At 43.2% G+C, this 129,354-nt stretch overlaps 1 protein-coding gene across 1 annotated transcript; it reads right to left on the bottom strand.

Annotated features, from left to right (window-relative positions):
* Window positions 1-9,248: 9,248 nt before the first annotated feature.
* Window positions 9,249-89,511, bottom strand: pth2ra (parathyroid hormone 2 receptor a; the record flags this gene model as incomplete). The annotated part of the gene is made up of 12 exons (XM_084023118.1): window positions 9,249-9,638; window positions 10,716-10,757; window positions 17,213-17,351; window positions 36,376-36,470; window positions 60,676-60,742; window positions 65,632-65,692; window positions 65,999-66,152; window positions 67,900-68,083; window positions 75,807-75,904; window positions 79,167-79,288; window positions 79,881-79,991; window positions 89,406-89,511. The coding sequence occupies 12 exons, from the start codon at window positions 89,509-89,511 to the stop codon at window positions 9,249-9,251; spliced, it is 1,569 nt and encodes a 522-aa protein (XP_083879244.1).
* Between the last annotated feature and the right edge of the window lie 39,843 nt (window positions 89,512-129,354).

Here is a 129,354-nt window from a genome sequence, read left to right as displayed (position 1 = left end):
TCTATCCTCATTGAGACCAGGATACAGGGTTCCGTATCCTGTTAAGCCTCCAAACAAAGCTTTAATGTGCTCAATAAGGAATCATTAGCATTGCAAAACGTGTCGATAATCGCAATTGCTCATTCTAACAGCATATTTTTGTTGAGTGACGTAATCCCTCCACACATGGAAAAGACAGGCGGTATATGACAAAGCTTTGTTTATAAGTTCTGTGTGTTAACATCTGCATAAGTAAATATTTTGTTTGCACAGTTTTATCACATTGAAGGCAATGCATTCACAAGCTTGGAAAGTGGCGCAACACGGCCGCAGCAAAGCAGAGACAGTTGGCCATACCTAAAACTGAATGAAATAGTTGATTGATCTCAAGTTGATAACATGTTATTTTCATGTGTGCTGTCAGGTGCTATCCCACAGGAACAAAAAGAATGTGACAACCTTGAAAATGAAGCATAAGAATATTGCGCAAATAATAACAAACACAAAGGCATATGTTTGTAATCATATCAATCAATCAATCAAGAGTTTAACAAACTCTGAGCTGTCAAACTCAGAACAGGTGTTAACAATTAGTTCAATCAACTCTGAGTCAAGGTTACCCTGAGTGAAGCTCGTGCATGAGGATATCTCAACAATGGAACACAGATAACATGATCCACCATGGCAACTGGTGGAAAAAAGGCTTGATCCTCCTACTTCTCCCCAGTGGAGTTGGAAATATTAATGACCGCATATACAGAAAATTAGTATATTTTCCAAAGAAAAAGCAATACAGCAGCAAAAGAGTGCGAGCTTGTGTGGCAGAAAACTGCTGACCGAGTCAATGCGTGAGTATTAATTGGAGAAAAAAAAGAAATGTTTCGTCTTGAGTGTTCCACTCATTCATCACTTATATTCTATGTGTGTTTGAGCCCACGGGTGCAACCCAACAGGCACAAAACAGACCTGGCAGCAACTAAAGATGAAATATAAAAATATAGTCCAAACAAGAAAGGTATAATTTAATTAAAAGCAATTGTGGTGTTGTTTAGTCTGCCCTCATTAAACAGCTTTCATCGGCTACATTCAACACGTGAAAGCGATATTTAAGTAATTAGGGAAATCCCCTAAACAAAGAAAAAGCCAAATCATCAGCCATCTCATCACTGCCAGTATTTAATATTGTCTATATGAAAGCCACACCTAAATGCCTGTTGTACATAGTAGTATACCAAATGTGTGCTTTCTAGACATGTTCAAATTTGACCTCCCGTATTGCCGACAGAAAAAAGGCTGAGACCCGCATAACAGGTGGCGGTCAACCACCACCACACAGAGGCTGAAGAGATGGCCCTCAGTCAGAACAGTGGGCGACCTATTGCTGAGGGGAGCTCATCAGAGCCAGCCACGCCCCAGGACAAAAGGGCCTACATAAGAGGTAAGTTATTCAAATGAATGGCACATGTACAGCAATCCTTTTCCTAGTGTTAGCTCAGTAATCCATTCATCATAGACACAACTTGGCACACTGATTTTTCTTGTAGCAGTAGGCTACAGTTCTCTGTAATTGGCTGCGGTTGCTCTCAGATATCAATCTATTTCAAAGTGACTCAAAATCTGAAAAATTGTGATGCAACCTATTGTTTCTGGGTAATCACCAACTGACAAATCTTCTACCAGATGGTGTAATCTGTCTCGTGGAGCCTTCTGCTATAACAGACTTCCATGCTGGTGTGAGTTCTCTTAATATTCCACAGAGTTTTCATGATGGTTAGAATATATCACCAAAATTATGTGTTATTACAGGAGGATGATGAAGACACCCTATTTGCCGCCACAGAGAGGGAAGATGAAGGAAGGCCTTTTTAAATAACTTTGGTTTCAGTTAATGATAGTGTTGTTCCACAGTGCAACTTGCAGCGTCTTTCTCTCTGACAGAGCAATGCTGGAAATTACAATGAGGAAGATGGTCCATCAACCTCCACAGCACAGAATACCTCAGTAAGATGTTCTTCGGCATTGACCCATAACTTACTATGACACTAAGTAGACATAGCACCTTGCAATTCAATGTCATTTGTGTTCCTATAGCTCCCTGTGAAACAACTGTACAAGGTGTATTTGCAAATACAAATCAATAAGTGGAATCTGGAAATGGATCACATCAGGCTGCAGATTAAAAAGACACAAATGGAAATACAACTGCTGGATCATCATTTAAAGGTGGGTGATGTGCCCACAGGTGGATGATTTTTAATTGTTTCAACAACGAAAGATTAACTGTACAACATTTGTACGTCCAGGAAATAAAGAAGACCTCACAAAATAAGAGGCATATTGGCTTTCTTTGACACTGGGGAGGTGATGGGTCAGTTAGAAATGATAGAATCATATCATGTCTCCAAAAGCTTTTCCATCTCGTGCATCAGCAGGGGGGTTAGGATTATTGTCTGGATCATCATGGGAAAGAGTATGACATTGTTCCCCTCTGACTGTGGCAGGCCCGGTTCCAGAACAGAATGCCTTGGGGTGCATCTGAGATTACAGAGGGTGCACCAGTACTATACTAAAACCAGCTACCCAGCTTCAGTTCAGACTTCGCTTTTATACACACAGGCCTCTCTACCATAGACAAGCACTTCTGCGTAGTTCTACTGACATGTTGGGACAACAAACATTTACTGTGCTTAAAAGATGGTATCATATCTTGTGATGTGGAGAACATTTCAGCTGCAACATTAGCTTATTGATATCTTAGATAGCTATGAGATAGGTTTTTGATGTGTGATATGTGAGGTGTAAAAAAGAACATATATCGCGCCATAGATATACTAAGGGTGCGCGCATTTTGCACACGACACACGACGCGGCCGGCCACCGGCCGCCGAAGGCTATCACAGCAGCGCTGATATAGAGCGACAACATTGCGACCTCGAGCGTGATATTACTTTATACAACAGTTATATTTCGTAAAATGTACTGTTAATAATAATAATAATAATTGACAATAGATTGTGATTTGTTTGTTTATTTAATCATATAAACGGATGAAATTGCTTCCGCCAACAAAAATAGATCCCCACTGAGCGGACTGTTGCCAAGCAACATATAAACAAAACACCATACATAAATGCGGAGTGATTTTGACAGTTTGGTGAACAGTCAGAGTGATGTTGGAAGCTCATATCTCAACGGTATTTAATGGAAATTGTCACAAGTTTAACTACAATTTGTTTTGTGAGCAAGTATTTTATTATTTTTATCATATTTCTAAAAATGAAAATCTTTTTTTTTTTTTTTAATTGAGGGTGCAAACTATTTTTTTGGGGGTGCAATGCATGCTTATGCACCCCCGTAGAACCGGGCCTGGACTGTGGCAATGTTGTGTGATTACACATGCCACTATGTATGGAATATGTTTATGGATAATCTCTAATGACCAAAAGGGTAAAAAAACAAACAAAAAAACAGTTACGTCTTCTCTTCTCTGAATCTCCTGATTGTGGAGACAGAGAATCTGCACTATTTGTCCTGCTTCCCTCATTGTTTTAATGACTTTGTTTTTACTATTCATGCATTTGTCTCATTGCTTATTTGATCATTTTTAATTATTGGCTATTTCATTGTCCTGTATTGTATGATTATTCTGTTGTCTTTTTATGATGTTATTATTTTATTTTATTTTTTCTGTAAAGCACTATGAATTGCTGCTTGTACAAATGGTGCTATATAAATATATTTGCCTTGCCTTGCCTCATTGTCATTCCATTTACAAGAAAATGCTCTATCACAGTTGATCGACTTGCATCTGAAATTACTTGTTCTTTGTCTTCCTCTTCCTTAACTAGGCCAAAAGAGTAATCAGTTCAATAGTTTGGTTCAGAGGCTGAGATTTTGGGCCCTAGTTTTGTGGCGCAGCGCAGGGCGGCGCAGGGTGGCGGAGCCGGCGTAATGCAAGTTTCGACCCGCGCAGCCTTGCGCACCGTCAGTTTGGCAGTTTGGTGGATCGCCTGCGCCAAGATGGGTGTGGCGGCGCAGCAGGGGGAGGCGTCACAGATTCAGCTTGGCGTAGCGGACGTTTCGTGGCAAAAAGCCTTGCCGAGACTGCGCTGAAAGCTCGCCAGCTCCAACCTGGTCTACTTTCGGCGCAAGGCGCAAGGCGTAAATAAAGTCCATTCATTCAAGGCGAATCACAGCTGGCGGAGTGGAAGTTTGGCTGATGGCGCGCAGTGCGCACACGTCACCGAGACCTCACAGGCAGGTTTCCACAGTTCCAGGCACATTTAAATGCAATAAATAATCACAACAAACACTATTTAATGCAACTAATTGAATCAACACGTGAATTTATATCTATATAGATTGTCCCGTCACATCTGACGTCAGCACGCGTAGATCTGAATCGGCTGTATTAATCCCAGTCCACGCCTCGTCTCCTCCTCGTCTCCCACTCACGCCTTCTTCTCCTCCCTCTTTCCCACTTGCGCGGGTGGGCGAGACGGGAGGTGTGCCTGCGCGAGCCTGCGCGAGCCTGCGCAGTGCACGAAAGTTGCAAAGTCCAGGCGGACACACCCCGTCGGCGTGGCGCAGGTGCGCTGAGAGCTGAATGCGCCTGGTCTATGAAAGTAGGGCCCTTTGTGTTTAAGCAATTGTGAAAAACTGTAATGAAGGATGTCTCAACAGAGCTTTGCTACCTGGTGTTAGCTAAAAAAAAGTGTAAATGCTTATTTATGTTTTTGGCAGCTCCCCCTTTGCTTCCTATTTTCAGAACTTGTTAAACAATTTGCCATCCCAATCATTCTGGGGCCCATTTACAATCTTTTTGTCGTTTCCCAAAATACTTTTGACACCTGTCCCAAAAAGCCACAATAAGTGATGTGAAATAAATGAGTGAATTCTATTTTCCTGATTAAATCATTTTTTATTCTTTCATGAATGGGCCATGTTTGAATCCACATGCTCCACTGTGTTCATGTTATGTCTCCTAACGTGTGGATGCATCCAATTTATTCATCCAATCTACATGGCTGTGTCACAGTAATTCTCAGGGTCTTGGACCTTGGGTCTGGAAATCCGAATAGCTTTGTATTTGTTGTTGATTTGTACACTCCCATCCCAACACAACATAATACATATACTGCAGGGTTTGTTTGACTGTTGTCCTTGTAACATCAATGTGTGTTGTGTTTGCTCTATATATTCAAGTCTTGAATACAATGATACAAATAATACAAAGGATGAAAAGTTAAGGCATTCATTGCATACAAATAAGGGAAAACTCGCAGAGTCTCATGCAAATGATTATTGATTTCTAAATGGATATTTGGGAGGGACGCACCGAAAATGTACAAACCTGAATGTCTGTCTGAGTGGGTCACCACTGCGCTGAACTGTGATTAGCCCTGCGCCAGACCACGAAAGAAACATTAAGGACCGCAGAGCGCTGCAGCCGTAGCAGAGGTGTGTCTTATTATGAAAAGGCTGCTGTGTCCCTAACATCTGCTGCCTGGTGGTTGCTAAGAGCTGCTTGTGATCCCTGACATCTACTGGTTGTTTTTTTAAATAATACAAATAAGAACTACACAATAGTTCATCTTTTAAGTTTTATGTTGCTTAGTAACACAAAACAAAAGGCAAAAACAAAGCGGCCCCAGGCTGCCAAAACATGCTCTGTGTGATCGGGGCCTAACAAGGCTCTAATTTATAGTCTTTGCTTGTTTGTTAGTGTGGATGTTCAATCAATGACAAACCACAAGGGAAGAGGATTAGGTCTCTAAAATGCAGTAAACAACAACGTGTGGGAGAAGGGGTAGCCATGTTTACATTCAGCATGACCTATAGCAATTGTTGGGCCTATGAAACAAATTACAGATGCAGATATAATTATTTCCTCCTTCTAAACTGCTGTATTTATTAATATTGTATAAGAATTAATATCAACGTCTTCTCTGCAAAAAAATCCTTCAGTGGTTTGTACTCATGTACTTATTAATTATTCTCCTTTCTATTGAGACTGAGTCAAGGTTCGGTTATATTTTTCCTTTTTAAAGGATGGTGCCCTGTTTTTATTGATTGTATTAATAATCCTATTAATATCAATAATTTGTATTGATAGTAATAATGATCAATTAATAACAGCGTGTAATATGAAGTCTAACTTACCTGTAGCCTAACTGTTACTGTTACTTTTGTTACGATATTACTTTGTTTTGTTTCTGTGTTAACAGCTCTTTCTTCTCCCCTCCTCATTGTGTGTGTGTGTGTGTGTGTGTGTGTGTGTGTGTGTGTGTGTGTGTGTGTGTGTGTGTGTGTGTGTGTGTGTGTGTGGGATAAGCTGCAGGTGGTGATCTCTCCGATTGGCAGGTGACAGGATTGCTGTGGGGTGATTGGATAACACCAGTTGATGTCAAACCCCACCTCTCGCTTCCTCTCCAATTTCCAACAACGGAGGCCGATCAGCTAGACCTTAGAACTGTGTTTGCTACAAGGTCTTTTGTGTGTAGTGCTAGTGTGTTGAACCATGAGCTATTGACATGTGTGTTAAGCAACGGTTCTGTCCTAGCCTAGTCAACTCTAAGGTAGCAGGTGGTAGGAGTGAGTAGCCCTTTTCTTTTTGTACCATTTTTTTTTCTCAAGTTTTGTTACAGTTAAGAGTTAGGTTAGAGCCTTGTTTTGTTTAAACCGCGTTCTTTTCCAGGGAAGTTTAGGGATGGGATCAGCTGAGTTTTGTTTGTTGTTTTGGGCATTTCTCAACTCCGAAGCTTGTCAATAAAACTGCTCCCTTGAATTGTTAATTACTGTTCGGCTGTCCATTCTTGGGAGTGGGAAGAGCCGGGAGGATTTTTTTGCGTCCAGACCCCCCTTTGACCAGACGTAACACTTTCCAGAGTAATTATGAATTGTGATGTAAAAAAAATAAAATAATTTTGGTCCTGCAGTCAAAACATTCAAATGACATGGTGACACCGAAGCCTGTAACCATAGAAACTCATTCCTGCCGAGACATGAGAGGAAGAGTTGCTGTGCTGCTGCCAGAGACTAATCTGAGCAAAAATTCACTAATAGGGTCTGAAATGTTATGGAACTCTGCTGAATTGCTTCAATTGCACAGCATAACCCATGCACTCACACCACTCAATACAAGGGTCAATTATAGCCTCATGACTGGCTTTAAAAGCAAGGCTACTGGGGTTTGGAGCCAGAGAAGAGGGTGGATTTTCAGTACCATTTTATGTCATGGATGCCGAAAAGGTGTTTGCAAAGCATATGCCTCCTTTCTCCTCAAGAGGTGAGATCTATTTCTGAGTCACTGAGTCTTAAGAAGACAAAGAATTAAAAAAAAAAAACTCTCTTTGCAGCCGAGTTCTCTACCATTAAAATTGTTGTTAAACCATATCTCCTTCAGCTTTGGCTAAATTTACTTTCCATTTGCAATGAATGAAAGTGACGTGTAACTCCCTTCATGCCGTGCATTCAGTGCACACAAGGGCAGCCAACCATGGTAGCGCTTCTCTTTTCTCCACAATCAAATATTTATTTTCACATTCTAATATTTGTATTATTACTATTTGAACATACCATTAAATTTAGAATATTTAATGACATCCCTGATGCAAAGGTTACACCACTAGACAGCATGGCTGACAACATGTTCAACTAAAACATCTCATTCTTAATACATGTAAGACAAAGGAGTTACACACACACACACACACATTCCACAGAAACCTGTTGAAGGCCATGAACATTTCAGTTTGAGCTTTAAGACACACAGGCAGCTTCAAATATTACACTTGCTACAATTTTAACTATGAGTGAAAAACCTATTTGCCCATCATATCCTATTAATTGACAGCTGCAGTATCAAAGAGCAGCATAACAGGTAGGTAAACACACATACATCATCAGTTAACAGGGTTGTAATCAGGGAGGAAAATAGAGGAAGAAACACAAACAAATATACACAGAGAGAAAAACAGCCAAATGCAATTAGCACATAAACATACAAGATTAAAAAGAGTATTTTTTTAAGCAAGACACAGACATGCATCGACACACAAAACCTTTAAGTAGCTTTACTGTAGCCCTTTACAGCACAAAAGTTGATTGTCAAAACTACAACAAAAATTGGATTTTAATGCTTAAAGGTTGAGTAGGTGATTTCAAACATTTTCTGTTATATTACTTGAAATCCTCATAACATGCCGATAGCAATGAATACATTAAATGCTCTGACATAAAAAAAAATAAAAAAATGTCATCTGTGGCTGTGGCAGGACTGTAAAACAATCAAAAAAGTTGGGCCAGTGAAAATAATTTGATGGCCTACCCGTCTGTCAATGCTTACTTCCTGAGTGCACACTGTCGATCTCAAGCTCTCGTTTGGCATGAATTTTTTCGGTTCTGCGATGCGTTCAAAGTCAAAGTCTCTGTAGTTTTTCCAAATGACCTACTCAACCATTGATGCTTGTCTTAAAGGGTAAAATTCACCTCAAATTGAAAAGTACATACTTTTGTGGAGAAAAGGACGTGAAAATCTACCTTATGTTTAAATTAATTTAACATTTTGAGAAGAGTATTGTTTATCGCATCAACACATTCAAGGGAAGCCTATATAAGTTTTCTTCCACAGCTATCATGCTGCTGTTAGCTTTTATTGAAAAAAATAAAAACATTAACCTTTATTCTTACTACCCCTTTCCCCATTTTATATTATGTGCATATATTTCTCAAGTGTTCCTGTGTGCTTTTTACCTAATGAAGCTCATCACTCTCCTCAGTCGTGGTACTCAAGGTCACAGTAGAAAAGAACACTACACTGGAAAAGCAGAAATATTTTTTTAAACATATAAACAAACAATATATTTTTTATTGACAACAAAGAGCACTATGGCATAGCCCTCTCAGAGCTTCTACAGGTGATACATGATTGTCTTCAGTGAGATGATTGATGCAGCGATTGCCAACGCTGAAACATCATTTTAGTTGTGTTTTGTTCGTTGAATGATGCATTTCATCTTTAGGCACCTCACAGGGTCAACAGATTGAACATTTGCATCAGCTCAGGTTCATGGTCTGTGTTATACTAGTCGGCATTGATGTTTTCTATTTTCTACCATATATTTTACATTCTTTTCATAAGGGATTTCACATTTTTTTTATTTTTTGTACAGTTGTTAGTTTGAATGACATTGGATTGGGTTAGCACAGCTGCACCTTAATGTTTTTCCATCAGTCTTTATTGCATTTTTGTCAATAGATAACAAATGCTACATTGTTTCCTCCTCTTCCTCAGCTGTTGCACTGGTATTAAGAACGGGCAGATTTTCCTTCAGTGAGATATCGTCCACTTGCTTGGGGCCGCTGTCCTCAGGTTCCTCAGGTATGGATGGATCTGAGTTACTGATCACGTATCCTGGGAGAGTGGCATGCATGCTGATCACAGGGGGGTCTGTGCTACGATAAACATGGCTTGAAACAAGCGTAGTGGAGCGAGTGGAAGGGCCAGCTCCTGCCAAGTGGGGCTGGCTGTTGGTGCTGTTGTTGTTGTTGATGCCAACAACGACGGAGCCGTAGCGGTAGCGGCCGCAGATCACCGGGCCTTCCCACTCAAAGGCCAGGTTCCAGCGTGTCCATGTTTTCTTTATCTCCGTCTGGACCTGTGGGGATGGGAAGAACAAAGGCTATAAATAGAAAGAATTACATGTATATTTTTTTTTTATAAAACTGCCCCTTGTGCCCATGTGACTAATGCAAGTCCAGCATTCACTCACCTTCTTGCTTTTGTTTGGTCTCCACCAATTTCTGAGAAACATTAGCAAGGTTTTGAGCTTCACCAGCATCACAATTTACCAGAAGGAACTTTTAACTGTTATGAAACGGTCTCAATCTAATATTGATGTCTCTACATGACCCTAATAAGAAAATCAGGCAATAAGTGAGTAGATTGTCTAATTATCTTTTGTTATTCTTAATGCCTGTCATTTCCATGAAAAATCAGACAATTTGATCGATGGCATGCAGGTTCACCAGAAACTCATTCAGCTCAGACAGCAGCGGGGCCTCCGGCAGTGACTAGCCCACTGTGGACCGGAGCGCTAACGCACCACTGATTTTGTCCAAAGGGACTGCTTTAATCCAAACAAAGTACCTCATAGTAGCATTAATAATACGACAGGTTGATGAAAAGTTCAAATCTATGCTTTATTGAGCTCAGATTCAACAGAAAATTAAATCACCTGTTTAATTTTGAGTAGTTTGAATCGCAGTAACATACAAATAATTCATATTTATGACTACTCAATGTTTAATATCCGTACATTTGATCCGAAAGGTCTTATAGAATACAGTGCTGATCACAAAAGCAGAGACAGAACACACATTAAGAACAGAGGGGTTTTGTGAAGATAAACCTGACGTACTGGTCTTGCTTGTTGCCAATTGAGAGTGCTGAGTAAAAGTTGTATCAGTTAGTGGAGGGAGACAGAGAAGTCGACTGGTATCAGGACAGCTCTTTTCACCACATTTTATTTGAGAGGGCAAGAAACCTCCATTAACTAGACCTTCGATGTTGTGTGCCATTGGAGTAATTATACCTGTTTCTGGTGGCTACGGTTAATTTGAGACCGAACTAAAGTTTATTGTAAGCACTTTATTATTATTTGGCTAATTTAATAAAATGCTCTAGTTTTGCTTCTTTTGTGCGATCAATGGCATTAGAAAAACAATCCACTCACCTCTCCGTTGCAGTAGCAATAGATAATGGACACAAAGAAACCCTGAAAGCAAGAGATTGTCAATCAACTTGTGAGCCCCGGAAGCAAATGGGAACACTTGTACAGCACAATGTATGGATAACTGATCAAAGGCTGTTCTTATCCGAGACCAATAGAAACACTATCTATTTTCAAAAGAAAAGGATAAGGATGTTCCACGGAACCCATCGCTCTGCCTCAAATAGTTCTTATCTTATGAAAGAACAAAGGCAGTAAAGGTAGTGTCTCTGGCTGTTGCTGTTCTGACCTGTCTCACCCTGCTTCCCACAAGAGACACAGCGTCTTTGTGATAATGATGGGTTATGGGAAATGGGAAGGTGTGCCCACCTATGAGTGCTTTTGATTAGAGGTCGACCGATTCATCGGTTTGGCAGATTAATCGGCCCCGATAGGACGTTTTACAAACTATCGTAATTAACGGAAAATGGCCCCGATAGTGGCCGATGGCTGTTTTTTTCCCCCCCCCGCAGCGCCGTGAACTGCTCCTTCCATAGCCCTGCTGCTCTCTGTCTCTCTGATCACTGAGGGGCGGGGCTGCTCTGCACACACAGCGCGCATGGGGGAGGGAGGGAGGGGGGGGAGAGAGAGAGACGGAGCGTGAGCAGCGCAGTGGCAGCAGAGAGAGGAGAAGGAGGTGGAGACGACGACACGCGTTACTGTAAGTGTATTTAAACCTTCACAAGTTGAAAGTGAACAGACATAACCTCCTTGGTGGAGGCAATAAGTACCACCTGTTCAACAAGCATAAACGGGGGGGGGGGGGGGGGGGGGGGGGTGTCGCGTGTCAACCCCCCCCCCCCCACCACACACCACACACACACACACGCACAGTTATGCAGATTTATTTATTTCGGTATTTATTACTTTTATATCCAGTTAAAGATTTATATATTTATTTTGGTATTTATTACTTTGAGTTTGATGTTCACTTTGCGATTTTATACATTTGGATATTTATTAGCTGTTCAGTAAAGCAGTTGCTGCTAATAAAGTCAGAGATTGTGAATTTCCAACAGTGTTGAATTTTTTCGGGGGGGGGGGGGGTCGGTATCGGCCGATTAATCGGCTATCGGCTTTTTCCTGCTCCAAACTATCGTTATTATATCGGCCTTTAAAAATCCACTATCGGTCGACCTCTACTTTTGATTATGTGTTTGTGCTGTGCATCTTTGCCAGTGAGAGACAAACAAAGACAGCTACTTTCTGAGAAGTCTAAATCAACACAGTGTACACTGAATCAAAAAAGACATAGCAAATGATAGTACATAACCCATTAACCCTTAAAGACTGTATATTAGAAATAACTGTATAGTTATACAGCCCTCAACCCTCTCCACCCCATAATGCCTCAGCTGGTGTAAAAGGCAAGTTTTCTTAAGAAAAAATAAATAAAATTAAAAACAAACCAAGCAAAAAACTGTGAAAACAGAAATCAGTGTTGTCTGTGAAGATTCCCAGTCATTCAGGTCATGGTCATCTTTGAAAGCTTTCTAATATGGAACTGAACTTGCTTCAGGTTTTTGAAAATATTTATAAACTCCGAACTCCCATCCAGTTAGCCTGGATTCGAGGTGAAATGTCTTAAAAGACCTAAAGCAAATCCAGTTGCCTACAATAAAACAATCAAATAAACTATTGGTGCATTTAAAATGTTCCAACAATCCTTTCATGTGATAGACACTTCTGTCTAAAAAAAAAAAAAAAAAAAATCTAGGCACAAAGCGAAGCTATTTTAAAAAAATTATACAGGTCTCATTGAAAATTTCGTCACAAAGCATATTCTGAAAAACAAAGCATTCAATTAAGCTCCCCTGCTGAACTGGGACACCATGAAGGACTCAGCTGAGACCATCAGTTCAGTATACCGGTAGGTTGCAAAAAATATTAAAATCCCAGTCGACAAGTCCGGCTGATGGAGGGCACTCTGTCAGATTTTGAATGTTTACAACTCTCACGCTCCTCCCCCACAACCACCGAGCTCCTTCCCCTCGACTTCGTGCCCTTTGAAATTCCTTAGATCACGCCACCTTTGAAACGCGAATATGAATGCAGTTTATTGGGGACACGGTGCTTTGATGGGAAAAGTGTAGTGGAGATATTAGAATTAGTTAGTAGAACATAACATAAGTCCCGTCTTTCCACTAATACACCTTTCTTGATCTTCTGTTCTGTCTATCCACATTTTCTCATTCTATATTGCAATTAAACGTTAAGTGTATGTGGGCTTGTTATTATGGGTCTTTAACCCTAATTTTACAGTTAATGATGTAAATGTTAACACTCACATATAAACAAGCTTTTATTATGTATTTTTTTAATTAGGTTACAATATAGCTTATTTTCGAATCAACTGATCATCCCCTTTGGCGACTTGGATGGCCAAGATTAAGTCGTTTTTTTATACAGCCATGTCAGAATACTACTGCTATTACAGGTTGCTTTGGGGAAATGCACTTATGAGCATTTTTGTGCCGACAAAGGAGAGAGTTCACAGCGGGAGTTTAAACTGAAGAACAAAAGCTGAAAAGGCTTTGGCCCCAAAAGGAGTACAACAGGTGCCACAAACAAGTGTGAATGAACATCAGGAGGGACAAGAGAACTCATGTGGAGAGGCTCGCCAAGGAGGCAGAAATTGCAGGGACCCAAAGGAACATGAAGGAGTTACTCTCTGGGACATACCAGCATAGAAATACACCAATCATTGTTTTTCAACACAGCTCAACAGGTGGGTAGAGCACTTCAAAGAAGTCCTAAACAGGCCACTACCATCAGAACACCCACATATTCCCAAAGCCAGGATACCAATATAAATATAATGTGATAGACTAAAATAAAGGCAACAATCAAGCAACTGAAAACTTTAAGGTCCCATATTATGAAAAACAGGTTTTCTCTGGTCTCCAATAAACTAGTCCTCCCTGAGCCTGTCAACTCCCAGGATAAGGAAAACAAGCGACTCCTGCATGGTCTCTGCAGCCCTCCCACTGGTAAAACGGCGCTTCTACAGGCTGTTCAGATTCAGCTACTGTCGTTACGTAACGAGAGGGGGCGTTTTGCAACCCAGCAGGGAGAGCGCAGCTCGACTTAACGGTTGTGGCGCTGGGTGATCCGGCTGGTACTACGTGAATAAATCCCGGTGCGGGTGAAGCTGGAGACAATCCTCCCTCTGTCTCACGCGCTCTGGTGCGTCTTCACTGCTGCCTCCGGTCGGACAGAACCCGGGGCCGCGTGTCCGACAGAGCGCCATGCACGATGGTCCAGGTCTGGTCATTGCGTTTAATTTTCAATGACAATGTGCCTGCTACGGTCCGTGTTAGCTAAAAAAATGTGTGTGCTAACCACGTCACATCGGACAGCTTCAGTAACGAGGGTCATTACAAAGCTGGCTTTGCCTCGACACTGACCCTTGTAAAAGGATCTGCCCCAACCATACGGGACCCAGCAACTTCACCTGAGCCACATAGGCGAGCCATGATAGCGATACATCCACGTAAACATTGGCGCATGCTGCCGCTAGCGTAAGCAGCAACATCTTCGTGGCTCTCCAAGTAGGCGATGACCAGTGTTGGGCAAGTTACTTCAAAAGCGTAATGCATTATTTATTACTTGTTACTGTCATTTCAAAGTAATTAGTTACATTACAATATTACTGTCTTTGAATTGTAAGGCATTACACTACTTTTACATTACTTTTGCATTACTTTCGCCAAAATAAAAGGAAATATGGATTTTTTGTTTTCAATAGATCTTCTTGTGTTCAATGCAGCTCATTACACAGCAGGATGTGTTGTTTTTCGCTTCAAAATAAAAGAACGAAAAACGGAAAATGACTCCTATCTCCTATAACAACAGCTGTAGCGGCGTTAACCAGTTATAGATTACACCGAACTAAATGAGGACTGTATACTCGACGAACTCGGAAAAATACGGCGCTGTGTATAGCCACCGGCGTACCACGATGTACAAACGATTAAAAAGGGTGGACACTCAATTAAATAACCAGAGGGAGACCTATTAACATGGAACACTCATTTATAGAGAGAGAATTCAAATGTGAATCACAATTTTTTTGCTTAGAATTGAGATCACGATTCTCTTGCACGATTTTTTTCCACAAAATGTTTATTGCACTGATGAACTTTAACAAAACAAAAAAACGTAGGCATAGTAGTAGTTCTATCATTGGAAGATAAGTAATTTTTACAAAAGTAAAAAAAAAAAAAAACACACGGGCGATTTTAAGTATTGCACGCTTGGTGGGCTGCCACTAGAGGATGATTGACAGGTGCTCTCCTTCATACAATCACGCGTACACTTCATGGCTGCACCTGATTGGACGATCGCTTTCACAGCTGTTCTGTCTGCTCCGGAGTTCACGCAGACCAACATGGCGGCTCGTTTGGAAACTTTCTCTTATTTTACGAAAATAGTTCACAAAAAGGTGTTTCTGAAAACATTTTAAGCGAGAAATAAGCTATGCAGTCGCTGAATCTGTCTTTATTTTAGATCGACAACATTCAGTTTAGAAGATTTTCGCGAGCGTTCGCGAGTGTTCCCAAGGCGGCGAGTCGAGCCAGGCGCAATGAATGGGACACGGGGAAACGCCGCTGCCTGTGGACACGTACCTTCACTCTTTCCAAACACTCAACTGCAGGCGGCTTCCTCCACTGAATCACGTGTTGTAAAGACGCTTTACCATAGGTTGAGGGGCGGCAGTGCTGCGTTTGGGGGCGCTTCAAAAAATCCGGAAGGAAATAGGAGCATTTGTGATGCAGCTCGAGATATAAAATGCTTCAGAATCGCCGTGTGTAGAAATGAGATCACGTGTATGTGTGAATCGAGATCGCGATTTTTTAACGATTTTTTGTGCAGCCCTAACACACACTCACACTCACTCATTCACCCTCAGTCCCTTGGTGGCGAGGCAGTACCGTTGCGGCCGGGTGGAGCTCTTTGGGGGGGGGGGGATGCCGCTTCTGCTGTACCGCTGGGTGGAGGTGGAGAGGCGGAGGCGCCGATGTCGCTGTCGAAGGTCGCCGCGCTGGTGAACGGCGGCCTGGAGGCGGAGTCGCCGACGTCGGAGTTCGCTGGAGAGTTAGCCGATGTTAGCCGCCGACCGGCTAACGGAAGTCCTCGAGAATGCGCGCCGTGTGCGCTGGTCCTGCCGCTCCTCACGGCGAGTCCACTCACAGATGCTCCGCGGTGTCCGACCGCGCTGGATAAACTCTGATGACCGACGAAAACCACTTGTCCACGATCTCCTCCCGACTCCCGATACACACACGTTGCTGCTATCTGCGTCTCCGTCTTATTCTTAGCTCCCGTCCCGCACACACCCATACACACACGTCCGCACACATCCGTAACAGCGCCCCCAACCGGAACCACGAATGACATTAATAAATTCCAAATTGAAACACCAGAATCATAATGGATCATGACAAATTACACATTCATGAAAAATAACAAAGATTGAACAGAATTGTCGGCTTATAGGCTACTGAATGAACTGGATTTTAACCGTAATATGAGCCTTCACTACAACAGCGCTTAATTAACATAGTGTAGAGTTACACGGACCGGCTTTCACACTTTTCCAAAAGTGGAGCGTATGCCCAACCCACGATCGCAAATGTAGAGTCAATTGATTTCGGGTTTAAAATGCATTGTAACGTGCGTTACTGAGATTTGTACCGAGTAAAATATTACCAGTTTTTTTTTTGTAATGCCTTACATTATCGCGTTACAGCAAAACGTAATGCATTACTTTTGTAACGCGTTACTCCCAACACTGGCGATGACAGATGGAGCTCATTATGATTTAAAGGTGCAGGCACAGAAACAACCTGTTCTAAGGAGAGCTCATTTGAGCAACTTTTAGACAGCTGAAATTCAGGACCACGGATGGGTTTGGGGCAATGCATATCGAAAACAGTGTTGTTGGACCTCTGACAGCTGTGTGAAATTAATGAAAAACAGTATAATATGGGATCTTTAAAGTACTTTCTGTGTCATCCTAAACCATCCTCTGGAAGCTGTAGACAAGAGACAACGGCAACAGCAAGAAGGATTCAGGAAGGATCACTCAGGCACAAACTTCAACGCATCATCACCACTATGCAATTCCCACCACCGTCGTTCACTTAATCAAGAACTTCTTGAATATGCAGGCCAGCTTTCAACGGATGCTTGCTATCTAGTTAACATGCTGTAGGCTATACCTATGTGGAATTTTAAATTGCTCTTTTAACCTAAGCAGTGCTATGATACTGATTAAAACTCCTTATCAAGCTGCTCAACGAGATATTGATGTGCAGTTGTGATGCTTATACTTACAGCCGCCCACCGTGAAATTAAGTGTATAATGAGCCTTCAGTGTGTCTGTGTGCTTGTGTGAGTGCCTGCTGAACATAAGCTATTAACATCTGCCGTTATAATAACTGAAAAGAACTGCATACCTGAAAGGAATTGAAGAACAGTTCACAGTACATGCGGACCTCCCAGCTCGATCCCTCAAATGTATGAGGCATCCCAACAAAGATGATGTAGTGGATCCCAAACACCAGCACTAACACAAGGGTGGACTTGGCCAGTTTCCTATGGAGACACACACACAAACACACACACACACATGAATATGTAGACAGAGCCCAGCTACTTTGGATTTTTGTGGTCCATATCAATGTCAATATTTGGGAATAATAACCATTGAATATTGGTTTATCTGCCAATGATTCTTTAGATGTAACATTTACTAGCTACTAATATTCATGTAAAACAAATAAATAAACAAATCATTTTAACACTAATACAACAAAAATACTGTATATATCCATAATTCATTGACAAAATATAATCAATAATTACATCTACGTCTGTCTGCAATGTATGGTATTTAACATATTTACAATGATTTGCATTTTCAGTGCACTCTTTGGCTTATCTGCCAACATATACACCAAAACCTGGCATATAATACATGCTCTAATGTGGGTTTGATAATCTAATCAACTTGGCTTCAAATGTGTGAATGTAAAATAAAAATGTGTGAAAGCAAATGTCCTTCTTTGTAATCTATTTGTGTTCAATATGAACCAGAATGAAAGCAGCCATGTGTACTGTAAATAATACAATAATAATTAAACAGCAAATTACTTTTATTGTCACCTGGTTATTGGAGATCCGATTTTTTTCCACAGGTTGAAATGACTTGTCCTTGTCCTTCGGGGAATATTCTATTTTGAGAGAATCGACTCTGCTTACTCAATTTTGTAACTTTTAGACTACAATACTAAAGGACAGGAACTTTTTCAGCTTGTTTTTTAAGGCTAAGCATTAGGGGATCCTACATTATTATTATTCCTGCAAACTCAGGGTCTCTTTTTCCCAAACAATTCTTGGTATTTTGCTGATTTTAGTCCGAATCTATTCAGCTAATTTGCATCTAAATCAAGAAGTTACTTTAAACTTGTGTTGGGACCTAACCGTTAGGACTACACAATGCGGCCTACAGAAGCCTACACATGCGGCCAGGACAAAGGGACAAAGGGGAATAAAAACTACACCGCCATTTTAGTTTCACATCTCACCCAGGTGAGAGATGAGACACCTCACAACCAGTGCCTATTGGCTGGCATCTTCAGGGAACCCCGGGGGGTCCCCTGGAGCGGCCTGAGCTTTATAAACCGAAGCCGCCCGGAGAACGCTCTTATTCACTCTTACTCCGACTCCTACTCTGGCCTCTTCCTACAACCGGCGCAACACCACGTTGCAACGGGAGGCGACCCCCTCCCGCAGCGCACCGCTGCAACAAGAGGAACCAAGCCGGTTCCTGCCGTCCAGCTACCAGACGCTGTCTGAAGTAAGCTGACTAAATCGCCAAGCCGCGATTATATCGCCGTCCGTGGAAGAAAGAAACACGGACTGTTTTCTTTATTTGAGTTTGATCAACGAGAGGAAACCCGCTCCGCTCTCGTCTGGACGAAGCCGACTCATCACGTCCCCCGCTGACGCCGGGGACTCACGAACCACCGCCGTTACGGAACGCCGTCATCGTCTTACGCAACGATACCAGTAAGAGGCTATCAGTCTGGGCAGAGACACAAGTGATAGTGTAGGATATGCTTGTAATTCTTGTTAATGTGTTTTAAGTTCTGATCGCGGACCGCCGAGTCCGTTGGTTCATGTGCTGCTGTATTTGAATGCTGATCGTGATCGCCGCTGGGTTGATTTCTGTAACAGTGTTTCCGACTAACCTCCGCCATATTCGCGAGCTCAGAAAGCCTCTACTATCAGTTAAAAGACCGGTCTCGCGGAATAAACGCCAGTTCATTCACGCGAGCCCGTGTGATAACGGCACGCTTTCTGTCCCTCCGAATATCGCTCACGCATTTTCTCTCTCTTTGTTTGTGACCCGCTAACACACACACACATACACGCCGCACACACGTGTCCTAAGCCAGCTGTTCCCGGCGGGCGCTAGGGACATAGCTACATCTGGTGGCTACATACGGCTATCTCTCTCTCTCTCTCTCTCTCTCTCTCGCTACTCCGTCAGACCTCAGTGGCTCCGCCCCTGACCGCTGCGAGGAATAGCTCCACCTCTCTCTCTCTCGCTACCCCATCGAACCTCAGTGGCTCCGCCCCTGAACGCTGCGAGGAAGAGCTCCATCCGGTGGCCGCCCATAGCCACCTCTCTCTCTCTCTCTCCCTCTCTCTCTCTCGACACGCACGCACACGCACGCACACACACACATACGCACACACACACACTCCACGTGTGTCTCTCCCTTTGTTTAAGCTTAGCTTTGTGTGTTAGGTAGTTAGGTAATAAGGCTTTGTTAATTGCAGTGTTATTGATTGTGATCATTATTACTGATTTTAATAAATCTTATTATATTATAACTAGCGGTCTCTTGTGCTTGTTGTGTATGTGTCACTGGATAACAGCAGGTTGTGAAGGCTAGTGCTTGAATTTCACGCCTTTTTAATTGTTAGATTGTTTTTATGCTTCCATGCCAATGATCACGATGATTGGCATGTGAGTATAAAACCTTCATATTGAGACTGAATACAGTTTTAGGTTATCTTTTCCCTGATCCCAGGGTGGTGCCCCGTTTATTCATGATTATATCATGATAATATATTAAATATAATTATTAATACCGATAATCATATTGATATTAATGATTAGCTGTTGATAACCAAATCTGCTCCTGCTACAACCCCAACATAAATGGTGCCCCGTGTGAGGGCTTCTTAAACCAGCTTTATCCAGAGATTTATGCACAATAACCTGAGAATTATAGTAATAATAACAATAATAGGAATTGTTGTTATTGATATCATTGTTTAGAAATCGATGTTCAAGGATCGATTTGTTTGCTCCCTGTTACTATTTGCCAAGCAAATACAGTTGAGGGTTGCATATGCATGTTGTGATTAGCCATTTATTGTTTAAACAACAATACTAACAAACACAGGGTTAGGGATACTAAGACGCGTTATAACACTGTTATTACTCACCAGAGGTGCTAGAGACACCTCATTGACAGTCCACAGGCTGTAGAAGAGTACTAACATTTCCATTGTAAGTCACAGGTCGACGCAGCTCACCTGTGCACCCACATCAGTATAACAACAAATACATTCTTTTTTCTTGCGATTAGCACCGAACAAGTAAAGCCACCGTATTCTCCCTTTACTAGAAGTAGAGCAGAGAATAGAGCCACAGAGTGTACCGACTCTGTGAACGTTGAAATTGTACCTTGCTATTTCCACCACGGGTTCTAGCTCGAGTTAAAATTTCAAAATAATTCCCTAACTGTTCCTGCCGTGCATTTCAGTTAGCGTGCCTTTGGCAAAGAATTAAGTAAGCAGCCTACAGTAAGTCTGAGTTGCTGTATAGAATCATTAGAGCGTGAAGCTGACCTCTCTAAAAGAGAACCGCCAGTCACCTTATCAGGTGATTTGCATAACCCCCCTCCTTTCTCTCCAGACACAATGGAGACCTTTTGTGAACAGTTCATCTCATCTGTGGCACAGAGCCTTCAGACAGGCTACTCTGAGTTTTTGCAGAAACTAAATCTCAGTGAGTGCCAAGAGGAGATCAACGTGTTACTAAACAGCAGATCTGATGAAGTAACATCATCCAAGGGTCCATTGTTAAAATGCTTGCTACTGACTTTCTACAAACAAACCTGTCTCTTGGTTCAGAGTAAATCTGCCCTAGAGAAAAAAGTGGTAGCACTAGAGGAGCAAAGTGCTTGTCACCTCCACGACGCTCAAGCAGCAGACATGAGAGCCATGCGTTATTTAGATGTCCTGCACACCACAGAGTCCCAGTTTTTGTCCTACAAGAACAGGTGGTCGAAGTCTAAACCAGAATGTCCTCCCTCAGCCGACTCGGCCAGTCAGTGTGATTCAGGCTTCTCCGACTCCCACTCTTTTTGTAGTGAAAATACGACGCCCCCGCCATGCAGAAGATGGGGACAGTTACCAGCGGACACAAAGTCCTTAAGACAAACTCCACTGAGAGATAGCGGTAACGGCTACGCAGCTTCCCATTGCTCCGACACAGACAGCGAAGAAACCAGCAGTGGAACTTACACAAGTTCTCCTCCAAAATCTTCCTATCTTTGGAACAAACCTGTAATTTGCGACGCGCCTCCTCAACCTAGCTTAGTCTCGCCTTCACCAGAAAGGATGCCACAGCGCTTCCGCTTTGAAGAGCTAGAGAGCATGGCTAAAGATATTCAACATTTTGATCCCGACAACTCGAACCATAATATTGACGAATATTTGAGAGAATTAGACAGACTCCTGATTGACCTCCCCCATGCCTCCTCACGGGAGAAGCTCAGACTAGTCGGGAAGACCACAACCAGACATGTCCGCAGTTTCATAGGAACACTTGCACCCAGAACCCAGGACCGATACTCCAGACTTTGTGCAGCACTCCGGAAGGAGTATAGCCGGGACTGGGATCCCGCCGCCGCTACGATCAGTGCCCTCGCCGTCGTACATGAGGGGCAGGAATCACCCACGGAGTACTATTGGCGCTTCAGAGCCGCCTATGCTCAGGGCCGTAACTCCCCAGGAGTGGAGGAAGAGCCTGCCTTCAAGGCCCTCTTCCTGCATAACCTACACGAAAGTGTGCGCTACGATGCCACCATACACTTCAGGACACATCGACTCTCCATGCAAGAGATTCGTAATTACGCACAGATGGCTTGGGAAACCCACTTAGCGCGCAAACTTAAAAGCCAGCCCGCTAACTTCGACACATCTGCGTCCGAAACGTCTGCCGCCTTAAAGCATAGCCCTCGTAACAGCGCGAAAGGGGGTGAGCGGCCAGCACGCCCCAGGAATCAGACAAAACCAAGGAACGAGAGTAACTCCCAAACATCCGCCGCCTCAAAGCAGAGCCCTCATAACAGCGCGAAAGGGGGTGAGCGGCCAGCACGCCCCTGGAATCAGACAAACTCCCAAACTGACGAAGATAGGGATCCGTGCGACCCGATCGAGAAGCTGATAAAAACGATAGCGCTATGGCGTGACTCGACCCAACCATCACTAAACTCCCCCCAGAAGCCTGGTAAGAGACGGCGTGGGGATACTGAGCATCACCGACATGCCCACCAACTGCGTCGAGATGGGCATTCACACAGAAGTAGTAGGAAGCCCTACTCCGAAATTCTGTCCCAGTCACGTGAACCAGCAGTGTACAAACATGACAACTCAGATAATGACAGCGCCTCTGACATTTCCTCTGTTTCTGGCTACATGGAGCGTTACAGCCCTGAGCCACAACATAGTAAATATGGCTAACTTAAATCTTCTCCAGGAGTAAACCAAACGACCACTAACCCCTTCTCCTTTTCCTCCTTCGTTCCGTTTCATAGTTGGGGTGTGTCCTGTTTGAAACTACCTGAGTGTAATGACAATGTTGATGTTTGTGAAAATTGTGTCTTAGCAGATGTTTGATATAGGTTAGATGGTTAGAAATCTCTGCCCAGACCGTAGAAATCTCTGCCCAGACCTTGCCTCAATCTCTGCCCAGACAATGCCTCCATCAAGTTATGGACTTTAACCTGAATGAACTGTTTAACCTCTTTTCCATGGAATATACAGACTGTTTTGGACTCCCACGTGTTTCAAGGAATACATGGACGGTTCGGCCCTTATGTTGCTCCGATGGTTGCGTCCCACACCTCAACCTTCAGACCAAAAGGGGGACTGTTGGGACCTAACCGTTAGGACTACACAATGCGGCCTACAGAAGCCTACACATGCGGCCAGGACAAAGGGACAAAGGGGAATAAAAACTACACCGCCATTTTAGTTTCACATCTCACCCAGGTGAGAGATGAGACACCTCACAACCAGTGCCTATTGGCTGGCATCTTCAGGGAACCCCGGGGGGTCCCCTGGAGCGGCCTGAGCTTTATAAACCGAAGCCGCCCGGAGAACGCTCTTATTCACTCTTACTCCGACTCCTACTCTGGCCTCTTCCTACAACCGGCGCAACACCACGTTGCAACGGGAGGCGACCCCCTCCCGCAGCGCACCGCTGCAACAAGAGGAACCAAGCCGGTTCCTGCCGTCCAGCTACCAGACGCTGTCTGAAGTAAGCTGACTAAATCGCCAAGCCGCGATTATATCGCCGTCCGTGGAAGAAAGAAACACGGACTGTTTTCTTTATTTGAGTTTGATCAACGAGAGGAAACCCGCTCCGCTCTCGTACATTTACATTTACATTTAGGTCATTTAGCAGACGCTTTTGTCCAAAGCGACTTACAATAAGTACATTTGTCAAAAGAAGGAAACAAAGAAACCTAGACGTATCATTGCCGATGCAGTAAGAGCTAAAAATAGAACAAGTGCTAGGTCCTCATCTGAGTAAAGTAGTACTTCAAGAGTAACAGTGCTACGATCCGAGTTTTTTTTTTTTTTTGCGGGGGGGGGGGGGGGGGGGGGGTCGAGGGAGGGTGTTAGTGGGTCATGCTATGTAGAGTCGAGGTGAAGTCTGAACAGGTGAGTCTTGAGCCTTTTTCGGAAGATGGCAAATGACTCTGCTGTCCTGACATTGGTCGGGAGTTCGTTCCACCACTGAGGCGCCAGAACAGAGAAGAGTCTGGACTTTGCTGAGCGACATTTGTTTGATTTCAGCGATGGTGGTACCAGCCGGCCAGCTGAAGTAGAGGAGCGGAGTGCTCGCTTCGGGGCATGAGGTTTGACCAGTGTTTGAAGGTAGGCAGGTGCCGTTCCATTGATGGCCCTGAAGGCCAGTGTCATCGTCTTGAATTGGATGCGTGCTGCAACAGGGAGCCAGTGGAGGTCACGGAGGAGGGGGGTCACGTGGGAGAATTTGGGTAGATTGAAGATAAGGCGTGCTGCAGCGTTCTGGATACGCTGCAATGGTTTAATCGCATAGGCCGGGAGTCCGGCCAGGAGAGAGTTGCAGTAGTCAAGGCGGGAGATGACCAGTGCTTGGACCAAGAGCTGCGTTGCATCCTTTGTGAGGAAGGTCCGAATCCTGCGGATATTGTAGAGGGCAAATCTGCAGGATCGGGCCACAGCAGTGATGTTGGGGGTGCAGGATAGTTGGTCATCGAGGATTACACCCAGGTTCCTCGCAGTTGAGGAAGGAAATACTGTGATGCCCTCAACAGTGACCGACAGGTCCATGTGAGGGCAGTCTTTCCCTGGGATGAAGAGGAGTTCGGTTTTATTCAGGTTAAGCTTGAGGTGATGTGCAGTTGTCCAGACAGAGATGTCAGCCAGACAGTCCGAGATGCGAGTTGCAATGTGAGCGTCAGAGGACGGGGGAAAAGAGAGGAACAGCTGGGTGTCATCAGCGTAGCAATGGTAGGAGAATCCATGCGATGTGATAACAGAACCTAGTGATCTGGTGTATAGTGAGAACAGAAGCGGTCCTAATACTGAGCCTTGAGGGACACCCGTGTCCAGAGAGCAGGGTTTGGACATAGAGCCATTCCATGTGACCTGAAAGGTGCGGTTTGTCAGGTATGATGTAAACCAGGTGAGAGCAGAGTCGGTTATGCCAAGTTCAGCCAGAGTGGAGAGGAGAATTTGGTGGTTGACTGTGTCGAATGCAGCAGATAGGTCAAGGAGAATGAGAACGGAGGAGTTGGATGATGTTTTGGCGTCTCGCAGGGACTCGGTCACAGTGAGGAGGGCCGTCTCAGTGGAGTGGGCAGTCCTGAATCCTGATTGGTTAGGGTCTAGGAGGTTCTTCCGCAAGAGATAGGATGACAGTTGGTTGTAGGCAGCACGTTCCAAGGTTTTAGAGAGGAATGAAAGAAGAGATACAGGTCTGTAGCTTTGGATGTCAGTAGCGTCAAGGGTGGGTTTTTTCAGGAGAGGCTTCACGATAGCGGTCTTAAAATCCGCTGGAATGACACCTGAGGTGAGGGAGGAGTTGATCAGGGTGGTGAGGAATGGCAAGATGTCGTGTGAGATGTCCTGGAGAAGAGAGGAGGGAATCGGGTCAAGGGAGCAGGTGGTGGCACGGTTAGATGTAACAAGTGCGTGAACGTCTTCAGAGGTGAGGGGGCTAAAGCTGGTAAGACCATCCGAGTTGAGAGTTGGGGGAGATGTCTTCTGGGAGGGAATAGGCGTGAATGATGAGCTGATGTCATTTACTTTCTTGGTAAAGTAAGTTGCAAAGTCATCGGCAGTAAGGAAGGAAGGGGGCGGAGGGGTAGGAGGGGTGAGGAGGGAAGAGAACATGGAGAAGAGTTTCCTGGGGTTGGAGGCAGAAGAGTTGATCTTTGCCAGGTAGAAGGCAGATTTAGCTGCCGAAACAGTTGAGGTGAAGTCAGAGAGGAGGAGGTGGTAGTGAGCAAGGTCCTCGTGCTGTCCCGATTTCTTCCATTTTCTCTCTGACGCTCGCAACAATGATCTGTTGGTTCGCAGAGGTTCAGACAGCCAGGGAGGGGGGGGAGATGATCGCGCCGGTCGTGCGATTGGGGGACAGAGAGTGTCCAAAGAAGAGGCGAGTGAGGACATCAGGATAGAGGAGGCTTCCTCAGTAGGCATTAAGGAGAACTGTTCCGAGGATGGGAGCGAGGAGATAACAGTTGAGGAGAGAGCGGAGGGAGTGAGGGATTTCAGGTTGCGGCGGCTGGTGACCATTCGAGGCGTAGAGGGGAGGGATGTGGTGGGCTTCATGGGGAGGGAGAAAGTCACAAAGTGGTTGTCGGACACGGTGAGCGGGGTAACAGAGATTGCCGAGATGCCACAGGATCTTGTGAAGACAAGGTCAAGTTGGTTCCCGGCCCGGTGAGTTGGTGGAGAGGGGGAGAGCGTAAGGTCAAATGCGGAAAAGAAGTCGATGAATTCAGATGAGTGTAGCTTTCCCGAGTGGATGTTGAAGTCACCGAGGACGACGAGCGGTGTCAGGGGAGCAGCTCAGGAGGGCATCCATCTCATCCAAAAAGTCACCAAGAGGACCGGGTGGGCGATAGATCACTATGATGTTGAGTTTGAAAGGAATGGTGACAGCGACGGCGTGAAATTCAAGCGTAGATTGGGGTAGGTGGTCGAGAGGAAGGACCTGGTAGGACCATGTGGGTGAGATGAGGAGCCCAGTTCCTCCTCCTCGCCCTGTTCGTCTTGGGGAGTGTGAAAATGAGTAGGCAGTTGAAAGGGCAGCTGGAGTGGCAGTGTTTTCTGGGGTGATCCAGGTCTCTGTGAGGGCCAGGAAGTGGAGAGACTGCAGGGAGGCATAGGCTGAGATGGTGTCCGCCTTCTTGACTGCAGACTGGCAGTTCCACAGCCCCCCTAGTACTTCAAGTTCCTTACCGGTGGAGATTGGTGGGTAGCAGAGATTGGATGGGTTACAGCCTCGAATGAAGGGACTTCGGTAAAATCTTCTCCAGTGCGATGTCCTGACTGGGATAAGACACATGGCTGCGAGGGGGGGGGGGGGGGGGGGGGGGTTGAGATGTTATACCTACCTCAATGGGCTTCCTCGATGGACTCCCACAGATAGACTCCCTGTGTCTTTGTTCAGCTGTCTTGACTCCCACAGATAGACTCCCTGTGTCTTTGTTCAGCTGTCTTGACTCCCACAGATAGACTCCCTGTGTCTTTGTTCAGCTGTCTTGACTCCCACAGATAGACTCCCTGTGTCTTTGTTCAGCTGTCTTGACTCCCACAGATAGACTCCCTGTGTCTTTGTTCAGCTGTCTTGACTCCCACAGATAGACTCCCTGTGTCTTTGTTCTCCTGTCTTGACTCCCACAGATAGACTCCCTGTGTCTTTGTTCAGCTGTCTTGACTCCCACAGATAGACTCCCTGTGTCTTTGTTCAGCTGTCTTGACTCCCACAGATAGACTCCCTGTGTCTTTGTTCAGCTGTCTTGACTCCCACAGATAGACTCCCTGTGTCTTTGTTCAGCTGTCTTCGTTCTGATGGCCCGACGCTGCAGCTGACGCTGTAGTGACAGCCTTTTAAGTGCTCAATTTACCGCAAGTACTGACTGTGGCTCCTCCTTCCCTCTAATCAAGTCTATTCACTACAGGTGAGCTGGCTCAAACAAGCTGATTGCTCACTTACCATAGACAGCTTCACAAGAAGTTCAACAACAAGCTATCAATACTAGACTAAATGTTACCACTAGCTTTACACACACAATGCCTAAACCCAAATCTACAATTAGTTTCTGACTTACCAACAAGAGACAAAGCAGCTTCCTTCCTTTCTCCAGACCAAATGTGGTTTGAAGAGAACTACTGCTGTCCTTTAAGTTCTGACTGGGGCTCCTCCTTCCCTCTAATCAAGTCTATTCACTACAGGTGAGCTGGCTCAAACAAGCTGATTGCTCACTTACCATAGACAGCTTCACAAGAAGTTCAACAACAAGCTATCAATACTAGACTAAATGTTACCACTAGCTTTACACACACAATGCCTAAACCCAAATCTACAATTAGTTTCTGACTTACCAACAAGAGACAAAGCAGCTTCCTTCCTTTCTCCAGACCAAATGTGGTGATGAGTCGGCTTCGTCTGGACGAAGCCGACTCATCACGTCCCCCGCTGACGCCGGGGACTCACGAACCACCGCCGTTACGGAACGCCGTCATCGTCTTACGCAACGATACCAGTAAGAGGCTATCAGTCTGGGCAGAGACACAAGTGATAGTGTAGGATATGCTTGTAATTCTTGTTAATGTGTTTTAAGTTCTGATCGCGGACCGCCGAGTCCGTTGGTTCATGTGCTGCTGTATTTGAATGCTGATCGTGATCGCCGCTGGGTTGATTTCTGTAACAGTGTTTCCGACTAACCTCCGCCATATTCGGCCTATCAGTTAAAAGACCGGTCTCGCGGAATAAACGCCAGTTCATTCACGCAAGCCCGTGTGATAACGGCACGCTTTCTGTCCCTCCGAATATCGCTCGCGCATTTTCTCTCTCTTTGTTTGTGACCCGCTAACACACACACACATACACGCCGCACACACGTGTCCTAAGCCAGCTGTTCCCGGCGGGCGCTAGGGACATAGCTACATCTGGTGGCTACATACGGCTATCTCTCTCTCTCTCTCTCTCTCTCTCGCTACTCCGTCAGACCTCAGTGGCTCTGCCCCTGACCGCTGCGAGGAATAGCTCCACCTCTCTCTCTCTCGCTACCCCATCGAACCTCAGTGGCTCCGCCCCTGAACGCTGCGAGGAAGAGCTCCATCCGGTGGCCGCCCATAGCCACCTCTCTCTCTCTCTCTCCCTCTCTCTCTCTCGACACACACGCACACGCACGCACACACACACATACGCACACACACACACTCCACGTGTGTCTCTCCCTTTGTTTAAGCTTAGCTTTGTGTGTTAGGTAGTTAGGTAATACGGCTTTGTTAATTGCAGTGTTATTGATTGTGATCATTATTACTGATTTTAATAAATCTTATTATATTATAACTAGCGGTCTCTTGTGCTTGTTGTGTATGTGTCACTGGATAACAGCAGGTTGTGAAGGCTAGTGCTTGAATTTCACGCCTTTTTAATTGTTAGATTGTTTTTATGCTTCCATGCCAATGATCACGATGATTGGCATGTGAGTATAAAACCTTCATATTGAGACTGAATACAGTTTTAGGTTATCTTTTCCCTGATCCCAGGGTGGTGCCCCGTTTATTCATGATTATATCATGATAATATATTAAATATAATTATTAATACCGATAATCATATTGATATTAATGATTAGCTGTTGATAACCAAATCTGCTCCTGCTACAACCCCAACACTTGTTTTTTCTAGGGACTATTTTCTGGTGGAGAGATATATATTATTTATTGAGGTGTCTTTAATGGTCTGACTTGTTTTGGGTATTGTACTTCTCCTAATACTACACTGAAAATGTTTCATCAACCATGGCATTGCTTGCTAAATAAACTACATAATGACGACTATTAATGACTAATTTGTAAAAAGTCAGAAGTTGTGGTTTTGTAATAGGTCTGTCTGCAAAACATTAATCAACTTTTAAAATGCTTGTTTTCTGAATGGAGTTTGGATCAATCAGAGCTAGGCTATGCTAATACTGTAGCTGCTCCATCAACACCAACATCATGTAGACATAAATAAGGCAGCAACCTTGTTGTTTGTAGCACAGACAGTGTCTGGTTTATAGTTTTGTTTGGTCTCTGTATGAAATGTATCATCAAGCTCTGGGTGACCACAGACCGCTACACTATGTTTTGTCCTCATTTATGATTCAGTGACGACAAGAGGAGAATCTCAACGCTGTGAGGCGAAATGCTATTTTTTCGCTCAATTTGCCTGGCACAAATTTGTCTTTTATGCGCATTTGCTTCGCGTTTGTGAACACACCTTAACACACTAGTGGACAGTATCAGGTGTGTTACATCTGCTCGGTGAGCCTTTCAAGCACTGTATGAAATAGACAAAACTCTATCTATATCATCCTAACTGACTTCTCTCAAACCAATCTCAGTGTCGGTGCCAAATCGCCATCAAACAAGGGCAGCTGGTAATGCTCTGATTCTGAGAAGATAGGTGCTATTGGGATTGCACCTAGCAGCAGCTCAGGGCATTCAATCACTGTGATGGAAGTGAAGATTGATGATTGGAAAAGCAATTTTTTTTATCTACACTTCCTTAAAGTTCATGTGAGAACTTCAGCTTCTTGTTGTCATGTAGTGATCGGCCCTGAAAAATAAATAAATTAAGTGCCTTTTAAACCTGCTGCATTCAAACTCTACTGGGAATGTAAGAGTAGAGTCCAGGAAAAATCACTGCATGAAGCTTACCATCCTGTTTACAGGAGCATTACTGACAAGAGTATCTGCATTCATTCACCATATTGCTTCCTTTCACTGACCAGAATTGATTGGAGCAATTATCAAGGCTGTGGCCTTCAGATGGCTGAGGAAACTGATCTGTTTTCTTTGGTAATACTCTGTGGCAGCTCTACTACTACTATTATGCATGGTGAATGTATTCAATTAAAAATATTTCATCCATGCCAGAATGCTAATTACCCAATAAAAATCCTAATTCTCTATAGGATATTTATTAATGGTAATTTGGATTTACAAGTCTGAAAAAGAAATTGAAACAAACAAGAGGTCAAACAGGGATCTCCTTCCCTGTCTTTTTATTTCAGCAATTGTAGTTTGCTCAAAAGTAAGAATAAACAAGGTTCAGCCTTTGTAAAAATGGTGATAATGCAATGCAATCCATGATGCAATTGGCAGTTTCGATATTCTTTTCATAATTACATCTTTTAAATTAATTCCGCAGCATCCAAGATAGACAGGTTGATGACTTTCATCATTTATCATTCATCAGATCTGATTTGGTTTGGCTTTGTATCAGTGATGTACCCATGCTATGTGCTTATTATGGAAACTCAAGAAAGTGTGTGTGAGGACCTGCGAGCAGTAACTGCGGCTGTGGACCAGCGTGTGGCCGAACTGAGAGGCCTTGTGGTCAGTGGCGGCTTGTTAATAGGGGGCGCTAGGGCGCCGCCCCCATCAAAATTGCAGGAAAATGTATCGACACAGTAAACATAAATTACCTAATAAAAAAATAATTATGACTTATGTTCACTCATAAAATGTGTCTGGCTAATGATTTTTCAGGATTCCCATTTCATATTGGTTTTATTTGTTTTGTTTTTTTGTGTAAATATATAAATATATACCGCGAGGGACACTGGCCAAATGAGTGTCTATGTATGTTCTGTATCTTTTGGCTAGCATGTGACTTCATGCTGGTCTATAATTGGTCGCTTAAAGATTCTCCTCCGGGCGCAGCTCTCTGCGTCCCTGGCGAATCAGCACCTTTTAATGTCATTCTTCCTCCAATCTGATTGATTCACGACACCTGTCAATCAAAGTCACACCCTTGGCCGCGTAGGTGCGCACGCAGGCGCGGCGGTCACTGATGCAATCGGCGGAGTCGGACGTATTTTTACTTTTGGAGGAGACAATGGCAGCTTCAGGAGAAACAACGGCGGCGAAAGAAAATTAGGTAATTTTCCTACAACGGAATCCTTTCACTAGGCGTTCGCTGAGGAAAAAAAACGGATAAAGGAGCTTGGACCGGACCAACCGGACTTAAAAATCCAGCAGCAGGCGAGTGACCGCGGACGGAGTTACACTCGGGGCTTCTCCCGCTTGTTTTACGCTAAACACAGTTGGCTAGCTGGATGTGATGTTAGCAATGTTTTTTATTGCTTCCCCTGCTTGCTCTTTCACTGTGTTGGCACTGAAGTTTTGTGGACAACAACAGGCGTCAGAGACCTGAAACACCTGTCGGAAAAATGCAAACGGCACGAAAGTAGCCGTAGTCATCTTGACAACAGCTTGAAGCTCAGGTTTTTTGGGAGAGTTAGCATTGCTGAACAGTTAGGCTATAGAGTTGGCATTAGAAGGCACAACGAAGAGGTGACAAAAAAACGTCACATACTGTCCAGAATAATCGACTGTGTGAAATTTTGTGGCGCCTTTGAGTTGGCTTTACGTGGCCATGATGAGAGTGAGAGCTCTGTTAACCCTGGAATATTTCGTGGGTTGGTGGATTTTGTTGCCTCTCTGGATGGATCTTTGAAAGAACACCTTGACAACGCCACTGTTTTTAAGGGGACTTCAAAAACCATTCAGAATGAGCTCCTGGACTGTATGCTGTCTGTAGCAAGGGAACAAATAATCAGAGAAGCTCAAAACAGTGATTTTTTATCAATCCAGGCAGATGAGACAACATATATTGCCACGCAGTCCCAACTTGGGCTTGTGCTACGCTACATTGATGACAAACACAGCGTGCAGGAAAGATTTTTTTTAGTTCATTCCTCTGCAGTTAGCTACAGCCGAGTCCATTGCTACTGCATTAAGAGAGCGTCTTGCTGCCATTGTTCCTGAGGAACAGAAACGTAAGCTCATCTGCCAGGCGTATGATGGAGCCAGGGTGATGAGGGGGGCCACTGCAGGTGTTCAGAGGAAGATAAAAGATGTGTACCCAAATGCCCACTATATCCACTGCTACACACATCAGCTCAACCTGATCATGCAACAGGCCACCTCTCACATTTCCAAGGTGAGAATTTTTTTTTCTGACCTTGGTGGATTTGCCAGCTTTTTTTCAAGATCACCGAAGCGTACGTGTGTTCTTGATAAAATGGTGGCCTGTAGACTGCCGACGTCCAGCAACATCAGATGGAACTTTCACAGCCGAGCCATCAACACTGTGTTTGAGCACAGGGAGGATCTCATTCTCTGTTTTGAGAACATCCGAGACTCAGGTGACTTTGACCCCAATACCATCAGAGAGGCCGGAGCCTTGGCCATGCTGCTGGAACATCAGGACTTCAAGTTCTTTCTGGAACTGTTTCACCACATTATGCCACATGTGGACCTCCTCTATGCCAAGCTCCAGAAGAAAAACATAGACTCAGTCCACATCAAAGGGAGCATCCAGCAGTTCCACTAGGACATACAGAAGATCAGGTAATACGTATTCCTGTTAGTAATATGATAATTATTTACTTTTTTCATTGTTATCTCTCTTCCCCCTTTTAAATTATTATTATGAATTCTCCTTGTCCTTTCACAGAGATTCTCTCCATTCCATGGGTGAGCAAAGCAGTGGTTCTCTGCCAGCAAAGAGGCGTCGGGTACTCAGTTCAGAGGATCGTCAAAAGATTGCAGAAGAGGTGAGTTTATGTTATAGAAATCTGTCATAGCCCATGTTTTATCAGAGGTTGTAATATCTGTTAAAAGACAAATGTGTTCTGAAATACAAATCTAAATATATCATTGTCATGTTGCAGAGATGTTCCAGCTATTCTAGGCTTTGGTACAAATCACCACACATTTCTTTTAGTTTACTTTTTTTATGAAAAGTATGCAAAAAATGTTAGTCCTTCTAATATTTCTAATCATATCACAGTTGCAGTATTAGTCAAAATAATAGCAATAACAGATTTTTTCCAAAATTATGCAGCACTAACAGAAGGTGATAGTGGCAGTAAAATTACTTGAATTCCATATTTATTTTTTCTCTACATATTTTTGTACTTTTCTCTCTGTAGGTCTGCAATACCATTCTGGGACACACCAGGGAGCGCTTCTCCTTCACAGACCACCTTGTCTGTGTCAACTTGTTGCAGGGGTACAGGTTTGTGGAACATCACAGGTCATTTCCTGAAGATGCACTGCGCAGCACCTTGCAGGCAAACCCAATGCTGAATGGAAGCAAGCTGAAGACAGAACTTGGTCTCATCTACAGCAAGGAAGAGTTCAGAGCCTGCTTTGGGGCTGTGGACCTATTCCATCTGTTCATGGAGAACAACCTAGAAGAGGTCTTTTCAGAAACTATCACTCTTTTAAGGATCATCATCACCACACCCATGACCACAGCGGAAGCTGAGAGGTGCTTCTCGACCTTGAGAAGGAGAGGCTGAATGCATTGGCATTGGTCCATGGAAAAGAGACTTGTATGCGAGATGACAGACTTCAATCAGAGAGTCATTGTAAAATTTGCTGGCCAGAAGGAAAGGAGAGCAAAATGTATGTTCAAGTAGCCCCCCGCCCTCCAGTGCCCCCCCCCCCCAAATGTTTTCTCACCAGCCGCCACTGCTTGTGGTTTACCAACTCATGTCCACACTGCCGGTGTTGTTCGGGAGGGAAATGGGCGATGTGCGAGTCCCCTGGCATCAGAAACTGGACTGGGAACCGCGGCACCGAATATTCCTCCACAAACACAATCACAGTCACCTAAATAGAGCGTGATTGTGAGAGATGGCCGGTGATAAATGTCACGGCTGAATGCAATGAAGTGGATGAAATGTACGATCCACAACTTTGGCCATCAGGAATTTATGTTAGGCGTTACTGTGAAGCTCGTCAGCACTGTATTACATCAGCTGGTGGAGGGCATGGAGCGGAGGGGTGCCACCTTCCAGCGGTAAGGAAATGTCACCGCAGTCCCTCTTGGTGGCCGCGGACTGATGCTTGCTGTGGCCCAGAGCAACGGGCAAGCAAGCCGTCAATGTAAAAAGACAAATATGAAGATCCAGGTTGGCTCATAAAATGCGCTCACAGTGCAGGGGATAGGTCATGTTGCTTAATTGTTGATAAGCTTCTTAAGCATTGTGATGTTTTATGTATTAAAGAGACAAACAGGATCTGAAAGGTCTGCATACATTACACCATGATTTTTATCTGATCTAAGTACTGAAATTGTCCAAAGGTAGGATACAGGGGTGTGTGGCTGGAATAAGAAATATGATACACTCAGTGGTAAGATTGGGTGTGGATTGGCTATTGGAGTAGAGCTTGATTATTATGATACAAAGTTCATTGTTTTAAATATACACACTCCTTATGAGTGTTATCAAAATGAAGATGAATACCCAAATAGGTTTTCATTTGTTAGCTCTTTTATTCAAGACAATGCCTTGACCTGTATTTGTGTTGTAGGAGACATGCATGCTGACATCTCTGATGTGAACTCTCTATTTAGATGCTCCTCATCTAATGCATTTTTGCTCCGATACTGGTTGAATACCCTCAAGCAAGGCCCTTTTGCCGAATAATATACACTTACATCAGTGAGGAATGGCATGCTGCCTCATGGAGATCACTGTATGTACAACTGGCGCACATGCCTCGTTGGATGCCATGGAGATTAATTATGATTATGCTACATATTGAGGGAGTCAGTGGCTCGAGAGGCAGAGAGGTAAAATCTGCAGTATTGTGTTGCGATGACAATAAAGCATGTGGCGCTGATAAAATAACTGCTGAACATCTAAAATATACTCGCAAGAAACTTATTCCTCTGCTTGCTATCTGACGGGCTTCTTAGTTCCCTGGACTCTGTTTAAATCTATTATTAGTGCCTGTTATCAAAGATAAAGCTGGCAAAATAAGCAGCATGGAGAATTATAGGCCTATAGCCCTAGCTAGCATTGTTTCTAAAGTGTTACAGTACAGTACATTCTTACCACTGACAACCAATACGGTTTTAAATGGCAACACAGTACGGACATGTGTATTTTTGTGGACCTTCCATTGTGTCCTCAATAAAACAGTAATAATTATATACGAATATAGATATTGGTAAATAAGATGGAATCATTATAATACTCTAAGCCACGATATATAACGTTATAATAAACTATGATATTGCTTTAAATTCCAGCAAGGTGCTGGATTTTTCATATTCTTCCACCTTGAACTCCTGTCTCAGTCTTGGCAAGTATCACTCGCTTTTGCATTTTTTTTGCAAATTATTTTGGCAACAGCTATTATCCCTCACCTGCTTCCTTTCTTAAAGTGAAATGTCCATCTTCCAGCATGGGGTCCATCCAATCACTATTATGTTTTCTGTCAGTCTGCTCATCCACACAAAGCAAGCTCACTTCCAGCATTCAATGCTCTTTTCAGAAAAATTAGTAATTCAAATGCTTTTACCTGACACATTGATGCCCGCACCAGCAATGGGAAATAATACAAAATGATGATTTTCCGTGAGCACTGACGGAATGGTTAAACTCTGCATGTCTAATGTATGCTTAAGAGCAAACATTTTATTTGATCAAATCTATTGGACATCACTGTTTATATTATAATTTGACAAAATGAATCACAAAAAGTAAATGTATACTTTATGTCCTTATGAATTTCCTTCAGAAGCTGCAGCTGACTTGGTGAAAAGTATGCGGCTGCATGCGTCTTTTCCATGTCTGCATCAGTGAATCTGTGATCGACACCGTGGTCTATTGAAGAAAGACGTCAACGTGCATTTATCCGAATTACTTGCACCTGGATTGACAAAGCCACTCCTCTTCATCCTGGCTTATCAACATATTAAGACAGGATACACTAAGTAGACTATTCAAGCCTCACTTTTTCTGTTATCCTGGATTTTTAAATTCTGCTTTTGAGAAATAGCCCCCAGCTTTATGATTTAAGGCTGAAAACGAACTGCATCCCCACAATACAAAAGCTTTCTGCTGATTATGAAAGTTATTCCTTTCCTAAATTGTCAGTGAGCAAACAGTAACATTATGCATACAATACAGGCCGCTATTTTTATAGGAACAGTAAGTTGGGTACAAACCTGTACTGTTTCCTGGTGTCGTATCTCCCTGCGTTTGTCTCTCGGATTTTAATGGCCAACACTCGTACGGTGTTCACAAACAAGATGAAGTTAAGCTGAAACAGAAGAACAAAAACAGAAAATTCATGCAGTACATGTACGTGTATTTTGTTCCTGTTATTATAATTTATAAATTACATATTGTTACTGACAAGCTTTTATACCATGATTTAATTGGAAAACATTGTGTTGACAAATGTTTTGTAAGATTGGATCAAATCATGTAGGCTATAGTATACCTGTCATTTAGTTAATATTCACAAAAGACACAATTGCAATTGTAAAAACTTAAATCAAAGAACACATTTTTCAAGCTTAAAGGGATAGTTCGGAATTTTGGACATAAGACCTATTTTCCAAGTGAGCCGGTGTGTTCGAGACGTCTGGAGACGTTTTCAAGACATTTCATTCAGTTCTTCTAGATGCCGAGTTCGCTTGTGCTATGGCTAGCGCAAGTCAATCGTTCTAGCTAGCATGGCATTAAAAACACTCATACCGACTCCACAGTGCACCCGAGGCAAATCAACACTAGACTGGCGATGTACATATCTGTGTTGATAGAATAATATTTGAAACAAAACTAACCTCGCATCGCATGAATCATCCATTTTTTGAGGGACTAGTTTCTCAGCAGCAGCGGAATTTTACTTTGCTCCGTCGGACTCAAAACTCTAAGACGCGCTGCTCGGAATCCAGCCGGTAAATACACACCTGAACATCGCCGATTTGTCGGCACTTATGAAAAACCCTTGGAGCTCACACAAACACCGGCATAAACCCTCGGACGCGTTGCGGGGAATCCCTCCGGTAAATAGAGACCTGACCCATGCCGAACAGTCGGGCCTCGTGCCCTCAGACCTGGGTGAAAAGCCCTTGGACCTCACCCAAAGACTGGGCAGCCCACGGCACAGCCAACCCACAATTACACACCGCGAACCCGAACCTCTGCTCCGTTCAGAGAACCGTAAACCCTCGGACGCGTTGCGGGGGATTCCCTCCTGGCACCACCAGTCTCCGTTTGTTCGGTCCTGGTTCTCAGCTCCAGCGGGGGCTATCTCGGTTTCCACAGACGCTCGTTCACGTTCTGCCCTTTGAGCATCCCTCTCGCACAATTCTTCCTCTGTATATTCAGGCTCATACAGGTACGGTTGGGTTTGGGTGAAAAAAACTCCTCATCAGAGTCTTCAAAAGTTTCAGTATATTCTCCAAAAGTGTCCATTTCTGTGAGATTGAAGAAACTAGCACTGCAGGCTACTCTGCGTCTGTAGCAATGACAGCAGGTAAACAAACTATTATAGAACCGGTAACTTATAAGTGCTAGGTGATATCAGTCCGCCGCTGCCATAGCCTACTAGGAAGTATGACACGCTGCTGCTGCTGCCGGCGAGACATAAATCCTTAAAAATGCAAGGTCGGTTTTATTTCAAACTTTCTATCAACACAGATATGTACATATGGACATGTACATGATAGTCTGCCGTTACAATTGATTTGCCTCGGGTGCACTGTGGAGTCGGTATGAGTGTTTTTAATGCCATGCTAGCTAGAACGATTGACTTGCGCTAGCCATAGCACAAGCGAACTTGGCAACTAGAAGAACTGAATGAAATTTCTTGAAAACGTCTCTGGATGTCTCGAACACACCGGCTGACTTGGAAAATAGGTCTTATGTCCAAAATTCCCAACTATTCCTTTAAATCTGTCGCGTTCTGCATTGTCGAGATGTGAATAAGGTAGGGTCACATCTCGATTGGAGCTTCTCGGATCACCATCAGCTTGAAAATCACTAATCTGGTAAAATAAAAAATTGTTTGAACAAGCCAACAAACATTTCTCACCAGAAACATTTCAAGTGTGTTTCCAATGACAGGCCAAGTTATGTGTTTTATTATTCTCCACCATACAGACTGTAAAAAGGAAATTCATGAAAATGTGCTATCCTACTGTATGTCACTTTTTCTAAGAAACGGATAGCATTTGTCACAATATTTTCAGCTACTTATCACGACGTAGGATGAAAGAAATATGGAATGGCCTCACCAATTGTAACGGGTATGGGAGCGGATCCAAATGCAGCACACGTAGGCAAACAGACAGTCAGTAATGACCTTTATTGCACACTTGGAAACAGGACAGTTCACAGATGACACCGTAGACCAGGGATGCCAGGGTGAAATTGGGCAGGGGGCCAGATTTTTTTCAAGTGAGACCTCAGGGGGCCGGATTACACTTTCAGACTGAAAAGGCCAAACATTGACTCAACACATGGATAGGTAGGCTATTTGAAATTATTCATGAAGGCCTACACATCAAAAAGAAATTGCATTGGCACCAAAATAGCCTCACAATGAGGCCTAAATTACATACATTACAAAGGAAGATGATTGACAGGCGCTCTCCTTCATACAATCATGTGCACACTACATGGCTGCACCTGATTGGACGATCGCTTTCACAGCTGTCCTGTCTGCTCCCGGATTTCAAACCGACCAACATGGCGTTCTCCTCACCCCTCCTACCCCTCCCCCTCCTTCCTCCCTCACTGCTGATGACTTTGCAACTTACTTTACCAAGAAATTAAAATACATCAGCTCCTCATTCACTCCTATAACCTCCCAGGAAACATCTCCCCCAACTCTCAACTCTGATGGCCTTACCAGCTTTAGCCCTCTCTCCTCTGAAGACGTTCACACACTAATTACATCTAACCAGAAGATGGCCGCAGCGTGAGGGAGCGCAACGCCGGCGTGTCTGCTCTCTTAAAATAGCTCGACAAATTATCCTTTTTGTGCTATATACACCTTTGTCATATCGGAGTGTTTAAAGTCCTGCTTTTTCTCCTGCCTGTTGTTGTTTGGCACAACGTTTGGACAACACTTAAACCGCAAACAATGGCTGATCAACAAAGCCTGATCTCCCTACAAACTTTGTGGGACGGCATACAACAGATCAAGACTGAAATGCTCGCTCACCTTGATGCAAAAGTGGATCCAATACAAACAAAATTGTGCAACATCCAGGTGTCTCTGGACACTCTTGGAGAACATGTTTCCTCATTAGAGCATCGGGTCGGAGCAAACGAGGACGACATCACAAATCTCAGCACGCTTACCAAGGAGCTAACTAAGGACAATGCCTACCTGATGGACAAGATTCAGGACCTGGAGAACCGAAGCAGAGCCTCTAACCTTCGCTTTGTAAGGATTCCAGAATCCGCGGAGGGCCGTGATATTCTGGGCTTCATGTCTAAGCTAATCCCACACCTGTTCGGCCAGGAAAACTTTTCCACTCCGCCGGTCATTGAGCGGGCGCATCGCACACCTACGTTCCGCAACAATGACAGAGCAGGTCCAAGACCCATCCTGATCAAACTCCTCGACTTCCAGGATAAGGTGAAAATCCTTCGCCTTGCCAGAGAGAAGAAAGAGCTGGTGTTTCAAGGTAATCAAATACATATATATCCTGACTTCAGTGCTGAACTAGTGAAGAAACGCCGCTCCTTTGATCCCGTTAAACGGAGACTCCGTGAGTTAAACTTAAAATACTCTCTCCGGTATCCGTCCACTTTGAGTGTCATTGTCAATGGGAAAGCACAGCAGTTTACCTGTCACAGAGCCGCTGAAGCTGCTTTTATGACCCTCTCAAGCTCTCCTGTGACTCCCATGAACTCTCCCTAATAAGAAAAGTTCACACCGAACCACAAGTGCTAATGCGGTAGCAGTTTCTGCAGCCATTAGGCCTATATGAACAGAATCCTGCTGTAACTGCGCTTCTTTTTTCTTTTTTTTTTTTTCCTCGTTGCCAGCCGTGAACGGCTGTTGTTTACATCTGGCTGTCATCCGGTGTAAAACTGAAGTTTTTCTTCTTCTGTTGGATCTGTATGACGGCAGGCAGCCAGCTTGGCTGTGCGTTGTCTCCACCTACTGGACGGGAGTGTGGTAAAAATGAACAGTAGTACTAAAATGCCAGTTGTTTTCAGTTCTACTGACAGCTGAACGGCACGGAGCTATGTCACCACTTTTTTTTTTCTCCACCCCTTCTTTTTGATGCAGACTAACCTGTGTTGCAGACCATTCTTGGTCTTTGTCCCTCTCACGGAGATGCCTTGGCCTAGGATGGCTGGGGCCGCTGGGTCATCGTCTATGTTTTTTGTGTTTGTGTTTGTTTTGTGTTTTTGTGTTTTGTGTACCAGTTTTTGTGTCATATTATCACAACCCTCTATAACTTTTTTTGATCACCTTATCTGCCTAGCCCTGAACAGTGCTATTATTCATATAAACCTCAACGTTCTTACTGAATAATATTAAAGGTTTAAGAATCATTCACCTGAATATCCGAAGTCTTGTGCCAAAAATTGATTTACTTCGTGCATGGGTAGACCAACACAATCCCAATATTATTACTTTGTCTGAAACATGGCTCAATAGCAACATCTCTGACAATGAAATAAAACTTGAAAACTATGTACTATACAGAGCTGATAGAGGCTCCAGGGGAGGTGGTGTGGCTACTTATGTTTCCTCTAATTTAGCTGCCGAGCTAATTATACCTACAGTTAAACCAATACATTTTGAATGCCTTTTTGTCAAAATCATATTTCATCACAATAAATATATTACTGTTGGTAATGTGTACAGACCACCCTCTGCCCCTGTAGAGTCTTCCAAGTGTTTGATGTCTACCTTTGATTCTATCTCTTCTAAAAATGAAATGATTATTCTAGGTGATTTTAACAAAAACTGGTTAGACAAGTCATCTGTTAAAGACAAAAATAACTTTGAAAATCGTAATTTAACACAACTCATAAAGGAACCCACTCGAATTACTCCTAAGTCTCAATCCCTGCTTGATTGGATACTTGTCACTCACCCTGAAAGATTTGTTGAAAGTGGTATTTTGTCAGACTGCTTCAGTGATCATTCAGTTATCTATTGTGTTTGGAAAATTAAAATTCCAAAAACACCACCAAAATTAATAAAAATCAGACAACATAAGAAAATGAATATTGACTTGTTTATTAATGATTTAATTTCTATCAATTGGGACAGGTACCAGTTAATACCAACTGCTCAGGATGCCTGGGACTTTCTATACTCTGAGTTCACACAAGTAGTAGACAAACATGCACCTTGGAAAATCTCTAAGGTCAAGGGACGACATCTTCCCTGGATAAATGCCGATCTTTTAAGTCTCTTCAGACAGAGGGATAAGGCCTGGGCTAAATTTCGGCAGACAAGGGAAAATGCTGACTGGGAAACATACAGGAAACTAAGAAATATCTCCAAAACAATGACCCGTAATGCAAAATCTGATTATTATAAGGAATGTCTATCCAATAAGTTTAAAAATCCTAAACAATTCTGGAACAGTATAAAAACCATAATAAATACCTCTGATAAAAGCCCTATTAATAAAATATGTGATGGTAATACGATCATTCATGACCCCTCTTTAATTGCGCAAGTGTTCAGTCAGCATTTTTCCACAGTCTGTTCTGATTTAATTTCTGATTTTTCTTACAATTATTGTTCTTATAATATCCCTGCCTGTCATAGTACCTTTTCATTTACTAAAATCACACCTCAAGAAGTTCAGAATGTTATTAAACAACTTAGTCTGAGTAGCGGCGCTGGCCTTGACGGGATGGAATCAAGATATATTAAATTGGCCTCCCATATCCTTATGTTTCCTCTTGCTGATTTGTTCAATTTGTCTTTTGCTACCTGTGAGATACCAGCAATGTGGAAATATTCACGAATTACGCCAATATATAAAGGTGGCGACATCCTTGATCCAAATAATTATAGACCAATATCAATAATTTGTACCATTGCAAAAGTATTTGAAAAATTAATTTTTAATCAAATATCAGATTATCTCAAAGTAAATTATATTCTGTCACCTTTTCAGTCTGGATTTAGACCTAACCACTCAACAACCACTGCACTTGTAAAATTGACTAATGATATATTTTCAGCATCGGACTCTGGTCATCTCACAGGAGCTATTTTTATTGATTTGAAGAAGGCCTTTGATTTGGTTGACCACTATTTACTTTTAGACAAGCTTCATGCAATTGGTTTTTCGCAAAATGTACTTCTTTGGTTTAATTCCTATTTGCACAATAGAAAGCAATGTGTTGTTTTTAAAGGATGTAAGTCTGATTTATTTGTTCAACAGAGAGGTGTACCCCAAGGTTCGACACTTGGTCCTCTTCTTTTTTCCGTTTTCATAAATGATCTTCCCTCAGTTTGTTCTAATACTTCAGCTCAGCTATATGCAGATGATACTGTAATTTATACCTCTAAATCTAATATTTTACAGATACAAAATGCCCTTGAATCAGACTTTGATGCCGTACAAACCTGGCTCTCATCTAACAGACTGCTGCTCAATAAAACAAAATCTTACTCCATGGTCTATGGTACAAAACATAACTTAAAATTGAAATCTAATAACTTAATAATAACATGTAATGATGGTATGAATCTGCATGGAGTTGAGCAATTCAAATATTTAGGATTATGGCTTGACTCAGAACTTACTTTCAAACCTCATATTGACTTCATTCTTCGTAAAATCAACTTTGGTATCAGTGTTTTATTTCGATCCAAGAATTGTTTTACACTTAATGTTCGAAGGAAACTTGCCCTACAACTTATTCTACCTTTTTTTGATTATGCTGATGTAGTATATCTAAACGCATCTAAAACCAATCTTCTACCCCTCAACACAGCATATAATCGTCTTTGTAGATTTGCTCTTGGTTGTTCTTTCTACACTCATCACTGTATCATGTATAATGTACTCAACTGGCCCACCCTCAGCATAAGAAGACATAATCACTGGTTACAGTTTATTTTTAAATGTATACACTGCAATTATCCTGCTTATTTACAACAATTTTTGATTCCATATTCTACAACATACCATTTACGGCACTCATCCCAGTACTTCTTCCTTACCCCCACAGTGAACAAAACAATTGGTAAAAGAGCATTTATGTACAAAGGGCCCTCAGACTGGAATAATCTTCCTTTAAATTTACGCTCATTGACCTCTTTTCATAGGTTTAAATATTCTGTGTCTTCTTATTTTGAGTTAAATTGCACATGCTTCAGATGAATTATATCTTTTTTTTTTTTTTTTTTTTTTCTCCCCACTGTAATTTTTAATTTGAACATTATGATATTATTTTACATTTCTCTTAGTTTATTTAGGCTATTGCTATGGCCATTTGCGGCCATTGAGAGGTTGTGTCCATTTTTATTTATTTTTTTTTTTTTTTTGTACTCATTTCTTTTATGTCTGTGTTGATGTCTGTTGTTTTTGTTGCTGTATGTTTGTAGATTGTTGATTGTGTCTTGTCTCTTTTCGGTTTGTAATGTATATTAGGACCCCCTCGAAAACGAGAGGATTCCTCTCAAGGGGTTTATCCTATCAAATAAATTTCTGAATGAATGAATGAATAACCGTGCCACCACCTGCTCCCTTGACCCGATTCCCTCCTCTCTTCTCCAAGACACCTCACACAACATCTTGCCTTTTCTCACCACCCTGATCAACTACTCCCTCAACTCAGGTCTCATTCCAGCGGCTTTTAAGATGGCTACAGTGAAGCCACTCCTAAAAAAAACCCCACCCTAGACGCTGCTGACATCCGAAGCTACAGACCTGTATCTCTTCTTTCATTCCTCTCTAAAACCTTGGAACGTGCCGCCTACAACCAACTGTCATCCTATCTCTCCCAGAACAACCTCCTTGACCCGAATCAATTAGGATTCAGGACTGCTCACTCCACTGAGACGGCCCTCCTCATAGTGACCAGGTCCCTGCAAGACGCCAGAGCCTCATCCCACTCCTCCGTTCTCATCTGCTGCATTTGACACAGTCAACCACCAAATCCTACTCTCCACTCTGGCTGAACTTGGCATAACTGACTCTGCTCTCGCCTGGTTTACATCATACCTGACAAATCGCACCTTTCAGGTCACATGGAATGGCTCTATGTCCAAACCCTGTTCTCTGGAAATGGGTGTCCCTCAAGGCTCAGTACTAGGACCGCTATCCTGCACCCCGACATCACTGCTGTGGCCCGATCCTGCAGATTTGCCCTCTACAATATAATAATAATAATAATAATAATAATAATGGATTCGATTTGTATGGCGCTTTTCTAGACACTCAAAGCGCTCTGACGGGGTTCCAGGTTCCATTCATTCACACACAGTCATACCGGTGGTGGTAAACTACGATAGGAGCCACAGCTGCCCTGGGGCAGACTGACGGAAGCGTGGCTGCCAATCTGCGCCTACAGCCCCTCCGACCACCACCTCAAACATACAGCAGTCATACACATTCATACGAGGCAAGCTGGGTGAAGTGTCTTGCTCAAGGACACCATGACACAGTGACGAGGGCGGAGATCGAACCGCCGACCCTCCGAACATTGGTCTACCCGCTCTACCACCTGAGCCACAGTCGCTGCCAATATCCGCAGGATTCGGACTTTCCTCACGAAGGACGCAATTTATCTCCTGGTCCAAGCAGTGGTCATCTCCCGCCTTGACAACTGCAACTCTCTACTGGCTGGACTCCCGATCTCGGCCACTAAACCACTACAGCGTATCCAGAACGCTGCAGCATGCCTTGTCTTCAATCTACCCAAATTCTCCCATTCGACCCCCCTCCTCCGTGACCTCCACTGGCTCCCTGTTGCAGCATGCATCTAATTCAGGACGATGGCACTGGCCTTCAAGGCCATCAATGAAACGACACCTTTCTACTTTCAAACACTGATCAAACCACACGCCCCGATGCGAGCACTTCGCTCCTCTACTTCAGCTGGCCGGCTGGTACCACCACCGCTGAAATCAAACGAATATCACTCGGCAAAGTCCCAACTTTTCTCTGTTCTGGCGCCTCAGTGGTGAAACGAACTCCCGCCAATGTCAGGACAGCAGAGTCACTTGCCATCTTTCAAAAAAGGCTCAAGACTCACCTGTTCAGACTTCACCTCGACTCTGCATAGCATGACCCACTAACAACCCCCCCCCCCCCAAAAAAAGCGTCTGCTAAATGCCCTAAATGTAAATGTAGGCGAACTCCCCCAGTCTGCCATCAGATCACATCTTTGTGAATACAATAAAACCATTAATTTGGCACGCAGGGCTTAAACAATGTCTGTTCCAACAACCATTAATATTATATGTAACAGTTGTTTGGCATGACAATTACAATATCAATCAATTTGAAAATAAATTGAAACTGAAATAGAGATGTTAACAACTTGTCATACAATACAAGTACTGCCAACACAAACAGCTACCCTTCACATATTCTCCACATATACTGTATGCAGGCTAAGCACAGAATAGTGTTAAGCCTGTATTTAACTTTTTAAATATAAAGTGTTTATATGAAATAAAATACTCAATATATTAACTCAAATTAAATTAAACTGATAAACACAATACTAGGTTATTAATGAGAAGGAAAAAGAACAGTTTCCTTGCTGAGTCTACATGGTGCTGAAATATGCACACAAATGGTGATGGTTTTAGGTTGGGCTTTACAATACTGCTAAAATCAAATGCCAGTTTGCCAGAAAATAATAATCAGACGTATTGATTAAACTCTAAAACATGTTATGGTTTATGATCACTTCTATATTCAAGCTGTGAGTATTATGATAAGCTATTGTCCAAATTGTAGTTTTAGTTAGCACGGTTCACGTTTAAAATCTATGTAGAACAGAGAATCAGCACTAAAACAAATTAAATGTCAATGCCATTCAGATCTCAGGCTGTAGGTCCAACAGCATTGCCAGTAGCTCTGTGAGGCCAAAATTGATACATTCTCTAATTAGAAGAAATGCATAATTTAATACAAATCTGCTTCATCAAAGTGGACGTTTAGCCAGCAATCAAGAGAATTAATGATGTGTGTCAAGATCAGTCCCTGGTAACTGCTAGCTACCATTGGTCGATTGTTGACAAGCCTCTCTGAACTTCATTGCAATCCACCATTAAGTTGGTAGGATCCATCCTCATGGAAACATTTCATGGCAGACAATCTTTTGGTTGTTGAGCTATTTCAGTCTGGACCGACCAAGAAACCTACGCTGCCATTACATTCCCATACACGGATCCTGAGTTGTAAGTAAGAAAGTGCATTAGTGCATAAGGATTGTTGAATTGAATCTACAACATAGCATCTTGCCTTATTTCTGCAGTTCGACACTTGTATCTTCAAGTGCATCTCTCGCGATCAGTAATGCATTTATCCTGATGAATTAATGGTGTCTAATTAGAATCTGCGTGAGATTTTTCTAGTCACAGCTTGAGAGCAACTTAGGTCAATCAGCCGACAGGTACCAAGTGACTCAAGGCAGGACATAGCAGCAAAATGGTGTCATTTTTCAGTAGTTCAATTTTGTTGTCCTCACAGCAAGACACTGCATAAATGAAGTGCCCTGTCTTTATTATCTCTTTCCTTGATTCGTGACTTCAATGCCCAAAGAATCCTCAGCCCATAGGAGAGGGAGAGAGACTGTTTCCAAGCCTTATTTACTTACATTTTGAACGAAAACGGTTGCTCCATGCAATAAAGATACATTTTAAATGTAATGTTCCATATTTTTAGTGTTTAAGTCAATTACTTATGTACTGTGCTTCTTTACAGTACACTTTGCATGCTGCCATACACTTCACATGAACAAATATCTACATTTGGAGTATCTAGTTTCAAATTCCCGTCGTGTACGAACTGTATATGTAGGAACATATCAGTTCCTTTAATTCCTCAACTATCAGGAGGAATTTTATTGATGAACCAAGAATGAAAACAATCAAACTCATGGATTAGAGTTGTGCTTCTCCCCCTTCTCTCGGGAGAAGACTTTGTGAAACAGAGTCACTTAAACCCCCACAGGAGGAAACTCAACAGGGTCATCAAACCGCTTAAGGGTGAAATAAAGCAGATCTTCTGAGGACGTTAAACTCCTGCTGACCCAGCGCTCAGGACCATTGGACTTAAACAAGGAACAACTAGGCCACCTCATAATGTATCCTCTTTCCAGGGCATGAAAGGAGGAAAATGCAAGATGTTAAGACTTCATCAAACACTATTCCAGGTTTTGAGTAACTTTTCTTCTGGACACAAGCCTTGAAGTATAAAAGCTAACACCTTAACTCTTCCTCCCTATTCGTTCCCAATAGGGAACATTATAGCTCAGCCGGTATCTCACATCTTTAATCTTTCTATCCAGAACAACGTCATTCCTGATGTGTGGAAAACCGCCTATGTGCTCCCTCTCCTGAAAGGGGGTGACCGCACTAATAATTATAGACCCATTTCCAAGCTCTCTATTTTAGAAAAAGTTCTTGAAAGGCTGGTGAATGACCAGGTCAAGGATTACCTGAGCCTGAACAATATTTTATCTCCTTTTCAATCTGGTTTTAGGAAGCAACACAGTACTGCAACTGCTACCATTAAGGTGATAAATGATATGTTGGAAGCCACGGATGCCAAGAAATATTGTGCTGCCCTTTTTATCGATCTTTCAAAGGCATTTGACACAGTCCATCACAGTATTTTATGTCAGCGACTGTCCACCATTGGAATGTCAGACCATGCAGTTGGCTGGTTTTCTAACTACCTTTCCAACCGTAAGCAGTGTGTGCAGTCCAATGGTCTTTGCTCCGGGTTCCTAAACACTGTAAACGGTGTCCCACAAGGTTCTATTTTAGGACCCACGCTCTTTACTATCTATATGAATGAGGTGGGTCAAAATATTAATGCATCTGTACATCTTTATGCTGATGACACCGTTGTCTATTGCTGTGCATCTTCTGTTGCCCAGGTGTTCACAGAACTGCAGTCTGCATTTGACGCAATTCAGGCACAGTTGTCTCATCTCAGGCTAGTTCTAAATGCAGGTAAAACTAAATTTATGTTCTTTTCAAATAAAAAGAAGGTGCCTGCGGTTCTACCCCGTATTACGTCTGCTCAGGGTACTCCCATTGAGTCTGTGGCCACTTACAAATATCTAGGCATCACAGTGGATGATAGCCTTTCTTTTAAATGTCATGTTGACCATTACTGAAGAAATTGAAGTTAAAGCTGGGGTTTTTATTCAGAAACAAAGCCTGTTTCTCTTTTAAAGCCAGAAAACGGATTGTTGCGGCCACTTTCTTGCCACTCCTGGATTATGGTGATGTTATATATATGAATGCCCCTGCTCACTCCTTGCAACTGCTAGATGCCGCATATCACGGGGCCTTGAGATTCATAACTGGTTGTAAACCCCTCACACATCACTGTACATTGTACTCTCTCACAAACTGGTCTTCACTTTCCATGCGCAGAACCACTCACTGGTATCTATTTATCTATAAATCCATCATCGGACTGCTCCCCTCCTACTTGTCCACATACACTACACGGAAACAGTCCGATCGCAGCCTCCGGTCCCTGGAATTCATCTCGTTTGCCATCCCGTCAGTCCATACTGAACTTGGCAAGAAGGCGTTCTGTAACAGGGTAAAGCTGTATCGGCTAGTAATCTTTGTATTTGGTGTGACACTGTGGTGGATTTTGCTGTGAGTGTGTCTGCAGTGATTGCATGGTGACGGGCTAACTGGAAACAGGTGTGCTGGATAGGTCGGCAACCAGCTTAATTACCCACACACACTCTCTCCTTCAGTCACCCTCTGATCTTCCCTGTGACAGGTACCTGTGTGGATGTGGTCTGAGGTCTTAAGAAATTGTAAGTGAATGTATCTGGTGTTGAGTCTCCCTCTGATCTTCCCTGTGACAGGTGGCGTGTGGCGTAGGCTGGAGTCACTTTGGACGCTGGGTCAGGTTGGAACCTCAAGGGCTGAACAGAAGCGCTTTACAGCCACGAAGTGGAGTGCAGCAGCCTGCAGCAGTCGTAAGCAGCACAGCACATAGCGCCAGCAATGATGATACAGCCTTGACACCGAACCAGTACACCAACTGACCAGCAGATCCAGCCAGCCTGCCAGCCTGTGTGAGTGAAGCCCGGCCACTCACCAGGCCACACGGAGCCACGCTCCCAGCCACCTCCTCCAGACTCTTTTTTAATTACTTCCCCTATAGACTTGATTCGTTTTTATATATTTCTATAAATAAAAAGGACTCCTTTAAACCGTACCTTTTGTCTTGTGTTGCCTTGTCCACTTTCACTGGTTGGTCAAACAAAGAACACTTTACAACTGGCGTTGTCGACAGGATTGACCAAAAAAGAAACCAGTGGTGGGCAAGGCCAACATGACAGATCAAAGTGAGCCTCAACCTGGTCCTAGTCGAGAAAACCAAGCTCCTAGTGCAATGTCCAGACCGGTTGGTATGGTTCCTATGTTTAATCTGATGACATCTAAATTTAAAGGAAGAGATTCAGACATTGGTTTAGGAGAGTGGAAGAGTAATCTGAAAACTACCTTCGCTTTACAAGGAGTCCCAAACGATTTTAGAGCTGAATTAACGCTATGTTGTCTGGAGGGAAAAGCTAAGAGAGAGATTTTAATTTTACCTCCAGAGAAGCGCAACACAGCTGAGCTGATTTTTGGGGAATTAGATAAGTTGTATGGGGATAGAGCCACTGCCTCAGTCCTGCGCTCTCAGTTTTTTAATGCCCGCCAAGAGCCACATGAGGACATTAGTTCTTTTGCATTGAGACTGCAGGAAGACTTTCTTAGGCTCAAGAAAAAAGACTCAAGGGGCATCAGAGATGACGATGTGTTGCTCCGAGATCATTTGATTGAGGGGCTGAGAGACTCTGCGACGAGGGGGGAATTCAGAGCCAAGATTCTATTGGATGATAGTCTGACGTTTCAGACCATCAAGGCAGAGCTCTCCTTAAAGGAACAAGCATATGGGGAAACATTTGAACAAGCACACGGCCTTGCCATGAGGGGACACAACCAAGTTAATTCTCCTCATGTAAAGGATTTGGAACAAATCAAGACACAATTAAGGGATGAAATGAACACACAAATGTCAAATACATTTAATGAACTGTCCCAGTCTTTAATTCAAGAGATCCGGTAAGAGCTGCACCAGAGGACACCACGGGTTGCAGAGTGGAGCCAGCCTGCCCCACGAAGTGGACCACCGAGGAGGAACCGACCCCGGTTAGGTTCAGCAAACCAGTATGATGGCCAGGGTAATCCCATTTGCAACCTTTGTTCTCAACCTGGACATATAGCACGCTCATGCACAAACAGACAAAGTTCAGCATCGTTAAACTAGAATACACCACTGTGGCGGCCCAGACAGTGGGGTGTTCAGAAGTGAATGGGCCTCTGCATGAAGACACACACAAATTAATTGGAGATGTCCCTAAAGTTAACCTGTTGCTTGGTGATGTCCCTGTTAATTGCATCCTTGATACAGGGTCAAATGTGTCGTTGATGAAGAACAGTTTTTTCTTGGAACATTTTGCAGAAAAAGGTGAACGGCTTAAGGAGGCTGACAGCTGGCTGACCTTAGAAGCTGCTAATGGACTGGACATTCCTTATTTAGGTTATGTGTTGTTACCTGTTAAAGTTGGAGAAGTCTAAGTTCCTGAGGGTGGGTTTCTGGTTGTTAAAGATCACTGCCTAACTGATACAGAAGGGGTGGTGGGCATGAACATTATTAGAAGTTGTTGGAGAAACATGGACAACAAGCCCTTGCACTGTCTTTCTGGCAGTCGGCGCCAACAACAGGCGTGGGCTATGGCCTTTAAAATCTGTTCCACACAGGCACAGTTTGTGGCTCCAGATGGCTCCATTGGGCACGTGCGCACCATCAATCGCCGTCCTGTGAGAGTTCCAGCTCAGAATGAGGTGCTGCTGTGGGGCCGGACCAAGGCGGGACCAGGTGGAAAAGACTACCAGTGCCTCGTGGAACCTGAGGAGAGAGAAAAAATGCAGACCCTGCTGCACAAACATCGAGCAGTTTTTGCCACACATGATGAAGATTATGGCAGGACAAGCACCGTCCAGCATGTGATTCCCACTGGTGATGCTCCGCCTGTGAGGGAACGCTACAGGCAGATTCCACCAAAAATGTATCAGGAAGTGAAAACCCTGCTTCAAGACGCCAGCAGCCGAGGCCTGGGAGCTGTACTGAGTCAGGTGCAGGATGGAAAAGAGAGGATGCTCTGTCTCGTTTTCCCCCAGAAGCCCCCACATCAGACTCTGAGGAGAGAAAAGAGGGGCTGGAGATACCAGCTTTCACCCATATTGGAGCCAGGACTGTGAAAGCACTGTGCATCGGTGCAGGAAAGAACATTACAAAGCCGAGCCTTCAAAGTGCTACACCGGGGATACCCTTGTTTCCGGAAAGGACACCTGACCAGTGGAGGAGTCTTCAAAATGCGGACCCCACTTTGGTCAGAGTAATCAAGTATGTACAAAGGGGCTCTCTGCCCAATAAAGGAGAGCGACAACGAGAGACCAAGCCAGTCCAGCAGATCCTGCGTCACTGGCCCCGGCTTTCTCTGGTGGATGGAGTGCTGTGTCGGACACGACAGGACCCAAAGGAAGTTGACCCCATAACCCAACATGTGGTTCCTGAAGGGGAGCGACATTATATCTGGCAGTTGTATCATGAGCAGGCTGGACACTGGGGCCCTGAAAAGACTGTCTCTCTGATTCAGAGGAGGTTTTTTTGGCCACAATTGGCCAAGGAGGTAACAGATCGGTGTGCACGATGCCAGCAGTGTGTTTTGCGTAAGGCTCCTAACTCTAGGCCTGCGCCTCTGACCCCTATTTTGACCTCTGCTCCCTTGGAATTATTGTCTGTAGATTTTTTGTCCATAGGTCACCCAGAAGACGCATACCACAATGTGCTGGTTATGGTAGATCACTTCACCAAGTACGCCTGGGCAGTAGCGACCAGAGACCAAACAGCAACAACAACAGCTAAGGTACTGTGGAACAAAGTAATCCAGCCTTTTGGTGCACCTAAACGTCTGTTGTCTGACCAAGGCCCTAATTTTGAATCGCATCTCATGAAAGAACTCTGTAACTTGCATAAAGTGGCCAAAAGCCACACTACGCCTTACCACCCAGCAGGAAATGGCGCTTGTGAACGCTTTAATAGGACCCTCCTAGGACTGCTGGGGACCCTGGGGGAGGACAAGAGGAACTGGCATGAACATCTCCCGGAAGTGTTACAGGTATACAACAACACAGTGCACAGCTCTACTGGCTATCCCCCACACTACTTAATGTTTGGGAGGCAGGGATTTCTCCCACAGGACCGCCTCCTAGGACTCTCAGAGAATGTGGGCTGCTCATCAGCAGAGGATTGGGTCAAATGTCACCAACGGAGGCTGCAGCTCGCATTCGAAAGGGCCGTACAACACAGAGACTCTGAGATGGCCAGACAAAAGACCTACTACGACCAGAAGGCGGATGGCTCACCACTGACCACAGGCCAACAGGTACTTTTACAGGACATGAGAGCCAAGGGCCGGGGTAAACTGGCCAATAAGTGGGAGCAACAACCGTACATGGTGATTAAGCAGCCAGACCCCGAACTTCCAGTGTATGTCATCAGACAAGTGGAGAGAAATGTTGAAAAAGTTGTGCATCGTAACCTCTTGAGACCCCTGTCAGCACCACTACAGCCTGGGATGCAAGGCCCCGGTCAGGTGTCAGATGGCCCGAATCATCGAGTGATCCAGCCCATAAGCCCCCAGCCACAGACCTCAAACAGGGGTCCCGTCGGGCCCCCATGGGTTGGGTTCTGGGTTCCTACAGATGCTGAGGCAAGACCAGCGTCCAGGACTCCAGAGCCCAGACGATCCACCAGAGCGACCAGAGGCATGCCCCCACAGCGCTACCAGGACCGTTAGAGCCAGTGTGCCGTGTCACAGTGGTCATTGGGACAATGACCATTTCAGCAGGGAGGGGTGTAACAGGGTAAAGCTGTATCGGCTAGTAATCTTTGTATTTGGTGTGACACTGTGGTGGATTTTGCTGTGAGTGTGTCTGCAGTGATTGCATGGTGACGGGCTAACTGGAAACAGGTGTGCTGGATAGGTCGGCAACCAGCTTAATTACCCACACACACTCTCTCCTTCAGTCACCCTCTGATCTTCCCTGTGACAGGTACCTGTGTGGATGTGGTCTGAGGTCTTAAGAAATTGTAAGTGAATGTATCTGGTGTTGAGTCTCCCTCTGATCTTCCCTGTGACAGGTGGCGTGTGGCGTAGGCTGGAGTCACTTTGGACGCTGGGTCAGGTTGGAACCTCAAGGGCTGAACAGAAGCGCTTTACAGCCACGAAGTGGAGTGCAGCAGCCTGCAGCAGTTGTAAGCAGCACAGCACATAGCGCCAGCAATGATGATACAGCCTTGACACCGAACCAGTACATCAACTGACCAGCAGATCCAGCCAGCCTGCCAGCCTGTGTGAGTGAAGCCCGGCCACTCACCAGGCCACACGGAGCCACGCTCCCAGCCACCTCCTCCAGACTCTTTTTTAATTACTTCCCCTATAGACTTGATTAGTTTTTATATATTTCTATAAATAAAAAGGACTCCTTTAAACCGTACCTTTTGTCTTGTGTTGCCTTGTCCACTTTCACTGGTTGGTCAAACAAAGAACACTTTACAGTTCTCTTATGCTGCACCTGCAACCTGGAACATGCTCCAGCAGAGGCTGAAGCTGTCCAGCTTTATTCCTTTAGGGGGATTCAAATTGCTGGTAGGAAAGCTGATGAGACAGTCTGTGGGGTCTGCACATGTATTTAACCAGTCCTATTCTTCTTTGCACTTTGTAGTTTGCATTTTATTTTAATGTTTGTATTCTGTGTTGTGTCTCCTGTATGTTCAGTTGTCTGTAACTTTGTGTTTTGCTGCTGCCTACCTGGAACAGGTCTCTCTTGTAAATGAGACCCTGGGTCTCAATGAGATTTTACCTGTATAAATAAAGGTTAATAAAAAAATTAAAAAAAGTCATGGTGAAGACCCCTTCCTCCCCTCTTGGAGTCATGAATTAACACCTTGGTCTGTGGAAACGAAGGGAAAGGGGGTTTCCCCCTGACATGCAGAGAAGACGTCAGAGGGAATCCACATGAACTAAGCCAGAACCCTGTAGGAAATCATGTTCAAATTTAGACCAAACCAAGAAAGGATGAGATGTTCAACATTAGTTTAAAACCATCCATAATAATCATTAAGGAATTATAAGCATACTGGCGAACTTCCCGTCATTCTACGCCGGAGAACAGAGAAGTTACCAAAAATGTTAAATTAACATTGTCATTGTAATGGACTTACCACTGCACTCATGCAGTCAGAGTAAAAATATGTTTGCTCATTAATCTGCCTGTATCACCGAGGACAAAATGCTTACTAAGTTACCAAACTTGTTTGGGCTAGCTTGATAGGTTTGCATTTGTGTGTGTTGGATCAAAGTTTCTTTCAACTCTATCACAATATTTAGTTCAAAATGATTTGTACAGAGAAATGTTTACAGTTAATGTTTCATTTGTTTTGACCTATCATTCTGCGTGAGAACCATGTGCAATGTGTTATAAGGAGTCAAATTTGACCATAAGGGTGAGATTGTGTGTGATCAGCATAGTATATACAATTAGGGAATCACATTACAAGTAGTTCTATTGGAGGCCCTCCTGGACCGGCCCCTCCTCAGGATTCGGTTCAACTAAAGTCACGCCTGTCAGGGCCCCCTAGGGTTGTTTATGTTTTAGCTCCTGTCGCGTTTATTTCCTGTTTTATTTTGGTGACCTGATTATCATCCCCCCTTGTCCTGTTGAGTTTCCTGTCTGTAATTACCTTGATGTCCCTCACCTGTTTGTCATCGTCTCCCCACCCCGTGTGTTCTTAAGCTGTGCTCCCCCACCCCTCTGTGCCAGATCGTCTTGTCTATTTCCAGTGAGCGTTCCAGCGATTTTCTCCGTGCATATTCACAGTTTCCTCGAGCCCTCAATCCCGTTTGTTTCTGACCACGAGTTTAGCCTAGCGTTTTTGATACCTCTGCCTGTACTGACTGATTTACTGGTTACGAACCCTGGAATTAAACTGACCTTCACATTGCCACTCGCTTGTCTGTGCCTCTGCTTTTTGGGTCCTCCTGCTCTGATCGTCACAACGCCCCCTGTGTGTAGCATAAAAACAGAGCGTTTCCAATAGCTCGTTGAGTAGAGTTGGGAGAGGGGGGTTGATGTCAAAGCTGACGCTTGGCTGGCTTCCCCTCCCCTTTGCTTCATTTTATTTTCTTTCTTTTACTTTTCGCCGCTAATTCTTCTTTTTGCATTTTTCGGGTATTGTTACTATCAGTAACAATTTTTACTCTTAACAAGTAAGAGTCCCTATGAAGATCACTAACTATTATGAGTAGGCTATATAATTAGTTATCCAAGAATCAACGTCACACCACCAGTCGCTTCCCAGCAGCAGCAACCCGAGGCTGAGACGGCCTCCGGACCAGACAACACCAGCGGCGCTCACAGACCTGAACCATCCCTCGGGAGACGGCACCTGAAAACAGTGCCCTAATTCACCGATGGGAAGAGTGACTGCTTGGGGTTCTGAGGAAAAGCTGAGACCACGCTGCATAACGTAAGACCAACACAGTCTACATTCAGTTGGTGACCAGAGTTGAAGTGAATGGTGAAACTAATTAATAGCGTTCTCTTATAATTTATATCCGTTGAGGCATTATGCTTTATGACTAAGAAAGTTCAAATTCTTAGGAGAAACACACACTCATCCTTATCGCCAAACTCCCTATTGTCATGGTTAATCAGTTTCTTTCAGTTATACTTCTTGTGTGTTATGTGTGTTTAGGTTCATTCCACTTGTACTCTTTTATTCCCTTTGTTTAATCCTTAGTTAAAGTCGCAGTCGGCAACATTTGTTTGATCATATTCACTGCAACCGACACTATGCTCTGATAGAACAACATAAATCATCTGGTTTTAGAAAAAAAAACGTGCCTCCACGTGCATCTAGTGCTTGTTGTTTGTTTTGCAAAAATCCAGCGCGCCTGTATCATCCTGTCCACTCAGCGCAGTTCACAGTTTGTGTACACGCCACAGATCCCACCTCCCCCCTCACGCATGTTACAACATCACAGGCACATGCCTCAAGCTTAGTTAGCCAGCCTACCTCTGTGTAGCGTGTACTCCATGTCGTTTATCGATGAGAGAAGACACGGGCACGTTCACAGGAATCTGGTGCACGCGGACTGACGAGCACTCGGTGTGAGGGAGGGGAGGAGCTCGGTGGTAGAGGGGGAGGGGCGTGAGTGTTGTAAACATTCAAAATTTGACTGAGTCAACTCAATCTGACAGACTTGCCGACTGCAGCTTTAATCAATAAATACCCCTAAATCATAAAGTCGTCCTTGGATATTTCTCCTGTGCAGAATACAAAGATCCCTATTTCAAGAGCTTATGATCTAAGGAAGTGAGAATGATTTATTCAATAATATTGATTAATTGTTAATTAATAAGTGGTCATTGGAGTCATTAAATTGAACTCTATAAAGTTCTGCCCTGTCCGACCAACAGATGGTGCCCCTTTTTACGAGAGCAGGTATTAAATTTGTATATTAATACACATTGATATATATTTTAATATCGTCTTTAGTTTCCTTACATTACCTCCCTACATATATGTGTTGATGAAAAGGAAGGTGATTTGTGCTCCTTTGCTCTGTTTCTTTGTTAATGTATCCCTGCACTTATCTGGGCATCTCTGTCCTTTTTAATATGGAGATCTTTAAAAAGCTGTTGCTTCTGGATTAAGTGGGTCGGAGATGAGATGAGATCTTTAAAAAATTCAACTGACTCTTGGTTTGCTTTCTGTCTTCGGGTTAATTGTGCTTAAATGTTGTTTTCCTGAATTAGCTACACCCTGGTCTAGACCCTTAGCATAGATTATTAACCCTGCGATTGGTCCTGTGTTGTGTGCATCTGGGAGTGATTTTGGTTGCCCCTTTTTTGGCTGCATGCTCAAGGACCTCATGTGGTCACGGTGATCACACTTGCTCAAAACACCTTTTATTGAATTTTAAACAGCTCACTCACTACTCTTAACTGGCCTCCAGCTTTTAGGGGCTGAGAGCATAAAGTATCACTACCAGCAGGGGGAACAGTTTGCGGTGTGTTTGGCTAACAGCTAACGGCTAACACGCAATACACACATTGCTTCTGCTGCTCTGCAGCTCACTTTATTGTTTTGCTATGTTTGGCTAACTGCAACCTGCTTACTACCAGTACACAATGAACAACAGGGATATATAAAGTGTAAGCTGCTGCTATGTGAGCTAATTGTGGGTTTTATTCATTCAATCACACCATACAGCAGACACACCTGGCATAGATCTGCACTCTACTGAGTGCACCTTTCTAGTTTAGTAATTGGTTCTTACAAACACATACAAGGCATCCACCTTTCTCTGACTTCAACTAACTTAACTTGACTTGTCAATTGGCTAAAATACCCATTCCTTGTTGTACATCACTTATTAAATGACATTTAGTGGTGACCCAAACCACCGCTGAAGAAAGCAATGCGCGTTCACACCAAAAGTGAATATTTTTCATGGCACAATAAAGTACATAAAGTCAATGCAAAAATGGGTGTGAGGGACTTTTCTCCTTAACTGATTCCCTCAGTGTAAGAGGTTTCATCTTATATAATATAAGGGAAGTTACAGATTTGGTGCATTTCTCAGATCAGAATGAAAATTCTCATAACTATTAGTCCAACCTCCACAACATTGAGTCATTTGTGCAAATCATACTAGCAGTTTCTCGTTCATTTGAACAAATTGCAAATGCTTTTGGACATGTATCACTTTCATACAATTCTCTTTAGTTTTATAACATTATCATTTGCTTATGTCATGTCAGTCAAAATAAACTATACTTATGGATGCTGAATAGTTGTTCCCAATAAAACTAATAGGGCCCTAGTTTCGTAGACCATGTGTAGTCGGCGCGCAGCGCACCTGCGCCACGCCGACAGGGTGTGTCCGCCTGGACTTTGCAAGTTTTGTGCACCGCGCAGGCTAGCGCAGGCACACCCCCCGTCACTCCCACCCGCGCAAGTGGGAAAGAGGGAGGAGAAGAAGGCGTGAGTGGGAGACGAGGAGGAGACAAGCATGGACTGCGATTAACACAGCCGATTCAGATCTTCACCAATCAGATGAGCTCCTCTCCTCACCTTTAATGCGTTAGGGGAGGTTCAGTGCAAGTTTCGTCACTTGACAACCCAATGACAGAACCACGCTCATCACGCGCTGTGCGTGCGTATAGTCATAATAATTATAATGCCGATATTATATCACTATAGAAATTGTAGGCATGTCTATCACAAAACAGGGTCAGGGCGCACAGCAGTAGACATAATAGTGGAGAACCCGGTGCCTGCACGAGCCGGCCGGGCCGTTCATCATCATCACCACCGTCTTCATCATCTGCGCTACAAAGCTGCACCGGATTCCCCGTCCAACGCCAGAACGGCGGGACACCGGGACCTCGCGGGCCGCTCAGACCAGCTGCAGCCCCAACTCCGGTTCCAGCTCGTGGCAAAGTTGCGCGTTTCCACGGACACAACAGGCTGCCGAGGCGTGAGACCAGCACGAGCTGCTGTATTTTCTTTTTAAGATTTTTTCAGGCATAGACGCATTTTATTAGCAGTGGATAGATATGAAAAACAGAGGGAGATGTTTTGGTCCGAGAGGTCCAAGTTTCAGCTGTGTTAATTCAGTCAGGCTGAGTTTCCGTTACGCGTGCCATCCGCCTTTGATCTGACGTCAGATATGACAGGACAATCTATATAGATATAAATTCACGTGTTGATTCAATTAGTTGCATTAAATAGTGCTTGTTGTGATTATTTATTGCATTTAAATGTGCCTGGAACTGTGGAAACCTGCCTGTGAGGTCTTGGTGACGTGTGCGCACTGCGTGCCGGTCAGCCAAACTGCCACTCCGCCAGCTGTAATTCGCCTTACGCCAAGAGTAGACTAGGTTGGAGCTGGCGAGCTATCGGCGCAGTCTCGGCGAGGCTTTTTGCCATGAAACTTCCGCTGCACCAAGCTGAATCTGTGACGTCTCTCCCTGCTGCGCCGCCACACCCATCTTGGCGCAGGCGATCCACCAAACTGTGACTGGTCGGAACTTGCATCATGCCGGCTCCGCCACCCTGCGCTGCTGCGCCACCCTGCGCTGCGCCACGAAACTAGGGCCCATAGTCTTCATTTCAATGCTTGAGTCATTACATACAAAATTGTTGAACTAGTTATCAAATTCTGTCAAGCTAATTTTATACCTTTCCTTATCATTTTTTCCTGTAAATTTCTCCTAAATTGAACAACTGCTCTCAGGTAAACTTCAGCTTTCACTCACTCCAGGAGATACTTTCCTCGCTGCATTGAAAGGGATGATATCCATTGTGTTGTAGATGAAAATAAGTGGCCGGACAGACAGGAACGTCTGGATGTGCCAGAATGATTTACCTATGTTCAGGTACAATATGTACTGTTATATTGTTCACATTTGTTTCTTATGTTTAAACTTAAATAAGTGACTCGTGTATTTTTCTTTTGCACAATGCTGTAGAATTGCAAAGAGCATATACAGTAAAAATGTGAAACGTACGTATTCAGTGTCTTGTAGTCACTTACTCCCCTAACTACAGCAATGTGTAACTTTACTGTAGTTTTCAAATGGCTGTACCAGTAGTGAGTGCTGTCTTTTTCAGGTCGTGTCACCGAGTTCTGGTCTTTTTTTTTTTGCATTGGAAAACACTGAGAGGATAAACTATCATAATGAAAACATGACAAAACCATTTGACTATCTTGTTCATAAACGATGGTGTCAAGACTTCTCATTTTGATGACACTGGCAGTTTCATTGACATGAATACTTGCTTTTGAGGAATGGACTATCCATTTTGAGCAAGTGATGTGCATTTGTAGGTTATCCACTAGGTTTTGAAGTTTGCACTACTTGTTTTGAGAAATGCACTAACTGCTGTGAAAATGTTAATAGTGATGTGAGAAAAGCACCAAAGTGACTGAGAAAAACTGTAATACTAAGTAATGTCACAATCTTAGGTAAGGAATTATGCCATAACTTAGACATGCATACACAAAAGACCCCCAACCTTTTCAAGAGTTCTTACTTAAGCCTCACTTTAGTTAATCTTTAGTTCTCAAAATTGTCCTAACAAACAACAAGGTTTATTTTACACTCACACTCTTACCCCAATGGCTGTCAGGATGGGAACCTGGTAGATCCACTTAATATTACCAGCACTTAACTCCCAACACCTGCAGTTGACAAAAATACAGAGGATATGGGGAAGAGGATGAAGTTAGAGAAGCAGGAACAATAAGAATCTGGATGGTGTTCAAATGGCACACTGGAGATGTGAAGAAAGATGTAACTAATTAGTAAAGTATAGCATCGGATAAATGATTAAGATCAGTGGGAAAGAGAGGAGAGGTTAGAGATTACATTTTAATGCTAAAAGTTATTTAAAATGTCCCAAATGTTTTGGTTTTTCAAAGAAAATCAGACGAAGAATAACAGAGAAGAGACCAAGAGCAGCAGAGCAGATGGTGTTGGGGGAAACTAATGCAAATAAATAAAGGGAAATTAATTGATGAATGACAAAAGAATAAAACCTGCAGGGGGTAACCTCATTTACATTCTGAGACAAATGCAAAAGGGAAGAGACGGAAATCTAATCTAGTGGATATTTGGCATCTCAGAATCAGAATGAGTTTATTGCCAATTGTTCTTGCACATACAAGGAATTTGATGTTGTGATGGGTGCATAGCAATAAACAGTAAAATAGTATGAAGACATAATTTAAAATATATGTATATGGAAAATGTACAACAGACGATGAAAAATTAAGAAACACAAATGTATGTATTTGAAGTGTCCATATCAAAAGTGCTGGTCAGGTCTATGTAAATTATATTCCCAGGGAGGCTGAGTCCCTGATATCTTCAATATGTGGTTTTACACATTTTCAATAAAAGTTATTATTTTTATTATGTTGTATGATTTTCCATTTTAATTCGCAACTTCAATCACATATATTTCATCTTCATTAACGTTCCACTCTTAAATTTTTTTTTCCATACTGTATAATGTTTACATTTTTCATTTCAGGTTTTCAAATTCAACTTCATAGTGTTTTTATGGCCTGCTTTTCTCTTATTTAACATTCTCTCTTTAACATCTGATACATTCTGTGTCATGTCTACTAATCTTAGTTAAAGGTTAAACTTACACTGGTGGCACTATTATATCCCTATTAGTGTAATGCCCATTCAAAACATGCCTGTTCAGAACGGGCCAATTGCTTGGCCTCTGGTCTTGCAGCTTTCTCCAGAAACACTCATCCAAACAACTTCAAACTCAACACTGCACTTATTTATAATAGCAATAAACATGTCCTGACATTGTTGCATACATTTGGGTGAAAACACAGGGATATCAACGGAGGTCTAACTGTACCCAGTATCAGTCAATATTTTAACAGCTCTATCAACTCTAGCCATTGTCTCATTTAGTGTTGGATGATCTCCAGATTAACAAGATGTTTCCAGCCACCTCCTCTCAGTGTGATGAATGTGTGGAATGAAATGTGGGGGTAATGAAAGTAGATTTGGAAGTGCGAAAATTTGTCACTATGCTTAAAAACGTCATCACCACTGGCTCTACCAGAGAACATCTCCAGAAAACTACAGACTCCTGTAGAATGTAATGTTTTTATTACAGTTCTGTTTTATTGGCTTTCAATTAACACAGACTTTTTATTTTGCAGGTCACTGAGTACAATTTGACTTTTGTTCTCAAAAGTAGGGATGCACGATATTATCAGCAAGGTATCAGTATCAGCAGATATTGACGTTAAAATGTATTATCGGATATCGGATAACACGCCGATATATTAAACAGATAAATAAAGACTGCTGCTTCCTTGATTAAATCAGATTAAATGCCCGAGGGCACAAGGATTGCGTGCGCATCGCGAAACGTCACCTACTTCAAATTGCAGCAGAGCGAGGGAGAAGTTAAAAATGTGACGGTGTGGACGTTTTTTAAGGTGTCAGAAACGGATATCAAAGTTTGTATTTGCAATGATTGTTCAGCATCAGTGATGGGAGGAGGAGCCAAGACGCATTCTTTTAACACGTAAGTCGCTGTCGGCAACCTTTCCTGAATACTAGAACAAATAAAGATGCTGTCCTCTTTTTTCAATTTCTAAAGTTTACCTTCACCAAAAGGCTCTGAATATTGTAAAGGATTTGAATCCACCATCTGCCCCTTTTGAAGGAAATGCTGCCTAGATGGTTGTATTGAAAAGAATCAAATTAAATCTTAGTTGTTCAAAACAAGTACAGTACGTTCCCTAAGCCTTTCTGTAGCATTGAATGGTAAATCTTTGCACTGGTTGTGAGATATTTTTTCGTTCTCACTGTCTGTCTTCCCCAAAGTCCTCAGGGACTTAGATAAAAAGGTAAAGTAAAGTAGACGTTTTTATAGGTGAAAAATGTGTCTCCTCCCGTTGCTGTGTTAATTCCTGCACCCAAATATCATACAGCCAGAAGCCGGCTGGGTAGTGGCCTTAAGTCCTATCTGGTTCATCTTTGCTTCCATCTCGGCTCTCCTCTATCTCCTCCTGGGGCAGTCGACTCGCTTTCGGTAGTGTTTGATTCAGCAGATCTGGCCATGCTCAGTGATCATCTCAAGGTCTGATGCACTTCATCCAATCCCCACTCTTCCTTTACCGTTGTTGATGTGTGTATGTTTTTGTCATATGCCTTCCAGTGCTCCAGTAATGAACATAAAAAGACAACAAATTAAGACAAAAATGTAGTGAAATTCATGAAAGCTACCAACAGCGGCATATTAATGTGCTGCCGTTGCCACTGCAAGATCATGGATGAATGAATAGATGTTGTTGGGGGTGTAGCAGGAGCAGATTTGGTTATCAACAGATAATTATTAATGTCAATATGATTATCGATATTAGTAATTATATTTAATATGTTATTATGATATAATCATAAATATACGGGGCACCACCCTGGGATCAGGGAAAAGATAACCGAAAACTGTACTCAGTCTCAATATAAAGGGGGTTTTATACTCACATGCCAATCATCGTGATCATTGGCATAGAAGTATAAAACAATCGAACAATTAAAAAGGCGTGAAATTCGAGCACTAGCCTTCACAACCTGCTGTTATCCAGTGACATATACACAACAAGCACAAGAGACCGCTAGTTATAATATAACAATATTTATTAAAATCAGTAATAATGATCACAATCAATAACACTGCAATTAACAAAGCCTTATTACCTAACTACCTAACACACAAAGCTAAGCTAAACAAAGGAAGAGACACACGTGGAGTGTGTGTGTGTGCGTGCGTGTGTGTGGAGAGAGAGAGAGAGATGGCCGGGTGCGACCACCAGGTGGAGCTATTTCCCACAGCGTTCAGGGGCTTTCCCACTGACGTCAGATAGAATAGCAAGAGAGGGAGAGAGAGAGAGAGAGAGATGGCCGGGTACAGCCACCAGATGGAGCTATTTCCTTGGCGTCCGGAGACGGAAACAGCTGGCGTAGGATATGTGTGGGGGCGGTGTATGTGTGTGCACTGTTAGCCGGAACAAAGAGAGAGGGAATGCGCGCGTAATACACAAAGGATCAGTAAGCTATTACCATCACACGGGAGCCCGTGAATGAACTGGCGTTCGTTCGGCGGGACCCCGGTCCTTTAACTGATGGTAGATCACTTACTAAGCTCGTGAATGTGTCCAAGGTTGGACACACACTGTTACCGAAATGAAACCCAGCGGCGTGGGTACACAATCAGCATTCGAATACATAAAGCAACGGACTCGGCGGTCCGTGATCAAAACTTAAAACACGTTAACAAGAATTACAAGCATATCCTACACTATCAAACTTATGTCTCTGCCCAGACAGATTGCCTCTTACTTTGTCGATGTGCGTAAGTCCGTCTTGTGCGGCGGCGCTGCTTCTTGAGCTCGGGCTGTGGTTCGCGAGTCCTCGGCGGCAGCGGGGGACGCGAGTCGGTTGAGTCCAGACGAGAGCAGGGCATAGCAGTTATCCTTCTCATTGATCAACTTGAATGAAGAAAACAGTTTGTGTTCCTTCCTTCCGTGGGCAACAATAGAATGGCACGGGTTGGCAATTTAGTCAGCTGACTTCAGACAGGAGCGGGGCTCAGAGGTTATCCTTCCTGCTGGTCGCTGGGATAAAGGAACCGTTTGTGTCCCTCTTCTGCAGGCAAACAAAGAATCGCGCGGTTGTGGCGATGTCCTCAGGATCCAAAAAAAATGAGTAAAAGAAAAGGGGCGAGTTGCGGAAAAAGGGGGAAAACAGTCTGTTGCTTGTCCAGCGAGTTTGACTGTGGCCTAAGACAAAGGAAACGCTGCAGACGTTAAAAGTTCCCCTCCTGTTGTAGCGGTGTGCCTAGGTGGAAAGAGAAAGTTCTTAAGGTGGCGCCGGGTTTTAAAACCTCACGGCTGCTCCCGGGGACCCCCTGGGGTACCTGTGGTTGTCAGCCAATAGGGCACCAGTTGTGTGACGTTGCACTTCGCATCTTGCTGAGAAGTGAAACCAAAATGGCGGTTGTAGTTCTTTATCCCCTTTTTCCCTTTGTTCTGACCGCATGTGAAGGCTTTTGGTCTCTGTGTAGGCTGCATTGTGTAGTCTCAATGGTGGCGTCCCTACAATGTTCTTTGCGATACAACACATGTAATACTAAATAAAAATATTAGAGAGTGCTAAACATCTCCTGAACAATACATTTAATATTTTGTGTCTCTGAAATATATTTTATGATTTCAGGATTGTGATTGACAGAAGTCCAAAAAACAGAAAGATAATAATTCACTGATGCCATGCTCAAAATACCACCACGACCTGTTCATACACCACCCTCATATGTCATATATTGCTTTTTGTTGGTATAATCTTGGTATAAAAATCGTACATATTTAATTTCAGATGAATCAAATGTCACCACAATTATGTGATACTTATACTAAACCCCAAAAATGTCTTTGTGTCTCTCTTCATGCTTATTCTCAAGCTTATCCTTCTGACTATACGTCTTATATCTTTGGTGTAAAACAAGAGACACAGTATGATGCTCTCTCACCTCGCATCTGCTAGCGTTGCCCTGACAATCGCCCACAATCCCACAAAAACAGCTGGAACACCTGAAATAAAAAAATAAAAAAAGAATGGACACAATGCTGTCCAAATGATCACATACTTTGTTGACCTGATTCATGGTCTAGGTCACATTTCATTTCCTGTTACATGCTGACTTATATATGTATATATTGTTGTCGATTGGGATGTAGAGAGAGCACAGAACACATTAATGTCGTTATTTCTGTCAAGCAATATTAATGTGCATTCCTTATTTACTGGCTGAGTGTTTCGAAGGGCTCCTTAAGTGGTGCCGCATCATGTCATTGGTGTTAAGTGCGTTAAAACAATTTACAATTGTTCCTGCTTACCCCATCCGATGAGGGTGAAGCCCCAGAGGTATCTGGAGTCTGATCGGAAGGCCATGAAGATGAGACTGTGGAGGTAGAGGCCTTCTACCAGGATCCAGTAGTAGTTGGTGGCCAGAAAATAGATGAAGAGCAGCACTGTCACTTTGCAGCCAATCTGATAACAAAACATGAACACTTTTATCACCTTCTATTTTTACCTGTCTCTTTGTGTGCCTGTGTGTTGAAATATTATTGTGATCACAGTACTTACTCTTCTCACACTACAGGGGCCCTAATAGAGAACATGATAATCACACCTTGTCTTATATAGCTGCGCAACAATGAGGAACTGAAACTGTTAATACAAAGTTTATGTAAAATAAATGAATCAATGATTTTCAGAATCATGATAATAAATGAATACATGTATCTTCTTCTTCATCCACAACTAATATTCTGACCAATATGAGGAATTCACATAAGACATGCACCGTTGCACGAACATAGGCTGTAATTTAGTCACGTTTTATATGTCACTTTGCAATAGCTTATATTTCTGAATGTAGCAGAACTAAATTACATCTGTTTGTCTCATCTCTTTCTTTTTTTGATTGTGTGACATCACTCTCTCTCTCTCTCTCTCTCTCTCTCTCTCACCTGGTATCCTGCTTCCGAATGGCTTTGGCTGGACCTCTCCCCTATAAGCTCATCCCAGCTTGGGTTAATGTGTGCGTAAATGCCGATGAGCAGGACCTGGACATTGGCTTTTCTCCTCTCCCCAGAGGTAATCACGAAGGCCTGATTGGCTCCTGAGTGGTGTCAAGCACCTTTTGAGTGGCGGTGACGCGCTCCGGCCACGGAGGACACTGCTGTTTTTTAGTTGGGATTTTCATTTAGTTGGGACTCTTTTGTGTCTCTTTTTTGAAACCCTGTTTTGCCTTTCAAGGAATCAGCTTTGCTTCTTTGTCTGAACTCTTGGCATTATTATTTGAAAATAAGTCTGTTTTGTTTTGTGAGAAGATCAACGCTATTCAATCACTGAGCCTGTGCAGGCACAGGCTCAGTGATTGAATAGCATTGACCAGCAGAGTGAGTATTTTTTTACCACGGAGAGTTTTCTTGCACCATATATTGCACTTTCCGGCTTGCTTCGTCTATTTAGTTTATTTTTTGCTAAGATGCAGCATTTGACTGCAAATTAATATAATTTAGCTTAGTTCTCTTACGTTTATTCATTTTCATTTTGTTTAGTATTATAATTTGTATTAGTGCTAACGCTGCTTAGCCCTATTGCTCATTAATTTTTTTTGTTAATCATTGGCTGCTGGTTGAAACTGATTGTTTATGTGCAACAACAGGGGAGGGAAAAACATAATTGTCATCAGGTGCATCAGTGTCTGTATGAGTGATCCTCACTCCTTAATATTCCACAGTCAACTGTCAGTGGGATTATAACAAAGTGGAAGCGATTGGGAACGACAGCAACTCAGCCAAGAAGTGGTAGACCACGTAAAATGACAGAGTAGGGTCATCGGATTCTGAGGCGCATAACAGTTGCAGTTGCTGAATCTGTCTCTATATTAGATCGACAATGGTCAGTTTAAAAGATTTTTGAGAGCTTTTGGGAGGCGGCGCCCCTCGAAACTCGCCGCGACGCGAAGGCATTGCACGGCTTCTTACATAGACAATGAATGGGAACATCCCCCTCCGGGTAAAGGTATGAACTCAGGCAGGATGCCTTTTTTGGCTCAATTGACAAATCTTTCAAATTGTAGACCAGAGCTTTAAGGCAGAGCATTGTCAGGGAAGAAGCTAATTTCAGCTACTTGTACCTGCGAGCTCATTATTTCGGGCAATATCTAAACCTCATGACCGCAAAGGTTAGAAAAGACTCGAAGAAAACAAGTAGACCTGCTACTTACATACTGAGACTTGTCCAGTGGTGCCATGCTAACTGCCTTTAAGTTGTCCAACAGGGCAAAATCAAAGTCCTGCAATCCAGCACTGGAATGAACCACTTTGTCCTTCACAAAGATGCTGACTGCCCGTAACATGAAGGAAACAAACAGGTGCATGTGGATGTAGTTTCTGGTGCAGTGGAGACGCCTGCCATGAATACAAACAGTATTCAATGTTATAAATTCATAACAAACACATATGATTTACAATATGATGCAATCCAAACCCTGAAGACATTTCTGTAGATAAATCCCTTTTATTTCAGCTCCTGAAGCCGATGAGTGTGTTAGAGAATAAATACATCTTGATTGTGGTCCAAAGCTAGCCTTCAGGTACAGCTCAGCAGAGATGGAAGAAAAAAGAAAAGTATTTTGTTCTTGTGACTCATAAAATCAGCACTGATCACAGACAGTAGCATTCCAGTTTTCAGTTACCATTCCCTTTCCCCCCAGAGTGTCTTCCAATTACTATACTCTAGACAAAAACACCTGTTTAACAAAAGGCTATACTTGAATTGCTTTCACTGCCAAGGGAGTACCTCCCTATGCATCTGCCTCTGCGGTTAAATTTACTTAGTTATCAAAAATAAAACAGTTTACAAATGTTTTAAAGGTCACGGTTGACTGCTCGTCGAAGAAAACAATTAACTAATTGTGTTTGAGTAAAGCTTACCTAAAAAAAATTAATTGGCAGCAGAGGCTGGGGTTTGACCATGGGCAGTAGCCAACATTCAGTTCTTGCGTGATCAGGACACAGTCCCGGCGGCATGGGCGGGCATTGGCGGGCCGTGCCCGCTCACAGAGTCAGCCGTGCCCGCCCTGGGCTGGAAGCTGTTTAAATGATTTGGGTTTTGTTTTTTACCTCGGAGTGGCCAACTCTCTACTATTCCTATCTCGGTTTGTCGACAATTCAACCAATCCAACCAATCCAACCAACGAACCAAGGCAACTAGCTGGCCAATTACAGGTGTTGGGGGGGTGGGTCACTGACTTAACAACAAGTTATTTAGCCGTGGTGTTCGGCATGGATGTCCGTATTTTTCCCCAAAAAATATGCGGACAAGAAGTGAGGACGCGAACGGGAGCGAGCTGGAAGCAGCGATATTCACTTCTGCTGGAAACGTCAGCACCGAAGTCAACCCTAACACTGGAGTAAACATTCATGCTAGGAGAGGTAGCTCCCTAGCTGCTGTAGCTACCGCTCCCAGTATGAGTTCAGTGTTCAGGTTGACATCAGTGCTTCTGTTTCCAGTAGAAGTGAAGCTGTATGGTGCTATCTGCATGCCACAACCCTTGTTGCCGGTCTTCTTTAATAAATGCTTGAGTTGCATAAATGGACACAGCGCTACACTATTTTGTTTGTTTTTTAGATTTTGGGATGAACTGCCCCTTTTCAGTAAGAGGAAAATGACTTCTCCGCACTGTAGCAGTGGTCACGAAGCCATTGTTCTGCCTGAAGCAAATAAAATGTAGGTTGAAAAACTTTGCCCCCCTGAAAAAATGTAATGCACCCCCCTAAATTTTTTCCTGCAGCCGGGTCTGTCAGGACCAATGGCGTAGCCACGGGTGTGCCAGGGTGTGCCGGTGCCACCCACAGAGGCAGCTGGCACACCCCAAAAATTGCCGTCAGACGATGTGTTGCGAGTCGCCTGTTTTCAGTTGTAAACCGGATTAAATCCACCAGCAGAGCAATGCTCACAGAGAGACTGAATAGCATCTCGCTGCTCATGTTTGAAAAAGAGCTCGCGGAGAAACTGGACTCTGATGAAATAATAAATGCGTTCAAGGCCAAGCTACGCCGTCTTGCCCTTTAAATTGAGAGCTGCGCAGTGCGCACAGGTAAGCAGCAATATCGTTGTGTCCTTTACTCCTGATAAGCCCAATAGTTGTGTTCAGATGGTTAAATAGCTTTGTTGATCATGCGTAATGTGGATACGTTATGGCTGAGAGCGCACGAGTACGTGCATGAGTGTGTCATATTTCACTATGTTCATCTCATTGGGCACTGTGTCTGTGTGCATGTTTTTGTGGTGTTTAATTTTTTGAGAACACAAAGGGCCCTAGTTTCGTAGACCAGGCGCAGTCAGCTTTCAGCGCACCTGCGCCGCGCCGACGGGGTGTGTCCGCCTGGACTTTGCAAGTTTCGTGCACCGCGCAGGCTCGCGCAGGCACACCTCCCATCTCGCCCACCGGCGCAAGTGGGAAAGAGGGAGGAGAAGAAGGCGTGAGTGGGAGACGAGGAGGAGACGAGGCGTGGACTGGGATTAATACAGCCGATTCAGATCTTCACCAATCAAATGAGCTCCTCTCCTCTCCTTTAATGCGTTAGGGGAGGTTCAGTGTAAGATCCGTCACTTGACAACCCGATGACAGAAGCAGCGCCGCCGCTCCCACCACGCTCATCACGCGCTGTGCGCGCGTATCATAATAATAACAATGCCCATATTATAAAAAACAGGAGAGAGCGAGGGAGATGTTTTTGTCCAAGAGGCTGAGTTTCCGTTACGCGTGCCATCCGCCTTTGATCTGACGTCAGATGTGACGGGACAATCTATATAGATATAAATTCACGTGTTGATTCAATTAGTTGCATTAAATAGTGTTTGTTGTGATTATTTATTGCATTTAAATGTGCCTGGAACTGTGGAAACCTGCCTGTGAGGTCTCGGTGACGTGTACGCACTGCGCGGCGTCAGCCAAACTTCCACTCCGCCAGCTGTGATTCGCATTGAATGAATGGACTTTATTTACGCCTTGCGCCTTGCGCCAAAAGTAGACCAGGTTGGAGCTGGCGAGCTTTCAGCGCAGTCTCAGCGAGGCTTTTTGCCACGAAACTTCCGCTACGCCAAGCTGAATCTGTGACGCCTCCCCCTGCTGCGCCGCCAGACCCATCTTGGCGCAGGCAATCCACCAAACTGCCAAACTGACCGTGCGCAAGGCTGCGCGGGTCGAAACTTGCATTGCGCCGGCTCCGCCACCCTGCGCTGCGCCACGAAAATAGGGCCCAAAGTGTGCTTTTTCTATTACCTTGTTATTGATTTCTTTGAGAGCATGTCACATATGTGAATGTTTAGACCTGATGTGAACTACTGTTGACTATTACTGATAGAAGCACACAACGTGTGGGTATTTTTTGTGTTATTAATGTTGTATTCGAGAGAGATACATTCTTTTGAATGTTTGTGGAGGTGTAACACTGTTGAAAATAAATTTGGCACACCCAGTATTTGCTGGTGCACACCCAATGTCTTTTTTCTGGCTACGCCAGTGGTCAGGACAATGGACGCCTAATTAGAAGCTGGCCAAGAGGCCACATCCTAGCATCAGTTTATTTTATAACTAAATTGGAAATGTTCTCTTTCTCCCAATGTGCCATAGCAAGCACATTTTTGGTTGGACATTCACAAGCTAGAAATTTCAAGTCACAAGTGAAAGCAGCATGAACCATGTGTTTTGCAGAGGTAACACCCAACGAGGTGTTGTTGTAACGGATGGACTGGAGGATGGCAGTTGCAGTTTAGCTGAGCTGCACATCTAGAGTATATTGTCATTCTTATTATTCTAATTTCGTTTTAAATGCCTCTGGCACTTCAACAGTGTGTTTCTGCACAACCTCTCATTCTCTGAATTAGGATGTCACCATATTCAGTCATGTTATTTTTTCACTCTCTTTAAGCTCTCAAGTATCAGTTCATTATTGCAAGGGCACCTCCTGGCAGCTATTTTTTGTGTTACAAGGGCTGTAATTGTTTGCCGGAACCTTTCAAATGTGTATTAAGAGATATAATTTTCTGTATAATTTCAAGCATTAATTCCCATGGAAACTTTTGGTAAACCATGGTCTATTATGGCTGATCTCATCATGTTGCATTAGACACCCCATAATTGCTCAGCACTAACCTACGCAAATGGCTGAATGTGGTTTGCTCAGGTTATTGGATGCTTAATTAGGTATGATATTGGGTGATGCATATTATGATGCATATTATTTCCAGTGGCAGTATATTTAAAGAGAGGCAATAACAGAGAGAGCAGAAAAGAGCTGAGAGAGGCTGATCAAGAGCCTAAATCAAAAGTTCACAAGCTGCTTTACAATGTGAAAGCAGATTTAAAGATCCCATATTATACTGTTTTTCATCAATTTCACACAGCTGTCAGAGGTCCAACACTGTTTTCGATATGCATTGCCCCAAACCCATCTGTGGTCCTGAATTTTAGCTGTCTAAAAGTTGCCTCTTGAGTTGAGCTCTCCTGAGAACAGGTTGTTTCTGTGCCTGCACCTTTAAATGCTAATGAGCTCCATCTTTCAATGCCTATTTAGAGAGAAGGAGAGGCTAGCAGCAGCATGTGCCAATGTTTATGGTGGATGTATCACTATGACTCGCCTATGTGGCTCAGGTGAAGTTGCTGGGTCCCGTATGGTTTGGACAGTGTCGAGGCAAAGCCAGCTTTGTACTGACCCTCGTTACTGAAGCAGTCCTATGTGAAGTAGTTAGTACACACATACAAGCTAACACGAACCATAGCCGGCACATTGTCATTAAAAATGAAACGCAAGAGACCAGACCCGGATCGTCGTGCACGCCGCTCTGTCGGACACGCGTCCCCGTGTTCCGTCTGACCGGAGGCAGCAGTGAAGGCGCACCAGAGTGCGGATTGTCTCCAGCTTCACCCGCACCGGGATTTATTCACGGAGCACCAGCCGGATCACATAGGGCCACAGCCAGTTAGTCAAGCTGTCCTCTCCCCGCTGTGTTGCGAGATGCCCCCTCTCAGATATCTACTATCATTGCACAGAGGAGTTCAGTCTATGCAAATGACTCCTTTCATTATATAGCAACAGGAGCTGAATCTGAACAGCCTGTAGAAGCGCTGTTTTACCAGTGGGTGGGCTGCAGAGACCATGCAGGAGTAGCTTGTTTTCCTCATTCTGGGAGTTGACAGGTTCAGGGAGGACCAGTTTATAGGTGTAGAGACCAGAGAAAACCTGTTTTTCATAATATGGGACCTTTAAGGTATTTGCTTGTTGAAATACATCCTGAGCTTCAGCTCATTCAGAATATGTGCTCTGAACTTTTCCTTAAACATGCAGCTCTGTTCACCTTCAGTGAGTTCTGTCTGAGATTAGTAGCTGTTGACTAAAATCACTTTGTACTTCCATTTGTCCTAATGGAATCCTGCAACCTCCTCCTCTAAATGCTCTCATTTAAAACAGGAGTGTTTCTTTTTCACATTGTGTACCCATAATTCATTCTGAGACAGAGACCACTATAATGGATTGCCTTGAAATAAGGTTGGAGCTTTAAAAGAAATGTGCCACACTGTTGTGGCCCCAAAGGTTAATATTGCTTCAATAGCCCTTCACTGCAGCCCACACTTGCTACTCAGGCTGTGGCAACACATGGGAGTTGTTTATAAGGACTTGTTTAAGATATGTATAATTGTATTTATTATAGGAAATGCTTTGTTCGCTGACCTCCTCACAGTCTATTTCTTTCAGTCTCCTAATCTGTAAATGGGGCCACTTCAACTCAGTAGGCAACAGCAGTTTCAGGTAGAAAGGGATTACCAAAAAGTTGTTAAGGTTCTAATGGGATGATAACATCTACTATAACATTTCATATTAATCCTGGAGTATAAATATAATATCTACACAATATAAAATATAGTAAAAAAGATCAGTATTTTCACCAAGAAAGCTGTTGTTTTTTTAAGAGATATGGTCTTCAGTAATGCCTTCTTTACATTTAAAGGTGCCTTCTTTACATTTAAAGGTTTTTAGTTTGAAAATGTGCACTTTTACTTTAATATTCTTTCATAAAAAGTATGTTAATTGATCTACCGGTATTACTTTGTGAACCAGTTATGTATATTAAAAGTGGTAAAATTGTATATGGGCCTCACATTTCATTCTAAAAGGTAAATAACAGAAAAAAATGTGAATTCAAACAGATTAGAAATGCCTAAGTCTTTAACCACACTGTCTATTTCCTTTAAAATCCAGATGTATTTTGTTCCTAGCCACGCCTGTGCAATGAAAGCAGTAAAGTTTTCTTGATGCCTATGGGCAATTCTGAGCAATCACACTGGGCCACTGCTCCCACCTCAATGTTGCCTTTGCTGTGTCCTGTCAATCACACATGCATTAATTAACTGGTTACACTTGAAAAAATAGAGACATGCCAGTGAAGTTTAAGTATTAAGCATTAAATTAAAGAAAACTTTTGCTCCACATTCTTCCACCTGACACTTAGCACATGCAGCAGCAGTTACAACGATTAGTGCTTAAATAAATAAGTTCCAAGCCTCCTCAAATAAGGTGATTTTGGTTAATTAAAACAGTTAATTCAAAAGTGAATGTTAATTGAGAGTCTCTGAGAAAACTCAAAGTCTGTACCCTTATTCATAAATTGCCTGCAATACCAACGCGCCGACACCTTCCGGGTCATTGGTGTCTGGCGCGTTGGCCAACTGTGGGTTGTATTCGTTCAATCACATACAGAAGTGGTCATCACAGAAACACCTGGCGGAGTGCACCTTTCTAGTTCTAGTCCATGGTCACTCTAACAGTGCCTGCAGTAAATGCATGGTTTGTGTACAGTATACCATTATACCATAATATACGTAATATTTTAACTCTTTTTAGCATTTTTTTATTACATTGTGAGCCGGATACAATGAAATTCTGGTCTGCTATGTACTTCAGCATGTGTAAGAATGACAATAAGGTTGAATTAAATTTTGACAGTGAGGGCAGAAAATAGGGACTGAAAAGAAGGAAATGGAACAGACGTCACAATAAATATTACAATCTATAAAAGTCGAGAGACTTTAAAAATTGGACAACCTGAAAAGTTTAGTTGTTAGGCAGTACACCATGCTCTAGATAAACTTCAAATGTTTTCTTCCAAAAATGCAGGAAAAATACAATACAAATAAATTGTCACAAAATTAAATACATATCGCGTCCTATACACGTAATGAGCGAGAAAGGGACAGAGAGTTGGAGAGGTCAAAAAACGATAGCTCCAATCCCCGCTTTTCTTGACTGACCACAAATTAAATTACACCTACAAAACACTTGCGAGAGAATGACGCATTAACCCTAGAACACTATTGCCGGGTGGTTTTCATTATGCTGCGTTTATCTGAGTGTCATGGGTCTCTGGGTAGCTTCAGCATTCTCTTTGACATCTTTGATGGCATGGGTGTTTTCCTAATCCAAAACACACTTTTTCCTTCAGGCACATGTTTGGCTGATTTTAACCCAGCAATAGTGATAGAAGGTAAAGTAGTTTACTATCTGTGTGTACCAATTGCATGTAAGGAATAAGGTAAGTAAGAGTGGTTCTGGAATTGCATGTTGTCTTTATTAAGTGCAGTGGTTATGAATAACTATCACAAAGTGGTGATCTCCAAGAGCATTCATATTATGATGAGGTTATTTTAATCAGCTGACCTTTTTTACCCATTCGAAATAATTTTCTTTCATTTTGTTAGATATGACACAGTTCAAAATAAAAGAACACTACTCAAATTTGTCATGTATGGTCATATTTTTATTTATTTTGATGACAATGCTTTTTATTGGGTGTATTATCTCGGGTAAAAATCACTCGGCGTTAGTGATGGTGTTTCGAATTTGAGCGATAGTGTTCTAGGGTTAAAGGTGCAATCTGCATAAACAAAAATACATCCATCCACTATAATTATATATTATTATTCTCAACAAGAAAACAGCATTTGGGCTCCTACAAAAGACTTTTCAGAATAAAAGTTAGAATGGGACAGAGCAGACACAGTAGAGCAGCAACTCATGCAGTCAATTTAAAAAGCACATTATTTAAACATTAGAAAATATGTGTTTTTACCTGAAATATCCAATGATGAAGATGGCTACCAGCAGAGAGCTGAAGGACACAGCATAGCCAATGGTATACATGACATATAGCCTCTCAAAGAAGTCTCGCTGTCAACATAGAGAGAAATATTTGCAATTCAGTCCACTCTTAAAGGTGTAGAATGCCAGGGATTTAATTATTATGTATTTGCCTTTTGACAGGAGAAGATAAAGAATATTATATAAATAGCCTGCCCTGCACATAGTCACATATCAAGAGTTGACCAGTAAGGCATACCCGGAGCATCTACCAAATCAGTCTAAAGTGAATTAAAACAAAAAAGGGTAGATTAATTAAGTTTTAGCATGTATGTATGTATGTCAGTCTTGAATCCTTAATCCCTGACAGCTTCCAAAGTGACAACATCAGCAATTCAAACAAAATGCCTTTTTGTCTGGTGAAGATAACGCTGTATTTTCAAGCATCAGTTAGACTTCTGGAGCCTGAAGATTTAGGCGATACTGAACAAAAGATGGCTTTTATATAGTTGTTTCACTGAGCAGAATACAGATAGTCTTCCAGGCAATATAGTTTCTTTGATCAATGGGTTGAACATAAAAGGGTGAAGTTGAATCAATTTAAAAATAGTGAATATTTGAACGTGTATATACTGTCTAGTGTGTGTGTATACACTGTAAATAATTTACAGTAGTAAGGTGTTTTTAATAAACAGTGCTTTACTGTTAATATTACAGAAAATCTGTGAAATTTCAGCTCATTTACTGTATTCTCTAATGTATTCCTATTATACAGCACTTTACCGTTAAAGTGTCAGCAAAGTGTATTAATTAATTTTGTATGCAAGAAGTTGCGAATATAAGTTATTTTAGAGCTGATTCTCTCTCTCTCTCTCTCTCTCTCTCTCTCTCTCTCTCTCTCTCTCGCTCTCTCTCACACACACACACAGACACACACAGGCAAACACACACACCCACACCCACACACACACACACGCACACACACACACACACACACACACACACGCGGTTACTTGCAGGCTGGATTGAGAAACCTTTAGTCTTCGAGTGAGCCGTAACTCTCCTGCCGATGTTCTTGGACTTCCACACTAACAGTATTGTATATGTTCGTAATACTGTTAATATATATATGTTCGTACTACTGTTTTTAACATGTAATTTTAACATGTAATACTGTTTTTAACATGCAATTTGTTCAGCATGTGAAGTTTTTACATGTAATCTTTACATTCAAATAAAAGTAAAGTGCAATAAGAAGCTGCTTTTTCTCTTACATTTTAATCACAGGATTGAAATATCAGTAGGTTCATTTATTATGCTTTGCCTTCCGTGCTTGTGGCCAGGTTCAAACAGAGATTTTGTGAAACCTAAAGTCAGTCACATGTAACATGTTTTTCTTAACAAAAGTGCCTTTAAATGTGTGCAATCATATTTTTTTAATAGATTATTGAAACTTATAAATAATACAAACGAAATAGTCATTTAATTGTAAGATACAGTGAAAGTAATTTTAAATATCAGTTTACACTGTATTTTTCATTTACAGGACAAAACTGTAAATTGAGTAACAGTAAAAATATGTAGATTTTACAGAAACATAATGGCAACCCAGCTGCCAGTTCATTAATGTTTTTTTACAGTTCACACTGTTTTTTAATTTACAGTTTAAAGCTGTAACTTTCAGTGACAGCAAAAATATGTTAATTTTACAGTAACATAATGGCAACCCAGCTGCCAGTTCTTTACTGTTTTTTTACAGGAAAATTTCTAACAGTGTATATATTGCCAAGGAGATTCATATTTTGTAAGCAAACACAATACAGCTACAAGTTAAGTTAAAACTGCATCAATGATTATTATAATTTAACAGTAAGCGTGAGTGTGCACCTCTGTGTGAATCTCATACTATGCAACAGTAAACCACATTACATCTAGGATGCTCATCATTTATTCCTGCATTTTTATCCCCATTACTTTTTTCCATATACACAAACAAATTCCAATTAGATCTGGAAAAGTTTCGTTTGTTTAAGTATGCGGATGATATGGCCCTGGTTGCCTTATTAAAGAAGGGGGACATAGTCGGAGAGGAAGTATATAGAGCACATGTGTTATCTCTCCAGAAGTGGTGCAACGAAAGTTCCTTAGAGATCAATGTAACAAAAACACAGGAACTTGTTTTTCATGAAAAGGACCCTGCAGCCCCTTATAATTAGGGGACAAATTGTAGAGGTAGTAGACAAGTTCAAATATCTAGGTACATATATTGATTGTAACCTAAATTTCAGGGAAAACACAGACTATATTTTTAAAACCTGTAACCAACGTCTACATCTTTTGCGCAAGCTCAACTCCTTTAGAGTGAGTAAGCACATTATGGAAACAGTTTATAAGAACCTGATAGAGGGCATTCTAACTTTTAACATGGCAATGTGGTATGGTAATCTAAACATTAAAAGAAGAAGCAAGCTGCAGAGAATAGTAAACCTTGCCTCAAAAATAATAGGGACAAGACAGAAACAATTAAGTTGTATGTATGAGGAAGTGCTTAGGAAAAAAGCTGTCAAAATAGCAAACGATCCCTCTCATCCACTCAATAGGGAGTTTGAACTTCTTCCCTCTAGACGTAGACGTTACAAAGTGCCACGGGCAAATCGTAACATTTTTTAAAATTCCTTTATTCCTAATGCAATTGGGGCACTGAACACCATGTTCCCCCGTTGATGTGTTGTAATGTAACTGCCACTGCTGTCCTGCTTTTTGCCCTGAAGATGTCTGTGTGTAAGTGTTGTTGTTGTTGTTGTCCTGCTTGTTGTTTTTATGAGACCAAAAACAAATTTCCACACCGTGGACAATAAATGAAACTAACTAACTAACTAACTAACTAACTAACTAACTAACTAACTAACTAACTAACATGCTCAAAGACCTCCTGTGGTGTCTCACACTTTCTCAAAACACCTTTTATTGTCTGTTTTATACATTGACTGCGCTCTGGCTCCTCACTACTCATAACCGACCCCCGGTTGCTAGTGGTGATACCCCCACCTGCTACTCTGCACCCACAGTGGGGGGTTCAGTGTATGGTGTGTTTGGTCAGCAGCTAACGGAACTACCAGTTCACACACTTCCTGTATTGCTTTAGTTGTGTTGTATGGTGTGTTTGACTAATCACTAAAAGAACTGTCCCTCGCCACAACTCAGACACTGCACACACAAATTTGGCAAGATTGTATGATGTCTGCTATGACGACTCTGAGCCATTTGTTTTATGATGCCTTTAGTGTGAATAATAACTTTACCTATAGTTAACCAAATCAGTAGCTGCCTAAATATTTATAATCATACTCACCCTTCCTTCCTCATCATTAGGCTGGAGGAAGAGCAGGCACTCTGAGTAGTTGGTCCATGTTTTGTTCCAGTGGTCCACAATCACCCAGGAATTGTTGATATCACACTTCCTGTAAGCATGTCCTGTAAAGACACATACCTTTATCCCTTGATAGCTTTGTTGCACCTGTTAGGGTGAGGCATATTACGCCTTTATCAGTTATATAGACCTTTTCTTCACAAATTACATATTGGCAAGAAAACAGGTATAAATAGTCAAATTAATGGTGGCTCAATCCCATTTAGCTGCTTGAGGGTCCTGCTATTGTGCATGCTAGCTCATGGTGTACCAGGAGACTTGAATAGAATGGAGCCATCATAAAATGATGGACGAAATATCTGATGTTGAAAAAGTCATGGTGCATGGTGCATGGTGTCCAGGTACCTCATGTTATCCCCATCATAGCACTACCAGCAGAGTTCTAATTAGTCAAAATGATTAAAAATAAGTGTCTGAAAACAGATAATGGTTTAAAATGTACAGTAGAAATGCATTGTGGATTTTGAATAGCTCAGGTACCGTTAAAGTAAGTCACATAGAAAAATACGGATATTACAAAATACTGTGTCAACATCAGAAACAGCCTGAATGTATCTCTATATTTAAATTTACTTTAAGTGGTGGTGGTGGTCATGGTACATCTAAAAAAAAAAAAAGTACAAATGCACGGTTAACCTCTGTGGTTGAAGTCATAGATGTAAGATGGGCAGGGGACCTTCGTAACCAGCCCAGGGGAGCCATGGGGCCAACAAATAAGACCGTCCCAGTCTGGAGGGCACACCTCATCTACAGCGACAAGAGTAAAAGTAAGAGGAAGTCAACAGGCTGTCACATGGTCAATGGTCATTTTTGTGTTGTTTTATTTTAATTTGACCTAACAGATGTGAGCAGATCAGTTGGCAATCAAATCACTTCTACTACTCATATTTAATTTAATTGACTATTTTTATGTGCATTCTTTTCAGAAAATGTGTAGGAACGAAATAAATGACTATGGATACTACTGCTCGTACTATTATGCAAGAGAATAAAAATAGTAGCTTCTGTTATGCAGGTAAATTCTATGTTGAAAATTTATTTTGCATTTCCATCTTCATCAGTCTTCACAGATGTCAATTTTCTCTGAAATTAGCACTGTAAACTTAGATAAATGCTCACAACACTTGCTGTCCATTTATAGTATGCCCGGAAGTGAAATATTAATTGTAAGACACTGTTCCTGGTGAATATCTAAAAGGTAACTCATAGTTAAATATTTTGCATATATTGCATGTACTGAATCTTGACTCTACACTGATATCCTAGGAACATGTTCCTAGAAAGGAATGGTTAACAGAAACTTTAAGAGCCACTTATGGGATATGAAAAGGACACCCTGAACATAAATTTCCACCTCCACTGACTGATCTGCTCTAACCACAAATTAACTGCATGATTGTAAATATTGCAAAATGCAACATTCAAAAACAATGATCTGACCATCTAACCACATATCCTATTCAGGGCTGAAGCTGATCCCAGCTGACATTAGGTTGAAGGCAGGTTATCACAGAGCTAACACATGCAAGGACACACACTTGACCTTGTGTTCTCCCATTGTTTCTATGTAGATGATTTAAATGTAAATGATCTGAACTTGGTTGAGTTTGCCTGATCACAACACAATATTAAGCCCTATTTGCACAGGGTTCGTACATGTTTTTTCTTCCCTACCGCACTTGTCCTGCCTCTTTGCCAGTTAAAAATTCTGCAGGCTGCGTTGTAAGAAAAAGCAGCACAGTATACAGATGTTACGCACGCCTTCATATCTTCAATCATATCTGGGGTGAGTGTCGGTAAATTCAAGTAGTATACAGACTTCACTTATCCTGTGCTAATGTGACAAATTTCTTTATAATAGAAATTCTTTGTACAACAAATTACTGGAGATGCAGCAGCACTTACACTGAACTCAGAGGACCTGATGCCAATGCCTGCCCTTCTACTTCAACCCAATTTAAACTAGCTTTGTCAACCCTGGAAGGCACTGTTGAACTTTCCAAATCATCCACCTGCCATTCCGACTGACTTTTTCAGACTTGAAAGCTGTATTTCAAACAGATGATTCAGATATCTTAGGCATTATGCTCTCTCGCTCTCTCTCTCTCTCTCTCTCTCTCTGTGAGAATGGCGGAGTGTGTGTGTGAGTTTTGGTGGTGTGAGTGATTTTCTTTGAACTTTTTCTCAATTTTCTTTGTCTGTATTTATGTGTACGTGTTTTCTTTACAGTTAGTAGTGTGTCTTAGTGTTTTTGTGTGTTGGCGTGGTGGTGTCTGGTGGAGGACGAGCAGAGGGTGTGGTTGGCACCATGCCAGTGGTGGAAGCTGCTGCCGGTGCTCGGTGGAGGAGGCAGGTCTAGCGGTGGGAGAGGTGGTCGGGTCCGGCAGCGTGAGGTCTGCCTCCTGAATGAACGGAGCGATCGTTATCTTCTTCGATAGCTCAACAAAAGTCAGTGCGGTGGTGGAGAGCGGGGTCGTGATCCAGGACACCTTCACCCTCGTTCTCCCGCTGGTTAGTCCGGCTACCAGGATAACGATCTCCAACGCTCCTCCGTTCATTAAAAACGAAGTGCTAGTTAAAGAAAAGGCCAGCTGGTCTCACCCATAAAAATGGTGTATTTGGGCTGCAAGGCCACCCCAGCGGTCGCGGCGGTGAACGCAGTGGCGGCGCCGGCGGTCGCCATACCGCCATGGCGACCGTCTGGTGGTCGGCTGGAAAAGTTGTACCGTTGCATAAAAATGATGAAAGCAAAGAAAGCAAAACTATTGACACAAACACAAAGGAACATGTTTCAACGTGTGTGGATCTGATGGATGAGGACATGTCTGATCTGTTAAAAGTTTCCCCCAAAAAAAACATCTGAATCAGGAAGCCCAGAATCAACATCCAAAACAAAAAGAACAGCCAAGTCAGGTGACTTCTGTCTGACTCAGGAGGAGCAGCAGACTCTATACTCTCCGACCGAAATAAAAACGTTTTTAGAGATCACAAAAGGAGCCAGACCTGTTGTAAGAGCATTCTTACACACCTGATTCTAATGATGTGCTTGTTATCAAGCAGCTGAAGCTTGTCACAGGTTTGAAAATGTTAGAACAGTAGCCCTCCAGGACCAGAGTTGGGCACCCCTGCTCTAGCAGCTTCTACAGGAGATCGAGGGCTTTTGAACTCCCTCAAATCCAAACAGTCGGCCATCGTTAACCTGCTGGACTCTCTGCAGTGAACAGCTTGGAGAGTGGCAGAGCACCGGGGATGGACGGCCTTTCCTGCCGATTTCTACAAGTCCTTCTGGTCCATCATAAGACCAGACCAGCTCGAGGTAATGAACATAAGTCTCCGGGATGGAAGACTCCCTCTGAGCTGCAGGAGAGCCGTCATCACCCTGCTGCCAAAGAAGGGAGACTTACAAGACCTGAAGAAATGGAGGCCGGTCTCCCTGCAGTGCACAGATTATAAAATCCTGGCCAAAGCTCTGGCCCTGAGACTGAGAGAGGTGATGGTGTCTGTCATCCACCCTGGCCAGACCTACTGTGTGCCCCGCAGGCTCATCAGTGACAATGTCACTTTGATTCGAGATGTTTTGGACCTCTCCAGTTCATTGGCTGTAGAAACTGGTCTTATTTCCATAGACCAGGAAAAGACTTTTGACAGGGTTAAACACCAGTATTTATGGCAGACTCGCTGGGGTCCAACCCTGACTTTATAGCCATAATCTGGGTCCTCTATAGTGATAATGCGAGTATCCTTAAGGTAAGGCTGAGTGCTCCTTTTGGCATCCAGAGGGGGGTGAGGCAGGGCTGCTCTCTCTCTCTGGCATGTTGTACTCTCTGGCGAGCCCCTGCTTCACAAACTAACTAATGGTACTTCCCCCAGTGTGATAGCCGTTTTAAACTGTCTGTCAGACACAGATGACCTCATCGTAATGGTGAACACACAAAGCGACATTGACATTTTAAAAGAAAGTGTAAAAGACTTTGGTTTTATTTCTTCTGCAAAGGTGAACTGGAAGAGCGAGGCTCTGATGGTCGGGGAGGAGCTGGGAGATCGGCTCAAGCTGCCCAGTGGCCTGGTCAGAAAGAAGAAAGGACTCAACTACCTAGGGGTCTTTCTGAGACCCATAAAAGTAAGAACAGGGAAAATGTGGTTGACAAGGTGAAGGGGCGCTCTGTAGATGGAAATGGAATTTGCCAAACATGTCCTACAGATGTCGCACCCTGATCCTGAACAACCTGGTCTCATCCACCGGCTGGCCTGTGTCGATCCACCAGTTTCTCTCCTAAAAGAGGTACAACGGGTTTTAGTGGATTTCTTTTGGGACAGGATGCACTGGATACCACAGAGTGCCCTGTTCCCTCCCAAGGAGGAGGGGGGCAGGGCCTTGTCCATCTGGCCAGCAGGGGCGCCGCCTTCCACCTCCAGTTTCTCCAAAAGATGCTGACTGGGCCAAAGGACACTCTGTGGAGACCCCTATCGCAGTGCATCCTGAAACATTTTAACAGCCTGGGTCTAGATATTATTTGTTCTTAATGAAAAGCAACACGGTAATGGAACTCTCGCTTCCTAGTTTTTATAAAAGTGTTTTTATTGTCTGGAACATGATAAACGGGGAGCTGAAGCAGCGGGGGGACTCCCTGCACTGGCTGCTGCAGGAGCCCGCCCTGTATGGGACCTAGATCAGCCATCCCAGTTGGGCAGGGGCCACCCTGTCCAGACTGCTGCAGACTGCGGGAGTCTCCACACTGGGCCAAGTGGTGAAGCTGGTCGGGCTCCAACTGGACAACCCTGCTAAGCTGAAGGAAACACTGGGAGTAACATCCACCAGAAACATAGGAAAAATCCTGGACTACTGGAAGCAGCAGCTAGATGGCATCCGGCTTTTAACAGGTTTTTCAGAAGGATTCATCTCCCCCAAACCTGAAGACCCCTTTCCTGGCATTTTCCTGGCTGTGGATTTTAAAGACTGCTCTGGTCCCCTGTTAGGGCCAGGACACCTGGTCTCCCTGGAGGGGGCCCGGGGACGGCTCTATACAAACTCATGGTCAAAACTCTGAATCGAAAAAAACTAAATGAGCGGGCAGACACTCCCTGGAGGGGCTACCTGTGTCTGGACCCGAGATCCAGACCTCAGTGGAGGTCTTTGTATAAACCTCCACTGTGCAAAAGACACAGGGACCTGCAGTGGATTTTAGCAGTCAACTCTTTCCTTTCAGTAATAAACACGAAACTAGACGACACATGCCCATTCTGTGGCAAGAGTTGTTTTTGTTTTTATGAGTGTCATCATCTATCAGCACTGTTTCTCTTTTTATAAACTGTTTTTGTCAGTTTTAAAGAGGGTTTTAACAAGCAGGTTTTTATTTATGGTTTTAGATACACTCACCAGCAAAAACAAAAGAGCCAGCTTTTAAACTTTGTTTTAGGCCAGGCCAAGATGGCAGTGTACATAAGCCGAAAGAGGAAGGTAACAGAAGACCTCCATGTCGAGCCGGTCCCTGTCTGTACAGGTCTTATTAAATCCAGATTCCTCATCAATTTTAACATCTACAGAACAGCAGGAGACCTGGACTCTTTTAAAGACCTCTGGTGCTGGCAGAACGCTCTGTGCTCCATAGAAGCAGGAGAAATGTTTTATTCCAATTACCTGTTGTGATTCTTTTATTTATTTGTGTAGCTGTATTTTTAACAAACTTTTTTTTAGGCTTTGAAAACTAAGTTGTGAACTATGTTAAGAAAACTGCCATAATAATGGCTCTGTGATCGGCTGTACACAGGACACTGAACAAACGGTTATCCATCATGGATAATCCTGACAACCCTCTCCACCTCACACTAGTCAGACAGCAGAGCACCTTCTCCAACAGGCTGCTACAGCTGCCTGACAGAGAGAACCCTGAACTCTATTTTCACATTCATAGGTAGTTGATTATTGTTTATAGTATAGTTTGCACTGTATATATACACATTGTATATATCTTGTTTTCTATTGATGTTATGTTGCACAGAATGGTTTGACCCACTGCTGGTGTCAATTTCCCAGTCTGGGAGTAATAATGTAATTCTATCTATCTATCTATCTATCTATCTATCTATCTATCTATCTATCTATCTATCTATCTACTGTAATGACCAAACACAGAAATAAAAACAAGCGCAAAGAAAAACTACATAAATCATTTTTTGGAGTGATGGCAATTTGATTTCTCTGTGCTGGCAAACAGTACAAACCTGGGGGATAAAGAAAATGGCTGTTAGGATTCTGTTGAGTTTTGCTCTGCATTTTTATCTCTCCCCCTCCATTTTTGTTTTCTAAGCACTTGTGTGGCAGGAGGCGTGGCTGGCTTCTCTCGCTGCATTAAGCAGGCACACCTGTTCCCAATCATCATCATCTCCTCTATAAAGGCCTGGGCTGCGTTTCAATAACAGTTTGAGTCGCCCTCGCTCACTTGCCCTCAGCCCTTGCTATGACGTCACACGGAGGCCACTTGGAGGGCGGAGGGAAGGAGGGCGGAGGGGGAGTGAAAGAGGTAAATGGAACACACCTGCCCTCGTTCACTAACAGCCCAGACAATCATGGATCAACCACACGTTGTTGGAGTAGCGCTATACTGCCTATTCCAAATTACACAAACTATGCAGAGACTCATTTCATTGAGACGAAGACGTATTCTACGCTTGATGGCAATACGTCGGCTTATATACTTACACTTGTAAACGGTGGGCTCTGCCATAACTCCGCAACAGACAGTCTAATTGCACAATTTAAGAAAATTAATTAAATTTAATTCATTTTCTACTTTCTTCTTTCTTCTTCTTCCTTGGTGGTGAATAGACAGCAGATAATGGTGTTTGAGGTTCATTATCGCCACCGCATGGACATATTTTTCGTGCACCACTGCAATGCATTGTGGGTGATATACAGCTTTTCAATAACAGCTTGGCTGCGTTTCAATAACGGTTTGAGTCGCCCTCGCTCACTTGCCCTAAGCCCTTGCTATGACGTCACACGGAGGCTACTTGGAGGGCGGAGGGAAAGAGGGCGGAGGGGGAGTGAAAGAGGTAAATGGAACACACCTGCCCTCGTTCACTAACAGCCCAGATAATCATGGATCAACCACACGTTGTTGGAATAGCGCTATACTGCCTATTCCAAATTACACAGAATATGCGGAGACTCATTTAATTGAGACGAAGACGTATTCTACGCTTGATGGCAATACATCGGCTTATATACTTACACTTGTAAACGGTGGGCTCTGCCATAACTCCGCAACAGACAGTCTAATTGCACAATTTAAGAAAATGAATTAAATTGAATTCTACTTTCTTCTTCTTCCTTGGTGGTGAATAGACAGCAGACAATGGTGTTTGAGGTTCATTATCGCCACCGCATGGACATATTTTTCGTGCACCACTGCAATGCATTGTGGGTGATATACAGCTCTGAAGTGGCCATCGTTGTTCACTCGATCACTCAGCCCTCAAGGGTCAATCTCACGGAGTTCACTTCAGCTGTTCAGGGAAATGGAACAGCCCTTAAGATGGCGGCGGGGATTCCCCCGAGGGCAAGTGCTGAGGGCAAGTGAGCGAGGGCGACTCAAACTGTGAAACGCAGCCTTTGAGTTGCCCTCGCTACTAAAAAATATGTCCATGCGGTGGCGATAATGAACCTCAAACACCATTGTCTGCTGTCTATTCACCACCAAGGAAGAAGAAGAAAGTAGAAAATGAATTAAATTTAATTCATTTTCTTAAATTGTGCAGTTAGACTGTCTGTTGCAGAGTTATGGCAGAGCCCACCGTTTACAAGTGTAAGTATATAAGCCGACGTATTGCCATCAAGCGCAGAATACATCTTCGTCTCAATGAAATGAGTCTCCGCATATTCTGTGTAATTTGGAATAGGCAGTATAGCGCTATTCCAACAACGTGTGGTTGATTCATGATTATCTGGGCTGTTAGTGAACGAGGGCAGGTGTGTTCCATTTACCCCTTTCACTCCCCCTCCGCCCTCTTTCCCTCCGCCCTCCAAGTGGCCTCCGTGTGACGTCATAGCAAGGGCTTAGGGCAAGTGAGCGAGGGCGACTCAAACCGTTATTGAAACGCAGCCCTGGTTTTCTCATCACAACAATGCCACATCATTCTGTCTAGTTCGGTGCGTTGCTTCGCAAATGAGTCAGATTCTAGTTGCTACGTTGTCTCTAGAATGACTTCTTGTGCCTTTGTTGCCTTGGATATTGAACATTGTTTTTCTTCTTTTCTGTGTGCAGATTTTACTGTGTGCCTTGCTACAATGCCTACATCTGAGTTTTTCCATCGTTGCAATCCTAGTGGAGTTCCCGCTGACAACTATCTACCAACCTTCTCTATCAGCCCCGCAAACGACTCCGCACCATGGGAGACCGAGCCTTCTTCTCCACTGCCCCCCCCATCTGGAACTCCCTCCCTGAACACCTACGACAACCCCAGTCTGTGGTCACCTTTAAAAAAAGGGCTTAAAACGTTTTTGTTCAGACAGGCTTTCCTAGGTCGTCCCTAGATGTTTTTATTCTCTCTCTGCATTTTATTCTCCTCCTTTAGCTGTTTTATCTATATTGCTGATTTTAACGTGTCTGATTTTTCTCTTAGTCTTTTGTTTATTTTGTTTCTGGTTTCTGTAGCACTTTGAGATTACCTTTTGAAAGTGCATTACAAATAAAATGTATTATTATTATTATTATTATTATTATTATTATTATTATTATTATTATTATTATTATCTTGCACCAGCCAGCTTCCTGCCTCTCTGGGGGTCCGATATAAATTACCACACTAACGATACCTTTGAAGATGCAATCTGCTGCCAGATAACAGGAAAATACCCCTAAGTGAGTGAGTTGGGATTATTTTTTCTCTCATTTGTCTCATTAATTACAGGTTCCACTATAAAGGCCACCGTCGCAGTATTCTGCAGCCAGCTGCAGCCAATCCTAAATGCGATCAGCATCGAGGCTAACGATAGCATCTCTTTCTACTCTTTACTGATTTGAATAAGCATTAAAGTCCCAGTCGGCAATTTTTTTTATATCATATTCACTGAAGCCGACACTATGCTCCGATAGGACAACATAAATCCTCCAGTTTTAGAAAAAAAAGCGTGCCTGTACGTGCACGTAGAGCCTGTTGTTTGTTTTGCAAAAATTGACAGCGCCCGGATCATCCTGTCCAATCAGCACACGGCTTTGTTCTTGCACACACAGAGCCCCTCCCCCCTCGGGTTGTTCCACTATCACAGGGAGGGGGGAGGCGGAGGGAAGTAGCAACAATCTTCCAATTCCTCGGTTAAAAACCGAAACGAGGAGGTCCAAATCAACCAAGGAAAAGAAAACACCGGTGGAAAATAAGGAAAAAAAGAAAGATGCAACGGTGCCCGTGATAAAACCAGAGTCATCATCGGACCCACGTTTCAAAGGTGGCGTAATCTAAGGGATTTCAAAGGGCACAAAGTCGAGGGGAAGGAGCTCGCTGGTCGTGGGGGAGGAGTGTGAGAGTTGTAAACATTCAAAATCTGACAGAGTGCCCTCGATCCGCCGGACTTGCCGACTGGGACTTTAAGTTTGCCAAACACAAGATCCTGATCCAAAAAGCCTTTACTCTTGTAACACTGAAAGTGGAAAAATGGCATTTGAGAATGAGAACAATTATGTAAACTACATGGCAAAGGGGTTTCAATCAGCTCATAGAGCTGATGTTAGCTTATTTTGCTAGCTAGCTAGCTAGGAATAATCCAATCTGCCAGTGACAATTGCCTTTTCAGTCGGTTGAATTGACAGCTAGAAATGAGAAGTCAGCTCAAGTCTACAACTGGCTGAAATGTCATTGTTTAACAAAACAATATTTTTTATGGCATATGTGCCTCTCTAGATTAGAACACGGTGTAGCAACAGTAACAGGGCAATTGTTTGCATACATCTTTTGTACATGTATTGTATTCCTAAGAAATGCACATAACAGACACTAGACATAGTAAAACATAGAGCTGTCAAACTTAGAAGGCCAAGTCCTGAAGTCTTCTGCCAGATTACCAACTGAAATAGAATTGCTTCCACAGCAATGGATCAAAACTCAGATGAAGTGCAGAATGGTGGAGTACATATTTTTATTCAACTTGCTGTGCACGTTTTATACCTGTGGACCCTGGGTCAATGTTGGAGAGATTCTGGTAGCACTGCAGTTTGATTTCATACAGGATGTACATCTGCTCCTGTGCAGAGAGTGGACCATCAAACCCCATCTGTGGAGCACAACAAACAAGATCAGATCTGCCACTCAGTATCTACGTGTGTAAAAGACCTTTTGGCTTTTCAATAACATTTGGGACAGCTTGTGAATACCAAGTGGCGGAAATTTGTGGCAACAAAAATAATGGCAGAAAGCAGAGATATACACAATTTATTGAGTATTTGAGAGCTATTTGTGCGTTAATTTAATCGTATCTTATCTAAAAATCTTCAAAGCAGGCCTGACACAATTATCATTGTTTTCAGTCTTACTTCAGATAATACTTCAGAGTATTACAGTCTCACAGGGCAGCTACTGGGACTATAGACTTTACAGATCAATCAGGCCACCAAATAAATTATTTAGGTAAATTGTACAGCAGCTAAAACAACATTGTCTGATGAAACAAGCCTTGGTTGTACAAACAAACTTTCCAAACAACCATAGTGACAAAGATGCTTTTTGACTTTTAAGGTTACTTATTATTTGAACTCTACTAAAGGTTTTTCTAAACCTCAGCTCAGGGGTTTGTTTGGGTTGTATTGCTTTGAAGATACAAACATTATTTTATTATGTTTTTTTTTCACAAAGAAGAATACAGTCAAGATAACTGAACCTGATCTTTAAGTCACAAAGACATTTTTGCGACTCTTTTGTGAATCCAAGAGGCTGAGTCACTCGGTGGGGTGTCTTGGTCATGTAAAGTTTGTTTACAACGTGATGTCATATCAGAGTCATTTCTGTCACCATGTTAGTTACAGCTGATGATTTTAAGTGTGAAGAAGGGCACTCTGTCTATCTGTCACACCATCTGATAGACAGTTTGAAAGAGGGGTGCAGGAAATAGGGCACCTAAACAGACACAATGCAGTCTTTTGTTTGTGAATCCTGGGGACTGTGAGTAGTTCATTGTCCTGCTGCACTATACCTAATGCACTTTTTGGAAAATATGGACAATTTTTTAAGTCTTTCTCTTGAATATGAATATGAATCCTAAATAACCTCCTTACAGACTCCTTTTCTGTTAGTAAACATGATGACATATTTTTGTGGGCAGAGCGTAGGTGGTTCTCTGAAGGAACTTGTTAATAGTGGGCAAGTTAATTGGCTAAAGAAAGTATGAGTTTCTCTCAACATTCTCCCGTTAACCAAAAGGACCATATTAGCTGACCTCTATGCTGCCGGCAAACTGCTTTGGTGGGGAGAAACTGACAACCTGGCTAGCTAGCCCAACAGCGGCTCATCTCCTCATCCCTCAAAAAGTGAAGCCTATTAGCAACATTTATTTCCCACTCCATAGTTCAGCCTTCTGCGTGAGCGGTGAGCTCAGCCGTGGTGGCTGAGGAGGTTTTACAGGAGGATAAAGTCTGAAACTCCAGTGTGACACCTCAAATGTATGAGGTATTGACTCAACAACAAAGCGAGATGACATTTTCAATGTGTAATTTAAGCCCACTTCTCTGAAGTGATTTGTGTAGCCTCGGGTCTTTCCTTTGTTTTACCTCCAGCTAACACCATGATGTAATCATGTCGTTAGCTGTAAAAGGATCTAAAACAATAGTTGTCTTTCATTTCAAGTCCCAGATCCTCACCTTCCTTTCTCTCCTTCCATTACCATGTCTGTAACACAGGGCTAAGGATGGTGAAAGCAGCTATTAAGCCCTTCAACTGTGGAATAGCCTGAGACTGGATTGGAAAGATGGAATATTTGCTTATCAGTTTATACCTTTTCTGATGCTGGTTTTCTGAAAGCATATTCTCAAAACTCTTCACACAAATCCAATTTTTTTTTAAAGGCAAAACTCCACAAATCTGCAGAATGAAACTCTGCATTCAAAATGATGCTGTACCCCTACCATGATTTGAAAACTAAGCCACTACTATGACCTTATCGTACCTTAACAGATAGAAACAAAAAAACATATGTTTACCCAAAATGCTGTATACACACAAAGTTGGATGTGTAGTGTTCTACATAGGAAACAAACAATAGAAATGTGTCCCATTCACAGTTACCGTTAAAATATCCACAGCAGCTTATTAACATCACAGTCAATGTTCTCCCTGACCAAAACTTAAATTCTGTGTGTGTAGGAACATACAGTTGTCCCCAATCTCATATATATATATATATATATATATATATATGAAAAACACTTTCTGCTTACAGTGCTACAGTACACTTGATTGTACTACAGTAATCATGTGTTGTATTGATATGCAGTACAAGAATACTGAAATGACAGTAGATGTCTTACCTTACCTACTGTGAACCTGCTTAAGTAAGTGATTGGACTTCCGGTGACGATGTAGGAGAAAGCCGCTCGAAAGAGGTCTCCCGATTGAACTGTTAGTATATCCCTGTAAACACCACAATTTAGTCGGGGAAGTTGCGAATTGCAGTTTAAACTTAAACCCAGTCGTGAAATGACTAAAACTAAAGTGAGTACTTCTAACTGTCCAGTCAATCGTGGCGTCTCCGCGGCGGCTACTGTAGCTAGCAAACTTGCTAAAATGGCGGCCGCAAGCCTGGATACCAGCGACGCACCTGGTCTCGTCAAAGCCTCGCCGGACATTTTATCAACGGACCAGCTGGTTTCTGAACTGGAGAAACAACGAGCCTCGCTACTGAAGGACATGTCAACCTTAATCCAGGAGTCTGTTAAACCATTACAGTCCTCGGTGGACGCACTTCGTGAGACGGTGAATCACTTTAATGGCCGCCTCGTTGCTGCAGAGACCTTGGCCGGGGACAACTTCGAGCGCATAACAAGCACGGAAAAAACAGTGAAGATACTGGAAGCCCAAAACAAGTCTCTTCAAGACCGCCTCGACGATCTGGAAAACAGGTCCCGTAGAGTCAACCTCCGGATAATTAACATCCCTGAGGGCAGTGAAAAGGGACGGGACCCGACCGAGTTCATATCTGATCTGCTGATGGAAAACCTCGGCCCCGGCATCCTCACCAGACCCCCGGAGCTCGAGAGAGCACATCGCTCCCTTGCCCCTAAACCTGGACCGGGAGGCAGACCCAGGCCTTTTGTGATATGCTTTCATCGTTTTCAGGAGAGGGAGAAAGTGCTTCGTTGGGCCAGGCAACATGAGCTTAAGCACCGTGAAACAACGCTCCGGGTGTACCCAGACGTCAGCGCCATTACTGCAAAGAAACGAGCCGCTTTCAACAAAATCAAGCAAGCTCTCTACCAGAAAGGAGTTAAGTTCAGGCTTCTCTTCCCTGCTCGTCTGCAAGTTTCATACGAGGATGAAACGTTCACTTTTGAAACTCCGGAGGACGCACACGCATTCTACAACGAGCGAGTGATGGATAAAGAGTGAGACGCAGTAAGTGTTCCCCGCTGTCGCGCACACTTGGGGTTTCCCCCCCCCGCTTGTTTAAATGAGGCTGTCTACTCCTGCCACTGTTTGCTGCCCTGTGGACTGACTGTTTTGCGGACATCTTCAATGAGAGACATGGTAACCATGGAAACGGGTAGACACGTGAACTGTTTACTTTGATCGTGCTCCAGGAGCCTTGTGCGTAGACTTGCACTTTGCACCATTACGTTGGGGACTCTTTTTCCTTTTTTTTTTTTTTTTTTTTTCCCCCGACTGCGTAGTGTGGGAAACACTATCATGTGGTGGCATCACTATCTTTTTTTGTCCTAATTTTGATGGTAAACATTTTAAGTTAATCTCAGTGAGTCCTTTGTTTGGCTGATATGCCTCAGATACACTCCTCTATCCTCTCTACCCCTTTCTGTTTCTTTTTCTGTTTTGTGGCAGAACTTAAGTAGGGTGTTTTTTCTTTTTTTTTTTTTTTTTATTGAGGAAGATATTGAGAAATCTCACTAATGGCCTGTTCACCTTTGGTAGGCTAAATGTCATGACTAATGTTGACTTTCTATAATCTCAAGTCGTTCTTTAAAACGTGGTGTATGTTTTATATATTGTTCATTTGGATGACCTCTTGAACGAGCGAAGGTTATGGAAGCAGAAAGTGTTATCCTGTTGGGACCGAAGATGTGGATGCGTTTGGTTTGTATACGGGAAAGGGTGGGGGGAGGGAGGTGGGAGGGAGGTATTCTTGTATATGTGTTTTTGGCCTGTGTTTTTGTTTTGTTTTCCCCCCTTTTTCTTTGGCTCAGGAGTTGCATCGGCCCATGGAGAGCTCCTTGTTTCTTTATGATATGACAACTCTGGATAAGAATCTTCGCTTTATCTCTTGGAACCTGAAGGGCGCCAACCAGCTCATTAAACGTAACAAGGTAATGACGCATTTAAAGCAACTCAGGGGTGACATTTTCTTTTTACAGGAAACTCACCTCTGCTCCTCAGAGGTTAACCGTATTAAGCGACCTTGGATAGGGCATCTATTTCATTCTAAATTCCCAGTAAGGGCGAGGGGTGCAGCAATCCTCATACATAAAAACGTTCCGTTTGAGTTGTCAAACTCCATTGAAGACCCTAATGGTCGATTTGTAATTATTTCTGGTAGTCTATGTGGAATCCCTGTGGTAATGGCCTGTGTTTATGCACCTACATGGGATGGTGATAAATTTATTACAAGCTTTTTTTCCTCCCTTCCTAAAGTTGATGACCATGACTTAATAATTGGTGGCGACTTCAATTTGATTCAAAACCCCTCCCTAGACAGATCCTCCTCTAACCCTCAGGTGTTGTCCAAGTCAGCTAAAGTCCTTGACACATATAGGACCAGTTTAGGTTTATTTGACCCGTGGAGAGCTAAATCCCATTCAGACAAAGCTTTTTCCTTTTTTTCACATGTCCATCATTCATATTCGCAGATAGATTTTTTTCTCCTGGATAATTATTTTTTTACCAGAGGTCCACCCATGTGAGTACCATAGCATTGTTATCTCGGACCACGCCCCTGTATCTGTGGATATTAACTTTCCTAGTCGGGTCCCCCCCTCCAGACAGTGGAGACTTAACTCTTCTTTGCTAGCTCAAGCTTCCTTTAAAGACTTCCTTCATACACATATCTCCTTGTTCTTTGATACTAATGATTCTCCAGAGATCTCTAGATGTACTTTGTGGGAAACCTTTAAGGTGTTTATGCGTGGGCAAATTATTTCATATGTTTCATCCCTAAAGAAGGCAGAAAGGGTGGAGTTAGAGACACTCACCAAAGAGATATTTAAAATTGACAATTTGTATGCTACAACTCCAACCCCTGCTCTTTATAAAGAACGCCTTCAGCTTCAGTCTAAATTTGATTTATTGTCCACCAGCAAAACACAGAAGCAGTTATTCCTCGCTAAACAACGTTTCTTTGAGACTGGAGACAAAGCAGGAAGATTATTAGCGCATCAGGCACGTGCAGCCGCACTGTCCAGACTGATCCCCAAGATCAAACCCACGTCAGGTGAAGTTACCTCAGATCCTATCAAGATTAATAAGATATTTTGTTCTTTCTATTCTAACCTTTACTCTTCACAATGCCCTTCAGATGTTTGGGATGGAGACAACCCTCTGGATAGGATTGTTTTTCCTAAAATAAATGAGGATTTGTGTAGGGAGTTGGGAAATCCAATTTCGGCCAGGGAAGTACAGGAGGCGATTATGTCACTCCAGAATGGTAAAACCCCAGGCCCTGACGGGTTCACGGTTGAGTTTTTTAAACTATTTTCTGCTACCATTGCTCCAGCCCTCCAGAGAATGTATAATGAATCCTTTGCTGGGGGTCACCTACCTTCCACCCTGTCGGAGGCCTCTATTTCTCTGTTGCTTAAGTGTGATAAAGATCCTCTTTTGTGCGGTAGTTACAGGCCCATTTCGCTCTTAAATGTTGACCTAAAGATCCTGTCAAAAATCCTAGCCCAACGCCTACAACAAGTCCTATCAAATATAATATCTACTGACCAAACAGGTTTCATGCTTGGAAGGCACTCATTTCATAACACAAGGAGGCTCTTAAATATCATTAGTGCTCCCAGCTCGAATATCCCGGAAGTGATTATCTCACTAGATGCAGAAAAGCCCTTCGACAGGGTGGAGTGGAGCTTCCTTTTTTTTGTTTTGCAGAAATTTGGCTTCCCCCCAGAATTTATATTTTGGATCAAATTGCTTTATACCAACCCAGTCGCCTCCGTCCACACAAATGGACTCCAGTCCGCCCCATTTCCACTCTATCGTGGAACCAGACAGGGCTGCCCTCTTTCCCCCCTCCTATTTGCCATAGCTATTGAGCCTCTAGCCATCTGGCTACATCAGGAGGGTGGGTTTGAGGGCATCACCAGAGCTGGTACAGTCCATAAATTATCTTTGTATGCCGATGACCTCCTTTTGTACATGTCTAATCCAGCTGCCTCTCTCCCTGTGGTTCTAAATATCTTAGACAGATTTGGGTTGTATTCAGGTTATAAGCTTAACCTCCACAAGAGTGAACTTCTCCCCATCAATCATCTGGCCAGAAATATACCCCCCGATTTTTTCCCTTTCAAATATGCTACTGATGGATTTAAATACTTGGGGGTGCATGTTACTAATTCAATCAATCAACTTTTCTCCAAAAATTTGGCTCCTCTCTTTGAGAGGTGTAAACAAGACTTTGACAGATGGTCTGGTCTCCCTCTATCCTTAGTAGGTCGTGCTAGTTTAGTTAAAATGGTTGTTTTACCCAAATTTTTATATCTATTTTCACATATCCCTGTCCTTATTAAAAAGTCCTTTTTTAGATCGCTTGATCAATTAATAAGCTCCTTCCTCTGGGGCAAAAAAAACCCACGCATTAGAAGATCAGTCCTGCAGCTCCCAAAGGCTCTAGGTGGCTTAGCGTTGCCCAATTTCTTACACTATTACTGGTCCTGTAATGTTAATAAACTTTTATACTGGATTAACAACACAGCAGATGAAGAGCGCCCTGCTTGGGTAGATATGGAACTAGCATCCTCTAAACTTTCCCTTCATTCCCTGGCTTGCTCCCAACTCCCCTTGACTGCCTCCAATTTTACCTTAAACCCAGTAGTAAGTAACTCCTTTAGAATCTGGATTCAATTTAGGAAAAGCCTAGGCCTCCATAGAGCCTCAGACCTCTCCCCCATTGTAAACAATCACCTATGTCTGCCCTCCTGCACTGACTTGGCTTTTAGGACTTGGTTTGACAAAGGGATAACTAAATTCAGGGACCTTTACAACCAAGGGACCTTTATGTCCTTTTCTGAGCTCTCAACAAAATTTGACCTGCCTAAATCCCACCTTTTTCGTTTTTTCCAGGCAAGGCATTTTATTCAGAACCAGAACCCCAAATTTCCTAGTCGCCCCCCTGAAACTTTGGTTGACTCATTACTGGCTCTTGATCCTAAACAAAAGCGGCTAATTTCTAATATTTACGGTCTCATTAATTCTGCTATTGACACCCCAGCTTCCGGTCCCAAAGAGTCATGGGAGCAAGAGCTTGGGACCACTTTGCCCGATGATTATTGGCAACAAGTTTTACGGTTGGTTCACTCCTCTTCAATCTGTGCAAGACACGGCCTCCTACAGTGTAAAGTTGTGCACAAAGCTCATTACACCAATTTGAGGCTATCTCGGATTTATCCCAATGTAACTGATTCATGTAATAGGTGCAAACAATCTCCAGCTGACCATTCCCATATGTTTTGGTTCTGTCCCAAGCTTGCCATTTTTTGGTCTGAAATCTTTAATACTCTTAGCACAGCATATAACACTACTATATCTCCTGATCCTCTCTTGGGCCTATTTGGTTCCCCCCTGCAGCCTCTTGCCTCTAAAGTTCTCCATACTGTTCTTCCCTTTGCCACCCTGTTGGCTAGGCGACTCATACTTCTTAATTGGAAACACCCTCAACCTCCATCTCATAGTAGGTGGGTGAAAGAAGTGCTACTGTCCATTAAACTTGAAAAGCTTAGATTTTCCCTCAATGGTTCCTTAGGTCATTTTGAAAAGACTTGGAAACCTCTCTTAAATCATATTGAATCTTTGACTTCTCTGCCTGATTGTGACGACTGAGCCCCCCCCCTATTTATTTATTTTAATTTCATTTATTTTATTGAATTATTGTTGGGGTTTTTTTTTTTTTTTTTTTTTTTTCTTGTTTTTAACATTTTAATTTCATTTACTTGCCTACCTTATCATTTTCCTTCATGTATTTGTTGTATGTACTCTGTACTGTTTACATGTTATTGGACTCATAGAACTGTTCACCTTTGAGTGGGTCGGGATTGTGGGAGGGGTAAAAAAATGGGGAAAAATGTTGGAATGGAAGTCCTCTATGTCACGCTGTACTGATGTGTTGCTACCTGTGGAATTGCTTCCAATAAAGAAAGTTATATATAAAAAAAAAAAAAAAAAAAGTAAGTGATTGAACTCTTTGCCCAGTGTCCCAAACTATGAAACTTTGATGAGATTCGGGTCACTTTGGTTGACCATGGAACCAAATTGGCGCGAATCTCATCAATGATTAAGGCTCTCCCTGGTCTTGATCTTTGTCTTGGCATCTCTCTCTAATGTTGGCATCCATTGCTCCAAAACACAAGAGCTCTACTCCCATTCTGAGGTGGCAGTTACTTCACTGCTGAAATCCAGGACATTGTTGAAGTCAGTTAAAGCTGTAATTCCATACATAAGTGTTAACAAGATATGTTTGTATTAAGCTCAACATTCAGAAAATGAATTTGCCTTGAAGGCATTGCCTTAAAGGAAAACACCACCGCATTTCCATACTGAACTATATTCTGCTCTGATCTTAGACGAGGTGATACATACCTCCCTCTCCTCTGTGCGTGCACTCAATGGCTCTTGCGCGCACTCCACGCAGCGCTAATTTGCTAGCATGTAGCTTGTCCCAGTATATTCCTTAGGATCCAAAGGGGGGTGAAGTTAGAAGTGACCAAGCACTTCCACGTTGTCCCTATTTAAATACGGTTACGTGAGTAGTGAGTAGTTACACGACCCAAGTTTGGTTACACAAAATGAAAAATGCCAATTTTTCTAAGCGGATAACAAGGATAACTATATAGTTGATAGTGATATTATAGTGATATTACTGCGCCGACGTCGAAGTGCTTCCAGTTGTTATTCCGCCATACTATATAGTTATCCTTGTTATCCGCTTAGAAAAATTGGCATGTTTCATTTTGTGTAACCAAACTTGGGTCGTGTAACTACTCACGTAACCGTATTTAAATAGGGACAACGTAGAAGTGCTTGGTCGCTTCTAACTTCACCCCCCTTTGGATCCTAAGGAATATACTGGGACAAGCTACATGCTAGCAAATTAGCGCTGCACGGAGTGCGCGCAAGAGCCATTGAGTGCACGCACAGAGGAGAGGGAGGTATGTATAACCTCGTCTAAGATCAGAGCAGAACATAGTTCAGTATGGAAATGCGGTGGTGTTTTCCTTTAAACATGTTTTACCATATCTACTGTAGAGATGGTGGTAATTCCAGTCCTTTTGATTCCATACATGTACTGAAAATGTGAATAGAACAAGACATCACTATGGAGTCATGCTGTCCTAAATCCTGTCAGCCTGTCAAGGAGAATAGTTCATTTATATTACCAAGTTAAGCTTTTTGAACCATGTAAAATAAGGTTTCTGACAGACCATTAAGCAGACCAATGAGGTATACTCAATGTCAATCTCTTCATTGTTAAAACATACATATTTTAATGTCGGGTGTGCATACACAATGTAAGAGGATGGCTTTTGTAGGTTCTGCCATTTACTTGAATTTTCATTATAATAAATGTCAATGTCTCCCAATTCCATAATAAATGGAACTGTTGAGAAACAACTCCATTCATTTGTTTAATGTATTGCTTTGATGATTGTGTCAAATTGGCAGAGATGGTCACCAAGGGGGATTTAGGGGAGAGAAAATGGAAGTAGGGCCAGTTTGGTTCCAGCTGAGACCAGCTTCTTCATCTAGTCAGCAAAAGAGGGGGTTTCTCACAGGTGAAGGGGAACGGAGACTCCTCCTCTTGGCTCTGATGTCTTCCATGATCAATGCACCCCTTGTTAAGGGGCGGAGGTGGTTCTCCTTCTCCTCCTGTTATGATTCCTCTTGATTCTTGTCATTGGCAGATGGGGCTGAATGGTGATCCATGAGTGAAATATGTTAAAAATAATTTGTCTTTTGTCTTGTTCTGGCAAAGTCTCTGTCATGAATCTGATGAAACTGTCCGTAAAATGCACCTGATGGAGGCTACGTGGAGTTGAATGCCATGTGTTCAATACCAGCAATCTGTTGAATCTATCAACTCCTTTTCTGACTGGCGGTAGAGGGCCGCTGATAAACACTTCAGCATTCTAAGGGCCAACAGTGTTCAACTGATCAATAAAGTCTCTGTTGGAGAACTAGCAGGATCAGATTTGCTTTGATCTCAAATGCCAATAATTATTAACTAAGTGGCCTATTTTACTACATACTTTACAAACGTGTGTGTGTGTGTGTGTGTGTGTGTTACAAGATGGCAACTGTGGGTGTCGACGAGTCAGCCATGTGGAGTAGGGGTGTTCTTTGTGGGAGGCCCTGCATGGAGAACAGGTTTCTATATACGTGCATAATTAGTGTAATGTATGTAGAGTCGTTAGGAAAGTTGGATTAGTGAGCATGCAAACTGTCTGTTCTAGATCACTAACAACTGAACTAAGGTTACACACTTAACTCAGAAAACAGAAAATCACTTTACATTAATTTCATCACATTCAGTTTCTGTCCTAAGCTATGCCCAGATTGTTACCAGTCCTTGAAGAAGGGTTGGTGGTTCCTCTGAAGAAAGGTTGCTGTATTCAGGTTCCTGTGAAGGAAAGTTGCTGTTCTTGAAGTTGTGGATGGAATTTCGTCTCGACTAGGAATTCTTGTCTTTGTTGCAGAAGCAGGTTCCAACAGCCAGCTTGTTGGCTGTTTTGAGGGCGCTGCTTGGGGACTTGAGACCTGTGGTCCAAATCCCAGGACAAAGAGGGTGGTGGGTAGTCCACTTGTCCGGGCAGAATCCCAGGAGAAAGAGGAGACCTCTTGTCAGGTCAACATCTCAGTAGAAAGAGAGAGATCCCAACTTGGTAGGAAGCAAAACTTCCACTGCAGTTGACCAATCAGAATGGAATCTGGAGTTCACAGGTACATGTCACTCTCAGTGACACAGGCCTGCAGGCAGATGGGGGAGGGGGAAAGACCCCCTGTGGAGGTGCGTGGCTGTGTTTCCAAACAGAGGATGCTCCAATCTGAATGTTCAGAAACATTTCAATCTGCATCCATGAATTGCTTCATAGACACAAACCCTGAGGTCCCAACAGTTTCCTTTCAGCACTTCAGGCTGTTTTTTTTTTAAAATAATTTCACCATATGGGGACTATTGTTTTCACAGCTGGGTGTGCAGCCACAATATGCAGTTTTTATGACAAGTCAGAGTCGATATCCTTGAGGAAACAGAGTATTTTGGTGTGTTTTTTGCTGCATGTGCTTTTACTTTGCAAGAGAGAGTCTGAAACCCAGCCATTAGCTTGTAGCCCTTCAGTCCTTTCCTGCTGTGTTAAGCTGAGAGGTGATCCAGATCATCAGACACAAATGTCCACAGGTGCGTCCTACAAGGGGTTGAAGGGGCCCGCTGTACTGCCTGGATCCCTGGTACACAAGTCCTGCTGTTTCTTTGTGATCTTGTTGTTGCAACTTAGAGACTTATAACAGAACAACACCATCAGTCTGGTTGGTTCAGAAAACGACATCACTTGGGGATACGGTGATGTCATCGTGATGTCATCACCAGCCGCATCCGCCAGCTGCACCTGTGGCTAAAGGGATACTGCCTGGGCAACAGTATCCCTTTCGTTGACAACTACGCGGCCTTTTTAAACCGACCTCAACTTTTTAATCGGGACCGCCTTCACCCCAACCAGGAGGGATCCCGGCTTTTATCTGTGAACATTGACCTGACCATCCGCTCATGCACCACACCCACCTCTTGACTAACACACGGACACTCTGCCCCACGCTGTCCCTCCCACCCACACTCACCCCCCACTCCCTGCACCATACATAGCCCACACATCCACCCATCACCACCCCCATCAGAACCACAGGACATCCATCACATTGAAACACTTATCACTCACAGACATCAACCCAGGACTGTTTTTAGACCGACTGATTGTTTTAATGTCCCCATAAAGAGACATACTGAGCGCACAATCAATGAAGACATCAAGATGGCCCTACTAAATGTGCGCTCGCTGTCTAACAAATCTTTTATTATAAATGATGTAATTTTAGACAGAAAATTAGACGGTATTCTCCTTACTGAGACATGGCTCGGCACTGACGCACGTGTTGTTCTCACAGAGACCTGTCCTCCAGATTTTAACTTTTTATTTTCAACAAGGGTGGGCAGGAAAGGAGGGGGAACTGCCTCGATCACAAGGTCAACATTATCGCCAAAGGAAGCTCCTTTTAACAACTATTTATCATTTGAATACCACGCCTTTGTTTTTAGCAGCCCTCCTATTCTTTGTGTGACTGTTTACAGACCACCCCAGCACCCTACTGCTTTTATCAGCGACTTCTCAGAGATTTTAACCATCATTCACGCCAAGTATGATAGGATTTTAATAACTGGTGATTTTAATCTACACATCGATAAGACCTCAGACCTAGCATCTAGAGAATTTTTAAACCTCCTTCACTGCTTGGATTTTAAACAGCATGTCTGCCAGCCGACCCACGACAGGGGGCACACCCTGGACCTGGTCATAACCTATGGCCTGTCTGTGGGTGCGCCCTCTGTCGTGGATCTGGCCGTGTCAGACCATTTTTGTGTGTTTTTTAATATCACCAGTTTTAACCAGCTGGAGGACCCTGTGAGAACAGTGAGGAAACGCCATCTTACTTCTGAAGTGGCAGCAAATTTTATCCAGATTTTAAAGAACACTCCTGCACAAATTTTACCAGCACCATGTGATTTTATCATTGACAATTTTATTCACAAACTAAGGTCAACACTTGACTCAGTGGCTCCTCTTTTAACTAAAACTATAAAAACAAGACCAATGCCACCATGGAGAAATGAAGAAATCAAAAAACTGAAAAGAACGTGCAGGAGTGCTGAGAGGAGATGGAGAAAATCAAAGCTGACAGTACACCACGACATATTTCGTCAACACCTCAAAACATACAATAAAACCATCAAACTGGCAAGAATTTCACATTTCAAAAATCTAATCTCCGAAAATAAAAATAACCCCAAATTTGTATTCTCCACAATTGAGTTTTTAACCAACGGTGACCGGAACAGGTCACCAATAACACCAACAGACTCCGTTTGTGAGGCGTTTGCTGACCACTTCAGAAGTAAAATCGATAACATTAGATCCAGTCTTTTATCTCACCAAATCTCAACCTCCGACATTCCTGGATCAATGCTTCCACCTGAGGAGACTCTGGACTCTTTTGCCCTGGTTGACGCAAGGACACTTGGTCGAGTCTTCTCCCAAGTGAAGCCCACAACCTGCCTTTTAGACCCAATTCCCACACGCTTTTTTAAAACGTTTTATGACGTTTTTGAGGAACAGCTTTTATATATGGTGAACTGCTCTCTTCAGACGGGTGTCTTCCCCACATCCTTTAAAACGGCGGTGGTGAAGCCCCTTCTGAAGAAGAGTGGCATAGACCCCACCATTTTTAATAATTACCGTCCAGTATCCAACTTACCATTTTTAAGCAAAATTTTAGAAAAACTGGTTTTTACACAGATAAATAACTTTTTATATTTAAACAATACATTGGAGAAGTATCAGTCTGGTTTTAGGACAAACCACAGCACAGAGACAGCCCTTTTAAAGATTTTAAATGACATCAGGTTCAATTTAGATAATCATAAACTCACAGTCTTGGTTCTGCTAGATCTAACCGCCGCCTTTGATACAGTGGACCATCACATTTTAATAAACCGTTTGAGGAACCTGGTTGGTCTCTCTGGTGCTGTTTTAAATTGGTTCTCCTCTTACCTCACTGACCGAAGCTTCTTCGTAAGTCTGGATACCTGTTCCTCAAAAACACACAACCTTAAGTGCGGGGTTCCCCAGGGGTCAATTTTAGGCCCAACCCTTTTTAATCTCTACATGCTTCCCCTGGGTGATGTCATCAGGAGGCACGGCATCAGCTTCCACAGCTATGCTGACGATACACAACTGTACATCGCTGTGTCTCCTGATGACACAGGGCCTTTAGATGCCCTTTTTAATTCCATTTTAGATATCCAGTCATGGATGGCAGCAAACTTTCTACAACTCAACCAGGACAAAACAGAGGTTTTAGTCATAGGTCCTGAAGGCCAGAGAGAGAAACTTTTACCAAAATTAAATAATTTTAAATCATCGAAATCTCTGAGAAACCTGGGCGTGATTTTAGACTCGAGCTCAGTTTTATTCCACACATTAAAAATGTAACAAAGGTAGGTTTCTACCACCTGAAGAATATAGCCAGAGTCCGCCCGTTTCTCTCACAGGCCAGTACAGAGGTGCTGATGCATGCTTTTATTTCCAGTCGTCTAGACTATTGTAATGCCCTGCTCTCTGGTCTTCCTAAAAAGAGCATCCATACTCTCCAACTGCTGCAAAACTCAGCCGCACGCGTGCTGACGAGGACCAGAGGGCGGGAGCACATTACACCAGTTTTAAAGTCGCTGCATTGGCTCCCTGTCCGCTTCAGGATCGATTTTAAGATTCTTTTACTTGTTTTTAAATGTCTTAATGGTCTTGGGCCCTCTTATTTATCTGACCTACTCCTATTATATCAACCCTCACGGACCCTGAGGTCCTCTGGCACCGGCCTTTTAACCTTTCCACAAGTCAGATTGAAAACACACGGGGAGGCGGCTTTTAGTTATTATGGTCCTCGACTGTGGAACAGCCTGCCGCAGAACCTCAGGGCCGCAGAGAATGTTGATGTTTTTAAAAAACGGCTCAAGACTCATCTTTTTAGTCTGGCTTTTAATTAACTTTCTATTATTTTCTGCTATTTTATTCCCCAAGTTTTAATCTATTATTTTAAGTTTACTTATTTTAGTAGTTTATACTGATTTTATTCTATCCTACTTAGCTATTTAGCTTTTTTATCTAGTTTTTGCTATTTATTTTATTACTGCTATCTTGTTCTATTTTACATTATTTTATCTCTTTTACCGTCGACTGACGGGAACCAGAGTCCCTCATGGTGTGGATGGCCTTTCACTCACCGATGTCTCAGTGCCGAGCCATGTCTCTACAGTTTTAGCCAATGCAGTGCGTGGGGGTGTGTGTGTGTGTGTGTGGTGTCCATACCCGAGTTGCGTGCATGTTAGTGTGAGTGTGCGAGTGTGTTCCGGGTGGGGGGTCGGGTCTTTCTTTCTGTTGTTGTTGTTGTTTTTATTGTTGTTGTTGTTTTGTTCTTATTTTCTAAATTTGTATTTTCTGTACGGCACTTTGTGTTGCATTTACCTGCATGAATGGTGCCATATAAATAAATAAAATTGAATTGAATTGAATCACTTTACTGTAATGCTGCCGTTGAAATGACTCCAGGGCCAAGCGAGATTTATGAACAGTAAGTTAAGGATCAAACTGTATTTGTCCAGAATATGGATCGTTTTTTTGTTTGTTTGTTTTTTGCAAAAAAATATACAACTTCAACGGAAATAACTTAAAAACATGTTTTTTCTCCTCACTGAGATTTCAAGGATCTATTCATATGCAAACGGCCCGCAGGCAACACCACCAATCTCATTAGAAGTACGGTGTGTTTCATGTCTGTACTTTCAGATATGAGAATGAGAGTACGTCTCATTTTCGAAACTCTTCAGAAAAGTTTCAGCAGAGAAACGTAATCAATGCTCAAGAGATCAGCAGACAGATTAGCAGACAGAAAATGGATGGACGGATGGCCCATTTCACTAGCCAGAGAACAGCAGGCAGCTTCAGTTAGCAATGATAATGGTTGTGCCAATGCTATGAAGCCACTTAAGAAATAAATTGTTGGACCACAACAGCAACAGCTGCTGTGTTGTTTTTCCCCACAACTAACACATGTCCCATTCAGAAGCTTCAGAATCAGTTTGATTTAAAAAAAAAAAAATCAACAGACCTTGAAATGTATGTCTTAGCAAAAGGTGCCTTCGTAATATGTAGAAACAATCTTCAAACTCTGGTTTGTAATCGTAAGCTGCACAACCGGGCATGATACTTAAAAAAAAAAGTTTCACCCCTCAACACAGCCTTCACTACACTGAAAAGTACATTTTCCTATTAACATACACTGATCTGGAAATGTCAGATTCTATATCATTGATTTGCTATTTCTGGAAGCACAATGTTGTTAAACCTTGCAGTGGGGGTTTTTTTTTACGTGCTATCCTTTTCTTAGGGGTCCTGGTGTTGAGGCCGCTGTTCATGGTGCTGATGATGTAGGAATACTCTCCTGCCCTCTGTTCAGAACACAATACAACAGCCACAGTGAGTAATAACCCTTCCATGACTCATCCACCAGTCAGTGCTCATAGTACACTCTTTCAAGTGCCTTTACATTTTTCCTGCAGCTCATCACTGCTTACGACAAGACAAATCAGATGAAATCTAATTATGAAAGAAAAAAAGTACTTTGATCATTAAGATGAGTTGTTAGGTTTTACTATTTCTAGGGGTTGTCACCAAATCTCCCTTATGTATTTATTTAGAAACACATGTCAAATGATGTGTAAAGCATGCAGTAGTGAGACAGGGATCAACAGCTCCTGAGAATTCAAGCTCTTTATAAGCGCAAACAGGCTTTCTGCAGTGCAAGTGGAGCACTAATTTTGTGGCAGACAAAAATGGTTAGCAGTCAAAATATTGACAAATGTGAGAACAGAAATCAACAGGTCTCAGTCAGACTGTTATAGCTGTAGATAAAGCAGTCACTATGAAGCATAAATTACTCATATTGCACCTGGGGGACCACTTTTCTTTGGTATGTCTTAATAAGGGTAAATACCTTGTATTTTTCTTTACACAGTGTTCTTTAATGTGAGCTACGTTACGGAACATTCTGTTCATGCGGTGATCTCAGTCTTTTAAAGGCTGAAGGGTTTTGTAAGGCAAAAAAATAAATGTGACTCCAGCAACAAAAAGCAGCGACTGTGTCAAAGCGTTGTGGTGGATGGTGGAAACATAATGTGTCCTTACCTGTGCGTCAACAGGCGTCCGGCGCAAGAAAAAGTTTAAGACTAATATCCACGCGTACATGTTCATAGTTCGTCGCCCTTTAAAAATATATGAACATTTCAACTCAAGCACGCTCGAGATAAACATCCCGTCGCTCAGTGAGAGCTTCGCATGATTAGAAAGTTCCATCGCACATTATGGTCTAAACCTGAGCTGCCCAGCCAGGCGAGCAGGATGCGGCAGTGGAATCCATCAGATCTCAAAGTCCACGTGGTTTTCCCTTCAGGCGTCTCCTCCTGCGCCCAGAGACGCTTTCAGTATCATCGCTGCCCGCTGGAGATTTCCGTCAGTCTGACATCCGACAGGGGAGGGAAAGTGAGCCTCACGTCCGTTTTCGTGACAGGTGTGCTGATGGAAACCCTTATCTGTCGGAAATGCCCTCAGCCTGCGCGCGCTCTCCATCTACCCAGGGTGGACGGCGCGTAAACGGGGCGACCTCGTAGTAGTCACCACGTGATTCCCGATTATCATTCTCTCCTCTCACCCACCGATCGCTGTTGGCAGTGTGTTTGACATCTATATCAAACGGATCATGTCGCCGTTACTTGGGGGATAGTTGCGACAACTACAAGACTAATGATCAAGGTTAATATTTCCTTGTAAAATTTGCTAATCAAAGTAAATTCCCAGAATGCCTTCATTATAGATACAGACACGTATCACATAAGCTGAGCTAGTGTATGTTTTACAGTACATTTGTGATACAATTTCAACAAAAGATGATTTTTCTAACAAAACAGCTTTGAGTTTGAAAATGAGACTGTGAGAGCCAAGAAAAAACCCAAACTGTAATTAGTTTAAAGAGGAACTCAATGTGTATTTTAACCTGTAAAGAAAGTAATATGACTGTACTTTGATCATTTGAATGAGATCTCAGTTCTGTCTAGTCCACCTCAGCTCCGATGGGGCCTCAGTCCTGATCCTGTTCATACTATAGTTCTCATTCATTCCTACGGAATTGCTGCCACAGAAGAAACATTTTAAAAAACGGATTCATATCACGTTGTATCATGATAACTTATATCATCAACTAATACACTGAGGATGGCTCACTTACAGGATTTGATTAAGTTCTACTTCCTGCTTTGGTTGATATATGGTGAGATTCTGCGGTTATTAAACACACTGGATGATATTGTCACACCTATGCGTACGCTAAGAGTGAGTTTAAAAAGCATGGAGCTGTTTAAATGGAAGAGTCCGATCCTCTAGAGTTCTCATCTCGTCTGGCTTCGGGACCCACCATCAAATCTTTAATGACAAGCCAAAATCACGTTTTCAACTTCTCTATTCTCTCTATTTGATGAAAAGATGGTGCAGTCTGAACCTGATAAAGTACAGAATATCACAGTATGCAAATACAAAAACAGACTCAGGGCTTAAAATAAATTAAATAAACATTAAATAACATTAAATAAACTCTTTTATTAAAACTATACTATAACAATCAGAGCTTCACTAACAGCCATTTGTAACCTACTCAGTTGGTGTATTGTTTTCATGCAAAATACATGAAATAAAAAAGTGCAACTATTTTCAAAAAGACTTAAATTATGTAGCTTTAGCTAAGAATACTCAGTCACTGAATCGATCACAACCAACACTGCACTATGGGGGAAAATGCCCTATGTCCTAACATTTTTTTTGCCCAGGCAAAGTCCCGCGACCCACCAGTTGAGAACCACTGTTCTACAAATATATAACAAATGAAATAATCTCATTAAGTAACAATTACTTTTGTTCTGACTGGTATTTTTCTTCCACAGGAAGAGCTGCAGCAAGTTGTTCATATGTGGAATATCTATATTATTCACAACAGCAGAAATGCAGGTACTCCAAGTGAACTCTCATGTTCACCGTCCCTGATCTATTTGGAGGACAAGATCACCTGAAAGAGGATCTCGAGAGGCAATGGAGGCCTGCAAGCAAGAATACCAGAAAGTTACCATGGCAGAGAACCTCTTACTCTTACCCACCACAGCTGATGAAGCCATACCTCTTCCTGAGAGCATACATACTTATTTATTTATTTATTTATTTCGGGCATGTCAGTTAAATCAGCATCATCACACATCTTTGTTCAAATAGTAAAATACACATGGCCAAAAGGGAAAGCGGGAGAAGCCAAGGCTTATCTAGTCCCGCCCCCATTACCCACAGGATAAACTCGTCTTTATAATATTATCTTATCTTTTGCATTTTTCATTTGACATAACATTTTCTCTTACTTGTGACATTTGACATAACGGGCCCTAGTTTCGTAGACCGGCGCAGGGTGGCGCAGCCGGCGCAGTGCAAGTTTCGACCCGCGCAGCCTTGCGCACCGTCAGTTTGGCAGTTTGGTGGATCGCCTGCGCCAAGATGGGTGTGGCGGCGCAGCAGGGGGAGGCGTCACAGATTCAGCTTGGCGTAGCGGAAGTTTCGTGGCAAAAAGCCTCGCCGAGACTGCGCTGAAAGCTCGCCAGCTCCGACCTGGTCTACTTTCGGCGCAAGGCGTAAATAAAGTCCATTGATTCAATGTGAATCACAGCTGGCGGATCGGAAGTTTGGTTGACGGCGCGCAGTGCGCACACGTCACCGAGACCTCACAGGCAGGTTTCCACAGTTCCAGGCACATTTAAATGCAATAAATAATCACAACAAACACTATTTAATGCAACTAACTGAATCAACACGTGAATTTATATCTATATAGATTGTCCCGTCACATCTGACGTCAGATCAAAGGCGGATGGCACGCGTAACGGAAACTCAGCCTCTCGGACCAAAACATCTCCCTCTCTCTCTCCTGTTTTTTATAATATCGGCATTGTTATTATTATGATACGCGCGCACAGCGGCGGCGCTGCTTCTGTCATCGGGTTGTCAAGTGACGGAACTTGCACTGAACCTCCCCTAACGCATTAAAGGAGAGGAGAGGAGCTCATTTGATTGGTGAAGATCTGAATCGGCTGTGTTTATCCCAGTCCACGCCTCGTCTCCTCCTCGTCTCCCACTCACGCCTTCTTCTCCTCCCTCTTTCCCACTTGCGCCGGTGGGCGAGTCGGGAGGTGTGCCTGCGCGAGCCTGCGCCGGCCTGCGCGGTGCACGAAACTTGCAAAGTCCAGGCGGACACACCCCGTCGGCGCGGCGCAGGTGCGCTGAAAGCTGACTGCGCCTGGTCTACGAAACTAGGGCCCAACATGTTATAGCAGTAGGTGGTACAGAGAGCTGAAGTCCAGTGCATACAGATTACGTGTGTGTCTGCACACGTGTCCAAATTTGTTCGTCATGAGTGAACAACATGTACTCATCATGTAACAAAGTCTGAAGGGGGTCCAATCGACAGAGAACAAAAAAAGTCCAGTGTAGCTATTATTTGTTGGGATGGTGTGGGAGCCCTTTTTTTCTGCCATTTTTATTTTATTCATCCGTCTCCTCTGCAGCTTTCGCTGCCATTAACTTCGCCATTTCCTCCCGATTAGTGGCCACTTCAACTCGCATCAGTGCCGTGAACTCGCGAACTGCGGGGATGTCAGAGCGCATCCCGACCACAGCAGTCCGAGTAGTGGCGTTGTCCGCCCTCAGACTGGTCAGCTCAGTGGCGATCTTTCTCATTTTCTGATATTGCATGAAAAGTCCACATCCCAAGGCGATCGTTCCAATTGCCATGAACGCGAACACGTACACGTCCTCGACGTCCTCCACATCCAGAGCGGCAAGGCAGATGACTCTCCACTTTCCCCAACCATCCATGATGTAGCCGGACATAAAGGTCCCGTCCGGGCACGTAGGTTCACCAGAACCTGCACGCCGTGTTGAGAACACCCTGTCGATGGCATTCAGTGACCAGTTCAGCAACTCCATCGTGGACTGTTGGATTAACAGTCACGGTTGGTATACCTAATTCATCTCCACATTGTTGATACTCCCTACCACGTACAACCAGTGGTGTAGTGGAGGGTATACGCAGGTATACGGGGTATACCCACCTCTTTTTCTGGTGGTTTACAGTATACCCACCTATCAGCCAGAAAGCCATTGGAATATATGGGAGAGTATACCCACTTCCTCCTCTGTAACCTACCCATCTACCTAGCAGTACACCCACCTCATCAACTACCACCACACCACTGCGTACAACTGACATCATACCATACAAGTTTCTCAGGTCCAACCTATTGTTTGGGTACAGAATGTTCATTTGTTATGCTCCCATCCCGTCACAACACCATGTCTGCTGATTCGTGCCTCAGACCTTCATCAACTCTCATGCAATAATCTGTACCGGTCAACAGTTGAATTTACATACTTCTTCTTAAAGCCACTTAGTGTTGCTGATTTTTTTACTTCTTCTAACAAATTCCATTGTCTAACACCTGTGACCGATAAGGAAAAGGATTTTAACGTAGTTCGTACCTTCCTTTGCCTGAAAATCATGTTCCCTCTAAGATTGTGTCTCACTCTGTGTATGAAGAATTTTTGCAGGTTCTGGGGGGGAGTTCTGTTTGATGCTTTGTACATCATTTGTGCTGTGCGATAGTTTATTAAGTCATATAGTTTGAGTATTCTTGATTCGATAAATAACTGATTTGTGTGTGCCCTGTAGTTGGCGTAGTGTAAGATTCTCAAGGCTCTTTTTTGGAGAATTAACAAGGGCTGTGTGGAGCCTCTGTATGTGTGTCCCCACACCTCTGCACAGTATTGCAGGTGCGGAGAGACTAGTGCGCAGTATAACAGATGAAGTGCTTTTTGATTTAGTATTTTTTGTACTTTCCAAAGTATGGACACACTCTTGGCCAACTTCCTTTTTAATTGTGTTATGTGTGGCTGCCAACTTAACATGTCATTGATAATCACTCCCAGTACCTTATTCTCACGGACCCTCTCAATATTAACACAAGTTGGTTCAAGTCACTCCCCGAGCAGAAAATATTTGTGTCATCCGCGAATACTATTAATTTCAGAGTATTTGACACTTTGCATATATCATTTATGTATAATATAAACAGCTTTGGACCCAGAACTGACCCCTGTGGGACCCCACAGACTATGTCCAAGCTAGTCGATGTGCTATCATTTATTTTGACATATTGGGATCTGTTGTGTAGATAGCTCTTGATCCACTGCAGTGCTACACCTCTAAGGCCATATCTCTCCAGTTTAGCTATTAAAATATCATGGTTAACGGTGTCAAATGCTTTTTTCAGGTCTATGAAAATTCCTATGGAATATTGTTTTTGGTCAATAGCGTCGGTCATGATTTCCACAGACTCAGCTAAAGCTAGGGCAGTCGAATGGTTCCTTCTGAAGCCATACTGGCTGTCATATAACAATTTGTGTTTGTTGATGAAGTTGTCGAGCCTATTGTTGAATAGCTTCTCTAGGATTTTTGACAGTTGTGGCAGTATTGAATTTGGTCTGTAATTGGTAAACTTGTGTGTGTCACCATTCTTAAACAGTGGCACAATACTTGAATGCATACAAATTACTGTTTCTCTTTTATTCGTCATTGAAACGTCATAACGTTTCAACATATGTATAACGCCGGATGCAAAGCAACAAGATAAAGTTTACAAGGAGTCAGCTGCCTAAAATCACACTTGGATGTTCTTGCTCCAAGCGTAAGAAGTACTCCTCTGGTACATCACCATTTCGTATGAACAGTTGACTGTCTGTGTTTTGGGCCATGTTGCTATCCGCTCACTGCCACAGATCACGTAACAGGTCACAACCGTCCACACACACCGATTCCACCAAGACTAAGACCTATCACATTATAACTTAATACGTTTCACATTAACGTGATGTTATAATGTGGAAAGTTTCATGTTATGTCATACTGTGTTAACATTCCAGTGATCTGGCAACAAGAGGTGCCTTTCAGAGAGCTCAAAGTTTATTAAAAGACAGAACCCACTGCAGCCAAAGCCTCTTCAGTATCAGCAGCTGTTCTACCAGACTTCAGAGCAGCTTATCCTTATCGTCCCCTACACCATACATGGTTTGATTTTTTCTTATTTAGCGCTGATGGGACTACAAACTACATTTCATTGTGCAAATGTTACACTACTACATTTTTGTATACATTCACTTGAGATGGGAAAAACCTCCACAGGACTCCAATGTAAAAAGGGATAATGCAAAGTATTTTAATCCCACAGTTATGCAGTATCTTCAGTTCAAAGCTAAATTCTCCTAATCAGCAAAGAAAGAAACCTATTCTCTTAAAGTGACAGCTGGTTGGGATTTGCAAATCAAAACTAAAGTCATCCAGCAGTGAGGAAGATTTTCTGATCATCTCCCCTCTTTTGAAAGAAAAAGAACTGCACAACAGGATTGTGAAGATCGGTGGTCTTCTTTCTGATGTGTGGTCCCAATAGTGCTGCAAACTGGACCACCGACATCCAGAAGTCCACCTGGACGCGATCAGGATAGTCCAGTTTGCAGCACTACAATCCAACCGATCCACCTGACCCTGAACAGCGGCTGCAGTATGTCCCCCGATCCCAAACTGCTCGGCAATCTGTCCTTCATCTTCATCATCTTCATAGTCTTTAGACAGTTTATCATATAGCGCATTGCTTTGAGTGACGAGGTGGATGAGCTCGTCTGTTGATATTTTGGATGCTTGTGAGCTCTACGGTGGCTCTGAGTGGTCAAACAACTCTCTAAATGCTTTTTGGTGGATGCAAAAAAACGCAGAAAATCTGTTCCGAAAAACTTTTTTGATGGACAAAAGTTTCTAAATTTCTCACTTTAGGTTTAAATGAAGAACAAAGATGACTGACATTTATTGGAGGACACGTCAGTGCTTGTTGTCATTATGCTGAGTTTAAGTGGGTATTTTGGATGGAGCCACAACAACATAATAATTAACAGTTCAGACTGTTATTCATGACAATCCTTTCAACTTGACATTTCACGGCATCCCGACTCCCGTTAAGATGAGTTTTTACAGTGCTGAAGGAAGTGTCCAAGGTAACAAGGTAGAATAAGGCAGCAGCTCATTTCAAACCAAGGAACAAGCCTCTCTGCTTTGTGATTTAAACAGGTTGTGATTTATGAGGGCATGCGAGAGGATGGCACCTCACTATGCACACATTATTGTCATGTTTTGCCAACCGTAATTCCTATTAATCTCTTCTATAAGAGGTCCGTTACTCTTTCTAAAGCACACTGAGCATTAATCTTTAATTATGTTATCCAGACTGTAGCATGACTCTTGTGGGCAGAGCCTGTCTAATGACTAGGTAATTAATGAAGCTGTGCCGCATCCTGTTCAGGTTGTAAAGTTGATGTCATGCAGCTGTCAAATTGGCATTTGTGGGCTATAATCAACCCAGCATGCAATGGGTGTGAAATGAACCCATTGACAACCATTACAATGCAGAGGAGAGACAGAAAGGAACAAGAGCGAAAACCAGTACTTAAAACCTTTCTGAATGTAATTTTTGCAGAAAAAGAAAGGCATGCTGGAATCATGCGCCCTTTTTCATAAAAACTGAAAAGGCTGTGATTATGTATGATTTCACATCCAAGCACTCATATTTCCTCCAACTAATTAATGGAAAAAGGTCACCCACTTATATTCTCTTGTGCTGAGGCCATGGGCGTAACATCTGTACTGTTTAGAACCCAGTACAAACCCTCATACGTAACCCGTTGTTGTGAACACCAGTAAAGCCTCTCTAAAGTTGATTTAGTTCAAACTCCAACTCATCTGTTTTGCTTTTAGCTGCCTGCTCTCCAGGCTGTTACACGTGTCTCTGGAAACACTCAGTGTTAGGGCTCTTTGGACATCTGAAGCAATTCAATTCAACGCTGTTGATATAGCAAAACATAACAGAAGTTGTCTAACATCTTTCAAGACCGTAAAAGTACATATGATTTTATTTACAGAGATCCCACAATCACCAACACACGCAGAAGGGAAAACTCCTTTTTAACAGGTAGAAACAAGTAACAATGGTAATAACATTCTTATTAATGCATACTAATAATACAAATAATAATGATAGCAATGATAATAACGACACTAATAAGACTAATCATTTTACTGGTGGATGTTGAGCAGGAACATTGGGTTCAATAGATCACAATGGATTATATTGTTATCACATTTCATCTCAAATCTGTTTAAGAGGACCTTCCTTTTATATTGGAAATATGATGATTTGACTCTCAAAATTGAAATCAAGGACACTCTCAGTATGTGAGTCAGTTATAGTGTTAAATGCATCAAAAGCTCACATGTGTATGCAGAGTGCACTACAGTACAGAAGTTGTTTGCATTCAAACCCACCACTTTATTACTCTGAACAATCTTCTGTTTTTTATCTTTTGCACATTCATGTACAGCTCTTCCATCTCTATTTATCAATAGTCCCTCACTTTATGTCTCTGTTGCTTATATTGTATATATTATATATACTATAGTATAGTCACTGTTTGTTTATTGTTGTTTATTGTTGTTGTCCTCAATGTATGTACCTTAGTCACCACGGCAAATTCCTTGTTGGTGTAAAATCCTTCTGATTTCTGATTCTGATTCAGAGTAATGGCTTCACAGAGCTGCTGTGGTGTTTGGTGCTGTAGAGGTGCTGTGAGGCTTTTGGGGGAATTACTTCTGCAGCTCTTGGACAGTCCATTGATATTTTAACAATGATTCTGTTTACCTCAGTGGAGCTGAACAAATAACAGGCATTTTAGCTCTACTCGAATAAAAGGCTGCTACTCGTAATCACAACAACATGCACCGGCATGCGTGTTGTGACCGGCAACGTAATCAAAATGCAGAGAAGCTCGTACTACAACACACACAGGGGGAGAGTGACTTGATTCTCTGCTCAGGACAACATATGTGCTTTACATAGCAAATAGTTGTTTGCTGCTACGCTCTGAAAATTGCTTAGAGAACCTGTAGCAGGATGTAGTTAAAGGCAGAGTAGGTAATTTGGAAAAGCACAGAGACTTTGACTATGAACGCATCGCCAAAACGAAAAAGTCCCGCCCCCTTCGTTCAGATCGTTGTTTGAAGCCTCTCCCCCAGAACGCTCCAATGAGTGCTCAAGATCGGCAGAGTGTGCAATCAGGAAGTAAGCATTGACAGACAGGCAAGTCATCCAATTATTTTCTCCGGCCCGACTTTTTTGATTGGACGGGGTGTTTACAGTCCTGCCATGGCCACATATGACATTTAAAAAATATATATATATATATCAGAGCATTTAATGTATGAATTGCTATTGGTATGTTATGAAGATTTAAAGTAATATAACAGAAAGTAAAAAGTTAAAATCAATTCATGTAGACCCGTTTGGGTTTTTATTTGACAGTAAATTAAATATCAAAGATGATGCATACACTGCCGCTTTCAGGTGTAACTATCATTGAATAACTCTCCAGCAAACTCGTATTTTGCCTCAGTTAAATTGCTACTCAAACCTGACACCCAGTGAGTGTGGCTGCTCTGCTGCTTCACTGGTGATGAGATGAGAGGGCAGCTGAATGAGGCACTGAGTCCTGCCAGCTTGCTTCCCAGTGTAGAGTTTGTTTTGTGATGTGGCTGAACACTCTTCTGTTCTTCCTCACAGTTGCTTGAATCCACTAGTAGAAAACTCCCCTGTCTAGAAATTTTAATTGTGGGCAGGCTGTTTGTCCTAAACTGGCAGACACAGAACAATACTTTGAATGAAACCAAACCCTGCTGGTACTAGAATTATAAAATATCATCTCATGGTTTAATTACAAATCAATGCATACCTGCAGCCTACCTCATTGACTTTCACTTGCACACCTCCAAAATGTTCCTTATGAATGCAGAAGTGAAACTTTTATCAGGGTAGTCTATTAAAGGCTGGATAATGACTGAAGTTGGAGTGGAATATTAAAATCTTTTGGTTTCGTTTTTCAATTTGCAAGCCACTGAGAGAATCAAATCTCCCTCCAGATCTTGTGAAAATGCATTTTCCTCCGGCGTTTTATGAAAATATCGTGGATAATCTCATTTTTCATGCAAGTCATCAGTCTTGCATTTCAGCCAATCATTCACAAAGTGTAATTGTGGGACAGAGGTAATAATTTACTGACTATTAAAGACAGAGGAGAATGTTGAGGAGGACCTTGATTATGACGCATGAGGATAAGACCCTCAGATGTCCCGGTTGTATCTCCACCATCAGCAGACACAATTTACAAAATAAATGTGTTAACTTCCAAAAATGGATAGTATCATGATCCAGCTCCCCACTTGAACGACCAGGTGCTAATGTTATAAAAATGGTTACAGACCCAATCAGATACATTGTAAGCCATGTCATAAAATCAACATTTGAGCTATAATGGTGAGAAGGTTATACTTGAGATCACAATTTTACAGGGGAGGCTTTGGAATGCCGAGACTGGAAGGGCAATATTTCCAGCCACCATGTATCTCAATACATTTCATGTTTCATAAGGTTAGATGACAGAGACACAAGGCGGGGCCGATGAGAGCGTAACAAACAGCAGCAATACAGGAAATATTGGACAAGTGGGTTTAGCGATTAGCCTTGTTTTATATTCCAGGTTCCTACGTGACTGTGGATGAAGACACGTTACTATCCTTGATAATAGAAAGTTTATCTTTATAAATGGAAGGAAGTTGTTCTTACAAATACTATAGAGCCTTTAAATACACCAAAACAATCTTTTGTTTAGTTTAGGTCAATCAATGACATTTTTTCGATAGTAACATAATGTGTATTCTGGATGCATAAAGGGGTCAGAGGGAGTGTATGTTTTATTTACTGGGTTATTTAGGTTGTGAACAATGAAACATAAATTACCTGAAGTATAAAACTGGGTATAATCATTTTCTGACATTTTAAATTGCTGGGATGAAATCAGCCCAAGGATATAATGTTCGACAATTTTAGGGTAACAGGAGGGTTAGACTGAAAACAATTATACATACAGATCAGTGCGCCTCACTGTTTCCATGACTACAAAAAGCTTACGGCCTGATGTATGCTGGGAATGCTGCTATGTTGCTGTGTTGGACGGCATTCAGTTCCAGTGTTTGTTTCACTTCCCAAAACTCAACGCCCATTGAGTCACTGTGTAGAGGACATTCTGTTCAACCATTACTGAACATCTTACTGAAATGCTTTAGGCTGTGCACTCACCAGAAGAACTATATAAGTGAGTTGTACTATACTGGGAATACCTCTGTAAAAAACAATGGTTGTATCTGAAATCAAAGAGAGTACAAATGTAAATTAAAATGTCAGCCTGGAACATCCCTCACACTCATGGACAGGCAATGAATCTAAAAATAGCCATTAGTGATGAGACAGACCGGGTCAGCGGCTCAGAAAACAACTTCTCTTACATTAGGTTGCTATTAGCAACAAGTCTCTGCACACAGGTCAATTCACACATCACACCGTGCGTTAAGTAAAACGATACAGTATAGAGACACGTGGCCTGTACGGCAAAGCACAAAGACGGTGTTGGACTGAAACGCCAGAGTTACCAGAGTTCACTGATTCAAAATGTTGGGAGAAAAAAGCTCCTTTTGCCTCTAATTGGGTAAATACCATGATGGAAGTGTAACAGAGAGCACCAGGAAGAGATTCTACTACTGTTTGGAGTATTCATGTGTGGTTGGGGTTCAGCACGTGGTGTTCCAGGACATGGCAAGTCATCTTTCCGATTGCAGCACTAAATCACAGCATCCGTTGAGATGAAGACTGGCTTTAGGCAAGTGCTGCCTTATTGCTGAATTATTTGCTATGTGTGATGTCCCGGGTTGTTTCACCTGATACTTTGCTTACATGATGGATATTCCTGAAAAAATGTGTTAAATCAAATTGATCCAAACTCACTGGTCGGTTGGGCTTTAGGCAGAACAGTTCAGCTGCTTCACCTTCAGGACACTGTATTAGATAGGAACATGGAGGCGACCGGATGCTTACACAAAGCAGCAGGGGGGTCAGCGGGGGCCAGCAAGTCATTTGCACTTGGGAAATTGATCCAACCATGCTGAGAGCTCAAAGGGTAGAGGATGTATTATTAAATTGCAGCAGTTTCAAGTCCAGGCCACGGTCGTTGGCTGCATGTCATCCCCTCTCTCTCCTTGTAATGTTTCATGCCAATGTCCCTCTCGATAATATAAGGGCAAAAATGCCAGTAAAATGAATAATCTACGAGAAAATGAATCCAATTCTTCACTTGTCCATTCTGTGTCTGCTGGTTAGCTGTGTGCTTTCAGATAACACTTTAACTGAGAATTTGTTTTACTCTTATTGATATTATTACCACCCTTTGCAGCTATAACAGCTTCAACTCTTCTGGGAAGGCTTTCCACAAGGTTTAGGAGTGTTTATGGGAATTTTTTGCCATTTTTCCAGAAGCACATTTGTGAGGTCACACACTGATGTTGGATGGGAAGGCCTGGCTCTCAGTCTCCACTCTAATTCATCCCAAAGATGTTCTATCGGGTTGAGGTCAGGACTCTGTGCAATTGTTACCGGCGCCAGACCTAGGGGGTATCTGGGCAGGTAAAAAGACCACAGGCTGGATTGCGCTGTGGGTTAAAGGAAGTGGAGAGCAACACAAGTTATGTCTTTCTCAAGTAAACAGCGTTTATATTCTCAGGTCAAGATCAAGTAAATATTTGAACATCATTATAGTAAATATCAACAACAACAATTATATATACTGTAAATGGCAGTGGAAGATCATAAAAACAAATACACAAGTAGATCAATAATATATATCCTACACAATACATCTCACACACAACAGAACCCTTTAAATAGAGAAGATCATGAAACTCACAGCAGTACAAATACAGAACAAACATCATAGTATAATAAATTAATAACATGCTTCAAAGTGGCACATAGAATACGATGCCGAACGAACATCACGTCTTGTGTTCACGTGAATGCGCACCAATTGACGACACTGCCGGCAGCCGGCGCTCACATGAACGCGCACACCAACTGACGACGCGAACGGCAGCCGGCGTTTACATGCATGCGCACACAAGCCCGTTAGTGAAGACACTAACGGCAATAACTGCTACATTGACAGTGTCCGACAAACGAAACTGACATAAGTCGGCACAGAGCACTGGCTGGACAAACAAAACGATACAAAGTACAGGAAAACTTCACATACATTTTACATACACTTAAACATTAACATGACAAGAGAACGGAACCTTCACTGACGGCGGCTGGCCAACGACAAGCAGCCTCTGTTAGCTCGCCGGCAACAACCTCAGCAACAACATCCAAAACACTTAAAAATCACCACAGAGCTCTCCAAGCATTACAAGAGCGAACGTATTGCTTACAGATTTGTTTGCTATATTAGTCACAGTTAAAACAGTTCAAAAACATACCTGTGGGTTAAAGGAAGTGGAGAGCAACACAAGTTATGTCTTTCTCAAGTAAACAGCGTTTATATTCTGAGTTCTTGAGCTACGGTCTCCATGACAACCCACTAGGTGCCACCGCACAACAGTGCCATCTAGTGGCATGAAGATATAACTTCGTACCATTAGGTTTATATGTAATAAAACAAAAAAATGGGATGGGGTAACTGTTTTACATACAAGCCATTTTTCAATGCCTGTTACACTCTCCCCCACTTTAAAAGATGTCTCCTGACATCTAGAACTACCTATGTACCTACGACAGTCGGAAAGTCAGGTACAGTATCTACGGGACATCAGTATGAACAGGAGGTGAATCTGTCCAATGTCAGTCACAGGTAAGTAGTGTGCAAGTAAGATTGTCTGTCCATTTCAATGTTCTGGCCACTGTCAATTCCTCCGTATGTCCATACAGCTTGGAGAGGGTAGTAGCACATCTCAGGAAACACTGGGTAGGTTGGCATGGGATGCGGGACACAGTACATGGCATTTGTTCCCATTCTCCAGGGCTGGTAGGAAGGTTCTCCTGACTGGTCATACATGAAGATGTTTCTGGGTTTCACTGGTCTGGTGGATCTCCGCAGTTGCTGTTTTACTACTTGCACTGGCTGAGGAACAGGCACAACGTATGTCTCAGGATCCTGAGGACTTCCACTCTCCACAGCATCATTCCTCTGTTGTTCCTGTCCTTCCACAGCTGGGGACGGATCCGCCCTTGGTGGTACAGGTATCGGCTCTGCTGTCGTCAAAGGGTCAGATGGTTCTGCCTGCCAGACATCCTCAGACTCCAGCGTTCGGTTCATCGGCTGATATGCTGGAGCCACAGCCCTCAGCTTGCTGCGTAGCTTTCGTTGAGGCAAGTGGTGTTTGACAGCCTTCCTCTCATACACAGGCAATGGTCTGAGGTTGTATGAGCACTCGCCCTCATCACCTGAGGTGCTGGAGTCTGACTTGGTTGTTTCTCTTGGCGGCACATGCTGTCTCTGTCCTTGTGGCTTCTTCCTAACGCCAGCGTCAGGTTCCTCATGGCTGACTGGTAAGTCACTAACAGGCAAGAGGAGGTTGCGGTGGAGGACACGAATGGTTTGGTCACCTGTTTCTGCTTTGACACGATAAACTGGACCATCTCCTAGCCTCTCGATGACACGGTGGGTCTTTCCTTCCCAGTAAGATCGGAGTTTGCCTGGGCCACCTCTCTCGGACAGGTTCCTGACAAGCACCCGATCACCTGGCTGCAGCAGAGCTCCCCTTATACCCTGGTCATAGTGCCTTTTCCCTTTCTCTGATGACTTCTTGCTGTTTTCTGAGGCAATCCGATATGCCTCCTGCATCCGGGAAGCCCAGGTCTGGGCATACTCCTGCCGTGTCTGTGCTTTCCGATCTGGGTCAAGGTTGAAGATCAGGTCAATGGGGAGCTGAGGATGTCTTCCAAAGAGGAGAAAGAAAGGTGAGTAGCCCGTTGCCTCATGTCTTGTACAATTGTAGGCGTGGACTATGCTGGGGAGATGGTCTTTCCACTCTGCCTTCTTTTCCTCATGGAGCGTTCTCAGCATCTGGAGAAGCGTCCTGTTCAAGCGTTCAACAGGGTTCCCCTGCGGATGGTAAGGAGTAGTTCGAGAGTGAGAAATTCCTGCCAGCTGCTGGAGTCTCTGAAACAGGGTGTTCTCAAACTCCCGGCCCTGGTCATGGTGAAGCTTTTGAGGGTACCCGAAGCGTGGAATGAAATCATAGAAGATCTTCTCAGCCGCTGTTTTGCCAGATTTATTTCGAGTTGGGTAGGCCTGAGCAAAACGGGTGAAGTGGTCTACTACAACAAGGATGTACTCATAGCCTCCTTTACTAGGATCCAGGTGCATGTAGTCAACAGAGAGCAGCTCAAAAGGGGCACTGGTTGTGATTGAGCCCATTGGTGCCTTCTCATGGACAGCGGGCCGCTTTTGCTTAATGCATGAGCACTGGTGGATGACGTAGTCTTCAATGTCCCGCTGCATAAAGGGCCAGTAGAATCGCTGCCTTGCAAGGTGGATGACTTTGTCAGCCCCGACATGCCCCATATCATCATGCAGGTGTTTGAGCACAGTTGACTTGAGTGCTTTGGGAAGGACTAGCTGTTGATTCTGTCCTGACTGCCTGTACAGAATTCCTTGTTCCAGTTTGAGCCTGTTCCATTCATGTATGAGCCGTTGTGTTCCTGGTTGTATTGGCCTCTGGTCTTTGTCTCTAGGATTCCATCCACTTCTTTTCAACTGGATCACCTCGCCAATAGACTCATCCCCTTTCTGGGCATTTCTGATGTCCTCTGGTGTGAACATGGGCGTACTCACTGCAGGAACGTCACTGGCGGAGATCTGAAGGGCAGCCGCCCACGGCACATCCTGATCTCTCTCAGCTTTGTTCCCCTGCCAGATGGCAGACACAACCTCAGGTAGCAGTATCTCAGAGTACTCCAACAGGTCATCTTGGAGCTTCACTGGATACCTGGACAGGGTGTCAGCATCAACATTTGCCTTGCCTGGCCTGTACTTGATGGTAAAGTGGAAGTCAGCTAATTCACCAACCCAGCGGTGTCCGACAGCATTCAACTTGGCCGTGCTCAGAACATAAGTGAGGGGGTTGTTATCGGTATACACAGTGAAAGTTGGTGCATAATACAGATAATCACGGAATTTATTGCAGATGGCCCACTTCAGTGCAAGGAACTCAAGCTTACTTGAATGGAGGTGGTAATTCTTTTCAGCAGGCGTGAGTGACCTGGACCCATAAGCGATAACCCGGAGTTTACTATCCTGTTCTTGGTAGAGCACAGCCCCCAAACCTTCATTGGATGCATCGGTGTGCAGGACAAATGGCAAAGTGAAGTCGGGGTAGGCCAAGATGGGGGGCTTGATCAACATGTCCACAAGGTAGGACACAACAGCACTGTGTTCAGGGGTCCACAGAACTGGTGTCCTGGATGGTAACTGGCCACTGTTCTTGCCTTTCTGGGTGGACTTTGGGGTAACAGGACACTTGTTGGACTCAGCAGGCTGTTCTTGGAGCTTAAACAGTGGTCGGGCTATTCTGGAAAAGTCCTGGATGAAGGATCGATAGTATCCCAAGAACCCTAGTAGAGCTCGAACCTCTCCCACATTCTTTGGCTGTCTCTCCTTCATCTGCAACACCGCTTCCAGGTCTTTGGGGTCTATCTGAACACCTTCGCTTGTGACCAGACGTCCCACATACCTCACTTGGCGTTTAAACAGCTCACACTTTTTCGGGCGCAGCTTCACACCATGCTCTCGTAGGCGACACAGCACTCGTCTCAAGTCCTCAACATGCCCCTGGAGCGTCTTGGAAAAGCAGAGGACATCATCCAAGTACGGAGAACAGCATTCATCTCTCAGACCAGCCAGTATGTCTTCCATGCAGCGCTGAAATGCTGCTGGGGCGTTGGTGAGGCCAAATGGGAGGCGTGCCCACTCGTAAAAACCCCAAGGTGTACTGAAAGCAGTGAGGTGACGGCAGCTCTCTTCAACAAAGCCTTGGTGGTAGGCACTGCCCTGGTCAAGTATGGAGAACCATGAGTTGCCTCCTAAGTTGTCCAGAAGGTCTTGGATGCGTGGAAGTGGATGACGGTCGGGGATGGTCTTGCTGTTCAGCCCACGGAAGTCAACACAGAGCCGCAGGCTCATGTCCTTTTTCCTTACACAGACCACCGGAGAAGAGTAAGCTGAGGTGGATTTCCTAATCCAACCACGGTCAAGCAAGTTCTGAACATAGTCTTTTACCTCTCGGTACAAGGGCTTTGGAATGGCATTATAAGACTTTTGAACAGGTGTATCATCTGTGAGGTTGATTCTAAGTTGTAGGTTAGGAATACAACCAATGTCAGCATCGTCTTTGGCAAACACGTCTGACTCCTCGAACAACATTTCCTTCACTACTCTCTGTTCATCCTCTTCCAGATGGGATACGTCAACAGGGGGGTGCCATCTGTCTTTGATTTTAGGCAAAGTCTGTCTGTTTTGCTCATCATTCAGGTAAGTAGCTGGATCTGTGTTTATCTGAGCTGAAAAGGTTTGGACAACTTCACACTGAGTGCGTTCAGGGCTCATGGTCGGTTTCACAACAGCCACCTCTTCAAGAGTGCCGAGAGCGGTTCTCTGGGTGAGATAAATGGCATGTCGGGCTGCATTCTGGATGGGAATTTTAATGCATTTTGTTGGCCCACGAGGAATGTCAACTAGAGCAGGAAACAGTTCAAGACCCTCAGGGCAGTTGTTCTCTATGAGAGGCTGGAACAGCATGGTACGATTCTCTGACAACCCCCTGACCCGGCATCTGATTTCGTAGACCTGACCAGCAGGGATAGTGACACCTTTCCTGCCGGTACGCACAGTACACAAGGCTGTCTCGTCAGTGTTTGGGATCTGGAGGGCACAGACTAAAGCCTCAACGGTGTTCTCGGGGACACTTAAAGCATCTGTCAGGATCGCAGTCACATTAAGGGTGTTATCATGCTCTTTGACGATCTCGGCTATTACGTTGCTACCTAACAGGGGACAGTGACAGCTTGGACTGACAAGTAGGGGCACTCTAATTGTCACAGACCCGTGGTGCTCACTACAAATCTGGAGGTCAACCTCAGCCCAGCCATCCAGGGGAACTTGTGTACCATTTGCTGCTGAAATTTCAAGAGGCTGATCGGCAAAGAGGGACTGAAGTGGTTGGATTTTAACATGGGGTGATGCACTGTCTATCCAGGTTTTGCTGACCATCGTCACCTGAGCGCCTGAGTCTAGAAGCATCTCAATAGGTAGACCGTTGATGTTGCAGGAGACGGTACAACGTTTTCCTATGAGCTGTGCAATACGTTTCTTTGGGTCTGATAGGCATGGTGAGACTGACGTCTTGAGCTTAACTGAGGGCATAACACTGTTCACGGTCACTGGCTGCCCTTCTCCTGTGACCTCTTCCCGTTTCCCGATGACCTTCTTTGTAAACAGCCAATGGCTCGGTGTCCTGCCTGGCCACAGACAAAGCAATGGGGACAGCTCATGGTTCCGCTTGATAAACAGTCCTGGCATCTACCCTTTTTGTCGACTGACAGTGGCTGGAGACGACTAGATGAGGTATTATGGCTGCCAGACTGCATGTGTTCTGCCGACCTGTCAACTAGAGTCATGTGTCTGGTCAGTGAAGACACTTGTGCAGTCAGTTGCCTGATAGCTTCACGGTTAGCCTGTAACTCGGCATCAACTAGAGTCGGTGTAATCATGTCAGCCTGTCCACCGTCATGTTGAGCAACGCTTACCGTCACTGGTCTACACTTAGCTACAGCACCCAGTCGCTTTAACCTCCCCTCTTCCTCAATCATTGACCTAGTCATTTGTTGTAACAGAAAGTCATCACTAATCTGCTGGTCAGTAACAAACGTTTTGATGTCATGTCTGACATAGCTGTTTCTCTCGTTTAGACCTTGGTAGAGTGTGTGTAGAAATGTACCCTGTACAAGCCTTTTGTCGTAGCTAAACTCTACACCAGGCTGCTGTGACTCAAAAAGAACTCTCTGTTTCAACCCCATAAGCCTATACAGGAATTGCTGTGGACTCTCCCTGTCGTGCTGTCTAGCATTGCTTAACTCTTGGAAGAGCTCACTTACACTTTGATCTCTGATGTGAGAGCGGAGGAACCTTTTTAACCCATTAACGGTTAGGTCATCATGGTTAGTTAGCATTTCTCTAAATGTACCAGGTTTAATTATTTTGAGAACTGCTCTAATAACCTCAGCCTCAATAAACCCTTCTTGTGAAGCAGTATCAATCTGCTTACAAAGACCCTTAAAAGACATGTCAGAACCTGTATCAGATATCTGACCACCATGCATTTTACACTCTCTGCGTGGGAGCAGAGCAGTAACATCAGACAACCTTACAACCTGATCTGTTACACTGGAGGACAAGCTTGACCTACCATGGTGGACACTGCGGTTACCAGCGAAACTCGGCTGGGCTGGCATCCCCAGAGTGTCTGGTGCCTGAATGTCCATGGGTGATGTGTGTATATGCATGTCCTTGGACGACGGGTGTGTGTGAATGTCACCTGTGCCGTCCATGTGAACGGTGGAAACAGGAACCTCAGAAGGCCCAGCGTCTGTCGATGTCAGTTCATGCAGCAGGTCCTGGAGGGAGAGGAGTTGAGCCATGCCTTCATCTTCCATTGCTTTCAACCTCTCGCTCTTGGTGTAGTCGACGATGAAGTCATACAGCTCTGGTTCACTGAAGTCCTCAGTGCTCTCGCTGCCATCTTCAACCGAACTGGCAACCAACTGCAGTTGACTGGAATTCAGCGCTGGAAGTCTTTTGTGGATCTGGAAGATCAGCATCCGCCGTGGAGTAACTTTGGCCATCGTGATGTCTCACCGGTGACTGACGCTCTCTGGATGACGCTCAACGCAGCAGCCTTCCCTGAAGCTGGGACACCTGGTCTCACTGTCACAGTGACCGCTCACCCTGCTCTTGGATGCTAAATCCCGGACGAGCCCCCAATTGTTACCGGCGCCAGACCTAGGGGGTATCTGGGCAGGTAAAAAGACCACAGGCTGGATTGCGCTGTGGGTTAAAGGAAGTGGAGAGCAACACAAGTTATGTCTTTCTCAAGTAAACAGCGTTTATATTCTCAGGTCAAGATCAAGTAAATATTTGAACATCATTATAGTAAATATCAACAACAACAATTATATATACTGTAAATGGCAGTGGAAGATCATAAAAACAAATACACAAGTAGATCAATAATATATATCCTACACAATACATCTCACACACAACAGAACCCTTTAAATAGAGAAGATCATGAAACTCACAGCAGTACAAATACAGAACAAACATCATAGTATAATAAATTAATAACATGCTTCAAAGTGGCACATAGAATACGATGCCGAACGAACATCACGTCTTGTGTTCACGTGAATGCGCACCAATTGACGACACTGCCGGCAGCCGGCGCTCACATGAACGCGCACACCAACTGACGACGCGAACGGCAGCCGGCGTTTACATGCATGCGCACACAAGCCCGTTAGTGAAGACACTAACGGCAATAACTGCTACATTGACAGTGTCCGACAAACGAAACTGACATAAGTCGGCACAGAGCACTGGCTGGACAAACAAAACGATACAAAGTACAGGAAAACTTCACATACATTTTACATACACTTAAACATTAACATGACAAGAGAACGGAACCTTCACTGACGGCGGCTGGCCAACGACAAGCAGCCTCTGTTAGCTCGCCGGCAACAACCTCAGCAACAACATCCAAAACACTTAAAAATCACCACAGAGCTCTCCAAGCATTACAAGAGCGAACGTATTGCTTACAGATTTGTTTGCTATATTAGTCACAGTTAAAACAGTTCAAAAACATACCTGTGGGTTAAAGGAAGTGGAGAGCAACACAAGTTATGTCTTTCTCAAGTAAACAGCGTTTATATTCTGAGTTCTTGAGCTACGGTCTCCATGACAACCCACTAGGTGCCACCGCACAACAGTGCCATCTAGTGGCATGAAGATATAACTTCGTACCATTAGGTTTATATGTAATAAAACAAAAAAATGGGATGGGGTAACTGTTTTACATACAAGCCATTTTTCAATGCCTGTTACACAGGCCAGTCAAGTTCATCCACACCAAACCCTCTCATCCATGTCTTTATGGACCTTGCTTTGTTCACTGGTGCACAGTCTTGTTGGAACAGGAAGGGGCCGTCCCCAAACTGTTCCACAAAGTTGGGAGCATGGAATTGTCCAACATCTCTTGGTATGCTGAAGCATTCAGAGTTCCTTTCACAGGAACTAAGGGGCCAAGCCCAGCTCCTGCAAATCAAGCCCACACCATAATCCCCCTCCACCAAACTTTACATGTGGCACAATGCAGTCAGACAAGTACCGTTCTCCTGGCAACCGCCAAACCCAGACTCCTCCATCAGATTGCCAGATGGAGAAGCGTGATTGGTCACTCCAGAGAACGTCTCCACTGCTCTAGAGTCCAGTGGCGGCGTGCTTTACACCGCTGCATCTGACGCTTTGCATTGCACTTGCTGATGTATGGCTTGGATGCAGCTGCTCAGCCATGGAAACCCATTCCATGAAGCTCTCTATGTACTGTTCTTTCATCAATCTGAAGGCCACATGAAGTTTGGAGGTCTGTAGCGATTGACTCTGCAGAAAGTTGGTGACCTCTGTGCACAATACACCTCAGCATCCACTGACCCCGCTCCGTCATTTTACGTGGTCTACCACTTCTTGGCTGAGTTGCTGTCGTTCCCAGTCGCTTCCACTTTGTTATAATCCCACTGACAGTTGACTGTGGAATATTTAAGAACGAGGAAATTTCATGACTGGACTTGTTGCACAGGTGGCATCCAATCACAGTAAATGAAATCAGACAGTATTCATCAGACAGTATTCACAGATACCAAAACATCTTATCATGTAAATGTGTTCCTTCACTAGAATATATTGCAATAAACAACCTGGGGCTGTAGTGGAAAATTACTGAAAAATCAAACTCTTTTCATACCCTCTTAAAACGATAACAGCTTAATTGGCAGCATGTTTCTCCTTTGCACTTTATGCAACAGCTATTTCAATATAATTGACGAATGTATATGAGAATAAGTTTCAACGCATAGTATTGACATTTTCATTTCCCTGTGTGTCTACCTATGTGCTGTGTCTTGACTGGCGCTATTGAGTCCTGTTTGTGTCCAGCATAATGATGAGGGACTATCTTCGTTCACACCTCGGTTGGCTTTACAAAAAAATATATATTACAGGACAGAATGAAGGGCAAGCTATTAAATTAATAAAATTATTTAAAAAAGAAAAAGGATACTGGATACCTGGATACTATGTTGTTATAATCAAAAGCTTAATTTAATCACAGTAAAGACCCCAATTAATATCCCTGTCGTTATGACTTTTCCCACATGAAATGACTTTCGCGTAAGGAAATTGGGGTTAAGTCATATAATAGACCCATGGTTATTAATATATTAATTTATATTAAAGAAGAACTCCAAAAACTCTGTGAATTAAAGATGTGACTTTGCAGGTAATGAGACACATTACGTGCCCGACATGAAAGAATAAACTGTTAAAGGTGGAGAACTTTCATTTAGCTTGGTGTCTATTCACTTTTCATCAAACTATACCATCCTGGGTTATTTTTAGGGAGAGTATGTTTT

Source organism: Eutrigla gurnardus (genome assembly GCF_963514095.1).
Source record: "Eutrigla gurnardus genome assembly, chromosome: 12".
Lineage (NCBI taxonomy): Eukaryota > Metazoa > Chordata > Actinopteri > Perciformes > Triglidae > Eutrigla > Eutrigla gurnardus.
This window is presented reverse-complemented; position numbering and strand designations above follow the sequence as displayed.